Source organism: Seriola dumerili, unplaced genomic scaffold, assembly GCF_002260705.1.
Source record: "Seriola dumerili isolate Sdu_G_001 unplaced genomic scaffold, Sdu_1.0 BDQW01001435.1, whole genome shotgun sequence".
In the NCBI taxonomy this organism is placed as follows: domain Eukaryota; kingdom Metazoa; phylum Chordata; class Actinopteri; order Carangiformes; family Carangidae; genus Seriola; species Seriola dumerili.
Genome location: NW_019175690.1, coordinates 329,007 through 471,950, shown reverse-complemented (window position 1 = coordinate 471,950; position 142,944 = coordinate 329,007). Strand labels below are relative to the sequence as shown.

Sequence of the window (142,944 nt, the reverse complement as noted above, 5' to 3'; positions counted from 1 at the left end):
GGTTGCGAGTAGAGGCAAAGGCAACAAAAAAAAAAGTTAGAGGCAAAAAGGCAGAAAGGTTGCAATCCAGTGCCACAGGCAATGGACATACACAAACCCACTTAATATGCGACCCATAACACACATTTACACTCATATCATTAATATAAAGCTGAGCAGATATAGTGCTTCCTGCCCACACATACTCACTGGTAAAAACACAGAGTGGAAGGTGTTCACACCCTCACATTTACAATTATGATGTGTAGTGTGCCGACATGTACAAACCTGTACTGACTGCCTTCACAATAAAGCTGTACCACTCAGTGGATATTTACACAATGACTTCAAAACCCCCCAAAAATAAACTTGTCTGAACATATTGTGCTCCTACTCCCTTGGCAACTATTTATCAGGGATATAATGTATGACTCAGCACCCCCCCCCCCCCCCCCCCCCCCCCACACACACACACACACACCTTGTGACACAAGTGCAAAAGATGTTATCAGCACTTACATTTTTTTTTCTTTTTAGAGCCAAAAAAGGAAAGCTAGCATATTGACCTCTGTCATGAAAACTAATTTCCAGTTGAGATAATTCAGTGCTTGAAATCAGGTATCTCAGTGCCCACAAAGTTACACGGCAATTACTGTAATGACAACATCATGGCAATACTTAACACAACAACAATATGCTTTTAAGCTGTCATTACTGCGAGAATTGCAATGTTGTTACACTGCTGCACGAACACTGCAAATTTCAGGGTCAGAGAAAAACCAGGAAATTAAAAAAAAAAAAAAATCAGGGAAAGTGCAGACATACAGAAATACAAGTGAAAATATGTTTTTTTTCTCGTCACACTTTCATGTGTCCGTTATCAACATGCATTTCACGTCAAGATTGACAGCATGATTTAAATGGATCACATTAAAAATGCATTTCCATGATGCACTTTTAAAATCTGATTTCTCCGTCTCTCGCAGAGCTGCCGCACTTCCCCTATTCACATCCTTTAAAATGTGATAGTTAACACCTGGTTGAGTACCTGCACTATCAATCTGTGTGCAATTTCTGAGTGCAATTTTGCAGATTGGGAGTGAATTGCATTTGTTGGTGGTTGATTGTGGACAAATGTGTCTCCAACCACGTCCGGAGGTGGCTTTATTTGACTGGTTCTTCTCTGCCTTTCTTGGTTCATTTACACCTGGGTTTTATGTGCTTCTTCTCCACCTGATTCCAATCTGATGTCTGTCCCTAAATCACCCCCAACCCCCCTTTTCCCTGAATCCTTTGCTGCACCTTATCTCCCTCAGTCCATCTATCCAAATTTTCTTTATTGGCATGACAGGGCTGGTGGTTGGCGACAGCCATCGTCACGGTGGAACAATGCATTGTGATGGTGATATTCATATGATAATGCCATCAGACTTAACACTGCTGCAGATACATTTAGATAGCCAGTCTCCTCTTTTCCTTTCTTTCCCCTCTCTGTGTCCCTCTCTGTCTGTTTGGTTGTATATTTCTGTGTGTTGACTTTTCAAATGATTTTTAAATCTGTTGTTCTCTCTTCATGTTAAGCCCCAGCCTGCCACTCCACCACTCTGATTTCTCTCCTATTCTCTGTTCCAGCATGTCCGTCTCTTTACCCTTTCTATTTTTCTCCCCCGTTTCCCCTCAACACCATGTTGGCAATCACATTAAATCATTTTCATTCACATGGCTTCTGACAATGTTTTTTTTTTATGCTGCCCAGTTTGTAACTGCACTGTATGTTTCTCTCTGTCTCTCTCTTTCTTTCTCTCTGTCTGCCGCCTTTCTCATTTTTGCTCTTCGCCATGTTGGCAGGGCCCAATCTACCAGCTGATATCAGCATTCCCTGGCACTCTGCCAACTGGCAACACTGCAGGAGAGAAAGAAAGAGAGAGGGAGAGAATGAAAGAAAATTAGTGAATAATAGACGGAGGGAGGGAGCGAGAGAATGAGAGGGGGATGGGAGGAGTATGAATCAAGGAGAGAAAGACAGAAGGGAAAGGAAGACAGGGAGAGAAAGAACAATAATGGTGGATTAAGAAAGGACTCTGTGTGAGCGTGTGTGTGTCTGTGGTTGTGTGTGAGTGTGTGTGTTTATGTGATTGATATGGTGTGATATCCCTGTGAGTCATAGCTGAGCTAAAATGTCAACTGGCTACATGAGAATCTCTTTGTCATCCAGGCTCAGTGACACACACACACACAAAACACACACACACACAAACACACACATACACAAATCCAACAGATCATATAAACACATATGTGACCATACCGCCGCATGAACACAAATATGGGCGACACACCTGCGAACACAGATGTTCCATTGTTTTGCCACAATGATTGATGACCTTTTGTTTTGTTGTGGACGCCTCTGCTGCTTCTCAACTCCACCAAATGATGGACAAAAACAGCCTATGTGCATAAATCCAGTCGAACAGATGCAAACTGCTGTGCACTCAAAATATTTGGATGTGTGAGCGTGCTTGCCAAAATGCTTGTGTGTTGAATATGCTGTATATCACGCTTTACATTTTAGCTGACTCTGTTATCTACGGTGACGGTTGCAGTACAGTAAACACAACAGTAGAATAAGCTTACATTTGTAGATTACTTAAACAAGTCATGACTAAGCAGTGTATGGGTCAAAGCACCACACCCAGGCAGTAGATTGAGAGATACTGATGTGCATAAGTACATGCATACTGTATGTGTCTGTCTGCAGTCGTGATTTAAGCAAAAAGCTGCTACTGTATGAGTGTACAGGAAGGGCGTGTGGGGAAGTCAAAACATCGCGCGCCCATCCTGTTTGGGACAGTCCATGTCCTGTGGTGCCCTTAACTCCTAAATACACACGGACACCCACGCAGATACAAGCTGATGCACATTCACACTCCGACTAATCATCCCATATGTGCTAACAGTATGCCGGAGTGCATAGTGAGCACTTGCAGGACGTAGAACAGGTGTACACCTGTTACACATCGAAGCGCATGCATACACCTAAGCAGACTAAAGAGTACATGAAGATCAAAATCAAATCGGCTTTGTAGTTAACATTTACATGCATTAAAACACAACCAGTGCTATAATTAGTGTGCATTTGATTGTATGCTTTTAGCCTTTATGATGGAATGCATTCAAAGAATATCAGTGCAAATTAATGTTTAATCCTGTTTGACAAAAATCTGCTACCTGCAGTTCATTGCTCAATATTTCAAAAGCATTTACGCCTACATTGACACAGATACTGTTAATTTACTCAAGTCTTTCGTTAGATTACAGCTACAATAATGTGCTAAAATGTGTGTTTTTAAAGGATTTTTGATTGCAAATAACTCATATTCAAGTTGAGTTTCTCATTTATCATCATTGATCATTAGTTTGTTTTTGTCCCCAGAAAATCAAAGGAGGAGGCTGCCACAGAAGTGTGTCCCCCATCAGCCGAGACACTAAAGAATGGCATAATATCACACACACTGCTGGTAATTCTTTACTGTTTGCATACTTACTCACATACTGTACATACAATTTGCATTCACATACAGACACATGAACCTGTTAGGTTAATGGTAAACAGTAAATGGTCTATTTTTTTGGCTGTTTTCCAGATCTGGTCAAGGTCAAGTTGCAGTTAAAGATAATTATGCGCAACATGCAAATTTAACCTTTCCTCTACGTTTTTAAAGTTGTAACTCCTCTAAAGTCATCATCCCACTCACTATCTGTCTGTCTACCTTTCTCTCTGTTTTGTACTGATAGAGGATGGATTCTCCGCCAGAGTGTGTGTTGTCTCTTTCTTGTGAGCAGCCCCAGTCTCCCCCAACATTGCCGTCCCTGGACCACAGCCCCCAGGCGTCATCTCCTCACACCCAGCTCTCTCTACCTGACAGCCCTGTCGTCCTGCCCATCCACAGCCCCGAACCTTCTCCTCAGAGCCCAGACACCACGCCTTATTTCCCCCTCTCTCCCTTCCCCCTCCACGAGGACAATAACAACAATCACCACGATGTTGATGAAGAAGATGACGAGGAAGGGCTGGATGGAGTTCCTCCATCCCCGACCCCAGCAGTGGCTTTGTTCCCAGGAGGAGGGGGACAAGAAGCTGGATGCAGCCCTTGTTTGGATACCTCTCCCCCAGCTACGCCATCAGCACCACTCCTTGGGTTTGGAGCCCTTGAGCTGGCCCTCTCTTCAGGGCAGAGTGGAAACTGCAACGACGAGCTAGACCTCCAGCTGTTCCAGAAGGATACTGTTACCAGGGCGATACCTGGAGTGGGAGGGGCCTCATCAGGGCCTGCGCTGAGGTTTCCCTGTCACGTATGTGGGAAGAGATTCCGATTCCAAAGTATTTTGTCTCTTCACGCCCGAGCTCACAGTCTGGACAGAGACCGCCGGGCTTCAGCTCTCTACCGGACTGGACTCCCCTCAGCACCCCTAAAGCAGCAACTCAAGGTCCAACAGAACCACAAAGACATAATCCAGAATCACAGAGGTCACACAAACCAGCGTTTACTGCCAGGGACTCTCATCCAGCATCTCACAGAAGAAGAGGATGTTGATGGTGAGGTCAAAGGTTTAGATGAGGGCCTACAGACAGACCACAATCCAAACTTTTTGCTGGATGACAGCACACCATTGACCCCTCCACTGACAGAGGATCCTGTTTCTGTGACCTCTCCCTATTCTTCTACCACTGGGGAGGGCGCATCTACGCCCACAGCGCCTACATTTCGCTGCCATGCCTGCAAAGGAAAATTCCGCACAGCTTCGGAGTTGGCGCGACATGTCCGCATTCTCCACAACCCGTATAAATGCACTCTTTGTCCTTTCTCTGCCAGCCAAGAAGAGAGCCTGGCATCTCACTTGCAGGAGTGCCACCCTTCTCCTGAGGTACCTGCTCTACCGCCGTCCTTCAATTCCAGGCCAATTATTGCGACCCCCGACACCCCTGTGCCCACACCGACCCATACCCCAGCCCCAGCACCAAGCACCCCACAGATGACATCAGCTGCTACAGGGGCTGCAGCCTCTTCACTGCCAGCATTTCGCTGTGATACATGTGGACAGCGCTTTACCCAGTCTTGGTTCCTCAAAGGACACATGCGAAAGCACAAGGACTCCTTGGACCATAAGTGCCAGGTATGCGGCCGTGGTTTTAAGGAGCCTTGGTTCCTCAAAAATCACATGAAAGTACATCTCAATAAGCTTGGGCTGAAAGCTGGACTGGGAACTCTTGGGGGACCAGGTGCTGAGCAGCAGGCCAAAGGCTCTGCAAGTAATCAGTCTCTGAATGCCCTCTACTCCAGCCTCCTTCTGGCCCAGCGAGGAGGTGGCAGAGGTGGACAAGGAAGGTCAGAGAGAGACACTGGAGGCAGAATGGGTATGGGCTCGAGCAAATCAGCCATCCTGGGCTACCTGGGGCTGCCCAGTGATGGTAGTGGGGCCAGCTGCATGGAGAGACTTCAGGCCGTGGCTCAGGTGGCAGAGATGGGAAACGGTGGTGGTGGGATTAGCGGCCCAGGAGGAGGGGACCCAGGAAGAGGAGGGGGAGCGGCAAGGGGCACAGGTGACACTGCAGCATCGGTATCTGAAGGAGGGGACCAGGCAACTTGGTGGCAACTGGTGGCTCGCAGCCTGGCAGTTGCTCAGCAGCAGCAGCAGCAGCAGCAGAGACCCCACCAGCGAGGCCAGCAGCAAGGTCAGCGAGGCCCGAGTCGGAGCTCTGTGATCACTGAGGCTGATCAAGTCAGAGCCTACCTTGGAGGCCTGGATCCAAGGGAGGAGTCTGGAGGCGCAGGAGGGCCATGGGAATGCCCTGACTGCGGAAAGCTCTTCCGCAGTTTGCAGCAGGTGGTGGTTCATGCTCGCGTTCACACTCAGAGACCCCAGAAAGGAGGTGGTGGAGAGGAGGAGGGAAGTGGTAGTCGTAGAGGAGTGGGGCTAGGAAGAGGAGGCAGCGGCGAAGTGAGACAGGAATCTCAGCTACACAGCGGCGGATCCCAACAAACGGGAGAAGTGAGACAGGAATCAAAACTGCACAGTGGTGGATCGCAACAAGCAGGAACAACTACAGGGTTTCACTCAGTCATCTCAAGTTTCAAAGGTACAATCACATCCGCTTTAATCTATTTAGTCTTTTGGGTTGTGTTTGTTTTCTCACATGTAATGGTATTATTATCACAAGAGTATATTATTTTCTTAGAGCTTTTCAGTTGTAAATAGAAGCTCTCATGGGGCCCCTTCACGCCAGCTATTATCTTTACATTTTTTCCACCTTTTTCTCCACTTGCAGGAGAAAACGGTTTGACAGCAGTCTCCTCCATACCTTCAGTTCCCATCAGGGAGCGAGTGCGCGGCAGAGGGATAAAAGATTGCCCCTACTGTGGTAAAGCCTTCCGCTCTTCACACCATCTCAAAGTGCACCTGAGAGTTCACACAGGTGAGAAACTGCTGTGAGTTTAACAAACCACATTTACTTTTTTTAACCTTTATAAATCCCTGGAAAGGGTTCAGTGAGCAGCGCTACCTTCTTCTTTTTTACACATCACCTCAGAGAGCTGGCCAGCGCTAATCATAGCCCTCTACTGCAGGCAACTGAGCAGCTCCACTGGAGCAACTCCTGCACAAAGTGCCTTGCTTGAGGGTATATTAACAATGATTTTTGAGAGAGAAAAAAAATCAAGCCAGTCCAGGTAATACAACTGGCAAAATCTCTGTAAAAAGCTATATATAATGTTTTTTTCTCAAGTAATAGTGCTTTTTTTCATTTTTCTCTGACTTGATTTGCCCAAATCTAAATTGTATAAAGTGAATCTGGTTTGGCTTAGTGTTTTTTAGATAATGTATATTCCTACATTTCATCATGACATCAAGTCTATGCTCACAGATTTCTCTATAAAAAACATTTGTTGCCTTTAATCTTCCTGGGATTCACATTCTCTGACCTGGTCTTTGAAGCAAGCCAATCTATTCTGACAGTAGAGCCGAGACACGGGGCGACGAGACAGACTCTTTCAGACTGACTCTAACCTGCGTTTCCAAGATTCAAGAAATAAAACAAAAATTTAAAAAACATATTGAATTTCTGGTGACAAGTGAGTAGGACTTTAATGAAAAATGAGAACTCTCACAGCACTCACTCACACTCCTAATTAACGATCCATATTCATAAGACTTTATCAGCATGAGTCATTGTCATTTTTATTATTTGCCTTCGCTGGATGTATTTGATCAAAATCAAGACCATTTTGAGATGCTACAAATCTCCAGCAACTGGTATCTGGAGCTCATCCAAGTCTTTCCAGCAAAACAGTGCCCCAAAGTGCATTAAATGAAATCTATTTAGTATTGCCATCATGAGTGCTCATGTACAGCTGACAGGACCCATCACACCACAGCTATATTATTCATGATAGCATATATCTCTTATTCTCATGCACTATTGCGTCTCTTTGCCATCAAGTGATTAGCACATGGTCAGTAATTTGAGTGAAGGCATCAAATTATAATACTTACTCATACTCTTAATATTACGGTCCTCTTGAGAATATCATTGCCCCTTGAGACTTTTATCCCATCATTATATTTTGCTCCAGTAATAAAATCAAATTGTTCACCACTGCATGTGGATCTGCATTCATCAATAGAGCTGTGTCTGCTGTGTCTTTCTTGTGTGATCAGTTTTTTGTTCCTGTGAATAATATCATTTACGCTTTTCAAATGTAATACATATCCTGCTGTTGATATGCCTCCAGCATGATGCCCCCTCCACTTTATCATTCCCAGCAGTGTCATTTTTAATCGGTGATGGAATACTGCCATCTCCCTTTAAAACGTGTAACTACATCGCCCCCCTCAACACTGCTTTACCATACTGTACGTGTGAAAATATTGCTCCTAAAATAACACTGCTGGCCATTTTGTAATAAGAAACGCTGTGTTGTTTCAGATTATTGAATGTGTTTTTCTCAGCCAGCCATTAGCTTTTTTTTTTTTTTCAATATGGTATGAAAACCATTTAGCAGACTCTTGAAACTTTCCTGTGTAATCCATCACAGTGAACTTCAGATCTGCATTTAATTTTGCAAAATGGTTAGCACCAATGTTAAGTGTCTGCGATTTGTGGTAAATGAGCTAAAACAGTCTAATTCAATGGCCCTTCAGCTTCACCTGGGGGATGGGGGTGGACTTTCATCATTTTTCACATGACGTTGTACTTTTTTTTTTTTTTTTTTTTTTTTTTTTTTTTACCAGCCTGCTTTCTCTGGCTTTTCCATTCATATGCTGGGTGATGATCTGGTAGGTGCCAATGCCATTTTTCCAATCTTATTTTTTGTAATCCTATTTTCTCTAGGTGAGAGACCCTACAAATGTCCCCACTGTGACTATGCGGGTACCCAGTCAGGCTCGCTGAAGTACCACCTCCAGCGGCACCACAGGGAGCAACGCAACGCCTTGTCAGCCTCCTCCAATTCCTCCTCTGCCGGTCTCACCTCCACTATCAACAATTTGACCTCCGGAACCTCTGGGCAAGGCAAGCAGCGCCGATCCCAAATCAACCACAGCCCAGTCAATCGAGGCCCGACAGACAGCCCCTCCTCTCGGCCGAGCCAACAGTCCTGGCTTCTGGGGCTTCCAGACCAGCGGGAGCATCGAAAGGCCTTGGCAGCTCTAAGGGATGTTGACTTGGAGACCCAGTACAGGTATCTGTCTGGGGTGATGGGAGCCCTTTACCAAGGTGGAATGGAAGGAGGCTGGATTAGGGAGTCTCCCCCTCCGAAGGCCCCTAAAGTGTCCCGGCGTAAGCCCCTTACTACTAGCCGAATGGTTCAGCCATCAAATGACAAGGAAGGGCCTGCACCTTCAACTCACGAGGGTGGGTTTGAACCCCTGGATCTGTCCCGTCGTCCATCACCTGGCCTTGGAGGGATTGAAGAAGATGGAGTCATGAGCGTAGGGGAAGGAGGAGGTGTCGATGGAGGTGATAGTTCATCAGGGGTCAAACTGAGCCAGTGTTTGTTCTGCCCTTTCCGTACGTCCTCAGCAGAGCTGATGGCCATGCATCTCCAGGTCAATCACACCAGTAAGTCCAGGCGCAAAAGAGGCTCTTCGACTACCGTAGATGATGATGGAGCCCCTAAGGCCACCAAGCCCCGAACGGATCACTCCGACCTTGATTCCTTGGGGATATGGAGGCATGTAAGTGAGGCTGAGTCCCAGGCACCCCTGGGGGAATGGTCCTCATCCCAGGCCCAGACCCTCAACGGGCTCTCTGAGGATAAAACAGAACATCTGGATGATGTTCTTGACCACCCAGACTCCAACATGGCCTCAGTATCCAAGAATGTAAGAGACGGTCTGGGATTCAAGGAGAAGCTGGAGATGGAGGAGGAAGACCAAGAGGAGGAATTGGAAGAGAATTTGGAAAACAGCAGTCTGGAGGATTCGCAGGACCAGGATCTGAGGATGTCCCTCGTGCTTTCACCAACCCCGAGCTCCAACTACATGGTAGGAGAGGAGGATAGAGTCTTAACAGATTAAAGCTATTATGGATAACACCATTTAAATGGGAGAGTTGGGTTTAATGTTTTCAACTACATTTGCCACAAAAGAAGAAGAATAGGTGGGAAGCTTTGCAGAAAGAAAAGGGTTTTAAGGTTAAATGAAGATTTATACTTTAATTTCAAGAGAGACGTGAGGAGTCTTGAAAGCAAATTTCAGAGGGGTTTGAAAAGGATGGCGACGAAAATCACAGCTGTTATGTTCCCTCCGAAATTATTTGTCTTCTTCAGTTCTGACAGTGTGGTCCACCACAAAATACAGTGAACTTCCTGTACAAAAGAGCATGGATGCATCTTTTCAGGATTTTGTAGGCCACTTTTTCTATTTTTTTTTCAACCTTCACTCCAAGATGGATGATTTTTAAGATGATCTCCTATTTGATAAATGAAAGAAATAGATCTCGGGCAGAGCCTGCATCATTCCAGAGTGCGTTGCAATGCATTTATTCCACACTTTTAATGGACTGTATCTCCCAGACTACTATACTGACCAAGGTGAAGCCAGCTGTGAAGAGATGCTCTCCTGACTGACCATTGAACAGTTTGAAACCTTAAGCTTCAAGTTCCTCCTCAACCCATGCAGACATGGAGGAAAGATTAGTCTAGAAACGTTTCAAGCTGTGAACCTCAGCTAAGCTATTTGGTATTAAATTAAGGCATGAGGTAACTGTTGCAGGCCATGTGCTTTCTCTCAACTGTATATCACTGCCTTGTTTGTCTGAAAAGTGTTTCTAGATGATTGTCCTAAAGAAAAACAGAAAGAAAAGTTTGTAATATTTTTTTTTTTTTCAGTTAGTGCCTGTTCATGTACTGTATGTTATCAAGAGAGTCTCTGGTATTCCTGCGCATCAAGGCTCTGCTAGGTCATTCATTTTATCTGAATATACAGTTTAAAACAATTTAAGTACAGTATATTTGTTAAAAGTGGTTCTAGGTTGTTGTGAATAGTTAAGTTGTAAAAGAAATGCTACATCGTAGCGTGATGTCCTTGACACAGACGGCAGCCGTTTGTGGCTCAGCCTAAAAACAAAAACGTAGGTGATGTATAATGCAATGAAAGAGGTCAAAGGCTAAGCGATAAAAAAAAAGGGGCCACGGTTCAAAATTCAGTGTTTACAGTGGTGCCGGATGTGGGTTGGGGCTGCCAAGGCAACTCAAGGTCATCGTAGACTTATGGAAGAGAACAAACCACAGAGCGGGAGTCTGTTTGAGGGCCGTAGGGACGTCGCTCGAGCCCCCGAACACAATCAACTGACACATCGTTTTAAAGAGACTGAGACTTAGCAACTGTGTCAAAAAAAAAAAAAAAACAATTTAAATTTTTCTCCACAGGAGAGAAGATACAAGGTAGAGAATGAAAAAGAAAGCAGTATCCCTGACAAAGAGGACTAAATCTGAGAAACTTACTGTGCTCTTGGGGTACGGTGTCTTTTAGATGAGTAGATTCCCTCTCTTCTTTTTTTTTTATAAGAAAAGAAAAGACAATGGTAGGAGTAATTATTAAAACACTAACAAATGCATAGACATCCCAGTAGAATATGTGTAGCTTTTGTAAAGACAAGAAAAAAAAAAGCAGACTTTTGTTTATTTTCATTTCAAGATGCTTACAGAAAAAGGTTATCAATATAGGTAATATTGATTATAATGTTTGTGAGCTAAGACTAGTTGGAATGTCTATACAGAGCACTGTGCAAGGTTTGAGTTCCCAAAGTAGTTGTTTTTATTTTGACTTTATGGATAGACCAAACATTTTTTCAATGGAAGGTGTCACTTTCTGTTGTCTTTTTTAAATGTGTAAAGCTGTGGTTTCATTAGATTTACCCCATCGATTAGCAAGATCGGTCAATCGGTTGATCAGTGTATCAGACATCCAACCCCTGAACTGGTTGTTAAAGAAGGTTCAAAATCAGTTTTGCAGAAACACAAACACACCTACTGCTATAGATTCAAAAATATCAATCTATTATTCTTGTGGCTTGAAGGTATATTTATGGAAGAAAAAGTGAGGTAGTAATATCCCCTTTACGCTGGCTAACAACCATTATTTATCTACTTAGACTACTTTTTGATGGGGTATCCTTTGATTGCAACCACACCTTAATGTGCATTAATGTGTCTAAGTTCTTTTTAGAGCACCTTATGAGTTTTGTAGTGAAAGTCCCTTAGTGGTGTCTCCTTAACAACTACTGTCAATGCCACCGTGCCTTCTGTTTCAAGCACTTCCTGGTGTATTTTGTAAAACTCACCAAAAGCACTTAGCCTATATCTACACACTATCTATTCTTCCTCCCTGTCTCTGTCCTTCCACTGTCCTCCCTTTCCCCTATTTCTCTTCCGCTTCTCCTTCATCACCTCAGCCCATTTTCTTAATCTTTTTCTCGTGTCTTTACCTCCTGACCCCTCTCTCCTGGGGGAAGGTGTTTTCATGCCATGTTTCTCTCCTACGGTTCAGGCCCGTTCGGCCTTAAACAAGGTCACTAGGCCTTAATTACAATCTAGCATGGCTAGACTCTTGAAAGAAAGGACTACCTAACCCTTAGACAAGTAAAAAATCATTATAGATGTAGGGTTAGACTACTTTTGGTCTTCATACTAACCCTTGGTAAACCAAAGCCCAAGTCTAAGACTAATGAATATTGTATTTAATCTCATGAGGTGCCAAAACATGTCCGATGTGACTCTAAAGCATGTATCATCTTGAGAAAACACAATAATTCACCTATCCTCTCTTTCCTTTTCTGTCTTCTTTTCCCATACTTTCTCTTCAGCCCCTTTCTCTCTCTCCTTTTCTCGCTCTTACGCTTGCTCTTCCTCCGTGTCCCTCTCTCGTCCGTAAACTGTCTATCTCTAGCACCACTTGAAGGTGACGTGTACTATCTGGTATTGAGGCCTTTATTAGATTTTTATTTCAGTTTGTGTGGTGTTTGTTCAATGCCGTTGAGATGGAAAAATGCTCTTCTTATAATGATAATTATTATTGTTTTGGCATTATGGTTAAAAAAAAAAAACAAGAAAAAAAAACAAGAGAAATGTGTTGTTGAATGTTGTACAGATAGCACTAGAGATGTTGTGTTTTTTTAAAGAGAGCACAAACCTGAGTGATGGTCCCTTCCTCTCCTCCCATCGGCAGACGGGAATAAAAAATGCCTGCCAATCATCCTAGATGTCAAATGACAAAACCCCCGAGTGGGGACAGATTTCCAAAAAAATGTGCAGAGAAAATTCAGAGAAAGGAAATTCCTCTCTGAAAATCTGAAGCAGCACTTGAGCCAATCATTTATTCTATTGAAGGTATAATTTAATTTGGGGGAAACTTTACTATTTTGTCTATTTACTAAGTGTTTTGCCCTGCTATGTTTCTGAAACAGATTTTAGCTCGTGTGGAATCAGAAGAAGCTTCTCTAGAAAACATGTGAAACTCATTATAACATCTTCAATGGTCTATCTAAACCATCTGTTACATGAAAATGTATCTATAAAGTCGATCATTTCTCTTAAAGAAGTCAGATTATATATACATCTGTTTTCATGTGCCACCTGACACACTGGATTTTTAGATTAAATTGTTCCAAGCTATCACATAATTATAATCACTTTGTGTGCTCTTGCGAAAGCTTTTAAGAAAATTTCTCAGTGGTGAGGGTTTGTTTCTCCATTTGTTTTTTTTTGAGAGGAGCTTCTATATGAGACATCTGACACTGACATCCATTAACTGAGCAAAACAAGGGTGAGCTCACTTCATTCAGTTCATGAAAATACACAAAAAGGCATCCTTAATTTTATCTGAGTCTGAGTTGAGTGGGAAGAAAGGTTCAAAAAAAAAAAAAACAATTCTCAACAAAAAAAAGAATTCTCTCTTCGGATTTGCACATTCTTTCAACTGAATACAACTTGTGTGAAAATGTGAAAATTGCACCTTATTTCCTGATTTTGAATCAGAATATTTCACCAAAAGGATACGATTAGAATTTAATGGCTAACAGAGAAGCTGTTTCTAAATACAGCGTTTATTCTGTGATCATATTGAAGAAGGTTTTTTTTTTTGGAAAAAATGACAAATCTTTGTGAGGCGAGGGGGCCATGCTGGGTTTGGGCTCTTGTGTAGTTGACTGCCATTGCAGTGAGGGAAAACTGATCTAACATAGTAGTGACTAATATGACTTTGTGGACAGATAAAAAAAATAAAAAAAATAAAACACATTAGAAATAAATAAACACAAACAAAAATAACCCAGTCTCTCTTTCTTATGTCTTTCTGCACCCGATGCCATTTCTCTTTTAAGATTTAAATACTGACATAATCTGAGATGGTAAACACATCATGTGACTGCATGAAACACCAGACGTCTTGTTTATGTGGAGGGAAGTTTGGGATGCTGCAGTACATTCCACAGTCTGAATCAAGCTGCTCCACACTACACTGCTTGTTTCCCAGCGAGCAGAAGTAACCACAACTTTTAGAGAAGAGCTTTAAAGCCCTCTTGTGGCTTTAAGCAGAACTGCATGGAATTGGGGAATTTTGAAGGACTCTACTTTCCTCCCCTACAGCTTGATCACTCCAGTAATGTTTCTGCAGTACCGGAGGCTGCAGTTTCAGGACTCTCAGGACCGCAGTCCTAAGACCGCTACAGTGCCACCTAGCAAATTGGTGAGGGGTAGGGGTAGGGGTAGGGGTAGTAATCTGCGCAGGTTTAGAATATACTGGGTTTCCGGTACCGTGGCAGGGTCACCAAAAACTGAGGTCCTAGAAATGAGATATCCGTCTCCAGGTCTGCGGAAACATGCTACTTGCATGATCGTTGTCTCTAGAATGAGGAGGATGGTGTAATAACTTAATGTTGACACTACAGAAGAGGGGAGAAAGTCGACATGTGGATACAGAACAGGCAAGAGAAAAGCTGAGAAAAGTTTATGTGTAATATCTGGATGTTATGCATGTAATGTTACTAATTCAGGAGTATAAAGATGTAATGTCAGCAGCAGTTAGCAGCTTAAACTTGACACTAACTAAACCAAAAGCAAGTACAGAAGGTCCGGCTCAGGGGACCCCTGACCTCTTGAGCCCCTGGGCTCCGGTCGGGTCGGCCCATTTCGTCATCCATCTACAGTATGTACCTCAGCCATTCTTCCCAAGTGCAACACAAATGTTGTTAACTGTAAAGACCAAAAATGTCTTCAGGCATCAACTAATTAATTACTGCCTAATTATCAGTACCTGGGGCTCCCAACCAGGAGCTGATTGAGATTTCAGCATGAGGGTTCATATCACGAAACGGCGCCCTCCAGTGGAGACACTTATGATAGGGTTGACATAACCAACTCCTATTCTGGATTATTATAACTTCAAATGAGGTCATTTTGAAATGGCACCAATAAGATATAATTACATTAATTACACAGAGCCACACAATACACTGCTATTGTGGTTGCCCTCAAGAAATGAAGCTCAACCTGAGTAAAGTCAGCAGAAGGCTCGCACAAAACCGGACGTCTTTGACTTTACCTTCAAAATAAAATTGAAAACGTTGTGGTTTTTCAAATTAAAAATAGCAGTATATATGATTATGCCATTAAAAGTGCAAACAATAACAACATTATAATGTGATGCCGATTTCAACTTCAAAATATAATTAAGTTATGCTTGTGTGATATAACAAATTGAATTTATTGTGAAATTCATGAAAGAAAATCACACATTAATGTCGCTGGCTTTTCAAACGGGGGTGATAAAATTAAATCACTGTTGTAAAAAAAAAATCAACTCTGTTGCGGAGGGTTTAGTAAAAGGTGCAAAATCAGACCCAATCTTTTAATTTGTTAATTTATAACACATTTGTCTCTATGAAAATCGTTAGTCTATAAGAATACAAAGGAAAATAAAGAAATATGCTAAATATAAAACATCAATTAATACTATTCCGTGAATGGCAGAGTTAAATGCTCCAGGGTTACCTCTCTTATTATGTACCTATTAGCCTACATCCCTGTACTAGGCCAATAGTCTACTCCCTGGTGACTGGTTGAGACTGAGTGGGCGAGACAGAGCGAGAGAGAGAGAGACAGAGCGAGAGAGAGAGAGAGAGAGAGAGAGAGAGAGAGAGAGAGAGAGACAGAGAGAGAGAAAGAAAGAGAGAGAGAGAGATCCTGTTGCCCATAAACCGCACCGTTACAGGCGCTAAAGCTTCCTTCCATCATCTGTACCGGAGGACAACTGAGCATCACTTCACTCTGTCAGCCCGCCGCGTCCCTCGGTCTCGGAGCATCCACCGGCAACAAGACCGTCTCATCCTCCTCCCACAGTCCAACACTCACTGCAGCACCGCCTCACGTTTTTGGCTTCGGTTCTGACAAGGGGCTGAGCACGGAGACCAGACAAGACTGAAGTCCACTTCTGCTGCAGAACTCCCTCCGCGCACGTTTCCAAGATGAGCGAGGTGAGTGCCTGTGTGTGTTGAAAGCGGTAAATCATGTTCGGTGTTATAGACCGGATCAGTTTGTAACAACTGGCCCGGGCTACAAGTGCAGTTCTTTGAGTTATTTTTGCGCGCTGCGGTCTGAGCGGCGATTTTCACTCCGTCCATATAAAACCTTGTGTCAACATCGTGCACCTGTATGGAATTAACCGTGTCATTTCACTCCAGCAAGCATGCGCAGGGAATTAAATCTGCTGTTGTTTCTCTCTGCTCACTCACTCCACACCGTCATACCCCCCCTCCCCAAAAAGAAAAACCCGCAACCAAGGTGCGGCTAAGAATCAGAACAAAATGTTTTAGCGCAGAGCTCTCGACTCCTGCTTTGGCTTTGATCCCAAGTCTGACAGCAGCACCGCAATGAGAGGCGAGCAGCAGCACTGACACCAGCTCACATCGCCGCTGGGCACTGTGAACATCTGGCGGAGCATGAGGGTTTCCCCCAGAGTGGGGTCCGGGGACCTCCAAAGGGGGTTTGTGGGGGTTCTAGACGATCAACAAAATGGAGATGTTTTCCCCTCAATTCATTACGTTTAAACTCAGTATGAAACAGCTGGATGATGTAGCCTACAAGACTGACGATCTACTCCTGTTCAGTACATTTTCAGATGCTATAGGGATTGTAGTCGTCCATGGAAAATCATCAGTGGTGGGGGGGTGGAGGGGGGGGGGGAGTTCCCCCTGCAGAGTGCAGCTACTTTACATTCATCACACAGTAAAGTACTTTATTTACTGCAGAACCACAGCATGGACCATTCTCAAACTTGCTGCATATGCATCATTTTTGCACTTGCATAATAAAGTAGCTTTTTTTATGATGGAAATGGGATTCAATGCTGCAGGCATCTCTGCTAATGGAGGAAGACTTGGGGAGTGTGCACGTATAGATTGAAGTATAGCAGATTTTATGGACCGGTGACGATGATTTTTAGTTTTTTATATTCCCCTACTGCAGGTCAGAATAACATCTTTATGTTGAGCTGCTTTACAGGGACTTACAGTTAGATTCTCCTCATGGTCTTTCCAGGACAATGCTGGAAACAACATCAGATGAAAATGAGTGAAAAAATGCTTGAGTCTTACTTGAGGGGGCTTTTTGCTTCAGTTGTCACTGTATAACTTACTGCATATACTTGTAATTGTTACAGTTTAACCTGCAAGCTGACCCGGAAGTGGCTCTCTCTGTTAACATCTTGTGTAAAAATCTGTCTGATATTCGGTGGCGTCTCGGTGGTGTTTCATTACACTGTAGAACGACAACGATTATCAGGCAGATAAAAAGATAGCTGTGTTATGTAACCTACTAACTATAGTGTGTCTTATCAGGAGGTGCAGAGATGGCCGCTCAAATGATCAATTCCACATCGATAAAATTATCGTCATGGAGGTCCCAGTGGGGGGATTATTTTTCACTTCTCTGTCACAGAAGTAGAGCATTGCTCCGATGGGACCTTTCACTCTGTTTAATATGTTTTTCTGTGCTCCTTGCTATTCACTCCTCAGCTCCGGGCAGATGGGGAGGTGTCAGTGTCTTTTGATACCTACCAGATGATGCCACTGCTGCAGATAGAAGGGATTTGAAATGATGGATAGGAAACACAGAATGATAGATACAGCAGCAGAACGTGGCATTTTGGAAGCCTGTGCATTAAAATGATCTCTGAGCTCTTAATTTGAAATTACAAGTCTAAAGCTGATGTGTAAAAGATCAGAGAAAATCTTGCTACATGACTTTAACAAGTTATGATGCCCTTAAATTATAATCAGTCTCTAAATCAGTCAACTTATCAATTATCAGTAGTCGATCAGAGGGAAATTAATTATTTGAGGTCATTTTTCAAGCAAAATTTCTTCATTACAGCCTCTAATTTTTGAGAATTTGCTGTTTTTTTGTTTTATGTGATTGTAAATCCAAAAGTTATAGGCAATAAGGAAAACAGTTGTTAGTTGCAGCCTAAATCTTACTCTTCAAATGGCAGAAAAATCAAGTTTTACCTTAGTCTACTTACTTTTTAACATCTCTAATATATTTCTGATGCCTTCACGTACAAACTGGCATTACTTTGAAAACCAAGAGTCCTTCATCCTTTGCAGAACATCCATATCTGGCTTCAAATGTTGAATTTTTCATGCACATGCAGCGCTGTTTAGCAGCCGACTTGAAAGGCCAGCAGTGTACATAGTGGTCCTCTCTCTCTCTCCAGCCTGTAATCTCTGGCGGCCGTCCCTGCCATCCTACTTCTAACGCACGCCATTTGGACGGATACAAGTTGAACCCTTGACCTCGTGCATTAGACTGCGGCCATGTCACAGTCCGAATGGATGGGTTTGCTAAGCGGAGTGAAAAAAAAAACACACACAAAAAAAAAAAAACGTTGGATGTGACTGTGACATACATACACACACACACACACACACACGTGTCAATATTATGTAAATTTGTACATGCATAAGTATTTACACAGACACATTAACTCATACATGAGCAGTTTAGGTGTTTAACAACCGATAATGACATTGAAGGACTTATTAATTATTGCAACAACATCCCACAATAGATCTTAATATGCATTTACTCTCATTTTACACTCTCCTAATTTGCGGAAGAAGACTGTGTATGCGCATATGTGTGTGTGTGTGTGTGTGTGTGTGTGTGTGTTATTCAGTGAATTCAGCCTGTATGCAAGCTACATACACTTCCATTTAAGTAACGGCGATGAGCTATCGTACTGCACCTTCCCACTGCTTTGACAGACTGTCTCCTCCTCAGCTGAAATCTTGTCACCCACTGCCTCATTTCCTCCTCTTTCTTTTCATGAGCTTCTATTCATCCCCCCCCCCCTCCTCTTTTCTCTTTGCTTTTTTTCCCCCTCTAAAGGCTCGACTGTATTCTCCTTAGCAACAGTGAGAGGACTCAGGCAGGGTATTAACACTTGCATGCGCACATCCGGGAGCTAACATCTGCACAGCGTGAGGCGTAGAAGAAGTCAAAAAAGAGAAGTGGGGGGAGGAAACGGGGTCGGCACTTTTAATTTGTAGGAATATGAATGGAATATGCAGGGATTGAAATGAGTTCGGGGGATGTTACGTAATTCATCGTTGGCAGTGGCTCCACTTTTGACAGCTGTTTGGTGGATTTTCCTTTTATCCCTCCTCGCGCTCAAAAGCAGGACGGCATTAGGAAGAAAAATAAGAAGTCAGAGTCATTTTTAATACTTTTAAAATAAGGCCAGTAATCCAAAAGTACCTTCACATACAGCAGAGCGCGCACACACACACACTGACACAGGCACACACACTTGGAGAAAGGTAGCTTTCTCATTATTCTAGTAATTAACACTTAGCAGGCTCCCCTCCACCCCCCCCCAACAAAAAGCCACCCTATTCCTAGCAAGCTGGCAGGGGATAATTACCAGGGTCTGATGTGGCTCGGAGGCCAATCTGAAGCTAGTGAAGTAAAACTGAGAAAGCGGCAGTCCTTGTTTCTTTTTGTCAGTCTGTCTCTCTCCATCTGTCAGTCCCATCTCTCTTCTCCTCTCCTCCACTTTCTTTCCCCCACATTCGTGTCTTCCTACCCGCCCCCGCTCTCCCTCTGACTGAGATTCTACAGCATCTGGCATGTCTGGAAATCACTGGCTTTCCCCTACTCCTTCATGGAGGTATAATCCTTTTATTTCTGTCTATAAATACATTTCTGCTGAGCTTTTAGAGGCTTTCTGCTGCCTCTTTTTCCTTCTCCCCCTCTTCTGACAGCAAGTGCAGCACTAAGCCCCGTGTGTGTGTGTGTATATGGCTTAAGAAATGTCCTGTGTGTGTGTGTGTTTTCAAAGAAGACACCATTGAGAGTTGGACAGAGACAAGCACAAGCTGAGAGAAGGGACCAGCACAGGATGTGTTTTTCTATTAAAGGAAACCTAAATAAGTGCTGTCAGTCCCTGGGTTGTTGCACCCGCTTTTTAGCCACTGTTTTTTTTTTTTTTCCTATCCCACCAGCACCTCAGTCATCTTGTCCCCTCCTTTCGTCTTCTACCCAATCACTTGCTTCCATTTCCCAAAGAAGCTGCGAGTGTTTATCTGATATGTTATGAACACTGAAATGTGAATACGCGCATGTTTGATGACGGACACGTGCTTTGAATATCAATTGCAAATTACTTTGAATATGTCAAAGCTACCACTGAATCTCCTCCTTATCAGCAGCACGTACACATAATCATCTTCTATGAACGAGCACATGAATATTTAGTGTCTTTCCGCTTCATAAAGTAGGACCTTGCATATTCTCAGCTAGGACTGCATTCTGTGGAATTTTTATTTATTTATTTTAGAATAAAAGGGGGTCTCGTCACCAAAAGGTCCAAAAGGCGATTGGTGGCAGGTGGATTGCCATGAAATTTGTACATTCATGGTTCCCAGAGGATGTGTCCTGTTCATTTCGGCGTTCCCCTGAGTTTTTCCTAAACTCCACCAGCAGTTTTTATAGTGAAATGCCACCTATTGTACAGATTCCCATGAAATTTGTACATTTGTACATTCATGCTTCCCTGAGGATGTTTCCTTATCACTAAAGTGGTTCCCTGAATTTTTAATTAAAACTATAATAGTTGTTGCTATATTGATCATCATAGCACCCTCTAAACTGCCAGATTGTTTATGACATTTACTTTTCTAAATTAAAATTGTCATTAATATAAAAACCGTTTCAGCATTGGTTCATTTCAAAATTAAAACTGTGACATCTAAAATAAGATCCATACAATATATGAATACTTATGTTACTCTATACTGTAGATTCTATACCTTCTGGTGAACTCTTTTCATGCTCTTTCATTGTTACCTATTCTATACCAAGTCCTCTCACACAACACCAGCCATTATCCCCATCTACCCCCCAGGATTCATAACTATTTCTGAATCGCTCTCGCCGCGCAGACCCACGCCCACTGACTTATATAAAGCCATTAACCGACGTTGGGCTATTTTTAGTGGGCAGGTACAGTGTGTTTCAGCATGAGGAGATTGTTATGGCTTGAGAACAGAAGCTGAGGCGAGCTGAGCTGAGCTGCTGAATTTAACAGATGGAGGAATGGGCTCCGGTTTTAAAAATAAAAGTGGTCACTAAGTCAAAGGGAACACATGGGTGGGTAAATGCGACAGCTAAATGCACCAAAACCAAGGATTTTTTTGTTGTTGTTGTTGCGTTAGAGGATTAAATCTGAACATTACTGTTAATGTTCGATCATGTTCGCCTCATACTTGGATGTAAATGTTGACTTTGAGGGAAAGACAGACAGATTAGACATTATGTAAGTGGACCCACAGCATAGCTCCACACAGGCTAAGCTCTTAAGTTGGAGGTTGTCTAGCTTTGGAGCCAAAAGCACATTAAATAATAAAAAACATCTCTGATGAAAGCATTATCTTGTGGACCTTGTGGCCCTTATAGCTCTGTTGTTTGTCAAACTGGACCATCAGTGTCCATTACAGGTCAAAGTCCAGCTCTAATTCCAAGAGTCACAAGTTCATTAGAGCCTACAGCCCATCATAGTCCATTAGAATCTGTGATCAAGCTCTGAAAGCAGAGGTTTGGATGAACAGAACTCCAGGCTGCACAGAGCATCCAGAGCTTAACATCTTGAGCCACTTAATGTACAGTAAAGAGCAGCTCTGAGCAGATGTTCAGCTCGTACAGTGGCACACACTCAGCAGCACCGATGCACATCTGGCCGCCCGGGCCAAACAAAGACCGCTAGCTGAGTGTCCTCAGAGGAGGGATGGAGAGGAGGAGGAGGAGGAGGAGGAGGAGGAGGATGAGGTGGTGGAGGACAGCGAGGGGGAATACAGCATGATGAGATGGAAACAACTGGGTGGGTGTAAAATGGAAGGGTAGAGTGCAGAAGAGGACACAAGAGGAGATGAAAAGAGAGAAGAGCATGAGCCCACCCAGGCTAAAAATGTAAGCACTTGTGAAGACTATGCGGTGGACTGGGTGGATAAGAACAGCCCCGCAAATGGCATATGTTATGTAAGGGAAGAGGAGAAAAGAGGCAGGGATACGAGAGATGGATAGTTGTTGACAAAGAAAGCCCCAGCTGAAGCCTTCTTCACTTTTTCTTTGCACAAATAAGACAAAAACAGTGTTGGCTGTGCATGAATGATGCATCCTCCCTCTTGACTGACTGGTCATGAATCTAGTACGTCCAGTACCCCCCCCCCCCATCTCATAATCTATCATTGCACAGTCTCTTACGTTCATCATGGAGACATTCCTCTCAGTAATTAGAAACTCTGTAATAATTGTCTACCGTAATATTGGATCAAAGTTGAAGTAAAATTTGATTTCTCCTCATTTTTTTGTGTAAGCATATTTAAATTAGAGCGTACACTTTACTAAAGAGGGTAAAAAGCAATAGGACGTACAGTAGGCTACTTGTAGCAGCGTTAACTTTAGCAATTCAAGCCATGTCTGCATCTAATTTAAGATTTTAATTCAAGCACATTGAAAAAGTACAATAAGGAGAAGCTCTTGTAACGAAGCACCAAACATATACTTTTATTCATTAGGGACAGATTCTCACAATATCCAGTGACATAAAGGTCTTGTTCCCACAGAGGTTAATTGCACAGTTACACTACAGTTGCTTTGGACAAACCCAATCAGTGTAATGTAATGAGGTCATTCATTTGTGAAACCAAAGCTGCTCATTGAGATATTTCTAAATTTGATCCAGTCAGATCAGCAGTGGAATCTCAAATGTCTCATACAATATATAAAGGAATGGACAAATGAACAAACTAGAAAAATGACTCACGACTCATCCCTCCACCAAGTTGGGTGGAAATCAGTTCAGTGCTTTTTGCTTAATGAACAAACAAACCAACAAACAAACAGACACAGGTGAAAACAGCCGAACCTGCTCGGCGGTAAAGGTGTAAAGATTATAGGAAAATCAATCAACAAGTAGATTTACAGGTCAATCGATTTGTTGATTGACAGACAATTAATCAGCAACACGATTAATAATCAAATGTTCGTCTGGGTTTTGGACTGTTGGTTGGCCCGAAACAAGGTCTGGAAAACTGAATTTCTCACTATTTTCTGATATTTTACAAGTAAAACAATTGATGGTTTGATTGAGAAAATAATCAACTGATTAATCAAGAATGAAAATAAGAGTTTGTTGCTGCTCAAAAGAAAAACAAGCCAACTCCATGACGAATAAGTTTGGATTCTGCAAGAGAGGAGCAGGGGGCTGCTTTTGATTTTAATCATTTGTGACAATTGCAGGCAGCTCTCTAGGTCCTTATATAAGTAATTTAATATTTATTATGTTTACTCTGCGAAGACTTGGCTTTGAGATCAGGGGAGGGTGAAAAAGGGACAGCTGCGAACAGATAAAGAAATGTGACAGAAGTGTGAGGAAAACAGCTTGGAGAGGTGTATTCCCTAAAGGAAAACCTTGTTGTAAATGAAGCGCATCGCACTGTGAGAGGAGGAGTGAGCCGCGAGAGGAGGGGGCTGCATGTGTTTCCTGCTTCTGTATATGTGTGTACAGTACGAGCGTGTGCGCGCGCTCGTCCATCTGGACTCCATTTATGCCAGCAGAGTCTTTTCTGAATAGGCCGTGTATGTTCCAATCTTTCTCACTGAGTAAGTCTGCGAGCATTTTGTTTTTTTTTTTTTTTTTGTTTTTTTATCACCCTCTGCTACAGTGCATGTCTCTTTTTTCTCTATCTTGCCTCCCTCTCTCTCCATATGTGTCTTTCTCTCTCTCTATCACCTTCAGCGGCTCCCCAGGGCAGCCTGTTAAATGCTGCAATCTGTCTCTGTCTCCCATCCTTACCCTCCCTCCCTCCCTCCCTCCCTCCCTCTCTCTCAGCCTTTCTCTGAGGCTCTCCACTCATGAATCACAGCGCTAACTACTACATGTAAAAGAGGGAAATCCCTGACTAAAAGCAGAAAGTGGAGGGGGGGGGTGATAAGGACATATCTCAAGGGGGGGGTTAAAGCCGGCTAGTCATTTGTGATTAAGAGGGAGGGAAGAAAGAGTGGGACAAAAGGATGGACAGATGATATGAGGATTATTATATGAGGATATCAGGGTCGGAGGTCAGTTTTTAATTTCATTTTAGCCAATTCACAAAGTTAATTTGCGACACCATTAGCAGAAACATCTCGGCGAGGGGGGGGGGGGGGGGAGTGCTGAATTAGAGGCAAGTAAGATCGCTCTACTTCACATTAACACAGTGACTTTCTTACAGGAAGCTGCTCTGCACAGTAACATTAATCTTCTGTCGATCACACAGCGGCTTCACTGGAGCAAAAGGGGGTTAAGTGCCCTTCAAAACTAATGGTAGTGGGAGGGGGAGAAAAGTGTCTCTCACACTCTATTTTCAAGCTGAATTTCCCAGCAGGTCCGACACGCAGACGGACGACCTTCCCTGCGGACACGTGACGGTTTCTTTAACCCCACAGAGATTTAGTTTGTGTTTCAGAGGGGGGAGAGAAGTGACTGCCACCATGAAGTGGCCACGAACTGGAAGGAAAAGAGAGAGGGTGTGAGGACAGAGGAGACGGCTCTGAGGGAGCTGGTAATGAGAGCAGAGAGAGGGAAATAGAGATCAGTGTCATCTTCAGGTCAGCTGTGAAACAAAGCGGAATATTTAAAGATATAATGTGTAACTTTTCTGCATTGAAATGTTTAAATGACTGGTCCTATGTTATATATTTTTTTGAGTTGTGTATTTACATTATCCCAAATGTTTCCAGCAATTCTCAAACCTAGAGAAATACGTGATTTTAATTATAACGCTCCATTTCATTTGGTCGCCTGTCAATGACATCATGCCCCCTATGTGCATGCGTTGGCGTTGTGGTTGTCTGCCAGCAATCAAAATGAACTTTTATCCAGTTTTAAGTCACATTTTTAAAAAGGTACATTTTTTTTTACACCTTGGTTTTCAACTATGTATTTTAACCAGATGAAAGATTTTAATCATCAGCCGTTTGGATCTTAATCTTAGAAGAAAAAGAGCAAAGGAAACGTTAGGCGGCTCAGCTTCCAGTTCCTCCAAGTCGTCCTGTGTCTGCCGAAGAGCATTAGGGAATCACTTATTTTTAACGGTAAAACTGCTTTATTCTGTGTTTCCATCGGTTTTAATTTCCTGGTTTGTTTGTTTTGGAGAGGAGGAGACCTCTGCGGATAATTCGGCTCCTGGCAAAGAGGCGTTTGGAAGCGCTGCTGGCCCAGTTCTAGTTTGAAAACTCTGCAGTTGTGTTGTGGTCTGGAAACAATGTCATAGACACTCATGTTCACTCCCTGATTGGGTCTTTTCTGTCACTGAGTGGTGAATGCTACACGGAGAACAACTTACCTTGTTGTCTTTGCTAGCAGCTGTTGTGCAGTTAAATTCTGCGTTTTAAAACACATAGTTTGGCGTTTTAATTTTGTTTTTTGTTTTTTAATGGAGACCTGAAAACAGTCCAGTTCAGTTAGCATCCCACAAGAGGAAAATCTTTATGCACCAAGGGAGGACAACCCAATAAAACAGTAAGACAACTGAAGGCATTAAAATGCTGGTATAATACCTGCAATACACAACACAAGGGAAGGTTCACGTGATAAGAAAAGGGGCAACAAGGATACAATACTGTTGAATTAAAATACTATCTAACTAGATTATCTCTCAGTGCAAAAGTAACAAAGTAAGAGTAACACTTAGGGAGCAGACTTCAGGTCAAGTCAAGGTCACTTCACAGCGCGCGTCTCGTCCTCTACATGAACGCTCATCCTGTCCGTTTCCCTTCTTTTCCTTATCGTCTCTCACTCTCTCAGTTTAAGCGTCTCTACACTGTCCCTCTTTTTTTAATCCTCTCACTCTCTCTTCTTGGCTCTTCCCTCACGTCATCAGGACCCATCACACTGCAACCGAGATGCCTGCTCACCACCTTTTCTCGCCAGTGAATGAAAATCAAGCCCTTTACGGACACTAACGAGGAAAAGATTGAAGGAGGGAATTAGAAGAGAGAGAGGAAGAAGGAGATGATGATAAAAATGTGCTCTGATAGCCCTGATAGGTGCGCATCATTTCAAGCTTGAATTCTGAGCTGCAAAATCAGGTTTTATTAGCTTGAATTTCTTTCCCAGTTTCTCTTCAAATGAGCCTCACTGACGGTTTGTTTGGCTAAAAATACATCCTGAAATAAAAGACAAGGCACAAATGAAGTTGCCCTATCCCCTGAAAAAAAAAAAAGTCCTCTAATTTGTCACCCATTTTTATGCACGTTATTAGTGCGTCTGTGTCCTTTTCCATTTTCCTCTGCATTCTCTCTCTGGCACCTTTACCTCTGAGTTTTGGTTTTCATCCTCATGTTTGCAGACGCCAAAATTCAGGTTTCTGAATTCTCCCTCGCTCAGCTTATCAAACACACTGTGGAGAGTGGATCCTTTCTGAGTAAAAGCCCGTTTTAATGCCTCCTTTCGCTCAAAGCTTCGGCACTTCTCACAGTGTGATGTGTGCTAATGCTGAACATACAGCCTCCCTCTTTCTCTCTGCAGTGTTTCTCCCTCTTGCTGCAGACACACTCACTCATCTCTGCAGTCCTTCTCCCCTTCTCCCTCACCGTGTCTCACCATTTCTCTATTGTTTTACCCCCTTGTTCTTGCTGTCGCTCTCTCTCTCTCTCTTTCTCTCTCTCTCTCTCTGTTGCACCTTTGTTATTCGTTTTCTCTTTCGTAGTGTGTTGCCTTGATGTTTCACCACGATTGCAGCAGTGCAGTACAAGAGCTGTAGTAGGCCTCTTTTTCTTGCTGAGTCTCTCCAGTGGAGCTGAATAATTTGAGGAAAACTAATTGTCTAATCTTGAGGTTTTGGACCAGTGTAATAGTTTCCTATAATTTAAATACAGACAAAGGAACATCTCACAAAATTCATGTTAATTAGCTGCAGCTGTGTACATTGGTCACAGTGATGGTGACAGTCATCATGCTCCTTTTTCCCTGAAGACATTGTGACATGTCACAGTAAGAATAGCACAGGTGTAAATAATGAAATTAACGATGCCTCAGTTTCAGGGTCCTGGTGTTGTTCATGCTAACTCACTTCCATGCCAATGTTGTTAATAACATCTGTGCTTTTTCCCACCGTTACAGACCAAAATGTCTACAGCTACTATAGCTGGCAAAATCAACAACCTCGTACGTGCTTGTTAAGGCAATTAAAATGAAATTTGCAGCTTCACGACTTAAAAATGAAACTCTTTGAAGTTGCAGTTTTGGTATAAAAACGATCAGTCGCTCAGCCCCACTCGCAGACACTCTCTCCTTATGTGTGTTTGTTTTTGTTTCCGACTTGCTCTGTAACGACGTGTCTCTACCTCTTCCTCCTCCTTGCCTGTCATTTGAATTTCTTCTCTCCCAGCTCTTTGTCTCTCTTTCCCTTGCATTTCCCTCGTCCTCTCTCTCTCTTAATATCTTACCCCCCAGTTTTTCTCTCTCCCTCTTTTGCGGCCAGACACATACTCTATACACTCGCAGTCTCTGAACATTAGCTTTTCTCCCCTGTCTGGCTTTGAACGTGGGCCCCGGATTGGCTGTGGACCCGATGGGTTTCTTTTGCACGTGTGCACACACACATAAATCACACACATCATGCCCACACACTGTATGAGCGGAGAAAAACTCCCACACAAATCAGCACATCAGCACACACATGCACTCATCCATGCTTGCAGACATAGGTACACACACACAGACACAAACACACACACACACACACACAGCAAAGGCTCTGAGTTATTGGCAGGGCTGGAGTGACAGGCCTCTCTTCACCAACTCATTCACGCTCTGCTGGAGATTGTGTTATGCACGGTCCATTTGCTGCATGGATCATAAAGTGCAATAAGGACAGAGTTAAGCAGGAATAGACGCACATACACACACTTAAGCTCACACTCACATGAATACGCATGGAAACGCACACTTGGACATGCGCCGACTTCTCTTTTTTTTCTTCCTGCGTCTGACACGATATTGCATAATCGCAGAATCTGTCTAAACCCCCCCCCCCCTCTGTCCGTGTTCCTGTGTGTCAGTTTTCTTCACTCTCTCTTTCCTGTATCACCGACTCACATGTCCACAAGAGTAACACTAATTGTGTGGTGGCAGAAGGGAAAGTAAAGCTTAAAGTACAGAAGGAGTAAAAGAAAAAAAAAAAAAAAGCTGAGGAAGAGAAGCTGTTAGAAGTTTGACAGCTAATGGAGGTATGAGTAAAAATAACATTTTAACAAGGGAAACGAGTGAACGGGAGAAGAAACGGTGTAGACAGCGTAGCGGCGAGTGAGAGAAACTGGGGTTCACATCATCTAGTGATGTGACAAAAAGCTGACCTTTACTTGGGCACCACAACTTAAGCAAAACAGTCACAGAGCCAATGCCAAAGAGCCCCACAAGACTGGACACTGTTGGTTTCTAGTCAAGAAAATGAACAGTTATAAGATATTGCTTGCTGTGTCCGTCTCGCCGACAGTTGCCTATTTACACATCCGGCACACTCAGGGCCACATTAGCACAAACATGCTAACGTGTCATATTCTGTGAGACAACAGCAGGTAACTCTTGTAATGTTGTAGTTACAGTAGTAAGACAGCGAGCATGAAAGAAAAGTCAAATGAAACGACGACAGCCATAGAGAGGATTTACCTAAATAGAGGGATAACTAGCCAAGGGAGTGACAAACAGAGATCATGAAGGAGAAGTGAGATTGATGGCTGCTCGAAAGCAAATTGGATTTTAGTGGGACAGAAAAACAGACAGAGATGGAGAGATGAAAGATCATAAAATTAGATCACTTGTCATCTGGAGTTGGTGGAGACGTTAGCCATAGTTCATCTCTGCCTTATGCTATTTTTTCCTCTCTCACTGCGACAAATTTGGTGTATGACAAGATGTAGGAGAACCCGGCTTACACTCGCACTCATTCAGCTTCCTCCCATTCAGCTCTCTCTTCACAGGCGATGTGTCATTTTTAGTCCCTCACAGTCATTTGAACGGTTCCAAGAAGACACTAGTCTTCTGCTTCTCATCCAGTCTGCCAGGAAGCGTTTCTGAGCAAAGCATGAGTCTCTCTGACTGTGCTGTTTGGCAGGATCCTGTAGGCCTATGTAACACAAACAGAATGAGGTACAGATTTATCCACAGTTTGTGGGGGAGCTGCAATAGTTATTAATAATATTAGGACAATTCAATTATGATAGAAAATATTGTAATTTGGCAGTCAGGTTCTTGCTCGACTGTGCAGTCATTATTCATATCTTGTATAACAGCAAATGCTTTATGAAAGTGTGTATGGATGTTTTTGACACTTTGATATGTTATGTTTTTATAAGTGTGTGTGTGTGTGTACACTAAACATCTCCAAGGCTAAATGCACAATAGAATAAATGCTGTTAATCTCTGAACAACTCCTCTCAGGTGTAAAGCGAAGGTCCCGCAGCGATGCAGTAATAGAACAGTAATAATGGATACTGTTACAGAACATGTTGCTGAGAGTCTTGTTCTTTCTTCTCTGCAGCTGACATCCACCAACTCTGCTAACAGCAGCCAGACGACTGCAGCCGACAACAAAGGTACGTCTTTTTATTCTCTCTATAATGATGTCCAACTTGCTTCGGTAGGAGTCATTGGTCCTTGGACTGAAGCGTGAGCGAAATTTAAACACTCATTTCCCCTTGTTTGCATGACGTGATGAAAAGTATATCCTGTGGTAAAGTAGCTTTTTTTGGTTGTTCACGACATTGGTAGATGTAAGGTGTTTGAGTAAGGTGCTGCTCATATATTGGCAAGCAATGCGACCACTGTCACTGTAGCCAACTTAGCAACTTTTTTTGCAATATTTTGCAACTTTTCAGACGCAACTCAAGCGATTTTATTCTTCAAAGTTCTTTAAGCACAGATTAACAAGAGTTTCCATTGAGGTTCTGAGAGTCTCCGGGGTTTATTTGTTCTTCTTTCTTTTCTCAAACTCACATTACACCTACAGCTGAGTCATTGGCACAGACAGAGAAAAAAAAGTTTTTTTACAAAAGCCTCATGCAAAATGAGAGGTAAAGTGCCAAATAAGGTGCTAATTTTTGCTTTTGATAGTTAGTTCATTACACAAATTAGAGCTGTAAATAGCCACATTTGTCGCCAGTTACTATGGAGTTACAAAGTTGCCAGGGGAATCAGAAACATCGCGACGAAGTGGCAAAAGTGTCTGAGAGGCATGTATGCAACCGTCTCCCTTCCACAACCTTTTTCGTCTGTTTATCTCAGTCTGTTTGTCTCTGTCTGCTCTCCCTCTTTGAGCGTCCACAATACAAGAAACTTGACATTCTGTTTTATGGAGGTCAGACCCCTGATTTTTCCATGAGCTAAGCAACCTAGACAAGGCAGTATTTTGGCAGGAATCATCAGTGTGTCAGCCAAGAAAAGTTGGCTCCAGGCAGTTCAACTTTTGTGCAACGTTGCTCATCAATAACCAATTCCAGCACTGCAGAATTTCACATCTATCAATGCACCAGCAGCCAACGGTTGGATCAGTCAATGGTCAGGAATTGTGTGATGTTTTACTTGTCATATGAGACGAAGTTTCTATATCCCCCTCCATGTTTCTCGATCGTCCTTCTTAATATTTTTTTGTGTTTATTTCCTTTTATCTTGTGAAATATTAACTATTCATTTTCTCTCTCAAACCTCGACTGCATCTAATGGTTCTCATTCTGTCTAAAATACATTATACATCAAGGTTTTCCCTTCTAGCCGTAAGGCAAAGTTCACCTGCTGTAATGGCTGTGCCACCTGGCAGCTAACATACATGGAGATGATGTACAGTAGAAGTGTAGATAGCCCAGGGCTATTCATAGCGCTCTGATTCATACTCTTATCTATTAGATACATACAGACACAGCAGCCGAAGGTATGAGGTATCACATGCTGTTCTCATGATGCACAGTCCAGTTCAAACACATGGCTTTTGGCTGGCTGATTTTTCTCATGCACCTGGTTAAAGGCAGTTTTATGAATGTTTTTCTGTCCAATGAAGATGCTTTGATCTATATTTTTTGTCATATAATTTTGGCCAGATGTTTTAATATTCAATGTTTAATCTGATTAATGATTGTCACTTTGATTTAGCAGTTGTTGATTAAACTAAATATCTTCAGTTGAATTGATTTCTTAAGTTCTCACAGTTGCAGTTAAGTTCAGTTAATTCACACTTTTAAGGCAACTTGCATTTTTAAATTCATCCAATCTTACAATATTTTACAGTGTGACTGACGACAGCCTTAGACAATGACCATCATACTGTCCATCTCATGTGCACACAGACAAACTTCTCTTACATTTTTCCTGCTTAAAATTGGACATTTCAAAATGGACTTTGAATTGCAAGCAAAACTCACAACTGTGTGACTTTGGTTTCAGAATATCCACAAATGTTTTGGATGATTTGAAGAGGTATTTCTGCATGATTGTGTTCGTCTACATGATGTTTATTGCATTTATACAGTCACAGAACTCTCTGCAGGTGTTACTACAACAACATGCAGAGTGGTTTTTAAGCCCAATCAAACACAGACTTGTTACTGTCAGTTAGGTAGATTTATAGTTTGTAGCTTTTCTATTTTCTTTGTCTTGGACGCGATTTCTCCTCCACAAATTGAAGGTTGGGTGTTTGGGAAAGAATTGAGTGGTTCCAAACTGCTGAAGCTGTGCCATTTGTACAACAACAGGCACTTTATTTCTGAGTCTTAGTCTGAAATCACTCCCTGAATGCGCCATATAACAATCTTAAGTTTGGTCAAGAAGAAAATTGGTTGAAGTACTGCTTTTAAACTGAAATATTGAAGGACTGCCAGACTCACTGACATTTCCTGACTCCGTCTGCCCTGTATTAACATCAAGCCTTTGCCCTGTGCCCTCTCCAGAGAAGGCAGCAGCGAAGCCTCAAGAACAGGAGGAGGAGATCGACATTGATCTGGAGGCGCCGGAGACAGAGAAGGCAGCGCTCGCCATCCAGAACCAGTTCAGACGTTTCCAGAAGAAAAAGAAGTAGAGTGACTGACTGATTGAAATGAATATGAGAAAAAAAAATGAGAAAAAAGAAAAAAAAAACTTTCCGCAGATGTACAGAAATACAGTAAATGATTGAGATGAGTGGTTTGGGGGATGACGGAGTTCAGGTTTTATTGTCATATTATGCAAAGTGTCATGAAACGCCTTTTTGCATGAAAGATCTACTGGTAAAGGATGAGGAAGTTAAGGGGCAAGAAAGAGGAAAAAGATGACAAAAAAAAAAAAAAAACACGGTGGAGATTTGGAATTTATAATCTAGCATGACAAAATACTGTAACCTCCCGTCACCACATTAACCTTTGCAAATATCCCTACACATCCCCCGTGTGTCCCTTGATGCTCCCAAACACGCAACCTCCGATCCCCTATGTCTTCGCTCATCCTGCAGATACAACACAAGCCCCAGCACACAAGCAGATAGGAGTTGTGCTTCGAGACAGATAGACGTCTCTCTCTGCTGACTGACAGAACAAGCACATGTCCTTCAACGACAATGAAACAGGAACGCACAAAAAGAACAGAAGCACACTCTCTAGTTTCCAGGTTCTTTTCTTTCCGCCTCCGTCGCTGTTGCGAGCTTTCTTTTATCCTCCGTCTCTCTCTCTCTCTGCGAGGATGAAAATTACACCGAGTAACTGTCTCAGGTGTAAAATCACCTCTGTATCGCCTCCCGTGTAGGCCAGATATTGGATCGCCTCTGCCAGTCTGATCTCACAGGTGACGGAGGTGGTGGTCATGGAAACTGGCTGCTAACCTGCACTGTCAGAGGCAATTTGCTGCAGGCAAGATCAATATGTGATGGAGAGCGGGCGAGCCGCACGCTCACATGGGCCGCTAACACCTCTCTCGCACATTACGACCGATGATTGACACATTAGTGATCATCAAGTGTTTGTGCATCTACAGCGTCTGCATCTTTTCATGCTCCCTCAGTGATACCTGATGCTGTTTAATATCGATGAGCGCTGGAAGACCTGGTGGAAATTCATTCAAATATTCATACCTACTTAAAAACAACCATTCAGTGGCTCTACATGGACTATGTGTTATTAGATCTGAAGAGGCTGCAGTGGTTGCTGCTGTCCAAGGACAAGACGAATGATACATAATTCTCGCTGTTTGTTTTAATTTGATTAAACCAACAATGGCACAGGAGTAGAAGTCTGGCAATGTAACATAATGCTTTTCTTCCTCACACGTCTTGGTTGTGAATTCCTTTTTTTCCCTGTGCCAGATAAATCTTGTGAGACTTGTGAAAATTGAATTGTGTCCTGAATCTCGTGGTTGACTGTTGGCTAAGCCCTGCCCACCAGTTACCGTTAAATGCCTGTCAAGCTTTCTAGTCTCGCAGGTATTCAGGCAGTTTCTATGCCAACAGTGGCAGACTAACCACTAACAAATATAGAACATTTTAAATCAATGGCCCATTGGCTTCACACAGAGTTGACTAAAGCAGGTGTCTGATCTCTAAGTGGTGTCCCTCAATTTTTTTGCTTTAGCTCGCTGGCTAAATAAGCTAGCTTCATGAGTTGGTTCTGACTGACTTCTTGTTGTTTATAAACTATGAGTTTGACAAAAAAAAAGAGCCACCTCCATGACAACTGAGCAAACTATCCACTGAAGAAGACTAAGATATGGTGGAAAGCTCTGGAAAAAGTAAATGAATCTTGAGTTTACATTTTTCTGTCAAATAATTTTTATTAAAAAGGTATTAATATATTCAGATTGTATTTCCATCGTCCCACCTATATTATTTCTATAGAAATAAATATTAACTTTCAGTGCAAACACGAACGTGACTGAAAAGCAAACTGAACAGACACTGAACACAGTGTGCATTGTTGTCATGCTAGAGCTCAAAGCCTCTGTACATTTTTACTATCTTTACCCAGCTGGAAATAGACCAGAAGCCACTGATATAGAAAGACGTTTGCTAATCTATACAACAGGCATCATGTTGCCTCTCCACCGTAAGTCACATTTACAACATTTAAACGCCGTCTGTCTATAGCTGAGAGCTCTCAACCGTGCTCGGTGTCGGGTTACTCAGAGCCCCAGTAGGTAACTCAAACCTCCGCATCCTTAAATAAACACTTGATAATGATTCTGAGCAGATGCCAAACATGAACCTGAGCCCTGTCACCTTTAGATCAGACAGACAGAAAAACAGAGAGACACTGCAGCTGCTGGACTGAGATGGAAAGAAAGACACTGAATGAGACAAAAACAACAACAACAACAACCACAAAAAACCCACCATACTTGTTTGTCAGAGAAGCACACTGTACTAATATACACATACTGTACAGATTTTGGGACAACAGTTTACACGCACACACATATGTGCACACACACACACACACACTCCATGCCCCCCTCCCCTCTCCAGCCTCGATGTACGTATGTAGCACACTGAACTGCTTCTAAAAGCCAGACTTACTCTCCACTGCTTTAATAATAATAATCTCACTAATTACTAGAATTATTATTGGAATGTAACCTCTTTTCTATTTCGAGAACAGGAAGCGGTTGCAAAAAAAAAAAAGAAGAAAAAGAAGGGCAACCAGCACAAGCCAGCCATCATCGCCGCCCGCCCGCTCACTCTTCTCTGTCATAGTCCCACCGTTTCCTCTTTCCCTCACCGTGCACAGCGGCATCACCTGAGTTTGATATCAAACCCCCTTTTCTCCTCTAACTGGATTTGACATGGTTTTCAAATAATTACCTGACATACACTTAGTAATGCGGATTTGGGTGGATTTGATTTGGCAGGCATTTTGAACAGACACCTCTGGTAAAAGCACAGCTTGCATATAATTCTTTTAAAAGTGCGTGGGGCTATTCAGAGCAGATATGCTCGAGTTGTTAGGATTAACAAGTTAGAAAACAGCACAGATAAGCCTACTTTTATGTGTCTGCACCTGCCTTTATATAGCCAGATGTTCAACCTCACTCACACTGCACACACTTGAGCGTGTTTTACACCTGTCTGCAAACACTCGTGTATAATTGTGAATTCGGGGCCAACGTAGTCTCTCTTATTAAAGTATTTTAAAGTCATGAAAACCTAATTCCTCAGGTAGATTCTTGCTATGAGTGATGAGGTTTTTAAATGAACACGCTATTTTCAGAGCAAGTTCGAAGACTCTTGGTTAAAAGCAGAAAAGTTTGTTAATTAACCTGCATTGTTTTAGTCTTGCCAAACTGTGATTTGATCACATGAGAGAAACAAACACTCTAAAGACTTCTAGCTAACCTGATTATTCATATTGCAGATGTTATTATTATTACAGAGTTCTCCTTCAGATTCTTTAATGTATGGGTCTGTCTCCCAGCACAAGACTTCATTTGAAAATATATATATTTAATGAAGAAAATACTTGAAGCCAGGTTTTCCGACACTTTAAATACTAAATGTCTTTTCCCTACAAACCACTTCACAGAAACCTGGTTTGTTCAAATGTTATATTTGCACCAATGTAAAGAATGGACATAAATGAAAGGATAACATTAAGACCGAGTCAATCTGTGATAGTTTGGCTGCAGTTTATGACCATATGAAACATCTCTGGTGATTTATGTCCTGTATATAAAGAGGAAAGATTATGAATTATCAATGTAGCAGCAGCTCAGGAGCCACATCCTTGTAATTGAAAACAGAGTCTCTGTCTGGAGGCTGTAAATAGCTACCTGTCAGACTCTATAAGAAGCTTAATGTTGCTTGGCAACAGACACGACGCAAGAAAGTAACTCCGAGCTGGTCATTTCAATGTGAAGTGTGACTTGTGATAAGCCTCGTGGATTTGAGGCTGTGAGATCATTCAGGCGGGTTCGGATAAAGGTGACCTCCAGCTGAAAAGGTCACAGGTTTGCTCCTCGCGGGAGTCACTGAGTGTCTGGAGCTGTGTTTCTCGTGGCATCCAACAACATTTTTCTCCTTTACTTGATTGGGGAAAGCTAAAAGCATCAACTCTAAATGTCACGTTTGCCCACAGTGTTAAAGGGGAGGAAGGAGTTTGATACAAATTCAGCACGAGTTGGAAAGCTGATAAAGCCATTAAAGATGCAGTTCCCTATGATCACTCATGAGTTTTCATGTAGTCAAATCTAAAATACACTTCAAATCTCCTGTAACTCTGTCTCCATATATGACTTTTTACTACTATCAAGCAGGGATATCACTTTTCTTTGCGATATCACAACAAGCCAATACCTTTACCAATAACCTCCTCTTTGCTCCTCTCAAAACCGGTAATAAGCCATTTGTGTGGATGCATTTTGCGCACTCAGCTACAGTTCATCACGTGACAGATGCTGCCACTTCAGCATGTTGTTCAAAGTGCGGCTACGAGCATAAACCAGATATTTCAGGTTAGATTTATTGAAGCATCAAATTCATATTTTTTCCCATATTTGATTGAGAGTTTTGGCTAAATTTAGCTCGCTCCCCCTCCTAGTAACACACTGCACACATTATAACATAAACGCACACTGGTCTTTCTTGTTTTGTCTTTTCTTTCTGTCTTTGTCGACGCTGTGTTTTTCGATTTGCTTTGTTAGCCTGACCTCATTTCACTTTCCCCGAAGGCAACCAAATGCGGGGTTCGGCGAGCGCAGCATGCTCGCTGTGAATGAGGGGAAAAGGATGGGTGGAAGAAAAAGCCCGTCTCACTGCTGTGATCATGAATGGAGCAAAGCTGCATAAAGTTTAGTCCAAGATGGCTTAAGTGAAGTCCCCACATCCTCCTTTAAAACCTCTTGACGTCACGGCAGGCAAGAGCTTGGCAAACAGCGTCCAGGGCTTTTGTACATACCATTTATACACTTCAGTGTCTGTACAGCGTCTCCCTAAATCCATGCTTGCAAACTTAATATTCTCCTCTGCTTGTATACGTTTATCTACATCCACTTCTTATTATGCTTGACAAGAATATACTGTACTCGATAGTGAAAGTAATTGGTGCGGTATGCCAACAGTGGATATTTGGGCCCAGCTTTACAGCCTAGAAATGACATCAAAGCCATACTTTAAAGAACAAAAACATGTATATTTAGATAATCTGTCCTTGTAAATCCCTTCTTTATGTTGTCTGTAGTGCCGTTAAGCGACAGTCAAAACAACCCAGAAGAATAAAATCCAATGCATCCCACTACAAAGACCACGCTACAACTGAGAAAAGCATGTTTTCAGTGAATGGTTTAGGTAGTTTGTCCACACTTATTACAACGAGAAAACATGTGAAGTAGGATTTTAGTTTGTGTTTTGAGACGATTGTATGTTCACATTGTGGCGTCGAGGCTTACCCTTCACAGTGTGGCCAATCAGTGACCACTGTCCTTTCAGGGAGGCATCTGCCAATCAGGAAGCTCTACAGGGCCCCATCTCACAATCCACCAATCTTCTTATTGCCTCGTCACTTCTTCCACCATAAAGATTGATGCTTTGTTTACTTGTTTATTGAATTCTGTTTCTATACTTTATGTGGATACCTGCGTTGGTGTGAAATCCTCCAACTTGTTTTGTTGTGCTTCTGATGTGAAGGCATGTGAAATCCAGATTTGTGTGTTTTAGACTATGAATTCCCTCTGTGTATTTTGACATTTCAATCTATGATGTGTTGTTGGATTTTAAGAAATGGTGGTTGAGGTGAGAATGCACAAGAACACTACTTGTATTGTGTTTTCTGCACTAAATAAAATTTGCTGCATATCGCTTTGAACTCTATCTGCTTTGCTTTTGTCAATTTTGTCAATTACTTGCATTAAACACCAAGAGCTCTTCTCTTTATCCATTCTAACTGCACTTAGACTGACCAGTACATTTTATTCAAATAAACGGACATGATCCATTTCTGTAAGAGTATTACATTGTAGAGCTCCCAAAGTAATTCAAATTGCTTGAAGGAGATCTTTGTGACCTGGACCCCTCGGGGGATGTTGGTACTGCTATGAGCCCCCCCACACCCCACCCCCGTAGGAGCTAGTTTCAATCTGGTCCCCTCTGGGTGCTGCTCCAGTTCAAACGGGCTCGTGGATGACACTGACAGAACATGGCTGCTTCATTACAGAGCTGGAATTTAGGAATTTGGAGCACTCAATTATACACAGGGTAAATAGGACACTACTATGTCTTTGCATATCGCCTTGACATAAATGAATGCGTGTGCATGTCTCATACCATGGGGGTCATAGAGGTCTGGCATGTTGCCGTGGTCCCACTCTGAAATACTTTGGCTCCATTTTAATTGCACATTTTCCCTATGGCAAGATGATACACGATGCAAAATGAGGTAAAGCCCAATGAATAAAATATTTTACATCAAGAAATTAAACACTGTTTAAAGATGAATAAATAAAATAAAAAGAATATTGAATGGTTGTATAAAAATAAGAAAGAATGTGTAGTGCAGTCTTTTTTAGAACTAAATGTGACTTGCTCCTTGTGCTTTGGTGCGTCCACAGCAGTATTTAGGGTGATGGATGTTTCAGTCAGTGTGGACACATTATGGCAGAAGTGTCACTGACCCTGGCCATCAGAGTGATGATGTACACAAGTGGTATTGTTCTGAAATTGACTATTTATACATACATCTTTGATTACATTACCCTTTGTCTGATGACAAGGGGATTATGGGAAATGGAGGACGACAAATAGGAGCAGACGAGGAGGAAAAGTGGGTACATACCAAAAAAAGTAATCTAAAGTTCATTTGGAATGTGCTTGAACTTTGAAATGAATTCTTTTTCCGAATAACATTTCCACTTACTCATTCGTCATCCATTCTGCATATTTATGTTGCCAACAATGTCAGGAAGAGACATAACTCACAATAAGGTCAGAGGAGGATGAAAATGAAAAAACATTGTGATTTTATTCTGTCCGGTTTAATGATGATCCACAACCCAGCCAGAATTTTTTTTTTTTTCTGAATGTAAATGAAAAGAAAACAACTTCAGCACATTTAATGGAGTATCAATTACAGACTTCAGGCCAAAAAAAATCCCCTTTGTTCTTGGACTTTGACTCGTCTGATAATTAAAAAGTCAAAGCAGGAAATTTGTCTCGGATATAAATGCTATTCTTTATTTTAGACAGAGTGGCGTCTCTCAACCCCATGACACCCCTTTTCTCTACACCTCTGTGGTGATTTAATACAACATGCTGTCCTGTGCTCATCGGACAATATATATATGTTACATTCAATGCAGTATTAACTTCAAATGAGTGTGATTATTGATCTTAAATCTTCATTGTTGGATTTATTTTTCTACTCCGGTGGTATCTGTGCCTCATTAGTTATTTATTGCAGGTTCCCCTCTCTTGAGAATCTCTTCTCTCTCTTGAAGATCAATTTTATTTCCTTTTGAGGATCAATTCTCTTTCTGGAGGATCTATTTTCCTTCTTGTCAATTTCTCTGTTAAAAGATCAATAGAGAAGGAAATGCACTGAAAGCTGAGGATGATGCCAGTCTCAAAGTGGAGATCAGGATGCCTGCAGTCGTTTTGAATTCAGATTTTAGGGCAATGAGCTGATTCTTATTTACAGAATGATTGAAAGTGTGACTAAAAGTCAGTGTCAGTTCAAGTTGCTTAATCACCAAGATCATAAAGCTGAAAGAAAGATCCAGACAAAGGATTTCAGAGACATCCATATTACCCTTAAGAATTTTTGATCAATATATATATGTTATTTTTTTAAAATCCTGTAGAAGGTCAGAGGTCATCCTGCTTTGTCTGTGGTACTTAAATAAAAAAAAGGAAATGGGATAAGGGTATAGCTTGGGGATAGGCGGACATCAAAATACACACTAAATAAACATTTCCAAATAATATTAAAGTCTGGATAAAACTCATATATGTTTTGATAAGATAAGGAATAATGAAAAGAAAACAGTTTTTCTTCAGCTTTTGGCTGCATTCAGCCTGAGATGCTCCTCGAAAATCCTGCAGCTAAAAGGAATCATTGTTTTCCGTAGTCCTATTTTTGGAGTCCATAATTTAAGGGTAGGATTTCACATGTTTATTGAACCTCATGATCTTTAACCTCAAAATGTCTCATATCTTCACGTCACATGATTGTGTGCCTTCTGTCGTCCGTAGCTGTCAGTGTCTTTATTAAGACATATGCAGAGAATATTCCAAATTGCAAAAGATGAGGAGAAACAAGATGAGATCAGACTGCATCACATGAGATCAAATCACATCTGAAGGGAGAGCAGATAATGCCGCTGTCAACTGCAGCACTGTGCTCGGTTTAAGCTGTTTAAGCGGAATATGGTTTAAAGAAAATCCCACTTTGGCCCGAGTGCACATGCTTTCATGTCTCAGTTACATTGAAAAAAACACGAGTCATCATGGCAACAAAAGCCATGTGATGCATGAAAAGATGAAAAGGTATTACCTGATACGGGTGTGATACAGATGTTACAGTGAAAGAATTCAGTGGGGGACACGGAGATTTACTTCCCCTAATCAAGGATGCCGTGCACAGCTCACAGCTCAACTGCTCACTAGTGCTCGGTGGCTCACACGAGCACACAGCACAGCACGACACACACACCACACCACACACACACACACACAACAGGCACACACAAGAGGTGACACACGAAGAGACAGAGAGCAAACATGCAACAGGCAGGAGATGTAGCAGAGCCGCTAACAAACTGAGTGCTGCATGTGAATGAAGCACTGCAGTGATGTAGCTTTTCATCAGCTGCATGTGTCTGGGCGGCGAAGCTACGGGGAGTGCTGGGGAAGAGGGAAAAAAATGCTTTTCAATGATTGCTTGGCTAAAAATAAAATCATTTCCGAAGCAGCGTGTTTTTATTTTCCACTGGGATGGTTTGGCTTTCTCAGCATTGTTTTGTTTCACATTCACACAGCTGCTTACATTCACTCTAGCATGCAGTGACAGTCTCTACAAGGCAGAGACTGCTGATGTCGACGGAAGTCATTCTTTCCCGGGAAAATCCTCTACAGCACAAGGAGGTGATAAATTTTAAGATTTAAAGAAGCAGTAATGGCTATTTGTGTGGAATAAAAATAATAAAACGATGCAAGAAATGTAAGAAACCACAACTACATGGTGTGTCTTAGTATCTGTGTGTGACATTAAAGGGGGGACAGATGCCAAAATCAACAGATGTAAGAGTCCTGCAGATGATGACAGGTCATCTTCTCAGACCTTTAAGCTGCTGCTTTACGTAGACATGGGCTGACATCATTCAAGTCAACAGCCATGCTGGAGTCATGTGTCTCTGTGAGGCTGTTCATAGGCACAGCAACGCTTTGAGCTACATGCTAACGTCTTAAGTAATAATGTTATTACAATAAATTAGGCTGACATGCTTAGAAGCTATAATGTTAACCATGGTCACCAACTTTCACATGTTAACATGCTACAATTTTCTAACTAGCACTAACACGAAGTACAACTCAGGCTAATGGTATCTGTAGTTTTCAAGATATTTGGTCATAAAAAGTATTGGACCAGGGGAAAAATTAAATGAATAATTTGACATTTTTGGCTTTCTTGCCAAACATGGTCATGTTTGCTTCAGCACAGGCTGACTCCTTTAACCTGTAGCCCAGTGGCAAATGAATTTGTCAGTTTCATTAAACAACATAAATTTTAACTGACCTCAGCTCATGTGTTTAAACATTTCATGACAGACTGAGTCAGCATGTATGAGTAAATTTGTAGTGCACTGATTTTTATTCAACAGGAGCTAATGAAGCACTGGGGAGGTGGATCAGTTGTTCTCAGTACTGGTGTCGATGTAATTTACGTTATGTCACTGATGAACAGATCAGCTGTTTCACAACTCTCCTTTGGAACAATCAATGATTCAGTCTGCACCAATGCTTTTACATAACCATTGTGAGCCAGGGTTAGTCAGTGTTGAGAAACCTTTCAAGTAGCAGACAAAGGCATCTGCTCTGCTTTAGAGCCCTTGAGCAAGAAACTCAGTCACTTCCCCTAAAACGTCCAAAATAAAATATCCAAACTGGATCAATATAAAGTTTCATTGTGTGATTAGGAGCTAATGATGCAACACGAATGCCTCTTTACCCCACAGTGGAAAGCCAGGAGGCGTCATCTCCTGTTGCCGGGGCACAGAGAGGTTATCAGTAACATAGAGAGCGTGACAGTATCCGCACTGACTATCAATAATGCTCACTACCGCTACCGTATCGCCCAAAGAAGGTGAGAGCACTGATACCCTCTCCGAGAAACCAGAGAGCATCTGGAGAAAGGCGGAAGACGACAGAATATGCAAAAGGGGGAGGGGGAGGGGGACGCAGAGGAAGCAACATGCTGAGATGTGAGGAAACTACATGGATAGTGAGCTTGGTGGTTTTTCTTGGGTGTTTGGGAGGGATGAGGAGGATGCAGAGATGAGGAAAGTGAGACGAGTGGTTCACCTAAAGCTACAATTTCTTGAGAAACGCCTGTGTTTATCGACAGAGCTGGTTCTTACTGAGTTCTTTAAATGAAAAGAAAGAAACGGAGGTGCAACATGAGGGAGTTTAGAGTGAGAGCTGACGAAAAGAGAGGGGGTTCAAGACAGGCAAAAACACAGTGCAGTGTAGCTTCCAGCAGAGACTGTGCTAAGTGCCGAATTGCAGAGAAGGAGAGAAAAAACAGGAGGCAATGGAGAGAATAAGAGAGGGACAGACAGACAGCAAAGGAGAAGGGTATAGCTTCTATTTATAAACCTGAAAGAGAACATTTGGATAGGGCAATGGAAAATAAAACAGAGACAGAAAGAACAAAGGGGGAGTAAAAAGAAAAGACAAGCAGATGGGTGAAAAAGATGAAGAGATGGATGGATACAAAGAGGAGCTGCCAGTGGACAGAGAGAGGAAGAGAGGAAGAGAAAGGGGGGAGGAAAAGGGGGAGGAGGAATACATTTACCTTGACTGACACTGCGACAGGAAGAGAAAAGCAGAATCCCCCACTCCAAGAAATTGTAGCTCCATAACATCATGCGACACAATCTCTGCAGTGGGTTTGCTGTAGGGCTACACTTAATATCATAGCATGCATACACAGATGCATACCCACGTGCGAGGACAGAGAAATAATCACAAGCTGAGGAAAGGTTATGGTTGCAAATAGTGTGCAAGTAAGACACACATCTGTTTAACACCAGCCTGAATCACACACAGTTCTAACACCTACGAAAGCACATATGCTGCAATAATTAAAATAATAAAAAGCTGAGTCTGAGGCAAGTTTTAAAAAAAACTTAAAGTAAAACAGAGTGACAGAAAATTCAGCAGGGAGTTTTCAGCTATAAATGGTGGAATAAGACTATTGCAAAACAAGCAAAGGCACTTTCTCAACAGAAACTGAGGAAAATGAAGACATACAAGACGATCAATACCATGCAACAGATAAATAGAGATGCAGTGACATTTGCAGGACGTGAGAAGGATCAATACCATCTCAGAGACCAGCACAAGTGGTCATTTTTAGAACAGAACCCCCTCTTTTATGTCTTATTGACACCAGAGTTGTCAATACGCTGCAGTGCAAAGAAATCAATCTTTTTGAGACCTGGGTGGTGGTGGACTTAAGGGCTATAATTCAATAGGAGAAAATTCTGTGTAATTACATTAACCGCATTGTGACTTGCTTCCTGATTGCAAAGTCTAAGACAATATTGGTTGTACAGTATTTGGTGGGTGAAGCAGTCTTCACCTTAACGCTGATTACTTTTGGATGTTGGTTGTGTGAATAACCCGAGAATTTAAGCCTATTCTATTGTTGTGCTCAGGCGTTGCCATGGACGACAGCATCAGGTACTGTATAGGGTAAAAATGCATCATGAATGTAAAGTGTGGAGTGGCAGAAGCTGGTGTTCCCTCAGTGCTGGTCAAAGGCTGCCCACTAGTGGTGGAGATAAAGTATTGCAACTAATAGAACATGTACAGGGGAGTCGAAAAAAAGTTATATATTCATTCTGTGCTGTAAAATGATCTTTACTTTTAGAAAGAAAGCTGAAGAAAGAGTCGGCAAAATTCAGCCATAACTCAAAGCAAATGTTAAATAAAACAGAGTACACCAGTATTAGGTCACTCATTCATGGCACTGCATCAGTCAGAGGCAGATTGATCAATAAAAATGTCATTAAAAACCACAAACTGTGACCCAAAAATGCTGAGTTTTCCTTACAGGCACCAATATGAGGTTGATATTTGTAGTTTTAGTCAAATGTCTTGACAAAGACAGGATAGATTGCCAGAAATAAGCCATGACTGCTGTCAAAAGATCTAATATAAACTGTAGTGAACTTATTTTAATATCACTGGAGTAGTGTTTTACATGTTGTGGTTAAAACTCTTGAATGAAACTGTGTTGTGATTCAGACCACACTGTCTGCATTTTCTAGCCTCTAGAAACCCGGACCCTTCACACTTCTAGTACTCTCAGAAAGGCTTCTAACCAGTGGCAGAAGCCAATTCAACCTGTTACAGACAAGACAGAACAGCTCGTTTTTATCAGGTGTGCACACCTGACTGAACTGCAGCACACCTGTTTGCAAAGTGCCTTGATTAATCCCTATACTACAAACCTGAAAGTCTCATACACACAGAAATGCTTCCAGATCCCCATTCATGGTCACAAACTGTCATTTCTGACTCATAAATAAAATTTTTGGTAAAAATATTTTTCCAGTGCAGCTACAATAAGGAGTGTTTATCACATATCATGCATATTTATATATATTACAACTTATGCTAGTACAGCAAGTTTCTCTGTGCTATGCAGAAGCATTCAGGCCTGTAGGAATTATTAAATGAAATATATGCACAGTCCATACGGCAAATTGAGGCAGGCAACTGAAAGCAGGTTCTCTTTAAGAACTCACTTAAACAGAAACTGATAAATTTCACTTACATGTAACAGCATATATATCTTTACAAACCAACTTTATGCTACACTGTCCAACACCAAAGCAGAGACAGAAATAGTAATCAACAAGCTGGTGAGCACGAGCTAATTAATGAGCAAACTATTTAAAAAACAGCCTCAGCTGTAGTTTGGCTCCGCTAAATACCCTAAAATGGATCTCTGCATTATAGCGTGCTAACATACCAACATTAGCAAGTGTTTGGTGCAAAACATTTAGCAATTAGCATAACAGTCAGATCACAGTTAACAAGCCAACGGCTTGTGGCAACATTTTTTTCTGTTTGACGTTCAACAGGCATTCAGTCGAACCAGCTCAGGGTTGGCCAATCATCCCTGTTAGTGGAGTGGATTTAAGGTTTCGTAAACAACCGGATTTGCCACTACTTGTCGCAATAGCCCACCAGCACCTCGGACCAAAACAAATGCTTCGTCGGCCACACCCCGGGCCTCCGATTGCACAAGCCCCCTCCCTTCAAATTGTCAAGAAGCCCAGTGAGAAGTGGCCACTTGCACTAAATCACACAACACGAAGCACAACTGAGTCACGTTAAGGTATGTACACGAGAGCCAACAAAAAAAACAAAACAAAAAAAACAACCCAGCCACATCCATTAGCCCAGTTAGCATCGCCGTGATATGCGCCACAGTTAGCCAGCTAGCAGTAGCAACATTTGCTGAACACATTCATAATATGGGTAACAGCAGGTTAGCTAACTTTATTATCCCTACTTTAGCTGGTCACTACTGAAAACACACATTTAATATTATGCAGCCATCATGTTACTTACACACTGAAGAGAAGAAAGGCCAGTTCCGAGTCAAGCTGGTGCTCTTTAGCCGCTCCTAGGGTTCTCCACCTCGGTAAAGCCAGACCAGTCTTGGTACACCTGTGAACTGGGACCGTTGTTCTCTGGGACCGGGCCGCCGTTAAAAACTTTATGGATGTTTTGGCGGGCCAGTCCCCACAGCAAGTCCACACGTCCTGTGGTCTTGTCTCTTTCTTCGTGGGAAACCTACCAGAAATTCTGGTAGGTTTGTTTCACCTGAACACTGCACACAGGTGGTGCCATGACACCTGTAGGATGTGCCTGGATGTTTATGGGCCAATAGTTTAACTGGAGGAACCGGCATGCACTAACATGCACACACTGCCAGACCTGATACCAAAAGNCCGTTAAAAACTTTATGGATGTTTTGGCGGGCCAGTCCCCACAGCAAGTCCACCTGTCCTGTGGTCTTGTCTCTTTCTTCGTGGGAGGCCAGAAATTCTGGTAGGTTTGTTTCACCTGAACACTGCACACAGGTGGTGCCATGACACCTGTAGGATGTGCCTGGATGTTTATGGGCCAATAGTTTAACTGGAGGGACCGGCATGCACACACTGCCAGACCGGATACCAAAATAAAGAGCAGAGACATCACGCTACTGTATTTTTTACTTATAAAATGGTTTGCTGCTATTTTAATGTTTAAAATCTCTTTTACAGAACCTAATGCAGGAGTTTTAATCAGCCTGGAAATTACAGCAGGCCTCCACTGGTAAGTGTGACACAAAGTCATACCGGCAATCACTGGTGTTCCCTGCAAATACATGAAAGTCAGATGAATTGTCCATGTGAAACTGGCCAAACATGAGATTGATTGTGTTGGCTCTTTGTTGTTCAGTCTTTCCCTTCCTTTTTCCAAGTGCATGCTGGGTTTGCTAAAAAAAAAGAAAAAAAAGGGAGGGGGGGGGGTTAAAAGTACTGAAGAGATTAATGAATAAAGGAAAACATTACTCAATATTTCTGACCCTGTGTCACTGACAGTCTGATTGGTGATAAAAATGGATGAAAATGCATACAAAGGGTGATAAACTATGTTGTCAGCAAAGATGATTTCAACACTGCAGGTGATTTGATAAATAGAGCTATTTCTAATCATTTAACCACTCTGTCGTTTATCATTGAAGACGTCAACTGCATCATTTATCTCTTTGGTAATTATGTTCAGTCTGTCCTTGTAGAGCTTGAGAAACTGCAGCGATTTGCAGGTTTGTCATTCCTTACTAAGCATTTCCAACTTCTAAGCCGGCTGTTTCCGTGTTCTTTTTTTATTCAGATTCAACTGAAAATGCAGTCAATTTCCTTTTAGCCCTTGGTTTTATATATATATATATATATATATATATAACTTATATATAATATATATTTATATATTATATATATGTGTGTGTGTGTGTGTGTGTGTGTGTGTGAAGAGAGAGAGAGAGAGAAAGAGTGAGAGAAGTATTTAATTTTCACACATCCCATCTCTTCTAACAGAGGACATCATCATCGACCCTGGCACTGCAGGGCCCTGGCTTATCGTTTCTGAAGGTGGGAACACAAAATCCATTCCCTTTAATGTTGTCTCCTCCTCCCCAGAGGGTGGGGGTGTTTGTGGATTACGAGGAGAGCCAGTTAGAGACCAAGACTCACATCTTCACCTTCACAAAATGCAACTTTACAGAACAGGACTCACCCTATATTTGCTCCGTGTTTGGCAACAGAAAACGGGGAGGTGGCTCCTCTTAGAATTATGACTGATAAACTGATATATATTTATCAACCTAAGAAAAGGTCAACATTACAGAAATCAAACTTATCAATATATAATCTGAAATAGACTTCATAATGATTTATCCATAAGAAGAAGGATTACAGAATAAAAGCATTCATTGTATGTATGAACATACAGTATCATCGCTCTCCATTTGTGGCACTGTTAGAACATACAGCGTATAGTAAAGATATAGTGAATTACTGAACAATTTAGAATATATTTTCTGTCTTGAGTTTTTCTAGTTTGTCTTCGTCAGACTTTGAATTAAAAAATTAAATGAAAATCTACTTCAAAACAACTTTGATCTACAATAAAAGGCACATCAGCCTTGAGTTTTAATTTTTTTTTTAACTTAAGTTACTTTATCAAAAAGTGATAAATCTCACATAGATGTAGTTAGAGTTGTTTAAAATTTTTATGTATGTTCTTTGTATTGTTTTTCTTATTTGCCTTTTTTTTAATGAGAAATTGGTTCACACGTTTTGTTCTTTCTTTTGCCTTTGCCAACATTAATTTAGTTGTTTAAGTGTCTTTTCAGGGAAAGACCTTTTCAAACAGAGAAAACACAACACATCCTTCAGTTTGGGGCTTTGCATATCTACACCGCAGAACCAGAGTAATCAGAGAGTGATAACAACAGGAGGGCATGTGTGGAAGTTTGGGTGTGTCACACCGAGAGTGGGAGGGCCATTTGAAGTTCCAGGAAGACTACCTGAGCACCTGTCGGCGTGTGATTCATAGCAAAGTACATGAAGTGAAGGACTGCACCGCTCCACGTCAGAGCAAAACATGCAGAGTAAGTTTCTACTTTCTTTTCCTCGGTTTTAGTCGTGATCACTTCTTCTTTTCACTGTAGGACATGTTGTGTTTCGTGACTGTTTTGTCAAGTACGTTGAGCTTGTTCCACATATAAAGGTAGAATAGTTACAAAAAGACAGTGTGAACTGAAGTTGGGCAAAGTGTGAAAAGTTACGACTGAGAGCATTTACGCGTTTGGATTGGAGTAGCTGATATTTCTTAAACAGCTGCTCATGTTATGTAACTCATGGAATGATGCCAAAGTGGCTGTTTATATTTTGTCTCATTCAGTTCTCAGTGGCTGTGACATTATACCAATCCAATAACCTACATTACTCTCTGCATATTTAATTACATTTGATCAGTGATTGTTTGTTGTTGCTGGTACAAGTACAACTTTCCAGTTTGGGTTGTGTTTTCTTTTAAACCTGAGGCAGGTGCTGTAAAGGTAGAAGGTCCTGAGTTTCTGCATTCCTTAGATGGTTTGTCACCCACCACTGGACACACTGACACTGTCAAGGATAAAGACACGTCCTGCCTGTGTGGAAAAAGCTCTGTGTTCTCTGCTGTCGAATATTTGACGAACCTTTTTATTAATTTGGGATGACAACGTTGTTTTATCATCGCGTCCCCCGTCTTGTCTGCTTCTCCCTGATCACGTGCGGAAGCGTGAATGTGATAACGGCTTCCCCCATCCTTCATCAGCAAGGTGTCTTAGTGCTGTTTCTGTTCACACTTAAACTGTATCACCTCCCTGAGTACAGTGTAAGATTTTAAATGATAGTCACCCATCTTTGCTCTCATCACTGCAACCGCTCCTTATCAACAAGCATCTATTTTGTGAGTTACATAGACACAACAGGTAAAATACCACTAATGCTTATAATATGCTCTCTGTTTTAATTATAGCATCCAAATAACCACGTTTATAAAAAAATAAATAAAAAAAAGATAAGATGTGTTTTGGTAAATTTAATTTGAGATATCTTTACAGGTCGTCATATAACAATTTTCAGGGCAGAAAAAAAAACTGAAAAACCTCATTTCACTATTCATTTTGTTTCTCCTCCTCTGTGACTCTTTATGACCCATTTCAAATGCCAAAGGAACAATGGCAGATTAAAGCCGTGTGCACACTGACCTCTGACCCTGTAATCAGACGGGGGTTTGACTTAACACAGAAAAAACACCACATTTCCTCAGCAACCTTCTCACTGGAAAATGAAGAATTTTACTTTTTCTTATCCTGACATGAGTTATCAAACCTGCGCCACTCAAGCATCTTTGGAGGGTGTGTCCATCACTGGGTTGATTCATCTATTTAAAGAATGGTACAGCATGTCACTGTTGTGGTTAACCTCATAAGGCTCTCACCCAATATCAGCACATGCAGACTAAATTACTGTCAGTTTGAGCACACCAAAAAAAAAAAAGAAGTAATTTACACCATAACAAGTCTGACACAACTCTGACACGACTGCCTTGGTGACTCGTACATAAAATAAAAGGTGTTAACGACCCTCTTGGATGAGTCGTGCCCATGTTGGAGGCCAAACAACTCCACGAGTCTGTGATTTAGGATTTCTAGATGCAGTGATTTGTCAATCTGGCGATGAAGCTGAAGACTTGTGTATCTAGTCTGTATCATTTCTCTCCGTCTTCCCCTCTTCCAGGCATTAGCTCTCCGAGAGGCCGGGTCCTCTCAGAGGACCAGTTCAGCTGCTCCATCTGTCTGGAGGTGTTCGTGGAGCCCGTGTCCACGCCCTGCGGCCACAGCTTCTGCAAGGCCTGCCTGCAGGGCTACTGGAACCACAGCAAGAAGTTCTCCTGCCCCATGTGCAAGAAGAGCTACTCCAAAAAACCAGAGATGAGTGTCAATAGGGTCCTGGCTGAAATATCTACCCAGTTTCAGGGGCTGATGATGGCTGGGGGGACTGCTGTGGACGGAGGGGCCATCTCACGGGGATCTACGCTGAATCTGAGCTCAGATACAGGCCACAGTGGCTCGCCAGGGCCCGATACTGGAGAGTTCGCCCGGGCTGGGGAGGTTCCCTGTGATGCCTGTATTGGGAGGAAGTTAAAGGCGCTCAAGTCTTGTGTGAACTGCCCGGGGTCATTCTGTGAGGCCCATCTAAGACATCATAAAAAGGTCAGTTTGTTACTTGTTTTGGTTTTTAGGGTTTCTGCAAAGTAATAACTACATTTTTTCCTTCCTGGGACTCCTTCTCTTTTTATTATGTCTTACATTGTTCATTTTTTCTACTTAATCACTACCTTGTTAATGTATTTGATCCTATTTGAGCCTATTTATACACCAACACAAGTACAGATTTAAAATTTGCCCTCTAATTTAGTGTAATATATTGTTTGTTGGTATTTTTTTAGTATTATAAGGAAGGAAACAAAGGATTTCATTCATATTAGCAATTGTTTACCCAAGTGTAAGATTCAGTCACCAATGAATATTTAATGTTACTACTGAAAAGCTGAAATTCAGAAATGCTAACGAATGTATTGCATTGAATTATGTTAATACGAAAAACATACATCTGAATTCAAATGGCCTGAATTCCTCTCTGAAAAAGAGAAAAACTGAAGTTGCTTAAATTCAATTGGTTGCTCAGACTTGATTAGTGAAATTCAGACACCAAATTAAGAATTTAAACATGAACATCTGGCAAGCAATTAAGCCTCAATGGAATCAGTCCCAAAATGAAAAAAAAGAGGAATTTAAACCACTTAAATGATTCATAATTAGTGGTGGAATTTCATAATTAGTTATGCAGTTGCTCACAAATTCAAATGTTTATGGGCTTTTCTGGCTCCCATATATTATCAGATATTGCATAATCGTAAACTATTTAAAATATTTTGTCAGAGTGAATTATACCTTTCTCTCCATCATGAGTTATAGTGATGAACCTGCTAAAATGGAAGTTATCCGCACACACAATGCACATAAAAGCGTGTGTTCACTAAGCAGTGCTCATGGTTACTCGTGGATAAAGTCTTGTGGAGGAAAACCACAGCCCTGGGTTTGTTATGCTCACATTTGCCCATTCAAATCCATGGCTCCGTCCCTTCATGCAGGTGAAGTCTTTGATATCTCACCGTCTGATCGAACCCACTTTCCACCTGGAGGAGAAGATCTGCAAGAGGCACGATCGTCTTCTGGAGGCCTACTGCCGCACCGACCACACCTGCATCTGCTCGACCTGCGCCGAGGTCTCGCACAGATCCCACGACATCGTCACCACTGACCATGAGTGGAAGAAGAAGATGGTGAGCAGGAAATAAAAAAGGAAAAATATACATATTTGACATTTAGCTGAGTTTGCACTGTATTTGTAGAAGGTTTAGATTTTCTATTTGGCCTTAAAAGTACCCGATGAGACCTCCCTGACAGTTTTCATGGTATAAAGCTGAGTCCACATTGATTTTTATTAATCCACAATCTTGATTTTCCTTTTTCAGAGTAATCTGGGAAAGAAGAGGTCGGAGCTGAAACATTTGATCAAGGAGAGAGCCAAGAAACTGGAGGAGATCAAACAATCCATCAAGGTCATCAAGGTAAGACGGCTGAAGGATGAACAGCGGGTAGAGGAGAGGAACCAACATCTCACCTGTGAGTCTTACCTGTGTATTAGAGCCCTGGCAACTGGGAGAAAAAAAAAACACAGCATGTTTGAAAGTGTTAGTGTCAGTTTTCAACTCTTTGAAATACAAGTCCAGTGTAAACACCGGCAGGTTTCACAGCACCTATAGTTCCTGTTTGATCAGGAGCTATAGCAGGAGTTTGATTTTAAGATTGATCTCATTAAGATTAATTTTCATATATGCAAAGTTTATTATCTGTCTTCTAGTTTAGAGTAAATTCAGTCTTTATGCCTTATTCCATGTTAAAGTCGTCCATCATGTTGCTGTTGTTATTTCCCTTGTGTACTGCATGTTAAATATTTGTCCAGTCTACTCTAATGTGGCGCTTCTCCTGCACTGAAGCTCAAAAGCTTTATTTACACTTCAAGCAGCTCTCTGATCCAGTGAGGCTCACAAAACCTGCGCAGGGTGTTGCTGAGCAGCACGTAGAGAGGAGGACACTCCTCAGCTGTGATAGGATGATCTTTCAATTACAATTTCACTTAGATAATCCAGCCTCCCACCCTGCTGCTAATTCACTTTGAGAATCTAAACCACATTGTGGCAGGACTTTGCCTACATCTTTGTCATACCTCTCACGCTCTGGGGAAGTTTTTCTCCTGCTCAGATCCACGTCTGAGGCTGTTCAACCGGTGTGACCAGTGTAGCACTTACCGTCAGTTTCCCACACCCTGTTTTTACCTACGGCTTCATTATAGTAAAACCTCAAGCGCGAGAGATCAAAACACAGAGGATTACGCTGCTTTTGTTCATGTAAATGAAAGGATTCTAGTTGCAGCTCTAAAATGATTTAAATCTTATTGAGGTTTTGAAAGGTTTTCCGTAACAATCCAGTGAGTAATATGAGTGTGTTAAAGTCTTGAGATAAAACAGGCTAAAAGTAAAATGTATAGTATGTACACAATTTGTCAAATAATAAATGAACAAAGTCAAATGCTTTTAGATCAACAACATTTCACAGGTTCAGTGCTGCTCTCGGTTTCCTGCTCGGTGACATTTTTATCTACTTTTACAAATACAACGAGTGTTAAGTTACCCGAGGGTTGAATAACACAATGTCCACATCCTTGTGTGTGTGTGTGTGTGTGTGTGTGTGTGTGTGTGTGTGTGTGTGTGTGTGTGTGTGTGTGTGTGTGTGTGTGTGTGTGTGTGTGGTGTGTGGATCTGTACAAACCAACTTACCTCATGGCGTGCAAAGTTATATTGCTCTCTTGTGTGTGTGTGTGTGTGTGTGTGGTGTGTGTGTGTGTGTGTGTGTGTGTGTGTGTTGTGTGTGTGTGTGTGTGTTGGTGTGTGTGTGTTGTGGTGTGTGTGAGAGCGATGCTGCAGATAGACTAGACAAGAGACAGACTAGAAGCAGTAGAGGCTTTAAGTCTTTGCTATAGATTAAGCTCTGCAAAATGCTGGATCCTACATTTCCCATAATGCAGCTAATAAAATCTTTTCATTAGACCCTGCCTGCCCGGTAAATGCCTCAAGTTTGTAGCGCAGACTTTCTGTTGTAAATGTGCAATCTCTCACGGCCAAACAGAGATATCCCTGATGACATCACAGTGACATCATCAAGGTTTTTTTCTCAGACTTCAAAAAACTCAGACAGAAGACATTACATAACTGTTTTCACAGGCTTTGTTGTACTTCCCACCAACAGTTGTTTACCAAATAGAAAGTGATCAAGCAAAATGTGGTTAATTTCCTACTTTTCCTACTTAAAACTTTCTTGAACTTTCACTTGACAAACAGCGGTTCTAACAGCCTTACGGTCCAAACATTACGTGTTCACCTTATCCTCTACTCCATGTCGTAGGTCAGCGCCCAGAAGGAGTTGGAGGAGAGCTGGCAGGTGTACGCCGAGCTGCAGCGCCTGGTGGAGCAGAGTCAGGCGGAGCTGGTGGAGCTGATCGCCACGCGGCAACGTGATGCGGAGCGTCACGCTCAGGAGCTGGCTCGAGGTCTGGAGAACGAACTGAGCCAACTGAGGAGGAAGAGCAACGAGCTGGAAGCCTTCGCACAGACCCAGGACAAAGTGGTCTTCCTTCAGGTGATACGAGCTTTCAAGAGACGTAACAAAAGCGGTCACTAAGCTGTTACCAGAGCCGTATTTGCGCCACCCTCTTTCCACCACCTTCTTCCAGTGTAGCTCTTCAAGTTCTTCCATTTCTAAGATGATGAATATTTCCAATCATAACCATATTCAAACAGAATTTTAAAGATGCATGCTGGCATTACCTCATTAGTCATTTTCCAGTGTGTAGCCTACATACTCAAAACAAAATTAGTATGCATTTGGGACAGAGCAAGGGCCTGAATTTGTTAAGAGGCTAACACACAACCGTGTAAGCTGCTGTGTTATACATACAGCACTGGCAGTCTGTAAGATATCTACCTTAATGGTATTGTAATATTATTTATCAGGCTGAAAAAATATAATTTAAAAAAAATATCTCACTCAGAAACTATACGCCGTATTTATTCATCATCGCGCAGCCAGTTCTCCAGTGGACCTCTGTGGCTGCACCAGCTGTAGCTGCTCGGATATTTGTGACACAACATCAAAGTCTCTATGAACAGAGCCAGCTGTTACGGAAGTCCCCCCTTGTGCATTTATCCAGGACTGCTTATGTAAATAAAATGTTGATTCTCTCTCACATGAAAGACGTCTTTGAGGTTTAGAATCTTTGCAGACAGGACGAGGAGAAGCGCAGGCCTCGAACACAGTGTTTGGAAGAACTAAGTTGAGAATATGCTGACAGACACATTCACTGTCCTGCATCTTTAACTGTCCTGGTATGTTTCTGCTTATCTGGACAAAATCCTGCACTGACTGTTCTTTGATTTTACTGCCAGACTGACAATGTGCAGAGTGCTCTGAGTGGACATTTGCATTACTAGAGTTAAATTAGATTAGATTTAAAGAGTTTCATTTCATAAATCTGTATTCGATGGCGCAGAACATTGTGAGATTAGTTTTTTTTTCTGTTCAGAGTTCCTTGCCTGCCTCATATTTAGTGTGCTCTTTTCTCTGCAAAGGCTTTCTTTTCCCTGAGGGGTCATTAAATTTTCATTTCATCATACCTTGCTCTCCCACTTCCTGTAGAATCTGGCGACGTTGCCACCCCCACTCGAGCCCACTGATTGGTCGGCGGTCAGCATCAACACTGACCTCTACCTGGGAACCGTCCGCTCCTCCGTCAGCGGCCTCATGGACAAGTTCCAGGAGGAGCTTAAAAGATTGTACGGGAAAGGTACGGGCAGCCTGCCAAAGTCAGTTTCTCACTGTGTTATGATAAAACACGACGACTTGTAAAAGACACACAGATTTTTAAAAAAAGATTCACTGTGTGTTTGATGACAATGTGCAGCTTTCCAAGACAAACTGATACATACCGTATGCTACGAGGACAGCGGGACATCTCATGTATGATACATGTGTGATACACAGGGGCTGGACAAATGAACAGAAACACCTTGTAGTGATGCAGCCACATTCAACAGTACCATCAGCTATGGGTGTGAAAGGGTTAATGTGCCTGTTTGCATAGTGATGTTGTTCCTGTTATTTTGTCCATCTCCTGTATGATTACTCAGAAACAACTAATGAAAACAGCTTTGCCTTTAAAGATTTATAAACTTCTTATTTAATGTGTAACAAGGGCAACAATTTCTCAAAAATACTCAATATAGTGACATATACAGTATTTTATATTGTACATGAATCATCAGTGCAGAGTTACAGTAAAATCCATCCTCTCTCCTCCTATGCCAACCACACTTCCTGTGCTAAATCCAAATCCGGGGATCTGCAGGTCACTGTATGCTTTGAAATAGAAAAGTGACTCATCATTGCACCAAGCAGCCCACCACACTCACACTTTCACACATACAAGATGGCCGGGCAGATGGAGATAGTGTTGATGCCACAGTTCATCCACTTGGAAGCAACGGAGAGGCAGCAGCAGAGAGCTGACTGACAGCACCACATGTCTTGAAGCATTTACAGCTCCAGATTAGATCTACATGTTTACCACCCACACGTGCCATCTGCTTTGACTTTGACTCTTCAGCTGAATGACTTGCTGACATGGTCTCTCCCTCTCTTTCTGTCTCTGTTTCTCTCTCCCAGAACTGCGGAAGGTGCAGAACTATTCAAGTGAGTAAAGCTTTAAATTGTTAGCTGTGATATTAATGGTTTGCACTTATGCTTTTTGAGGGCAGGGACTCTTCTTAAAGGAGATTTTAGAGGCGCGAGCAGAGGTTTCTGGCAGTCTTTAACCGAAGCTTTAACATAAGGTTCAGTTCTTCAAATTGTCCACAAGATGGTGCCATTTCTTCACTGCACAGACGAGCTGGATCCAGGGGCACACAGACACTTTGAACGTATACATTTCACTGTACTTGAGTATAGTTTTCAGGTACTTTCTGCTCACATTTTAACACATCAATAGTAATAAAAACAGTACTATAATATATATATAAAACAAAGTCCCTGAAGTCCCTCCAAAATATTATCTTTTCATTGCCTCTATTTTCTCTGAAAGGGGCCATTCTGCAGACGAAATGTCTTTGCCTTTGGTACGCTGAGTACATTTTTCTGATAATACTTGTGTGATTTAAAAGTAAAATTGGTGTTTTAAATTGTATTGCTATTTTTACTTAAGTAAATGATTTAAATTCCTACACCACTGCAACTTTGTTTAGGGTGAAGTTCAGTAAAACGAGCTGAAATTAAAGGGTGACCTGAGACAGGAACATTTTTGATGGTCTTGATAAATGGTCTTCCACTGTCTTCTTCCCTAGTTTAACAAGCAGATATATTCAGGCAAAGAAAATTCATTATTGTGATGGTAAGATTATCATAACAGAGTAAAGGGAACTCTGCTGTGTTCTGACCAGGTGAGGTGATTTTGGACCCCGGCACAGCCCAGAGGAACCTGGCCGTGTCCGACGACGGCCGCCAGGTGAGGTATGAAGAGCGTAAGGCCTCCCACTCTGATGGTCCAAAACGCTTCAGCCCGGCCCTCTTCGTCCTGGGCCGAGAGGGTCTCAGCTCCGGGCGTCACTACTGGGAGGTGGATGTGGGGCGCAAAACGGCCTGGACCCTCGGCGTCGTCCGTGCGTCAGCCCGCCGCAAGGGTGAGATCAAGCTGAGCCCTGAGGGGGGATACTGGTGTCTGTGGCTGAAGAACGGGGAGGTGAAGGCTCTGGCGTCGTCCCGCCTGCCTCTTATGCTGCCATCCCAACCCAATAAAATGGGAATCTTCCTGGATTATGACGGAGGTCAGATTTCTTTCTATGATGTGAAGGCACGTATGCATCTCTATACTTTTGTTGATAACTTCACCGAGAGCCTGTACCCAATCTTCAGCCCCTGTCTCACCCAGGAGGGCAAGAACGCGTCTCCTCTCGTCATAACCTCTGTTAAACACACCTGAGACACTCAGTCAGCAGTAGGTTTGGTGCACAGTGTAGATACTTTTTTGTAGATAATTTTTCCCTCTACCTAAAAATACAGGTTTTTATAAATAAGCCAGACAGTTTTACTTGTTTGCATAGCACTTTACCTCGAACAACTTGAAATAAAAAAGGAATTTGCATAGCAACACTACTCACTACAACACTTTCTCATCATATGGGTTTATACGGATCTGGTGTCTGACCCACAGAGTGACTGTTTCAAATCGATAAGATTAAAGCAAGCATTCTGTTACCAGGGTTCAGTCAAAGGAAACTGAAATGAAACATGGATGGTACTTTATTGCCTGACTACATATTACAAAGAAATATATTGACAGTTTGGTTATTTTGATAGCAAATAGTTTCGTTATATTGTATAGGTCTCAAATTGTACATAAAATAAAAATGGATTTTAGGGTGTGAAAACCTGAAGGACTAGAATAAAAGATTGCAAAGGCTAAATCTGACTTTTAGTTGTTACTTTGTGCTGCCCTGGTTCAGTTGGACGTGTAAAGGAGATACGTTTGAGTGATGCTGTGTATTTGGCACTTTGCTTTGTTGAGCTGTAACTATCAGGCTTTGGAGACTTTGCAGATTAAAACAATGATGTTCATAGATGTAAATGTAATGTTGAGGTTTAGGCTTGCCTGGGGAACCAAATGAGAATTATTTTGCCCTATGGACTATGACATTGTTTCTATTGTCCATTTTTTAAAACACAATGTGGACCTCGGATTGTTTCAAGGACCATGAAACTATATTATGCTGCATTTTTATTGTATGAAATATTTGCTTTTGTATCTTCTTTCTGAACTTTTCCAATAAAGATGATCAGTCGCAAATACATAATTTAATTTATTTTTTCAACTAATGAGGATTTGTCGTTTATCTCGTTCTCATCCGGCCATCAGCTGTTATCCTTAAAGCTGCACTAATCAATGTTTATATATTAATAATGGATCAAATAACAAAGTGTAATGTGAAAGAGATAATCCCTCTGAGAATTATCTTTACAGTTCCCCTTTGCAAGTGATCAGACTGGATTTGTGTGTCCAGACAACACCAACCTATCTGCATGGGTCTCTAATGTAATGATGTAGGGGTCGCTCTCTATGCTAAACGCTATGATGCTACAGGCAATAAAAAAAACTGGAAGTGGAGAGATACTGTTAGCATAGCTAACCACAACTCAGGTTTTAGCGCTTTCTGCAGAGATTTACACAGTAGGCATGGACTTTACCTCTGAACAGAGCCTGGCTAGCTGTTTCCAGTCTTTTGCTAAGGTATGCTAACTGGCTGCCAAAATACTAATAATGCACTTTTCTTTTGTTAGTTGATTAATGAGTAAGACACAATCAAATTAGATTAGATAACAAGAAAGTACTTGTCTTTTTGAGATGAGATGACAAAATTAAAGCCAAATATTATCAGTATTTCAAATGATACAAATCATGGATTCTGTCTTTAACAAAACTACTATTAAAGTCATAACAAAAATGAACACTGACTTGATTCAACACTTAACAGAAACCATAGCACACTGTAGCGTGCTGTTGTTGCTCTCCTGCATCTGACTCAAGCCGGACTGCTGGTTTTTTTCCGAAGGGTTAAAGTTATCCCTCCTGGAGCACCGAGGGCCAGGACCAGGGAGTATAAATTTGTATCTGTGGGGCACAAGGACAGGAAGGGAGGGGGGTATATTTTGGGTCTGAGGTGTGTGTGTTAGTGCGGTTACAGCCTGTCTCATGTGTCAGTGAACAGCAGAGACTCGAGGCAGCTGCTCTCTGGTGAGTGTCCCCATATCTCCATGTCTTTCCTGTCTCTCCACGTCCTGTCCTGCACTTTAATTTCTTTACTTTCACATCTGCTTCTCTGTGCACCAGCATATATCTGTTGTTGTATTGTTGTTGTGTTTGGGATTTTTTAATAGTGTTTACCTGATTAAGAGCCGTGGCCTCTTTTGCAGGCAGTGTTGTACAGATTCAAATAAATGCTAGGGAAAGACGTTCCTGTTTTTTTTTTTTTTTTTTTTTTTTTTTTTTAAGGTGCTTACATCTTAAAATAACCCAGACTCTTGTTTAGAACATGAAAGCACCGCGAGACAGATCACGGGCTAGCCCATTATTTTTGGAAAGATTTTAATCTGGTCTGCCGTGAACACCTAGGCCTCAGGCAGAGAGCTGCTCGCCTTAAAAGTTGAACTCGCGCACTTACAGCTTCGCAGACATGCAGCCAGCATACAAGCTAATTAAACAACCCTCATATATATATACATATATACATATGTACATATATATAGTTTCAATCACAGATGGAGTTGTGTTGTTTAAAAAGTAAAGAACTGGAGTTGAAAATTGAAGGTCTGAAACAACACACGGGCATCATGATTGAAATTAGCTGATCACAGATATATCAGTGTCAGTATCAACATGGCTGATAAGTATCAAAACATTGCAGTAAACGAATGTCAATGACATGTTTGAGGTAATTCAACAGGTTCACTATTGCAAAATGCATCCACCAGATGCTAAAGTGCTAAAAACTTTTTCAACTGAATATTTTAGGAGCTGAATGAAGTTATATGTTTATGAAAAAAAATGAGTATGAGTTGATCTATCATTATATCATCAATTTTCAAACTCTCACACTTTGAATATAGATCGTCTTAAAATAATCTGGTATCAGTCGACCTCAAGAAAGTTACAAAATTTACAAAAGTTGTTTATAACCTTGAATTAACACAACCTATATTTTCAAAATCTTCATCTTGAATTTGTAAGCATTAAAGAAATCCCATCATGCTTTGCTTTGGAGATTTGCATGCCAATGACCCCAAACAAAGTCCATCCATCATCTAACCCTAGTGACCTCAATATCACAGCAGGTTTGATGCCCCGTTCAAAGGCTGGTTGCTTATGCTGAAAATGACGCTGCCTCTCCGCCGTGTAGGAATGGCAACCACTGGGAACCTTTCTGAAGAGCAGGTGCACTGCTCCATCTGTCTCGACGTCTTCACCAACCCCGTCTCCATCCCCTGCGGACACAACTTCTGCCAGGGCTGCATCCTGGGATACTGGAAAACCAGCCCTTTGTTCCAGTGTCCTATGTGTAAGAAGTCCTTCCACAAGAGGCCTGATATTAGCGTCAACACTGTGCTGAGGGAGATCGCAGAGCAGTTCAAGGAGATCAGGGTTCGAGGTGTGGAAGGGAAGGTGAGCAAAGAGGAGGAAGAGGTGAAAGAAAAGAAGTGGACGATGGAGAGAAAGAAAAAGGAGGATGAGGAGAGGCTTTTGGAGAAAGACCAGAAGCAGCAGCTTCTGGAGGAGCTGAAGGAGAAGCAAGCGGAGGAGAGGAGGAAGAAAGAGCAGTCAAAGCAAAAGCCAGAAGAGAAGAAGCCACTACATGAGGAGTTACCTCCGTTAATCCCTCCTGTGTTCTTACCCAAAACCTCTCCGCCCTCACCCCAAGCCACCGCTCAGGATCCACCACCTCCACTGCCCCGGACATCACCTCCACCCTCACCTCAAATCCCTGCTTCTCCAGCTCCTCAAACCCTACCTTCCTCCTCACTCTCACATTCCTCCTGGGAGGAGGATGTCCTGTGCGATGTCTGCCTCGGGGAGGGAAGGCCGAAAGCGGTCAAAGCCTGCCTCGTGTGTCTGACTTCCTACTGTGAGGAGCATCTGAAGTCTCACTCTGCCAGGTTCACCAAGCACAAGCTAATGGATCCTGTTGCTAACATGGAGGACAGGATGTGTCCAAAGCATGAGCGGCTCCTGGAGCTGTTCTGTAAGAAGGATCAGACTTGCGTGTGCGTGCTCTGTACCGAGACGGACCACAGGGCGCACTACACTGTCCCGGTGGAGAGAGAATGGATGGAGAAAAAGGTGAGACAGAGTTGCCAAACATTTCAGGACAACCCCGATAATACTTCCTCAAGTCTTTCTAAATATAGTCTTTCTTAAAAACTCAAAAGCCTTCCTTGTCCCAAAAGAAAACTATGACAAGATTGAAGTGAAGATCATGATGAGTATCTTTTGGCATTACTGAGTTTATACCTGTCATGAGTCGTGTTTATGTGAAATTATGCTGTGCAGGCCCAGCTGAAGAGGACAGAAATAGACGTCCAGCAGATGATCCAGGACAGAGTGAAAAAGATGGAGGACATCAAACACTCTCTACAGCTCAGCAAAGTGAGTCCTGTTGTCACAACAGCTGATAACATCAGATTGCGTTGACACACGGTTACTCAACACAGATTTGTGTGTTCTGTCTGCGTTTTCAGGCCAGTGCTCAGAGAGAGATCGAGGAAAGCATGCAGGTCTTCTCAGAGCTGGTGCGCTCCATCCAGAAGACTCAGGCCGAGCTGGTTTTGGCCATCGAGGAGAAGCAGATGCAGACGGAGAGGTGGGCCGGAGGCCTCATCACTGAACTGGAGCAGGAAATCTCTGAGCTGAAGAGGAGGAACACAGACCTGGAAAATGTGGCTCGGACCGACCACATTAATTTCTTAAAGGTGAGGGCTTTTTGTTTGGCGATACCCTTATGGTTAAATGCAAATTTGCTATTTAAGGTTTTAATTCATTATATTTAATTACATTTGTGACATTTCTGCAAGTGCTTCTCTAACTAAGACCAGACACCCTCTTTAACTTGTTACTATTCCAGTGGCTCTTCTCCCACCATCTGCTTTACCATTATGCCTCAACAACAGTGCCCCCTTCCTGTTCTGTATAGTATTGCAATCTTAACACATCATTTAAAAATACAGTGTGGATTAAAGGCTGCAACTCATTCTGGAAATAATCTTACAGACTTGTTTGTTTATAAAGTAGATACACACCGTAAAGTCTGTGTGATGTCATGTATGGGACCTTTAAACTTTAAAAATGGTTTTAACTTTTTGAAGTGGACTCAATCCAAAAACATTCCTTATAATTATTACTCAAAGTTATGGTAACAGAGATGGCAACAACCTTACACAATATACTTTTTTCATATATATAACATGTAATTATAATATTTAGCATTAAAGATGTGAATATGCTATTTTGCTAACTAACTTGTTTCAAATTAATTTCCTATGCTGTTTCTCTCTGTAGAGCTTCCCCGCCCTTAGCACTCCACCATCTGTTAAAGACTGGTCTGAGACCAGTGTTCCCACTGACATGTGTGTGGGTATGATCAGGAGATCTGTGGCCAAACTGGAGGCAACATTGAATGAAATGATCAACAAACTGTCTGAGAGCGGTAGGATTTTATAGTATATCTATGATATGTTCAGTTTAATTCTAAACAAAGAGAAGAAGAAGAAGCAGAACACAGTATATCTTAAGAGAATGATTTCTTTTGTTTTTTACAGAGATCCAAAGGATTCAGAAATATACAGGTAAACCTTTTTCCTTTTTTTTTGGATTTGGTTTCATTTTTCTATTTTGAAGGTATCCAGCAAAATAGATCCTTTGTTATGTCTCATGTTTCTGCAGTGGATGTCACTCTGGACCCTGACACAGCCAACCCGTGGCTGCAGCTTTCTCAGGACAGACATCAGGTGAGACACCTGGGAGCGTGGCAGGACCTCCCAGACCACCCTGAGCGCTTTGACACGGTGGTCATCGTCCTGGGCCGTGACGGTTTCACCTCTGGGAGACATTACTGGGAAGTCCAGGTGGGAGACAAGGATGACTGGTATCTGGGAGTAGCCAGGTCTTCTGTGAACAGAAAGGGCAGGATCTCTGTGAGCACCACTCAAGGCTACTGGGCTCTGGCCATGAAGAAAGGCCAGGGGTACCGGGCGTCAACATCTCCACCGTTACTGCTCCCCCTCGACCCCAAGCCCAAGCGAGTGGGCGTATATGTGGACTACGAAGAGGGGCAGGTGTCATTTTATGACATGAGAGCTCGGACTCATATTTACACATTCAAAGATACGTTCACGGGGAAGATTCTGCCATTTTTCTACCTGTACTGCTGCGACAAAGCCTCTGATACCATCATGATCTGTCCTGTGAATGAGAAAACCCTGATCAAGTAAAACCAAGGACATATCTGACAGTAAAAACAACACAAAGAAGCTCTTGTGAAAAGTGAATACAGCCTGTATTTTGTCATAGGCTAACCTGCTTTAATCAAATCCTGTGTTTTATGTTTTATGTATATTTATTACATGTATAATGTAGCTCAACAAATATGTTAATTGTATATGTAATTGTAAATGTGTTGTATTGTTTGCTTTCTTGTTGGGAGTTAAATAAGAAGATTAAGACCACTGTCATGTCTGTGTTTAATATGAAGCACCAAGCAGCAGGCAGTTAGCGTATTTGGTTTAGCGCAAAGACTGAGTCTGAGGAGAGATAACACAATCTAAATCTAACCAGTACTTCTCAAATTCAGTCATTTTAAGGAATAGGTTGACATTCACTTTCTTTTTATTTTTTTTGCTGAGAGTTGGATGAAAAGATTTACACCTCTCTCATGTCTGTGTGCTAAATAAGCTAGGAGGTTAGCTATTAGCATAAAGACAGGAAACATTTTTTTGTTTTTTTTGGATGGATTAAACAAACTATTATGTGTTAATTGGTGGACTTTAGAGGTAGGCTAAATTTGTCATCAGTGTACACAGCCAGGCGAGCTGTTCCCAGTCTTTACACTAAGCTAAGCTAACCAGCTGCTGGTAGCTTCATATTTACAGACATATTGGTCTTCTCATGAAACTTTTGGTAAGACTGTGTACTTCCTAAAATGAACTATCATTTTAAATGCATGACACATAAAAAAAAAATTTTTAAAAATCAAAATAAAGTGTAGTTTTCACTTTAACTTTCATAATTGCATGTTGGTTTTTAATTATGTTTGACTGATATTGTAAAGGCTGTATGCTGTAAGAGAAATGTGTTCATGGTTTACAACAATAAATGTTCTCTCAAATATTCCAACATGTCACTATTTGTGGCTTCACAAAAGAAATACACTTAAGTTTCATTTCATGAAAATGATGTCGCTCTTGGCCACACCCACTGAGGTGACTGGAGCTGCACCAGCTTCTCAGCTCGTCTGTATCCTTTCCCATGTGAGACATGAATACCGAATTGTTTGCAGTGCCTTAATTACTGCATATGGTCCTTCATGTGAAAGACAGCTTCGGTGTCTGGGATTTACAGAACTACGGAGAGTCAGGTGAGTCATTCCTTCATCTTATTTTGCTGTTTTTCTGCCGTTTTTCTGCTGTATTTGCTTTTAAAATACAGAACTGTAAGAATGTGAATGCAGGATTAAGATGTGCAAGCTTATTCACATGAAAGTGACTCATTGGGCGGGTCAGTATTGACATTGTAAACAGCCTAAAAATAGACTTCCAAAAACTTATATAGCTTTTTGTAACTTGTTTTCCTTGTTCAGTTCAGCTGTACATGATGTAAAAAGCCTGAATTAGAAAAAAATATAAAGTCAGCAAATCACATTTTCTTCCACAGAGATCCCAAAATGTCATCATTCAGTATCATCGCCTCATTGGCAGAGGATCATTTCCAGTGTTCGATCTGTCTGAACGTCTTCAGCGACCCAGTCACTACACCGTGTGGTCACAACTTCTGTAAGACCTGCCTGAGCGAGCACTGGGACAACAGCGAGTTATGCCAATGCCCAACATGTAATAAAAGATTCTACATGAGGCCTGAGATCTCCACAAACACGGTCATCGAGGAGATTTCAGTCCAAATAAAGAGGAGGAAAGTGGAGACGCTTGAAAGTGTTGATGCACCGTGGCAGGTGAAGTGCGATGTGTGCACAGAACTGAAGTTCAAGGCCCAGAAGTCGTGCCTGGTGTGTCTGACGTCATACTGTGAAGCCCACCTGGAGCCTCACCACAGAGTCCCTTCCCTCATCAGACACAAGCTGATCGACCCGGTGGAAAACCTGGAGGCGAGGATGTGTGAGAAGCATGAGAGGATCCTGGAGCTTTTCTGCCGAGATGAGCAGGTGTGCATCTGTCTGCTGTGCAGTGAGACAGACCACAAAGACCACGACACAGTGTCTGTGGAAGAAGAAGGGACTCAACAGAGAGTAAGACACCTCATTTTTAAATCCTAGTTTATTTTCTTAAATGCTAAAAAGAATAAACTGAACATTGAATTATGGATTGACTGATTTAATATTGTTTGTTGCCTTGAAATTCTTCATTTTAGGTGAATATTGAGGCCAAAAATGCAAAGATCAAAATGATTATTGAGGAAAGAATGCAAAAGATTCAGGAATTTACAGCTTCCTCCGAAATGAGCAGAGTGAGTACTGAGGAAAATTGTGTGCCTGCAAGATTCTGCCATTTAATATAAATCTTTGCTAATGACATGATTTATGGTTACAGGAGAAAGTACAGAAAGAGATTGATGCCAGTGAAAAGCTCTTCAGTGCTCTAATGAATCAAGTACGAGACATGCATACCAAAATAAAATCGAACATACAGGAAAAGCTCAGGAAATCACAAGAAAAGGACAAAGCGGTGATTCAAGAGCTGCGCGAGGAAATCACAGAACTGCAGAGAAAGCAGTCGGAGCTGGAGGAGCTGTCACAAAATGACGACCACCTTCAACTTCTGCAGGTTAGACAACACCCCCCCCAATGAGCCACAACTGTTTGCTGTTAGTTGATGCAGTGTTTACAACATGGGTCTGTTAAATGCAAAAGGTGCTAAATAAATAAATAAATAGTTTCCTTTCCTTTGCATCTTTTCCTTATTAGTTGGTTCCTCCAGCTTAAGAGGAAGAGATGCAAGGAGGGTTCAAGGCAACACGACTGGAAACAGAGCCTTTCTAGTCTTTATGCTAAGCTAAGCTAAACTAATTTGCTGCTGGCTCTAAGTGTATTATATATATATAGTTACACAGATATGAGAGTGTTATCGATCTTCACTTCTAACGCTTGGCATGAATGTGACTTCTTCTGTTTATGTGAACTCAGCTTTTTTGTGCCTGTGTTTCAAGACACAAAAAAATGTCTGCTTGGGTGCAAGTGGTTGGTTTTAAAAAAAAATAAATATAGCAGTATGCCACTCACGATCATGTGTTTGTGAATCATTTCAGACTCTGAAGGCCCTAGACACCATATCAGATGCCAAGGACTGGTCAAAGACCAGGGTTTACTCAGACCTGTGTGTGCAGACAGTCAGGAGAGCCATGTCTCATCTTGTGCAGACTTTTATAGCAGAACTGAGAACTCTGACAAACATGGGTAAATATGCTGAGTTTGCTTCATTCGTGATGATGTCTATTATCATGAATGTCCCATAACTGTGTTGCCACTTCTTACAGAACTGACCAGAATGAGACAATATAAAGGTGAGGTCATACCTACATTTGTTTCACTATTCTTTCAAAATTCAGATATTATTACCAAAGATGGCAGCTTTGATTAAACTTATTTTTTCAGAGTCAGTCACCTTTGACCAAGCCACTGCTGGCTGCGGCCTTAGGGTGACTCAATTTGGGAATTTGAGGTGCTACAAACCTGCAAGTCCATCATCGTCTGATGACATCTTGGATGAGAGGTTTGACTTTCCCATGATTTTGGGGAAGAAGGGCTTCACCTCTGGACGGCACTACTGGGAAGTCCAAGTGGGCCTTAGAAGCAACTGGGATGTTGGTGTTGCCAAGGAAACAGTGAACAGAACAGGGAGGGTCAGCCTGAAAAAAGAAAATGGATTCTTTGCCATAGGAAAGAGGGGTTTTGATTATCAAGCTCATTGTACACCCTTCACTGCACTCCACCTGTGTCCCAGGCCAAAATATGTGGGAGTTTATTTGGACTATGAGGAAGGCAGGGTCTCTTTCTACGATGTTAATGAGAAGCTGCACATTTTCTCTTTCACAAGAGAATCTTTCACAGGGAAACTCTTCCCCTACTTTTATCTGTTCAGCAGGGCAAAGAAATCTGAGGCCTTGAGTATACTCTAACTTCTATGCAAGATCCTTTCTCTCATTCGCTCCTTCGAAAAAGCTATAGATAGAATAGAATTGTTGTTACGTCAAAACTCACAATTTCAGTGAGGTCCCCTGCAATTGAAATCTGAACATCATTAAAGGTTAAGCTACGATAGCAGCAACATATTGTGAAATGACCAGAAACAACTTTGCACCATAGACTATATTGTACTGGGGTGTAGTGCTTTTTAGTCTTAATATTATTAGTAGAGCCTTATTTCAGTCTAACACTGTGCCTAGGAAGCTTGGCATGAGTAGCACATTGGCACAGCAGCAGCATCTTCAGTCCTCGTGATATGTCTACACAGGATATCTTAAGTACTGAGTGTAGGTCAGTCACTTTTTGGCAGTGCTATGAGCCATGAATGTGTGTTTGTATCATTACTGAAATAAACATTTTGAATGGTTTTGTTGCCCTATTTGGAGATTCAGCTGAACTGTTATGAGAAAGCGCCACCCCCTGCTTTATCAGATCTATATGAGTTTATGAGCATCCAGGAAATTACAGAGTCCAGTAGGGCCGCCCTCGTTCCCAGCAGTGATAGGTGTGTCTACACCTATTTGGAGGAAGAAACAACAGACAGGAGCGTAACTCAACACTGTAACAGCCTCAGGAAACACGGGCTGGTAGTTGCAAAAGAGAGGTATGTGAGTTTTCTGTTTTCATTTCAATGGTCTGAGATTTAGAAGTAAACTTTTGATTTTCGCAGTAGACCTGTGTCAAATGGAAGTGCAAAGTTGACATAGAATATGTTTACAGTTTATTAGTTCATGTAAGTTTATGAAGGAAAAGAATAAACCCAGCCACTCAGGATGTTTAGACTGACATGTTAAGAACTCCACAACCTGAAATACTGTATAGTTTAACTTAAAATACTATTGCTGTATTTACTTCTGGCAACTGTAGCAATCAACAGGCCATTTTGAATCAATCATTAACCATCATCACAGAGAATCCTCAATTCTGATTGGCTGGAGGATGTTTACTATTTTGAAGTCACGGCATGACTCTGATGTAAGATTCTCACCACTCTTCTGAATGAACACCATGTACAGACTGTGATTAATACTCATAGATGATGGAAATTATTCAGTCCAGGTGTGCTAGAGGAAGATACAATGTGTTTCATCATTAAGAAATGAAGTGCTGATTTTGATCAGTATAAGCAGGATAATCCATTCTTGTGAACGTATGGCAAATTCTGTAACATAATGACTGTAAGTCAATGCTCCTCTCTTTACTATGGACAAAGTTTGATGTTACCTACACCCAGCAGCTGTCACACCACTCAGCTGACTCAGTCTGCAATTTGATTGGTCTAAAACCACACACCATTGCTCTTAACCATACCATTTACGAGACTCCGTTATTGCCCCATACAGTATGATGTAAGTGAATGCCCCACTGACGACTAACCTCACCTAAATTGCATATTGAGTGGGTGATTTTATTTCTCTTAGCCTTTATAAATGTACTGTAAAGGTGTTGTGTGATGACCCTGATGGGGGTCATAGGCCTTCTATAGTTTTCACCTTTAATTTTACCTCCCTTCATCATGCACCCTGACTCCACTGCTATTAAGCTTAATGAGAGGCTGAGGCTCTAATCTAAGGGACTTGTTTGTGTCTGTGTGACATTATTAGCCACTGTTCTATTAATAGAGGTGTGATTAGCCTGTGTTGATCACCACACAGCTTGCCGTCGATGGTCCCTGTTTACTTGCCAAGCTGATATTCATATGTTGTCTTTCATCAATAAATGTATTAACCTTAACAAGCAGCTTTACATATAATAAGCTACTGTGGAGTGAAACAGAAAGTTATAGGCAGCTGTGTTCCGGTTATGTTGATGCCTGAGGCTGCTGTGAGGACTTGTAACAACAAAACACAGTCATCACTCATCCTCCCAAATCCACTTCCCTTAGCACTTGAAAATGTGTTAACTGCAGCTAATATAATACTTTGTTTTCTCTACAGATAAACTGGATTCAGCATTCAATGGAATACACTATTATCTCTGCATGCTAGCGCCACACCACATCAGCTAGGTTACATGCATGTATGTGTACACATATGTAAAGATAGACGTTGAGTTTTGACCTAATGTCAGAGCCTCCTAAATGCTGCATCTGTCTGGATGAGTTCACCAACCCTGCTTCCCTCCCCTGTGGACACTGCTTCTGCCTGGGCTGTATAGGAGAATACTGGAGGATCCATGGGGCCTGTCGGTGCCCCCTCTGCAAGGCCTTCTTCCTCAACAGGCCACAGCTCAAAACAGACAAAACAACACAGACTGAGGATGTAACTGGGCCTTTAAAAGCCGGGGAGGTTCCCTGTGATTTCTGCCCAGCGAAGTGTCGTGGAGCAGTCAAGTCCTGCCTGGTGTGCCTGGCCTCCTACTGTGACACTCATCTGGAGCCGCATTACCAGAGTGAAGATCTTGGGCGCCATCTTCTGATCAACGTGGTGAAGAACCTGGAGGACTCTGTGTGTAGGGTGCATGGGAAGCAACTAGACAGGTTCTGCAGGAGTGACCGAACATGCATTTGTGCTATGTGTGCCCAGACAGAACATAGAGGCCATCACATTATTCCTATTAACAAAGAAGCAACAAAAAAGAAGGTAAAGTCTAATAAAAAGCCCCACATTATTGTTGTGTAACAAAAGCACCAACAGCATAGACAGATTTTGCCAGCCCAAACTTTGGACATTATAACTCATTAAAAGTTGCAAAATGAGGAACTTAATCATCATTAAAGTCTAACATAACATGTTACTGTTGAGGAAAGAAATGACATAGCCTTCCTCTTTTCAAATTAAAAGCTCATGGGTTTTGCTGCTACAGCTTTATATGGTCTGGTATGACCACTTGCTTATGAAGGCTGATGTTGGCAAGTCAGTTTGCAGACTTTATGCCTCTTTTCCACTTGTGCTATTGATACTGTTTATCTAAAATCCAAGCACCTTAGGTTTTCGCATTATCCCAGTACTGCCAGCTGCAGTGGCTGTTATTCAGCAAGTCACATAGTCTTGCTTTAAATCCATCCATCCACATCCATCCACATCTTTATATCACAATTCTTTAAATCACTCCATTCGCTTTTAACATTTGATTTTCAGAAACGAATGAAAACCAATACAGAACACTGGAAGCCTGTACACTGTTGTTTTACAAAGCTGGTGGTAAAGCTTGTATATGTTTATGGTTTCATGTTTGTGGTGGTGCTAAGAAACCTGAAAGCTTTCAGCAAATTTCTCATAATGGCATAAACATCATTTGTATGACAGTAAACAATAAAGTTTACACAACATCTGGTCTTAATTGTAAGAAATGAGCAAAAACCACTGGAATGACACAATTATCTAGAACATTTTATTTCATACATACACAAATAGACTTTGTTCCCCGATTACAGAACAAACATAGCATCTTGGAAGACGAAATACACAATAAATTGCTCTTTGAGAAAGCTTTCCTGTTGAAGGTCTCACAATGACATAAAAGCAGATCTGTTTTGCGTCAACTATCAAGCCCAAACTGAGCTCAGTGATCAGGGTGTGGTCTGGATTGAAAATTAGAGAACAATGCAACAATGACATGAGCATTGGTTTCATTTTATATAAATTACACTGTGTCTGTAGCTTGTCACGTGCAACTGCAGCCCTGCTGACATCATGTTTTCCCACAGGTTAAACTAAAATGGAGAAGGATAAAACTTCAGCAAGCAATTCAAGAGAGACTGAGTAAGGTTGAGAAAATCAAGATCTCTGTAGACCGCAGTGGAGAAGATCCAAAAGAGACATGGGCACAAAATAAAGAGCTCATCAAACAGCTGGAAGAAGAAATCTCTGAGCTGCGGAGGAAAAACGCTGAGCTGGAACAGCTCTCACAGACTGAAGACAACCTCCACTTCCTACAGGTCTGCACCATGCTCACAAGTCAATACATCAGCAATCTGATTAATCACTTATTGTCCTTTTTTTGACATGAAACACTGCACAACCACTGGTCCTTTAACTCAGTCTTCCCCTTGTCTCTACAGAGATTTCTACACACTACTATGTCGTAAAAATTGGACGGACGTTGACGATTCACCTTCGAGAGCGCTGGAACAAAGATTATTTGCCTTTTTTTCTTTTCTAAAAAGGTTTTAAAAAATCCATCAGCATATAACAAGTTTGATGGCGTGTTTGCTTTAAAAGGAATCGTTTCACCTTTTGTAAAATATACATTCATTGGAGAATTAACTGAGAAGATTGATACCACTTGCACAACTGTACAGTAAATATAAGGCTACAGCCAGCAGCCTCTTACAGCTTTGTTTACCATCAAGACTGGAAACTGTCAACTGTGATCTAGTAGCACCTCAAAATTTTAGTAATTAATCCATTATATTTAGTCTGTTTAATTTATACAGATCTTGTTGTTAAGCTAAGCTAACCGACTGCTAGCCTTATATTAAACGGACAAAAAAACAGTGCTAATGATCTTATTTAACTCTCCGCCAGCAAGTGAATTAGCGTATGGCTATACATATTGTTTATTCCCTGTTGAACTGTAACTAATTACCATAGTTTTCTTTCTTTTTTTTAAAAAACAATCATCATGAGCAATTCAAATGTTAATGATTTGAACAGATTTAGAGAATCAGTAAATCTCAAGAACTGCAAAAATGTCAGTCCACTAAACTCAACTTGATCCAGATAATGGCCAATTATTCACTCAGAATATCTTGTATGAATGTAACTTATGCCTGGGTGAATTATGTAATTTCTTTTAAGAATAGTGTGAGCTTACATGCAGTACAGTATTTCAGTGTTTAAATGTTTAAGGCGTTTGCCCCCCCCCCCCCCATTTTTTTTTCTTCAGACGATTGAATAAAATTTCAAACACTGTATTTATGCAATAAAGTACATTGAGAAAAATGACACATATCAGTACTTTCATATTGTGTTAGAGTCCTGCTTTTGAATCAGGAACTGACAATGAAAATGATAGTTTCATTTCACTCTCAGTCTGAGCAATAGTCAGTGTTGAGTGTCACAGCAAAAACCTTTCAGAAAGTCCAAGATTTTATTGCTCAACATGCAACACGCCCTGCAGGAGACAAAAACACATACGAACTTGCAGCTTGTTTGCATGCCTCTTTGAATAAAAGGAAATGAATGGCTTTGTTCTGAATGTGCTTTTGAACAGAAATGAAACTTAGGAGGAGGAGGAGGCGTCAAAGGAAGGAACTACACACAAACCACATAGGAGTAAAGAGTACGAAACAGAACCCTGGGAGATAAGGATAGCTAAGCTAAAAGGTAACAATTTACTCTAAATATACATTTCTTTTATAATATTCTTGTATTGATGCTTACTCATTATCACTTTTACTTCAGATGACTGTTCCATTACTTTACAATGTAAGGCATTTAGTTGTAAAATGAGCTGTCCTGTGGTGTGTTAGACAGAGTTTTGTCTGCTTCACTGATGATTGTTTGTTACTTCGGTCTCTGCTGGTTTCTGCTGTTGACATTTAACGAACACACACACACACACACACACACACACACACACAGCTGAAATATCCAGCAGGTGTGTCACCTGTAATGCCTTAGAGCTACAACAGTATCAAAGTGCGATTCTATTGGTGTTTCCTTGTTGAAATATGCTTTGTCATCTTGACTTTTAAAAGGTATCCAGTAAAAAATGAATGTTAATAAGCAATGAGACATAATGTGATCTATAATTTTTTTATTACCTGCACAACCACACCTGTGTCCTGTCCATTCAGTCTGTAAAAGGGAGTCAGCTGTTACAACTGAGATAGATAGATTTGTCCAGTGAAGTGCTTGATGCCAACGATGCACTAGGGGGTTAAATTGCACATGGACACTGAGGTGTTGATGGTAATTCACTGGTAATGATTTTTTAATTGGAGACTGCTGTCTGCAGTTAAGTTAAAAATTAAACTAAACAACAAGACTTGAGTGCCCATATCTGTGATTTCTAGTGTGAACATGTAACCTTTGAAAGAAGAAATGACACGCAAATTTAATATGTGAATTAATAAATACAACCATACCATATAACTATACTTGGTCTGGTATGCTGCGTAGCTTATTGTAGATCATGTTAGCAAATGTTGCCAAATTGTCCCCAGTGAACTTCTTTGAAATGCAAAAAGTGAGCAGGCCGCGACCTGACTGCTATATTATATTTCTAATTTACATCATGGTGCTCTCTTAAAGCAGATATGGCCTCCGCTGCTGCATCACCCAGTCAGACCTGCCCAATGGAGAAGCATCTAACATGCTCCATCTGCATGGATACATTTCAGGATCCTGTCACTACAGATTGCGGCCACTCCTTCTGCAAGAAATGTCTGAGCTTAAACTTTAATTACACCGACAGGGTGTGTCCCCTATGCAAGAAGCCTCAAAACAGACTCCCAGATGTGAACATCGTCCTGAGAGACATCGTCCATCAGGAAAATCTGAAAAAGACTGAAGAGGAAAACGATGATATTTACACTGGCAAGGACGGCGAAGTGGCCTGTGACATTTGCACAGAGCAGAAGCTGAAGGCCGTGAAGTCCTGCCTCGTGTGTCTTGCCTCGTATTGTTCGACCCACCTGGAGAATCATTCTTCAACTGAAAGGCTGAAGGGCCACAAGCTGGTGGCGCCTGTGAAGAACTTGGATGACAGGGCCTGTCTGAAGCATGGACGCCCCTTGGAGCTGTACAGCAGGACGCAGCATAGATGCATTTGTGTTCGTTGTATGGAAGAAGGTCCGGAGGAAGTTGTCTCTACCGAAGATGAATGGGAGAAGAAGAAGGTCAATAAACATATGCAAAGCCCTATAATTTTTGATTCAAATCTTGACAGCAGTGGATACTTACTTTAAGCTGTTGCTCGACAAATTTGTGTTGTTGACTTCCCTTTTTTGTTTACTACAGGTTCAACTTGACAACAGCAAGACAGAATTAGAAACAAAAATTGAGAGGAGAGAAAAACAATTGGGCGAGATTATTGAATCTCTAAAGAAGTGCAAGGTAAGCTGCAAGGGGGACAAACATTACCGATCCTGGACTCACCTGGAGTGAAAAGCCAATCAGACCAGTCGAAACCGACAGGGCAAGTTTAGCCTTTACAAACACTATGACAGTTAAATGGAGGAGCTGTGAAGTAATTACCCATGCCCACATACTGATGCCATATCTGGGGCTTTGATATGTGCAAGTCCCTTAAAAGGTACAGTTAGAGTTTTGTAGAAATAGAATTTAAACATGATACCATATGGCGTAGTGTATGTAGTATTTATGCATGTGTTGTTCAAAGAAAAAAGGTTCAACAGACAATTGTCGAACAGACAATGCTTAATTTTCTCCTGTTTTCAGGAGCAGCTGGACGGTGAGTGGTGGAATATTGATGTCGTGTTCACCGCTGTGCTTGCGATCGTGGAGGAAGCCCAGGCAAGAGCTCTTCAGCCACTGAAGGACAGGAGGCAGGTTCTGGAGAAAGAGGCGGACGACCTCAAAAAGGAGCTGGAAACAGAGATCACTCGTTTCAAGGTGACCATCTCTGAGCTGGATGAAATATCTTCGCTTGAGGATCACATCCATTTCCTGCAGGTCAGAGGAAATTTCAAGCTTTGCAGGAATGTATGAGAGTTTACAGAAAATGACCTCTCAATCAATTAATGTGGCATATTATTAGATCTTTTTTTTTGATTGATTATCTACTGAAGTTTTGTTGGGTAGTGCTGTCTGTTGGTTGATCTCTTTGTCTTTCTGTTTCTCAGAGTTACCCATCTCTTCAAGACCTGGATGACATCAAAGACTGGGCGGAGGTAGAGTTGGACACCTCCCTGTCTTTTGGGACCATGAGAAAAACTACAACAATTATGATGGAACAAATTCAACAGGAGCTGGAGAAGCTGACGTCCATTGGTAATAGTTAAATCAATGGTGTTAAATGTTAAAAGACTAAAAATAAAAAAGTAGATCTAAAACTATTTATTTATTCCACAGAACTTAAGAGAGTTCCAAAGTTTACAGGTACGTGATATATTCAATTTCTTCCTAATTGAAAATAAAGACTTTACTGTTTAGATCATATAATTACTTTGAGTTTGTACTGAACAGTGGACGTAAAGCTGGATCCAACCACTGCGCACCCACGCCTTGTTCTTTCTCATGATGGGAAAGAGGTGAAAGATGGAGGGGAGAATCATGAAGTCGATGATACACCGGAGAGGTTCGACAAGTTTGGCAGTGTCCTGGGGATCAACAGCATGACCACTGGGAAGTCATACTGGGAGGTGGATGTTAGCAACAAGGCCGGGTGGGATCTGGGTGTGGCAAGGGGCAACGCAAACCGCAAGGGGAAACTCTCAGTGAATCCGGACAACGGCTACTGGGTGACTGTGCATTATGAAGACACAAAGTACGCCGCTATGACAGCGCCACCAGTTCGTCTTTCCCCGAAAGAGAAACCTGAGAAGCTGGGAGTGTTTCTGGATTACGAGGAAGGTCTCGTCTCTTTCTACAATCTGACGGCTCAGTCTCACATCTACTCCTTTACCGAGTGTCCGTTCAGGGATGAGCTCTTCCCGTATTTCAGTCCACATGTAAAACAAGATGATAAAAATGGTGATCCTTTGATTATTTCTGCTGTGAAACAATGTGAACAGGTAATGGATGAGTCATGAGGAGTGTGTGCGCGGACAAAGCCTGTGATGTAACTAATTAAACCGCAGAATAAGGCGAACATTAATTTACTATATTACTTAACTGTATAGGCCATGTTTCCAGGGAAATAACTGAAATAAAAAAGGTATGTAGTGGAGTTTTTGACCACTACTGGTGCTATGGAGAAACTATTTTGAATCAGTCCCTGAGAGCATGGATTAAACGGATGTAACCAATCCAGGTTTCACAAGTTAGAGAATATATATATAAAAATTGTTTGTCTATGTCTAAAATGTCTATTTTATTTGGTCATGATAAAACTGTTCTGTTGGGGATGTGAAGTCTACATACTATGTATTCTTTTTACATGTGGTGTTATTCCAATTTGTGTTTTTTTTCTTTGTGTTTTTTAATCTCAAAATCAAATATAACATTTTATATTTAAAAATTATATTTATCTCTGTCTCTTTAATTCACCGCTTGGAACAGATTTGTATTTCCAGGGGTGTAGTAGTGAGGGTAGGGGGCAGGGCACTTAAAAGTGAAGTGTCAAGTGTGTTTCTAGTGAAGTGTTTTTAGTATGACGGCTCTCCACGAGGAGGGGGAATGAATGATTCATTCACAAAGAGAATCCCTAAAAACTTTCTGGATGTCCTGGTGCTCCTCCGGCCCGACGATGCAACGGCCCACGGACCAGAGCGACACCGGTCTGGGTATATTTGGTGTATTTCACAACGACATGTGATCATGTGTGGGTTTAGTAAGAAGTGGGCGTTTGGCGGGTTTTCTCTTTTGAACGGAAACGAAACTGAAAGCAGAAAAAAAAGACATCGGCAGTCAGAGAGGTAACAGAAGAGCACGGAAGAAGACACAAGGTAGGCATCATATCAATACATTTTATTAAAAGGTTTGTCTGTTCAACACAAATTAAGAAACGCTGTTAACTGACTTGCAGGTGCATTATAAGTTGTTTTTTTTTATTCCAGATAAAATAATTTGCCAATATACCATCCTTATTCTGTCTCGTCTTGTTTTCATTTCTATGTTTTATTTATTTGTGTTCTCGGCCTTGGGTACCTTGAAAGGCCTATAAAAATTTAAGTTATTATTTAAAAGTTTTAATTGAAAATAATGATGATGTCTGATGAATAGCTTTTTTTCTGGATGAAAGACTCACCAGAAAAAGAGAGAAAAAAAAAACATTTAAAAAAGCCTTAACATAATATTATATTATATACATTTTATAGGCTGTTCTGTGAGTCTGTTCCTCTTTTATTCTAAAAGTACTGAACCAAGTTGCACAAAACTTGGTGGAGGGATGGGGCTCGGGCATGGTAAATGGGCGGATGCAGGAATTTCCCTTTTCCTTATTTTTCTATCATCAGCTAGACAGCTGTGTGGGAACGTTTGGCCTCGGCTGAGATATGCCTTTACATGAGTGCCAGTCTAGTTGAGAACATGTTTGTCTCTTTTATTTGCCAATTGAATTAATAGGCAAGTAATTTCTTGAAAAACTGAGTATATTTTAAGTAGCTCTGTATCCAAAACCAGTGAATTAGATAAATAAAATGAATGTCAAATGAATTTGAGATTCAGATGAAATTTCTAATATTTGCTCTGCCTAAAAGGGAAGTAATACCTTGAATATAAAAACAACACATGGTACAAGTGTGGAGAGAGGGAAGCTTGTCACTTTCACTACCTGGTTTGCTGCAGCTGTTGCAGCCCCACCTCTTGTCATGATCATCTTTCTCATTCACATACTGTATCTTTATGTGTGTCTAAATATAAACAGTACTTGTCTTATTACATGCTATCCCTGTAGCTGATTAGTTAACAGTCAGATCAATGACCCTACTACTTATGCTATTTTTTAGAGCATTTATCATTATCCTACAGTTGTCACCTGTGGCAACAGTGGCCAAAATCACATTCAGTAGTCTCATCACTTTGAGTTATCTGTTTTAAATATTACAAAGCGTCATTTGAAATGCCAAAAGTGAATAGACCGAGACCCAAATGCCATATTATCTCTCTAATTTACATCATGGTGCTCTCTTAAAGCAGATATGGCCTCCGCTCCAGCATCATCCAGTGAGACCTGCTCATTGGACGAGCATCTAACATGCTCCATCTGCATGGAAATGTTTGAGGATCCTGTCACTACAGATTGTGGCCACTCCTTCTGCAAGAAATGTCTGGACCTCTGCCATGAGTACGCTCACCTGTGTCCCATGTGCAAGAAGCCTCTAAGCAGAATCCCGGATGTGAACATCGTCCTGAGAGACATCGTCCAACAGCAAAAGGTGGAAAAGATTAAAGAGGAAGATGATGATATTTACACTGGGGAGGACATTTACACAGACCAGACGCTGAAGGCAATGAAGTCCTGCCTCGTGTGTCTTGCCTCGTATTGTTCGACCCACCTGGAGAATCATTCTTCAACTGAAAGGCTGAAGGGCCACAAGCTGGTGGCACCTGTGAAGAACTTGGATGAAGATTCGAAGGAGGTTGTCTCTACTGAAGACCAACAGGGGAAGAAGGTGAATTAACATGGAAGACTATAATTTTTTATTCAAATTTTTACATTGTGAATATTTGATTCAACCTGCTGGATAAATTGATAGAGTTGCAAAAACACCAAAAAGAAGTACACAAATGAAAAGATCACTGTGTATAGTTGTTAGGGTTTCATCATATTACATCGCAGAATGTGGGACTGAAAGGAGAATGTGTGAAGTTGGGATAGTGACTTGTTTTGTTGTTTACTGCAGGTAAAAAACTGAGGATCTTGACCTACCATCGCCACAAACAAGACAAACTTAACAATGCTAAAGCACTGGAACAAGAGGGAAAAAAACAACAAATCTCATTGCACTCTAAAGCAACATTATGGTTTGTTTGTGTTTTCAGAGCTTCCAGGTTTGTCAGATTTGTGGCTGGTCCAAAATGACGACTTATCGGGGCCTGAGAATTCACCAGGGGAAGAAGGGATGCATCCCGAAGGGAATGAAGATCCCAAAGACAGAGCAGCGCAACTGGCAAAAGCTGGGGGAAATGGAACTGAAAGTGGATCAACGGAGACGTCAGCCAGCGAGGAGACTGACTTTCAAGGAGGAGGTATGAGTTCTAGCAAACCATTTGTGCAGACAGCCATTGTTCCCAGAGGATGAATCCTGATGACTTTTCTGACCTCACGCCACCATGAGATTTGTGAAAAATGTCTTCACAACAATTACACAGCTCTCAAATCTTTTGAACATTAATGCAACCCCCAGGATGAATGGCAATAACTTTAAAAAAGGCACCATCATTAAGTCATAACTGTAAATGTTAGTATGCTAACATGCTAAACTAAGATAGTTAACTTGACTTTGTATTCGTCAAACATCTGCATGTAAGCATTGTAATTGCGAGCATGTTAGCATATTGGTGTTAACATTTAGCCCAAAGATCATTATTTAATTCATTCATTAATTCATTGAGTCAGTCATCAGTATTATGATCTTGAATAAGTATTATCAACTTATCTTCAACTTTCCACCTTAACCTGATAGCATTTGCCAAAACCACCAAGCAGGAACGTCCGTCCCAACTCTGCAGCAGCAACAGCCACAATCAACAATGGATACAATTCAGGTACGTACAAGATTATAATTCAGTTAAAACAAGGTTCTGTAATGAAACCTAAAAAAAAAAAACAGAAAAGCTAAGGCTGGGACTGATCGTCTTCTTTCACTGCAGCTTTTGCCACTTCCCAACGCTCTTCCCTAAGAACCACAATGTCAAATCCAGGCCATCCGCAGCAATATTTCCTCACGCTTCCACAGGTAAAGCAGATTCATGAATAGATGAAGTTCTGACTTCAAATTGACAGATAATGAAAAATAACATGTAGATGGGATTAAAATCTTTCAGGTGAGTACGGCGCTTCCACTTCCTCCACCACCAGTAGTCCGACCTAAGGAGAAAAGAGTTTATCCAACAGTATCACAGGTACTTAACTGTTGGTTTTAGATGCTACATTTTAAATGTCGTTTTCTTTTTAAGTATTTTTGGTGACTTTTGTGTCTTCATTAGAGTGCAGACAGGAGAGCAATGACAGGAAGTCAGCGAGCAGCAGCAGCCACAATCAAGGATGAGCCTATATCATGTATGTACAGAAGAGGAATTAAGGTTTATTCAAAATGAAATTATTGAAAAATCATTCTGAAACTTAAAAACCATTGTGGTTAAAAATGCCAATATCCATTTGCAGTTCCACAACCTCCTTTCCAAAGAGCCCCAAGGTCAAAGCCGGGCCATCAGCAGCAATATTTCCCCACCCCTCCACAGGTAAAGCAGATTCACGGACAGTTGAAATTCTGACTTGAAAGTGACACACAATGAAAAGTGACATGTAAATGGGATTAACATCTTTCAGAGGAGTATGTCGCTTCCAGTGGCTCCACCACCGGCAGTCCGACCTAAGGAGAAAAGAATTAATCCAACTTTATCACAGGTACTTAACTGTTTGCCTCGGGTGCTATATTTTAAATTTCATTTTTATAAACTGACTTTTTGCCTTTATTAGATTGCAGACGGTAGAGCAATGAAAGAAAATCAGAGAGCAACAGCAGCCACAATCAAGGAGGAGCCCAAATCACGTACGTACAGGATTATGATTCAGTCCAAACAAGAGTGGGCACGACAGTCTGAAAAATAAAGCGGCTAAGGTTGGAACTGAACTCCTCCTTTCTCTGCAGCGGTTGCCATTTCACCAAGGCCTTTCCAAAGACCCACGAACCCACCGTCAGCCTATCAGCTGCCAGGTTTCTACACTGGTGTGCAGGTGAAGCAGATTTACTGGAAAACTCTCACCATGAAAAAAACTGAATACAGGTCTTTCTATTCTGTTCTATTTTCTTTATTGTGTTATTTGTGATACCATTTAATTCATATCTTTCAGGTGAACGGATTGGCCAGGGAGCGTCCATCAACTCCACCTTCAGCAACAGTAATGCAGCTGAAGGAGAAAGACAGGAATGATAACGTGATTATTAAACCATTATTTAAGGCCCTATATTACAATTTTCAGTTGCTCAGTGGGGCTTTGTGTGATGTATAAAAGGACATAAAGTATATTAAAAACTGTTAGTGTGCAAATTTAGAAGTAGCTGTGACAGACACACCTGATGCTTTCTGCTTTTGTCCCATTTTGTGGCCATTTATTCAGCACTTTGTATCCCACAGGGTGTATTAACAAGATGTTCTTCTCATCTGTGTGTGTGTTCTTTCATTCAAGGCGAGACAAGAGAGACTGAAACTTGAATTACAGCAGGAAATTCAAATGAGGAGAGAAAAAATGAGTAACATGACACCAGCAGAGAGAGCCTGCGAGGTACTGCAGCTATATATTTTTTTTTAACTCTGGATTCTGTGATTTCTGTTTTGAGCATTATGGATAGTGAGAATTATCAATGAATATCTTCACCTACAAGAAAGTTGTATAGAAGTTGTGTAGATATTTGTCTTGGAATTGATGTAAAGTGTAAAACCAGCTGGAAAAGACTTTATCGCATGTACTTCATGTTGCACTTAAAAGTGAAATGCTTCAATATTAGAAATTTTCCATGTCTCTCTGACAGAACATCCCAGATTCACCCAGGACCAGCAGACAAACTAATACTGCAGCAGCAGCAGCAGCAGCGGGAGCAGCAGCAGCGGGAGCAGCAGCAGCGGCAGCGGCAGCAGATGCCACAACAAAACAAGATCCCAGCGTAGAAGGAACTCCTTTCGCTTCAGCCCCTCCAGTAACAGCGGTCGGTGCTCTCAGAATAAGACAATATACTACAGACAGTCTAATGGACCATGTCGGCAACAGCAAACAGCCCAGTGTTATTATTATTTGTTGGATTAAGCGTCTCATATGTTTTCAGGCGAAGCCTCTGACACGAAGGTTTTCAGCCACCACAGCCCAGGGAACAACAGTCCAACCAAAGGAGAAAGACAGGGAGGATGAGAAACTACCACAGGTACAGTACCAGTGCCTCTATTGTAGTGTATCCATGGCAATGTCCATCAGTCTGTCCAACCCCTTTAGGCCAGTCTGAAATATCTAACTGACTATTGGATGCGTTGCCATTAAATCTTCCATAGGTTTTCATTGTCCCCAGAGAATGAATCTTACTGACACTGAAACTGCGACTACTGATTTAATCTTTCCCATTGTCGGGATCTGCTGAGTTTCTGTTTCATGTCAGTGTAAAATTAATCTAATCCAGGTGTAGACGGTTTGACAGCAAATGCTTCAAACATTAAAATCCCGTCTCTCCGACAGCATGTGTCCAACTCAACAAGTACTGACCAAGCAAATACAGCAGCAGCAGCAGCAGAAGCCACAACAAAAGAAGACCCCGCATCATGTATGTACAGTAGCAGTATGGTGCATGCAACACAGGAAACGGCTCAATAGTCAGGAAAATTAAACACTTCCTGTCTTCCTTCTTTACAGATTGTGAAACTGCTGAGCCAGATTTCTCCACTGGCATGAAGGTGCAAAAACTATTTCATCACAAGCAAGCAGATCCTCTATTTTTTTTTTGCTAATTTTTATTCCCATACTTGTCTGTTTGGTTTCCTTGAAGCCCAGTTGTTGAATTTATCCACACACTTTAACGGCTGGTTTCTTTGCTGATAGTGTAGCAAATATTAGGACCTCATCTGTCAGGTATAAGAAACTTAGGAACCAAAATGCAGACGGACAAAAAAAGAGGTTTGGTGGGGGGAAAAAGGTCATTTGATAAAGAAAACCAAACTTACAACTCAGGCAAAGCAGAACTCAAACAAACAGAATCCAGGTAAAAATCAAGAACAAAAACCAGAAGCTCTAGGAGACACAGGAGAAATGTGACTGGAGCAAAAACAAACTGACAAAGACAGAGGGGAAGACGCAGGTGTAACACATTAGGGCGGGGCAGGCAATCAACAAGGAGGGAAACAGGATGAAAACAGGAAGTAAAATTGACCTTGAGAAACACAAGGAGCTCATCAAAATAAAACAGGAAATGACATAAATGTGCAAACATGAAGAATCCATTATCACTTGAGTCCAGCTTGCACTTCATGTTTTCAGGTGAAGGATCTGGCCCGGATGTTTTCAGCTACCACAGCCCAGGAAACAGCAGGTCGACCAAAGGAGAAACACACAGAAACAATATCACAGGTTGTGTGTAGATGTTTCACCTCACTGTGGTGCCAGATAAGATGTGTACAGATGTAGTATTGTTTTTGCCAGTTTTATTCTTTCTGACCTTCAGGGTAGTAATGTACCATCTTCATATTATAAACTAATGTTACTGTCTTGTTACTATATTTTGCTGGATACTTAAGTGCCTCATATGTTTTAGGAAAAACCTGTGGCTCTGAGATTTCCAGCCACCACAGCCCAGCAAACATCAGTCCAACCAAAGGAGAAAGACAAGGAGGATCAGAAACAATCACAGGTTCAGTACTAGCACTTATATTGTAGTGTTTCCATGGCGATGTCCATCGGTCTGTCGGTGTCGTCTGTCGGGGTGGACTGTCTTTCCGCCACTTTAGTCCAGTCTGAAATATCTAATTAACTATTGGAAGCATTGCCATTAAAAATCTCTCTCTCTAAAATATCTGAGTCACTTTTCACACAAAAACTCAAACTACTCCCCAGACAGCGAAAATAAATCCGGCCCATCCTTGGGCCACATTCTTGTCTTCTTCTGGCTCAGTATACGCCCGGTTTCACCGCCTGAATCTGGCCCACGTACAGCAGGATTTCCAGATGCTAACGCCACATTCTGGCGCACACACAGAAAATCTTCTGGTTGTCAGCCAATACCGGAGGATAACAGCTGGAATCTGCCTAGATGTGGAAGTACATTGGCCAGAATAAGGGCTGAGGACAGATGTTGGTCCAGAAGTTTCATTTTGCTATCTTTTCCATTGTCAGGCTTTGTTTCTGTTCTCTGTTTTATATCAGTGTGAACTGAACGTCTTCGGGCTCTAGATGGTTTATTGGACAAAACAAGACATTTTACGTCGTGGTATTGGACACAGGGGCATTTTGTTTTCTGACATGTTAGACAAAAAAGAATAACTGATTAATCTAGAAAACAACCAGCAGATTAATCAAGATGAAAATGATCATTAGTTGCTTGCCTGTAATATATAACACCACAAGCATTAAATGATACTTTTCAAGAAAATCATGCACTGAAACTGAAACTGCAATAATCAGTTTGGTAGCAAAACCCTCAAATATTAAAAATCTGTCTCTCTTTAACAGAATGTGCCCGACTCAACAAGTACTGACCAAACAAATACTGCAGCTGCAGCAGCAGAAGCCACAACAAAAGACGAGTCCACATCATGTATGTAGCAGTATGGTGTATTCAATGCAGGAAATTTCTACGTAATGAAAATGAAACTGTCACTGTCCTCTTTCTCCCCAGTGGGTGAACCTGCTCAGCCAGATTTCTCCACTGGCATGAAGGTACAGAAACCTCCTGACTTACTGGAATATGTTGTGGAGCAAAAACAATTTCATCACAACATATTTTTAATAGTCCATGTCATTGTCATTTGGATCTGAATGTTTAACCTGTTTTCAGGTGAGGGAACTGGCCCAGATGTTTTCAGCAACCACAACCCGGGAAACAGCAGGCCGACCGAGGGAGAAACAAACACTAGCACAGGTTGTAGACCCCCTGCAGATCTTATGTTTCACCTCATTATGGTGCCAGACGTGAGAGGTCTGCTGGAATACAGAAAGTGATCAATGTTGTATTCTTATATTCTCCTGTCTCATTTCTTTGTGAACTTGTTTAAAGGTTACAATATGCAAACTGTCCTAAAGTTGCTCCAGGACTCATTGCGATACTTAATAGTCTCATATGTTTCAGGCGAAGCTTCGGGCTTGGAGGTTTCCAGCCGCCGCAGCCCAGCAAACAACAGTCCAACAAAAAGAGAAACACAGGGAGGATCAGAAACTATCACAGGTAGCCTACAGTCATTCACAGTAAAAAAAACTCCAGCGACACATTTTTCATCTTTTCCTTTGTTGACACATTGAACCCTGGGAAATTGTTTGGGGCATTTTTCACTGATTTCTGACATATTTTATAAAATACAAATATTGAATAATGAATCAATGAAGGAAATGATCATTGGTTACAGCCCTAGAATATATAACATCATCTATATCTATAGCAATTTATGTACTTAATTCCCTAAAGAAAACAAATTCAAAGTAGTAATCAGTTATATAGCATTATAAACTTTGTCTCTTCCTCTGACAGAAGGTGCCAGATTTAACAGGTGCCACCACTAAAATGAATCCTACAGCAGCAGAAGCCACAACTCGGGAGGATCCCGAATCATGTATGTGTAATGGCTTATTCAACACAGGAAATTAATAGATATGGGAAAATTTAAGAAGTGTGATTGACAGTGACCTTCCTCTGTTTGAACAGCTTGTGAACCTGCACAGCTCTCAGATTTCTCCACTGGCATGAAGGTACACCTGATTTGTTCTATTACAGTCCTTTTTCAGCTGTTGCACGCACACTTCTACGGGTCCAGTTTACATTGAGTGTTTTTCAGGTGAAGGAACTGGCTCGGATGTTCTCGGCTACCACAACCCAGAAATCAACGGTCCGACCAAAGGAGAAACACTGAGAAAAATGAAAACTGGCATAGGTGGTGGATCTACTGTAAATCTTATTTTTCATGACACTGTGGTGCAAAGGCACCGCTGGTTAGTTCTTCAAGTGTTTTCCCCCATCTGTGTTCCCATTTAAACTTTTTCTTTAAATGATATCCTCAATATTAGGCCTACTTAGCATTCAAACACTGAGCTCTCCCGCATAATATAAGGATCCCATGTATGCTATGCTATTTGCTATCAATTACACGCAGGCCAGCTTAACTCTATGCTGTATGTTTGTTGTTTGCAAAAAAGGTTTTCAATGTGGTGGCTAATGTGCTGCTACATGATTATTAAACTGTGGCCAGATGATGCTAAGATGCCATTAGCAAGTGGTGGGAAGGATGTTTGTGTCGGTTACTGGGTGGTTGCTAGGACATATAATCAGTAGGATACTTGTCTTACAGCCAAAGCTTTTTTATTTTTTTTGAGAAAATAGAAGTGATTTCTCTTACAAGTAAAACGTTTGAGGTGTTTTGCTGCTACATATCGCTTTATTTGGTCTGAAATGACCAGTAGCTTGTGATAGCTAATGTTAGCAAACCTGATGTATATACTGCGGCTGACATTTAGTTTGCTTACTTTATGATTCTTCTTTACTTGTGCTACATTAACTGTATTTTAGCTAAATGCTAAACTGCTGTTTGGCTAAACTACGGACAAGAAGTGAGCATTATCCCATAACTGTGTCTAGTAGCCACAGTGGTATGTCGTATGATCATGCGTAGATAGTGCTAGAAAACTAAGGTGGAGTCACCTTTTGTGCATACAACCCATTAGTTCTGGTTAGTCCTGTGTAAGTACCTCATGTACATCCTATTAAACCTTATGAGAACTTATGATAAAGGCCGTTCTTTCTGACCTTCATAAATGCCTTATGTATGAAAGAGAATTAGGACCACATGTGAAAAAAAATAGTATTTTAAGGTAAAAAAAATGTACATGTCCCTTATCCTCTTCAGTACCTATCAGATACATATGAGAGGTTTTGTTTTTTCTTAGCTCTGGGATCTGGGATAATGAATATGGGAGTCACTGGGAATGTAATTTTACTATGAGCTGTACAGAGCATATTTTAACTGTGTCTGTTTCAATACATTTGTTAAATAAAAATCCACCATTAAACATTTGAGTTGTAAGTACCATTCATGCTGTTGCATATTTAAATGATGCGTCAAGTTATCTGAAACTATGACTGGTGTTGCTTAACATTTTAAGGATTGCAATTTGCCTTTGTGTTGCATGTTAAGCTATAAAGCCAGTTAAAAGAAAGCCTGCGGATGGTTTTGCATGAAACGAAACTGACAAAGCTGAGAGTGAAGAGAGGAGGAGAGTCGGGGTTGAAAAGATCATTCATTCAGAGGAGCCTCGAAGCAGCAGAGTGGAAGGTAAGCTGCTGGAAGTCTAATCGGATGTTATTATAACTTTAAAGATACTTTGTGATAACTAGTTACGATGAAAGATAAAGAAAAAAAAGTCACGACACAGCTTATATGTTCAGTGATTTATGTTCCTTTATATGAAGAGAATAATGTCCGGATGACGAATGAAATTATATTTAAAAACTTTTGTACCTCAAACATCAATTTGAGACGTGTTTTAAAAGTTATTTGACAAGATGTTATGTCAAAAAAATAAACATTTAAGCCGTGTGACCCTACATACATACAGGTTGTATACTGTTTACAATACAAACTAATGATATGGCAAATCCAAAAACTGCAGGGGTCAGGGTGTGTACACAATACAGGGAACAATGTGTGAGTACAGACTGTCCTGCTGCTGGTGAAAACCATGTTTCCTGTAGTGAAAGTCAATCCACCTGTGCTTATAGTGTGACGCCAGTAAAGGAGAGAAATATTTTTGTGGTTGGTTTGAAGTGATGTTTTACATTGTGAAACATCTGAACTGGATTTTTTTAAAGAATTATAATAGAGTTATCTATTGTTTTTCTCGACTTTTCTCTGGTCTCCATGTCTTACTAGTATTCAAAATTTTCCACCGATAAATTTTGATTGGACTTACTCCATAGTTAAAGCTAATGGCAATGGCAATGTTTTCTTGGAGGTTTTGTCCATCAGGAATTAGTCCATACTGTATCTTAGCATAGTGTACAATATACTCAGTGCCACTAGGGGGCGACTAGGTACCGTCTAATCTCAGTACTTCACACCCAGGCGAGAACAGTAGCAAATGCAGACATTCTACAGTAGATCTAACAATAAAAAGTTATGGTGGACTTGTGAGCATTAAAATCTTCAAATGAGGATTTAATTCCTTTTCAAAATTTCTCTCTCAGGGAATAAAGCTTTAAGACAGGTGTCCCCTTGTAGAGTTAAATAGGGGATGTAATTTGAATTTATTCTTTTTTATATCACGTTTGATGCATTAAAATATACAAATGTTTTCTACAGATACTCAACACATCCAACATGGACCTCCAGGTTTGCTCCTGTGGCTGGTCCAAAGTGACGACCTACCACGGCCTGAGAATTCACCAGGGAAGGATGGGATGCACGCCGAAGGGAATGAGGATCCCTGAGAACGAGCACTTCGGATTTAACAGTTACCGTTCTGGGTTCATGACACCAATCAACTTGGAGGTGCCTGTATTGGATATACCCCCTCCCCGTAGGAGGTCTGGTGAGTTGTTGCACTTGCTGCAGATGTCAGGTGGAGTAGAGGGACTGACTATAACAAGGGTGAGGGAAAAAGCCCCATTAAAAGACAACAGAACAAGAATACACATAGAAACAACTGAAAGCAGCGTTGTTTTAAAGGTGGCCATGCTCTTTCTCTACAGTCTTTGAGACTCCTCAGCGCTCTCATGGTGCGTGGCAGGTGCAGCAGACACTTCCTGTGTATCACGTAAGTATGACTAGTTTGACTTCATCAGTAGATCCATCGCTGAGGGAAAAGGTCTACTGTACTTTTTTAAAGATTATGTTCAGGATTAATGCTAAATCTGTCCACAGGAGAACAAGATGGAGATAGAACGGGAGAAAGAACGGGAGAAAGAACGAGAGAAAGAACGGGAGAAACAACGAGAGAAAGAACGGGAGAAAGAACGAGAGAGAGAACGAGAGAAAGAACGGGAGAAAGAACGAGAGAAAGAACGGGAGAAAGAACGGGAGAAAGAACGAGAGAAAGAACGAGAGAAGGAACGGGAGAAAGAACGAGAGAAAGAACGGGAGAAAGAACGAGAGAAAGAACGAGAGAAAGAACGAGAGAAGGAACGGGAGAAAGAACGGGAGAAAGAACGAGAGAAGGAACGGGAGAAAGAACGGGAGAAAGAACGGGAGAAAGAACAAGAGAAAGAACGAGAGAAGGAACGAGAGAAGGAACGGGAGAAAGAACGAGAGAAAGAACGGGAGAAAGAGAGGGAGGCTCTACTAAAGGTACGGCCCTTCTAATAATACAGAATATTGTTTTAAAACCAGCAGCATGGCTCTATAGGATCAGTTTATTGGTTCGTTGGTACCATGGTTGGTCCTTCACTTTGGTCCAGACAGAAATAGCTCAACAACTATTGCATGGATTGGGATGAAATCTGGCAAAGACACTCGTGGTCCCCAGAGGATGAAGACTGAAGACTTTCGTGATGCTCTTACTTTTCCTCTAGTGAAATGTCTCAATATCTACCTAGGCACCATCACCAGGTCATTGTCAGTATGTTAGCATGCTGATGTTCTGCTCATCTCAGAGCTGCTAGTATGGCTTTAGGCACATAGTGCATTCATGTGCTCCTCGGATAGGCCCAATTCCCGGTTTCTGCAAATGCGATGCGACCAGCTAACGTGGATTTTCCCAGTTGGAGACTTGTTTTTCCAATTATTCTGACGCCACATGAATGCATGAATACTTGTACTTTGTGTTTTCATTCAAGGCAAGACAAGACCGTATGAGGGCTGAGTTACAACAGAAAATTAAAATCAGGAAACAGCAGGTGGCCGAAGTCAGATTATCTGTAAAAGGCTGCAAGGTAAGGTTCAGCAAATTTTCCCTTTTTTATTTTTTATTATAGTTTTGATTCATATTTCTTTAGCATCTCCACTGTCCATTACTCTTTTCAGGTTAGCTTGGATGCCGAGTGGCTGAAGATCAACAGTGTATTCTCCGAGGCGAGGAACGCTGTGGACGATGCTTGGCAGAAAGCCCTTCAGCCTCTGGAGGAGAGGTCAGTTCTGAGTAGCTCACAGTGAAGAGCAGAAACAGTGATGACATTTGATCGATTAGGTCAGTCAGTGCTAAAAATGTAGCACAGTCAGACATTTTATTTGAAGTAACTGCCTAATGTACTGTGTGTTACTTTTAGGAGACTTAAAGTAAAGAGAGAAGAACAAGATCTGGTCCAGAGGCTGGAGAGAGAAATCGATAAACTGAAAACGAGCATTGATGAGCTGGACAAAAACCCAGACTTGCAGGTGACCTCCCAGGGATTCTGGCATTTTTTAAACATAAAACAAAAGCACAAATAGAAAATATCTTGATCAATTGTCATTCTGTCTTTATTTCTGATTCATCAAAGTGATTTTAAACTGACAACCTGATATTTCCCCCTAACAATCACACACAGGTCTCTCTGGACGAATCTAGAGATTTGAAAAATGTAAGTGTTGACACTTCATTCTCCTTCGGCACCCTGAGAACTACAACTTCAGCCATGATGGAACAAATTCGCCTGAACCTGGAAAAGCTCTCCTCTGTTGGTGAGTCCTTCCGTCTGTTTATCAGGGTTCTTATTTCATTTAATCAAGATCTGGATGAAATTTTCTCACCTTGATGTAATTTGTGTCTCTGCAGAACTCATGAGAATCCCCACGTTTGCAGGTGCGTTTATATTTGAACATATTTGCAGCCTCAGTGCTGTATTTGGAGTGGATATGTTCTGTCATACCATGTATCAAAGGTCACTGTTACAAAATTTTCTCTGAAAAAAAAGAAGAAAAATCTAAATTTCCACAACTGACCTAAAAATATTTTTATTATTACTCAGTCTACAGATCCTAGAATAACATGTTTTCTGAAAAACGTGTCAAATGAAAACTGGCTGCAAACATTACACCTGTTTTCTTACACAAGCAGGAAAAGTTTGTACCAGAAACAGTTCATTTCAATAGAATCATCACAATTATTTTGTAGAAGCAAAAAAATTAAGTTAGGAACCTTTCTAAGCGAAAAAGACTGTTCGACCACAGCTCTTGTTTCAAAAAAGTAAACATTTCTAGATGTAGACCAGTCGAACTTCAACATAACGTGTTTGTTTGTACTATGGAGAAGGAAGTAGTATTTTAGTATTTTGCAGAATAGTTGAGCCTAAATAAAGATTGCTTTCATTAGTTTGAAGTACAATACATCAGCATACAGTATATGTGTGTAGTATTACCCATATGATATTTTTATTATTCTATTGTACTCAACTGCAGTGGATGTGAAGCTGGACCCAACCACTGCGCATCAATTTCTTGTTCTCTCTGATGATGGGAAGAAAGTGAGAGACGGAGGAAAGACCCGGAAAGTTCCTGACACTCCGCAGAGGTTTGACATGTATGGCAGCGTCCTTGGGATCAACAGCTTGACCTCTGGGAAGTCATACTGGGAGGTGGAGGTCAGCAACAAGACCGGGTGGGATCTGGGTGTGGCAAGAGGCGATGCAAACCGGAGAGGGGAACTTAATCTGAACCCGGACAACGGTTACTGGGTGACTGTGCATTATGAAGGCAAACGGTACGCGGCCCTGTCTGCTCCGCCCGTCTGCCTTCCCCTGAAAAAGAAACCTCAGAAGGTGGGAGTGTTTGTGGATTACGAGGAAGGTCTCGTGTCCTTCTATGATGTGACGGCTCAGTCTCACATCTTCTCGTTCACCGAGTGTTCGTTCAGCGGTGAGATCTTCCCGTATTTCAGTCCACATCTCAAACAAAATGGGAAAAACTCAGATCCTCTGATTATCTCTGCTGTGAAAAGGCAGTAGTGGTTATGAAGTGTGTGGGTGTGGCGGTCTGTTAGAGGGTTAGTGTGTAGCAATGTATATGTATGATGTATGTATCACAGCATCTAAATCTACATATAATATTTGGCATTTGTCAGATGTCTATTATTCTTTTTATTCACTTCTCTACCTGGCTCTTTGTATCCATTGTATATAAGGTGATGAGGAAATGACATTTAATGTAAACTCTATAGTTTGTACGTCACATTAGTGATATATCAAAGTTTAAATATCTAGAACTGGTGTGGGAACATTTTCTATATTTCCATTTTTGTGGTTTTGGTATAAAATAAATAAAGAAATAAAATGATGCATTTGTTGTAACTGACTATCGACATCACACACCACTGAATGCCTCGTGTGTGTATTTGTTTTCTTGCCCCCGATGGGTTGTGGGTAATGTGCAGTATCTTTGCAAGAACCCTCAAGAGCCTCTGCATTTTCACGCACGTCGTCTCACCACAGTGACTCAGCTTCACACATAAGCTTCCCACAAAAATACATTTTCTCACATACCAGAAAGAGCAGTTACTATTTGTCAGTACATGCACATTAGTTTATACTATTATTCACTGGTAAAGAGAGGAACAGTTTTGGTTGTACACAGTAACTTGAGTGTCGTGTAGTACCTTTGGATTTTCTTTCAAATTAATTATTTCTTTATTCTACTGACTGTTTCCACTGATTTTCCCCGGTGACAGAACATTATCTGATTTCATGTTTTTGGTTTAAATTTGTCCCCGGAGTTGAGATGATGTTGTTAATCATTCATTTCAGTCTTTGATGTTATGGAGAGGTTCTGTGGGGCTCAAAGGAAAGTTGGAAATGTTTCTCTTTTCTCTGTCAATTATCAATACATGGTGAAATGTGCCAGAGGTTGGATGACTGCTCCTGTAGAAGCGCAGTATTCCTGTTAAATGATATATGACTTATCATTAGGTGCAGCAGTGGGTACCAGGCTGTGTCATGATATATCTACGGGCGCTCTGAGAGGCAACACCATTCTCTAGCCCTGATGTATCGTACCTCTAAACTGCCTACACTCACCCAAGCAGAGAGCAGATTGTTGGTGGCTTGACCTTGCTGTAAGTCTGCATTGTCTACTTAGGCTAAGCCACAGGGGCTGTTCTGCATTTTCATTAGTCTCAACAGTTTGCAGGTCAGATGCAGTGTGTGTACCTGCCCTCAACTTTCAAGGACCTGAATTTTATCACACATTGTTCCCCAAAAGTGCACTTCCTCATTCTCTGTAAATGGCAGATGGTCTGTGTCAACACAAACATGCTCATCTCCTTATAAACTAATTACAATGGACATATATGGTGAAAAGTAAGTTTGCAGTATTTTGATTGGCCATCAATGTCTTTGATTTGGGTTAAAATGATTGGTTGCTCTAAACTGTTTACAAGACAAGAGATTTAAAAAGGAGGAATGTCTTTGGACGTTGAGCACAGACTTTAACATCAGCTGGTATCGATCATCTCCAGATTAACACGGCAACAGAGAAAGGTGAGAAAACATCTTGGTTACTTTCATTAATTTTACCTCCATTTTAAAAATGACACTTGGAATTTATTGTCCCTCCTTTTATTCAAAATAGTGTCTGACATTATAATCTATACCATTCAATAGGCAGATGCTGCACCCAAAGGATTATTTATTATCTCTGTATTTATTTTTTATTTTATTAATTTTTATTAATTTATTTTTTTAACTTTTAAATCAATTCAATAGAGCTAGAACTCAATAAAATTGTAAAAAACAAAAACAAAAAAAACAACAGCTCTTTTTTTCTTTTTCTCATTCTCTCTAGACAAAATGAACATCATTCTCCTGACTGCCATCATCGTCACTTTAGCCCCTGTTTGCGGGGGGCAAAGCGTGTTTGATGGCAACATCACGGACTGGTCCGACTTCTCTGACCAGACCTCCCTCCACTTACAACCCTGTCAGAGAGGGAACAGCATCGGCAGCTACAATACATTTGTCCACAGACACATCCTTCAAGAGTACTTTGACAGAAATTCTAAACATCAGTGGAAAAGGTGACTTTTGAACATTTTGAATAATTATTTCCTTGTGAAAGAGCCAGGAATTATTAACAAAGTTTTAATTGAGTGCAATTCTTCTTAATCCTACTTCAGTCCTAAATGCTTATGCAACTGTCAGCTGCTGTTTGGTTTTCTATTTTCTTTATTTTTAAGAATAACACAGCGAATGACCTGGCAGTTAGACTCGGTTCAAACAACAACAGCTATTATATCTGTTTTATCAAAAGGTTGCATTGTATTTAAATCTGCAGCAGAATAATGTCATTTGTAGGTAATTAAAGTTTCCTTCCATCATGGTGTAAAATTCATCCACATTAAAAAAAAAAAAAGAGAAATGAATAATTAGAAGAAATTGGATGGACTTAAACAATGTGCAGTGAAATATTGATTTCTGTCATTACTCCCTGACCCTGGAGGAGAATGATATCTCGCTCCCATGTATGCAAGACATTATGGAAGTGACAAATAAATCTGTTTCTGGTTTCGTTATACAGTTATTTACACAGAAAAGGACTCTGTGGCAGAACTCTGGTGCAGACCTTCATCGATGCCGGAGTGGGAGCTGTCCAGCAGATCTGCAGCTGGTCAGGCCGCCGCCTGTGGGGTCACTCAGGTAACTTGTGCATCAGCAAGTCATGCATGCAGTTGTATGATGTCAGATCTAGCCACAATTGCCGTTGTATTAGGGTACAAAAATACAAAAAGAAAGTGATTGTGGCATGTGATAAGGTTTATAATCAGTGCCTCCCTGTCCATTTTGAGAGAAACAGAGGCCAAAGGTCGAGCAATAGACCCTGTGCTTGAGTTTCTGGAGGGTCAGTGGACACTCAGTTCCAGTTGTCAGGTTTATTATTCCTTGACATCTAAATATTTCTATCAAGCTTTGCAAATGATTTTTGCTCATAAAAATATCAAGAAATATTGGCATGTGATTTTTTTTTTTTTTTAAAGCAACACATTCTTTCTGCCCCCACGACATTTAATGAAACGAGCATGTTGTCAGGATGAATATGTGCTGTGCATAACAGAAAAAATGTTTTTATTATATAAATGATGTGATTTAAATTGCCATTCAATCTTCCTATTAAGCATGTTTTCTGCTGTGACAGAAGTACATTTTATGCTACAGCTCATTTACAACTTAAAGAAAAACTGTAAGCTACTGGTACATAAACGTAAAACCCAAAGTTTTGTTTTCAGCTGGATTAGAATTCACTCGACCACTTGAAATTAATTTCCCTGTAATTTGTATCAGTTAACTCCTTTTGCATAGATTGGTTTTGTCACACTGTGTTGTAATCCTTTTTTTTTTAATTGCTTGGTATACAGTCAAATGCCTTCTGTCAAAAGGATTCTCATGTAAGATTACTATCATGTCTTTCTTTTGGCAAAAAAATGTTTGAATCTGTGAAATCTGTGATTATTTTATTCTTTAAGACGCATATCATTAATGATAGCTTGTTGCTGATGCTGTTTTCTGAGTTCATTTGTTCATGTGAAGAACTGATATTTTCTTCTGTGTTCTGTAGAACTCACAATAAATACTGCAAATTGATGATGGTGTTATTGGGCGTGCTGGTGTTGCTGCTTATTACACATGACGTGTGATAAGGAACTGCATACATTCTACATTTAATGCAGACATACAGTAAACATACTTTATAGTTTGTATTATTTTTCCCTTAACGGTTTAATTTTTCTTCTACATAATGACATTTGTTGTAACCATCCATCATGACACCCCACAGAATACTTCATCCATATGCATCAGTTGATCTGTTGACAGGCAGCCATATTCTAGGTTCATACCTCGTCCTGTTTGGGGTGGGGTCTCTAAATTTAGCGCCAAATGTGATAAATTAGCAAAAGAGAGAATGAACCAGTTCTCAGGTCTCTGCTCTGCCTATACACATTTCATTTGCATTGATGCAATTCTCTCTTCTAATCTTTAATAGAAAACACACACTAAAGAGATTAACAGCCAACACAAGGACATTAGACAAAAATAGCAATATGTGAAGTAAAATCCCTCTTCTGTGGATTTTTATTATTTTGCAGAATAGTTGAGCCTAAAAAAAGACTGCATTCATTAGTTTGAAGTATAATGCATCAGCATACAGTATATGTGTGGAGTATTACCAGTGTTACCAGCACTTTCATGAACTTGGTCTCACCACAGTGACTCAGCTTCACACATAAGCTCCCCACAAAACGACACTTTCTCACCTGTCAGGAAACGTTTCTCTTTTCTCTGTCAATTATCGATATGTGGTGAAATGTGCAGGAGGTTGTGTTATGTACAAGGCAAGGGCAGGCTGTTTGTTTTTGTTCCCTCCCTCCCTCTCTCTCTCTCCCTCACTTGGTTTCCCTCCAGGTGCTGATTGGTGATTGGGCTCCACCTGAGCAGACTAGTGGAGGATGTCTTATTGAGCTCCTGGCTGTCCCAGTGGCCAATCATCTGCCTCAAGTCCTCCAATAAAAGGGGAGCCTGAAGGAGAAGATCTCTCTCATTCTTCCTGATAGTAATAAGCCTGCCAGTTGTGTTTATAGATATGATGACTGCTCCTGTAGAAGCGCAGTATTTGTGTTAAATGATATATGACTTATCATTAGGTGCTGCAGTGGGTACCAGGCTGTGTCATGATATATCTACTGGCGCTCTGAGAGGCAACACCATTCTCTAACCCTGATGTATCGTACCTTTAAACTGCCTACGCTCACCCAAGGTGTGAGGGCTGACGTGTCGGGTGAGAACGCTGCCCTCTGTAGTTTGGGTTAGGGAGAGTTTGCTGCCTTTATAAGGACAGGTGTGGGCAATCAGCACCTCTTTGTCTGAATCCTGGTAGATGTGTGGTAGGACCGCTTGGTGTGAGCAGGTAAGGGAGAGCTGTGGATAAACGATGACTTTTCTGGGTTGATTGCAAATATAATGAAGTTTCTTGTATATTCAGATGTACAGAGGTTGTGTCCTGATCGAGTCTGTCTGATGCTCTGCCGCCTGGTGTTGACAAGGTGGGCCATAGGTTACTGTTTGGCTTGATCTAAATGTAGGCCTTTCACTAATGAAATAAAATGATTTAGTCCTTTAGGAAATGAAGCCCTCATCTTTCCCTCCAGTTTGAGCCAGAATATTTGGCTTTAGCAAGTTAACAAATTGTTTTAGTAACGTAGGAGAGTTATCCCCTCTGAGGTATTTTTGTCAGTTGTGTATATGATTTTCACCATGTTTTTCCTCCCTGCAGACTTAAGTGCCAGACTGCTGCTTTGCCCGGCCATCTTGCTTTGCTTGCCTGTGCCACTTCATCTACATGGTCTGGCTTAATTTGATTTGTTCTGTCGGAGCCAGTTCTTCCATATTGCCTGGTTTCACTGGCCTGTTTTAACTGGGACTAGACTCTAGTTTTTGTGTGGATTTCCCATGATTTGTATATTGTTGGTATCTACTGCTATACCATTCATTGGGTTCAGGAATGTCTTTCACTTTTTGTGAACCTGAACCAACTGAAATTCACACTTTGTTTTGTTTCATTTCCTTTCAGGCAGCAGAACGAGCTGTGGGGAGAACATGTGGCTTCCACCTTGCATGCAGTGTGGTAAGCTTAGTGGTGGTGGTCATTTGCATGTCTTGTAGTTTTGTTTCTACTTGCCAGCGTGAGTTGCAGTGTAGGCTGCGGTGTTAGCGAGCACCAGGTGATCACGTGGTGGTATTTATTGGGTTGTGCGATAGAATCTCCCCACAGTGAGTACGTTGTCTTATTTATTTTGGATCATAAGTACCACTGTTATTCCATACTGGGGTCTGTACCCTGTTAGCTGTTACTGTTTTAGCATTTATTAGATTTGATCAATAAAACTTTTCTGAATATAACCTTGTTCTCTTTTGTTCTCCAGGGCTGCAGCCACAAGTATTAAATTTGCTAAATAAATAAATATTTCTAGTAGTGAACTGAACGCACGTCTCTGCTCGAGCCTCTAAATTTGTATTGTGTCGACACGTATGAAGTTGGGGCCTTTCATGACCTATTGGTTTATATAGATACCATATTTATCTGAAAACTGTGCTGTCACCCAAGCAGAGAGCAGATTGTTGGTGGCTTGACCTTGCTGTAAGTCTGCATTGTGTCTACTTAGGCTAAGCCACAGGGGCTGTTCTGCATTTTCATTAGTCTCAACAGTTTGCAGGTCAGATGCAGTGTGTGTACCTGCCCTCAACTTTCAAGGACCTGAATTTTATCACACATTGTTCCCCAAAAGTGCACTTCCTCATTGCCTGTAAATGGCAGATGGTTTGTGTTGGCACAGACCATCACCTTATAAACTAATTACAATGGACATATATGGTGAAAAGTAAGTTTGCAGTATTTTGATTGGCCATCAATGTCTTTGATTTGGGTTAAAATGATTGGTTGCTCTAAACTGTTTACAAGACAAGAGATTTAAAAAGGAGGAATGTCTTTGGACGTTGAGCACAGACTTTAACATCAGCTGGTATCGATCATCTCCAGATTAACACGGCAACAGAGAAAGGTGAGAAAACATCTTGGTTACTTTCATTAATTTTACCTCCATTTTAAAAATGACACTTGGAATTTATTGTCACTCCTTTTTATTCAAAATAGTGACTGACATTATAATCTATACCATTCAATAGGCAGATGCTGCACCCAAAGGATTATTTATTATCTCTGTATTAATTTTTTTCTATAACTAAAAACATTTCAATAGAACTAGAACTGAATAAAATTAAGTGCATCTCTTCCAAATAACAGGTCTACACCACAGTGATATACTGAAGACTGTATATCAAAGTAGTTTCAAGTGAGATAATGGTTCATTCAACACTTGCAGTTGGTGTTGATCCTACACCTCATGTTTCACTAATGAACCTATTTTGTATTTCATATTTAATTTTTTATTTTTGAATATCACATTTTCAGTTAAACTTTCTCTCTCTAGACAAAATGAACATCGTTCTCCTGACTGCCATCACCTTCACTTTAGCCCCTGTTTGTGGGGGGCAAATCGTGTTTGATGGCAACAGCATGGACTGGTCAGACTTGGCATCACCCCTCTTACAACCCTGTCAAGGAAGGGGCTCCATGGCTAAGTATACGGCATTTGTCAACAGACACATCCTTCAAGCCTCCTTTGACAGAAATTCTATACAGCAATGGAGAAGGTGACTTTTAAACGTTTTAAATAATTATTTCCTTGTGAAAGAGCCAGCAACTAGTGCAATTCTTCTTAATCCTATTTCAGTCCTAAATGCTTCTGCAACTGTCAGTATATCAAATCATTGTTGGTTGCATTGTATTTAAATCTGCAGCAGAATGTCATTTGTAGGTTATTAAAGTTTCCTTCCATCATGGTGGAAAATTCATCCACATTAATAATAATTAGAAGAAATTGGTTGGACTTAAACAATGTGCAGTGAAATATTGATTTGTCATACCTCCCTGACCCTGGAGAACTTCGCTCTCATGTATGCAAGACATTATGGAAGTGACAAATCTGTTTCTGGTTTCGTTATACAGTTATTTACAAGGAAAGAGACTCTGTGGCAGAGCTCCGGTGCAGACCTTCATCGATGCCAGAGTGGGAGCTGTCCATCAGATCTGCAGCAGGTCAGGCCTGCGCGTGCAGAGTTCCCCAGGTAACTTGTGCATCAGCAGGTCACGCATGCAGGTGTTTGATGTCATATCTGACCAAAATTGCAGTATGAATAGGATGCGTGTACAAAAAGGCAGCCAGAAAGTGATTGTGGCATGTGATAAGGTTAATAATCGTTGCCTCCCTGTCCATTTTGAGAAAAACAGAGGCCAAAGCCCGACCAATACACCCTGTACTTGAGTTGACTCAGTTCCATTTGTCAGGTTTATTATTCCTTGACATCTAAATATTTCTATCAAGCTTTGCCAAATGATTTTTGCTCATAAAAATATAAAGAAATATTGGCATGTGATTTTTTAAAAGCAACACATTCTTTCTGCCCCCATGACATTTAATGAAACGAGCATTTTGTCAGGATGAGTATGTGCTGTGCATAACAGAAAAGTTTTTATTAAATAAATGATTTAAATTGTTATTCAATCTTCCTATTAAGCATGTTTTCTGCTGTGACAGAAGTGCATTTTATGCTAAAGCTCATTTACAATTATTTCGAATTATTTTCGATTAAAATTCACTTGACTACTTGAAATTAATTTTCCTTTAATTTGTATCAGTTAACTCCTTTTGCATAGATTGGTTTTGTCAAACTGTGTTGTAATCCATTTTTTTTTTTTTTTTTTTTATAAAATTGCTTTGTATACAGTCAAATGCCTTCTGTCAAAAGGATTCTCATGTAAGATTACTATCATGTCTTTCTTTTGGCAAAAAATGTTTGAAACTGTGAAATCTGATTATTTTATTCTTTGACACATAATTAATGATAGCTTGTTGCTGATGCTTTATTTACACTTTCATTTACTTGTTTTCTGAGTTCATTTGTTCATGTGAAGAACTGATATTTTCTTCTGTGTTCTGTAGAACTCACAATAAATACTGCAAATTGATGATGGTGTTATTGGGCGTGCTGGTGTTGCTGCTTATTACACATGACGTGTGATAAGGAACTGCATACATTCTACATTTAATGCAGACATACAGTAAACATACTTTATAGTTTGTATTATTTTTCCCTTAACGGTTTAATTTTTCTTCTACATAATGACATTTGTTGTAACCATCCATCATGACACCCCACAGAATACTTCATCCATATGCATCAGTTGATCTGTTGACAGGCAGCCATATTCTAGGTTCATACCTCGTCCTGTTTGGGGGGGGGGGGGGTCTCTAAATTTAGCGCCAAATGTGATAAATTAGCAAAAGAGAGAATGAACCAGTTCTCAGGTCTCTGCTCTGCCTATACACATTTCATTTGCATTGATGCACTTCTCCTAATTTTTAATAGAAAACACACACTAAATAGATTAACAGTCAACACAAGGACATTAGACCAAAATGCCAGTATGTGGTGTTGACCCGCGGCAAATTGTCTTGAAGGAGCAACATGGATGAAGCTGTAATTGTTCATTCATATAATTGTTTCTTATGCGCTCCCTGACAAGTTGACAAAAGAGATGAGGCACGGTTTGTGGTTGAGAGTCAAACAGAGGAAGAATTGAAGCCAAATATCACCACGAGTTGTGAAAATAATTTTCACCGTTGAGCAATAAATCTGTAAATTTGCAGTATTTTGACTTGATGTTAATCTGTTTGCTTTAGGTTAAAATTATTGGTTATCAACTGTTTACAAGAAATGATTTTTGAGATGGAGGACTGTCTTTAGACTTGAGCAAAGACTTAAACATCAGTTGGTATTGATTCTCTCCAGATTAACACAGCAACAGAAATGTGAGAAAACGTCTCTCCACTTGTCTCTAAAACAGAATTTTTGTCCAATTTAATTAATTTTATTCCTCCATTTCAAAATTACTTTTTTTGCAATTTTTTGTCTCTCTTCATTTATCTATCTATTGATTTTCTACAATAAGGTTCAAACTGCAACTGCTATGTGTTATATCAAAAGGCCCCATCATATTTTCCATTTTAAATCAGCAGCAGATAAATGTAATTTGTATTTAATTAAAGTTTTTTTTCATCATAGTGTACAATTCATGCACATTGGGGGGAAAAAAACAAACATAAGGAGAAAATGGCTAATTTTTTTTAAATTCACGCTTCTGCCCCAGCCTTTTTTGTATTGGCTCTCACCCACCACAGTTTTACACATACACAAGTTCCCCACAAAAGTGCACTTCTTCATTTTCAGAGATAGTTTATTTGTTTTGTCAAGTACATGCGCATTACCCTACTGTGCACTCATTTATTGTCAGTGATCATTGCGAAAGCGTAGTTTGCAGTACTTTGATTGGATGTTCACATGACAAACTAAGGTCACAAAACGGGACAAACATTCATCTTCTCCAGAGTATCACAGTGACATTTACTGTACCTCTGGCTGATTAGAGCATGTGAGACATCCTCCTTATTCATAACAAAGAAGATCACACACCAACCTGGCCTGGTCCTCTATACCTCTTTAAGATAAGCCTCGTCCACATGATGGCTAGAGTCCAATTAGGTCTAAAATAAATAAATAAAATTATTGTGCATAATAAAGATTATTGTGTTTTTTGTAACCTAAATCCCTGAGATCATTAAAGACATTTGCAGTATTACTATATATTTGGCATACACTTCAACCCCTGTGTACTTGTATAAAATGTATATAGATTAAACCCTTATCACTTCACAAAAACACTGATATACAAAAGCCCAACAAACTTTGCCTGAGACTCCATACTGTCTGACTGTCCCTTGTCTCCCTGCCTTTGTGCCGAGCACTGTTCTCTCTGTCTCATTTGCCCAAGGACACCATTAAATTAACATTTCCATAAGCACTTAATTCCTTTCTTATGAAGATTTCATCACCTTGCCCATGATATTACACAGGTCTTACTTGGTATTTTGCATTACCTCACTGGGTGCTCCTTCGGTGTGTCATGGCAAGGACAAATGTCCTTATCCCATTCACTCTCCACAGGAGTTCCCCAAGGATTGGTGCTGGGACCCCTTCTCTTTGCAATATACGATACCATGGATAACCAAATCAAATTCAAGTCATTAATGCTTGCCTTCAGAGTGACTTCTGAGTCTGCATCCATCTACTTCACTTGTTTGATTTACGTTAGTGATGACAGGGGTGATTCTTATAGAGCTAAAGAGACAAAAGAGGCTGAAGACAGCTCCCCTGCCTCAGAGGTGATCCAAATAACTGGAGGACAACAGGCAGTGGGAGAGGGACAATCCGTCAAGCTCCCATAGCCTTAATTAAGCAAAGTCATCCAACTGAAAACAACTTTACATCAGTAGCTCTTACATCAGTTGTGATGAAATGCCTTAAGAAATTTGTGGTTTCTGTGTTGAAAGTAAACGATTTCAGTTTTGAAACAGACACATTATTACTGCCATTATGCACTTGGTTTTAAAACATCTTGAGGATAGTAGAGCTTGCTCTTTAACCATATCTTTTAACTCAGAAACTTTAAGAACTGGATGTCAACTCTTCAGTCATCAAGTGGTATCACTTATTTTTAACAAACAAAACTCAGCAGGTTAAAGTCAACAACAGTCTATCTCGGCTCAAACTATCAGTACTGGAGCTCCACAAGGCTGTATTAGCTCACTAAGTTCTCAAATACTCAAGTCTTTAGAGGCATGATAACACTACATATATACTTACATATATACTCTTATATTCATTTATTGATATAATTACGTCATGCTCATAGTTATGCTCAATTGATGTACTTTGCTGGTTGCACTAAAGTTATACTGATTGTGATCCATGTACTAATTGTCATGTTTTACAACTTCTGTTATAGGCTACATTCATATTTCTCAGTATTGCTATTCATTACTCATTACATTTATTACTTATTTTACATTTTATATTTTTTCCATTTTATTCTCTGCATTGTCATGTTATACTTTGAATAGTAAATTTTCTTTAACTCTTGCAGAGGGAAGTGTATTTTGTTCAGTGACTCCTGCTGCAAGAGGATGTTTTAAAAGAAGATATTGTTCACCAGTCACCTTGTTATCATGGGGATTTGTGCAGACTATACTTACTGGGTGGAAGTTCATCATGCTTGTATTTGTTTTATCTGTCATTGCTTAGAAATATTTGAAATTAGCTCAGTCTTCGTTTGTTTTTTTTCTGAGCCTGATTTAAACTATCCTTATTGTATACAGGCCACAGTCGACATACTCTTTCCTGCAGGCCCCCAGCAACACTGAGGTTAGTTGGTTACCTTATCTGTGCATGAGTTCATTTATTCCCCACTTTCATCATCCAATAAAAACATTCACTCTTTGTTCTTTTCATCTCTGTGCACATTCAAATGCTTCTCCCTGGTTTCAGAATCAAACTGATTCAGAAGAAATGTTTTTTCCAACATGCTCTCATGGGATTGGGTAAAAAATAGCATGTTGGTTTTAAAGACATTTCATATGTTGTGTCGATGCGTTTGAAATTTTTCACGTAACGTTTAACATCATTTATTTCCCATAGACTCCTGCTGTGAAGAGTTGGCGCACGACCAAAATTTTACCGACAACACAGCCGGTTGAAATGAATCATTAAGGTGCAGGTTTGCTGAGTATGATGATGACTGGGTTAGGGCTTGGGTAGTGATAGGGGATTAAATGGCATGAAATGACAAATGAAAAGCAAAAAATGTGCAGTGATGAAACACCAAGAAATTGGTGTGTTATTCATGGTATGGCGGTGGACTTTAGGAGACCTCAGGTCAGCAAGATACATGCCGTTAAAACACAGTAAGTACTGTGATGAAATGAAGACAGAGGCTCTACTTCCTCTGACAGCTACACAGAAATATAAGGTCTCACCCTGCATCCTGAAGACCTTCTACAGGCAGTATCATCGCCTAGTACGTCCCCAACAATGGACTGTTGAAACTGCTGAGGTCAATACGTCAATACAATACGTTTCAAATTATTTGATTTATTAGTCTTTTAGCCATTTTCTTGTTCAGGTCCAGTATTGTATACCAATTTCTTTGTGTAAAAATTCTGTTGTGGCAATGTTGGAAATGCTCATCAAAGCCCTACTGGTGTGAATAGTTGGGTGAGCTTGGACCCTTTTATTTTTGCATGCGAGTCTAATTACACTTATTAGGGCATTTTAAATCAAATAAATGAATAATACAAAGTAATTAAATGTATGCTTAAACATAGCCCTGTTACATTGTCTGCAGATCACATACACACACTCACACACACACATACACAAATAGAGGTATATTTCACATAGCAGTGACAACAAAACAGCATTGGTTTCATAATTTTTTTCTTTTTCATTTTTAATGTGAGAGCAGAAACAAATTGTATTGTAATTTATTTATTATCCGATATTTGGCAGCTTTCCAAGATTGCACTAATTTTAAGACTGTCCAGTGAGTTTAGGTTTAATCTCTTTAGAAATAGTACAAGCAAGTGTTCATTTCTTCTCTTCATCAGGTAGAAAACATGTCATTGAAACAGGATTACAGGAAATTGGAGAAAATGAGAGAGGGGTAACCCCGGTCTGTGACATTAGGTAGAAAATGTCAGGGAAGTTAGCCTCTGCTAGCCTCTTAGCTCACATTCATTGTGAACCTCAGAGGTGAGAGCTGTTCATCAACAGAGATGCAAATGCTCTGCTTCTTTGAAAATCTCCTTCCCTAACTGACAGTAAAAGTTTCTCATAGGGTCATTATGTTTGTCCCTTACAGGAAACCATACAGGAAGCAAACAAACACAGTGTGTTCGCCGCGAGATGTTAGAAAAAAACTGCTACTACTTTTGGGTTTTGCCATTACTGGCTAAATTATAGTGAAGTGAAAGATGGTGGTGAACATTTATTCATCGTCGTCGTCGTCGTCGTCATCATCATCGTCATCATCATCGTCATCATCATCGTCATCATCATCGTCATCATCATCGTCATCATCATCATCATCGTCGTCATCGTCGTCGTCATCATCGTCATCATCATCGTCATCCTCATCATCATCATCATCATCTGGGTCAATCTTTCCAGACAGAACATCGTCAATCCACTGCTCCAGCTCATCAGATGTGGGCATGTCATCCTGGTCATCCATTTCCATCCAGACGCTGTCGGCCTGCCAACGTCAGACACAGAAATATACCAGAAGTAAACACAGAAAAACATTAGCATTCATTTAATGTCATGTTTGTCACTCAATGAAAGCAAGTCCAAAATTCGTTCTTTTTTAGCTCTGTTTTTGGTCTCTACCAACTCCTGAGGGAAATATCCGGCTCATTAGCTGCTAGATGCTCCACTACGTTTACCGGCTAAAAAAAAACAGCTGCCAGTAAGTAAACCAAAACAGTGACTTCACAGACACAGACTGGACAGCTGACCATTGAGTTGGAACTCACTGTAAATCTTCCCAAAGCGGAGGGGAGCTGCAGATTTAAGTGATAGTTCTCTATTCGCAACCCCTTTCTTACACATTCGTATATACATTGTCATCATTAAATATTATAGCCACTTTAGCTTCAGAGTGTTTTGCAGTGGCACAGTCGTGGAAAGCCCATAGTAGTGAGGGAACACCTGAAGTATCCAGATAACATCACTTGATTCAAGAAAACTTTAACAAGTTAACCTACAAATGAATATTTTTTTTCCCTTGTTCTAATGACAACATTTTAAACACTCCAAACAACTTGAATCAAGTTTTCATTTGAGGTTTTTGGAGAGGATGAGAAAGGTTGCTTACATCCTCAACATCAACCACACCGATCTGAGGAGAAGAGAGGTCGATGCGGAAGGTCTTCTCCCAGTATGGAACCAGCTGACAGAGAGATAGAGACAGAGGGAAGGACATGGTTTAAGGTTTATATATTCTGATATAATTATGAGTCGAACTTACATTTTCATATTGATAATTTTGGACATTGTAAATAGATTGTGAATAAAATGATCATTAAGGAGCAGTCACAAGAAACACAAAACAACAATAATTTTGCTGGTATGTGATAAACAATTTATGTGGGTTTATATTTATATAATTATACCAAGGGGAAATCGTCAGGGTCGATCCAGATGATGCTGAGGTTGGGGTTATCAGTGTTCTCGCGTGCCACCTCCTTCAGGATTTCCAGGAATTCAAAACCATCTGGGGAAAAGTTCAAAGTATTAGCTTGAAAGTTGACTGTCCGACTGATATTAACACTATAATATCAGTGCTGTAACTGTGAACAAACATTCACCTGGGTCATCTTCCTCAGCAAAGGCAACAATGTGCTCTCCATCAATGTCATCCTCCTGTAAACACAAAAAGAGGGATAAAGCGAGCATGTGAGTATATTTCTAGTCTAGACTGACTCATAAGAAATGCAACTTTTATCAGGGAAAATATGAATACTGTTTAATGGATTACTTTTTTTAAGTACTGAAAAATCTCTTACCCAGATCTCATACATGCTGTGAGGCTCAAGCTTCCTCAGAGTGGGCCTGAAACATTAAAACATCCCAAATCAAACAGCCATATTCCAATAACTTATAGAAAAACTAATGTTATTTCAGTATCACACAGGGTCTCACCTGTCGTGCTGTTCGATGTATTCAACCAGCTCAGACTCAATGTAGGGCTTTCCTGGAATGGTGACGGGTTCCTCCATGAATGGCTCGTAGAAATCAACCTCATTCATCTTCAGCTTCAGCTTCTTGGCAATCTGAAATAATCAGACAAAAAGTACAGATATTTTTTATACTGAAAATGTTTTTAGGTACAGTTACGTTTATATTTCAGGAACTAATTGTATTTTGGCAAACACGGAGTAAATGCATGCTATAAAGTTTATATTCAGTTTACTTGCCAAGCTAACTAATATAATCTTTTTTTTTCTATTAATGCCCATGTTGGTACTTTGCTCTACTCTGTTATTCAGCTTTTCTAAACTCAACTCAAACAATTCAAACCTTGGGGTCAAATGTGGCAAAGAATTTGACGAATGGGTGGAACTCCTCAGCAGCATCATCGTACTCAATGAAGTCTGGACAGAAAAAAATAAGGGAAAACTTATGATTAAAGAGACAAAAAGTTGATGTTCAGAGTGACGGCATACGGTCTGTTTGACGCTAAGACTTCAGATCAAAATCATCAACCTACGAGGAGATCTCTCGCTCTTGAAATAGCCGACCAGCTTGATGACCTCATCGTTGTTGTGGAAGCCCTTCAGCTCACGCTCGTTGTCGATGATCTCCACTGGTTCTTCGATCACCTGTGTAAATACAATGAATTTATTTGTGTATGCAACAGGTGTGTTCAATATAATTCATATCTTGCGTACAGTTAGAAAGTCTGAATTCAACTTGACAACATCGACCACAAAGTACTTACATCATAGAGGAACTCAACCAGGGTATCGGCGGCCAGCTCTCCATCATACTCAATTATCTCATTTTCGGCAAAGATGTAGATGCTCTCGACCTCATCGAGACCTGGCGAGAGAAGAATGTTTTATTGGGGAACTCCTTAATGTTTACACTGTTTTTTTTTAACAGCCACACAGTCTCCCCTATAGCTCCACCCAGGAGCTGATTGCTTCATGAGATGCACTTGGCCTGGGAAGGAAGCTTTTAAAAACGCTGGTCACAGCATCTGAAGAGCAGAGGCTTTCCGCATGCGGACTGCTGGTTCAGCTGCCTCTCAGCCTTGGATGTTAATCTAGTGTCATGATCCTTTTGCACATTTATGTTCATTAACCATTTCAACCACATCATTTTAGAGGTGTCTTATGAGTTTATTGGGTCACTAGTGGAGTGCTGCGCGTCCCTTAGGGCTACTTAAGTGTGGGGCGTAATATCATTATATATACATATGTATATTGTATATATGGTATTATTATGTCAGTGCAGAACATTATGTCCTGTGCATTTTACACCTAACATAGAATTTGTATTGCCACAGGAAGTGCTGACATGCTTGTGCACATCTGAACACTGTCTCGTAGCCCACTCTCCCTGTAACACTCGATACAAAGAAGCTGTGGTATCTTTGGTGAACACTTGAGGGCAGAGTTGTTTCAGATATTGTTCATACTAGGCCTCACACACCAACCTTATGTCTGTTTCAATCCCATATTTAGAATGATATTTCACTTTTACATATGTTATTAACTAATATATTTTATAGTAATTGTTGGATTTTTAGTCTGCCCATCTTTTCTTTTCTCAAATATGCATTCATCCATTCATTAGTGACCACAGAGTAACATTGAGCATATTGTATCATAACATCCCCATGAATCTTGTTCTCCATGCTGACTATGCGACTGGGGAGAGTTTTTTTTTTTTTTTATGTTCATAACTGGAAGAAAGCAGCATTTGTAAAATTTGTAAAAGATAATTAACAAGTTGTGAGATGTGTATAATTTAATCAGCATCATTCAGTGAAAAACCCAGGAGAAATTTGATGGAAATAGAGGATTTACACTGAGCCAAAGATTTTTTTTTTTCTGCTTCTATCATTGACAAATAGGCTGTGTTTTCACCAGCAAGGTCAGTGGCTGGCAGGCTTACCCAACTTCTTGGCAACAGCAGTGTCCTTCTTTTCATCCACCAGGCCGAATCCAATGTCCTCGTCATCAAGATCATCCAGGACTTGGGCTGCAAGCTGGACAGAGAAACATGAAGAGAGAGGGGTAGGGGGAGTTGGGACGAGTGGGGGAGTGAGGGAGATAAAGAGAAAGTTGTATTTAGTATCACATGAGTGCTGATTCTGTGTGACTGATCTTAGCAACTCACTCATCTGTCCATGATAGACATTTCCTAATCTCAGAACTCCATTAAAAACATACTTTCAGTTTCATTTACACAAGTAAACCCTTGGCATTTCATCTCGATTTCAAGGCCTTAAAAGCAAAAGCTTTGAATTGCTGCCTTGCACTTTCTAAATCGGAGTGAAACCGAAGCCAACAATTGACAGCCCCTGTAGCCGGCATGAGAGGAGCATGGACAGCAGGGTCTCCAGAAGAACAAGAGGGGCAGAACTTGAACCAACTATGTTTGGGGGAAGAGACGCTGCAACAGGTGCGGTGGAAAAGAGAGGAGCTCACACTTTGTGAACGTAAAGCCGCTGCATACATGCGCATATATATAATTCCACATACTGTAAATATACAGACTTAAGCATACATCGGTGTTATTACCTCCCTTTTCTCTCTACACACATTGATAAATTGTATTTCTCAGAGTTTCTATACTACCATTTTCCAGTTTGTGTGCTAACCTCTTCTCCATTTCATTACTTTGTCACTCACTCGCAGAGTATGAAAGGGTGATTCAAATGAATCAAAAGCCTTATGAAGCAGCTTGCAAAGCAGCATTGCAAAGTGGACAACATTCATAAGCGACCAAATGCCCCAAAGCGGCAGCACAAATAGCTTGTATAGTATGTGTAGTATGGTATACTATGTGTTATGTTGCTCTTCACAGGCAGTCTTTAATGCCATCCATTCTTTTGGTCTAGGCTACAGAGTCCAGACACATTACCTCATCATCAGACCCAGGGCCAATTTTTCTCTAATCTGGTTAGGAACATTGGCCTGTTTGCATTGAAACGCCAAAGCTAGATAATCACCATGTAACAGCTAATGGGAAAGGTTCCATTCAGAGTAACGCTCTTTTATTTTAAAGGGTAAGTTCTCCCAGATCGGAAAAAAATTTATTTAACTTTTCACTGCAAGGTTTTGTCGAGCCATGCAGATAGTTTCAGTTTTACCTTCTGAGGTTTTAGTTAGCTGAGAGGATCAATGTCATTCTCCAGTTCATATGTTGAATATGATGTTATGCTGTAGCTGGTTAGCTTAGCTCCTGAAGTCCTGTTGTCAGCTTGAGGTTAGCAAGGGGTCATTTTACAATTTGGTCATCTATGGATTAAACAAACGAGATGTAATGTGTTAATTAGTGAGCGTTTTACTAGTCTCATTGCAGTCTTTATGCTAACCGTAGCTAACTGTAAAGTGAACTGGCTGCTGCCTGTAGCTTCACAATGAAAGAGCAAATACAAAAGTAGTATCAATCTTCTCATCCATTTCTTTGCAGGAGGTGCATTTCCCAAAATGTCAAACTCTTCCTACAAAATAATAGTTTCTGTTCCACACCAAATATGGGTAATAATGGAGGTGAATTTCATTTGTGCTGCTGGAAGCATTCTTTTTTTTTCTCATTGGGAGAATATTTATTCATTGGGACTATTTATCAAGTGGAACTTAATTCCAATAAAATTGTTCTGAGTTGGTTTTGAGTTTTTCAGGTGTAATCTTTCAATGCCTTTCAAACTGTGTCACCAAACCAAGAACCACTAGTAATTTAGAAAATATGATTTTCTATGATTCGGGTGAAGTGACCCTTTATGATTATTGATGGTTGTATAAATGAATGGATGAATGGGTGGGAGGATGGATGGATGGGCATGTTAAAGTTTGTTTAATAGATTAGATGGAAGCTTTTCACCCTTACTTTTCTTTTTCACAAATATGAAGTCAAACTTCAGCCCAAGCTGCTGCTGCTGCTGCTGGACTTTGAAAGCAGTTCAGTCTTCACTGGTCCGTGATATTTGGTTGTTGGTTCATGTAATTTTGTCTTGTTTTAAACTAAACTGCAGTCCAGGAGTGGAAGGGAACAATCAGCAGCGTCAGATGAATCTGTGGTTCGCAGCCCAGCTTTACAGACACAAAAGGCAGACCTTAACATACCTGAAAGGTATTTGCTGCTGGACTTGTCATCAACTGCAAGAAGAGGTAACGCTTTAGGGTAAAGCACAATAGTCACAGCCTCCAGGTTTACAGCATATCGGAGTGGCCTTCATAGGAGACAAAATAGGTCCGAACTACTCACACAGGACTATTATTACCTGAGGACCTTGTGTCTATAATACAATAAATAAAAATCCCATCAAAAATAAATCCATATTTTAACAAGCACAAATGTCATCAGACAAAACTTAAGATGACCTCACACCTTAACAATATGGGGTCTTTTTCATTACTTTTCTACATCAATTTCCAACCTCCCAGCTCCATCACATCCAAAGATGTGTAGTCGTTTTTAATTAAACAGACTTTTGTTTTTGCCTTAGTATCAGAGGTCAGTTCATACATCACATGAGGTCCTGAGGTAATGCTAGCTGAGCGTGAATAGGGCTTAACACAAGAAATCAAACAATTGTTGAGTAATCTGAGTGTAGTGTGATTGAAGATTACAGGACCTTATTGTCCCACATAGTGGGATATTTGCACACCGGTGGAGTGGTGGTTGAAAAATTAGAAGCAGAAGAGCGCCAGGTTATAGACAAACAACCATTTTAAAACCATATTCTTTAAATATGCAACCAGCGAACTGAGCCATGAAGTTTGCTGAAGCGCAGAGCTTGTTAACACTTGTTTAGCCTCTGTTAGTCCAACTAAATCTGGACATAACTTTGCACTATTTGTGAATGTTCTTTTGTGGTTAATTAAATGAACCACATTTAAAGTCAATGTTTTTCTTACATATATATATAAAAATCCCACTGGACAACTACAGAAGTGGTTGAAGCGCATCAGCAAGAGTCAACAACACACAACACCAACAATACTGTGACAGAATCGACTTGCCAGATTTAATTTTCAAGTGTTTCAACTCAAAAGCTATTTCCCAAAACTCTATACTATACTAACCCCCCCCCCTCATAGCACAGGGTATGGCCATATTAGTAACACTGGGGTATTTATAAGAGAGGTGAAGTTATGAGTGCTTGCAGTCAGGTGGAAGGCAAAGCAGGGAGTCCTGCAGCTATATAAGGATGTGTAAGAAAGTATGTTGAGGAGCAGAAAAGAAGGCTGAGATCCGTTACATATAGAAATGGGTGTGGAAAGAGGAGTGGACAGGCAGGGCTGATGAATGGGAGACATCTGACACGCAAGTTCACACTTACTGACATCCATCATTTCCTTCAATCGCCCTCATCAGTTTTCGTCCTCGCTCAAACACACTCGCCTCCTTCCTCTCCCTTTCTCTCTATCTATCCAGATTATTTTGTCATAACTTCAGCCTCCCGATACACCGTTCACCCTTCCTCATCTGTCCCCTCTGCTTTCACCCGACCCCGCTCCAGAAGTCTGACAGCGCGGAGCCAAGTGAGAGGTCAGCAGGGCAATCGCTTGGCTCCGTCTCGCAATGCCCAGTCACTGTCAGCTTGTCAGGTGACACAAGATGAGGGCAGAGTGCCATGGTGAGTTGTCAAAAACGTGCTCTGGGTCCCCGCTGCACTTGGCTGTGGCACCAAATGATGAGCTAGGAGAGGCTGGTGGGGTTCGCAGTGCTGCAGAGAGGTCAAATTTCTTGTAATGTTAGCCGCCCAAATGCTCAGTCTACACTGCTCTGTGCAGGCTAGCCCATGTATCGGTTGCTTTGATTTAACGGAACTTGACTGACAGGTTATGTTGCTACTGAGTGGGACACGTTTGTTTAAAATATTTTAAGACCACCAGTCTTGTCTCTGATCTGATTTGTTCTCACCTTCCTCATCTATTTCTGGAGTATCAAACACTCAACCCCTGTTGGCTTGAGCGGTAATTCATGCTCCTGGACATTAACTGTAGTCAGCTTGAATTGTCACGGAAAAATACTTAACATTTACATTCATTCATTTGCCAGATGCTTTAGTCTTAATTGTCGTACAAATGAGGTACAATCCAAGCCAGAGTTTATCAAGGAGAAGCCTTTGGAAAGTGTCGAATTCCATCTGACACAAGTGCAAAATGTTTCAAAGGACTCCATCTGTGACTCATTTTCGTGACAACAAACGTTTGCATAAACTTTTGTTTCATTGCTGAAATATAATCCACCTCTCCTCTGTCCATTTTTATCCTCAATATGTAAAAAAAAAAAAAAAAAAATCCCACAATTTTGCAAAAATTATAGTATAGCTACATAATATTGCACAAGATGACAGTATTGTATTTGATTGAGTTGTTGAACAATGATTCCCTCCACCAGGGGCCATGATTTCAGTACTTTAGAAGTCACTCTCATGACCTGTCACATGGAATTATTTCAAGACATTTCCATTCTCCTCACATATAATTGCCTCTTTCTGCCGCGCAGTTCAGATATGAAAAGACCTCTTCAAGCAAAGACACAAATGATAAAGCCGGACTGTAATCACAGTCATTTGCATGCCAGCCATCCATTACATGCATCGCTGCTACCCAGCCGGCTACAATCCATCCTCTATATGTCATTATACCTGCTCATTTCTCTTCATTATCAGCTACAGACGAAGCTTAGTGTGCTTGGAAAACAGAGTACACTCCATATTGAGCATTGAGACTACCTCTTCACTTCATGACTTGACGTTGGATTTCTCCACTCATTAGTAAGCTCACGGTAAACTCTACACACTCGCACACACACACAACTAATGAGAGGAAATAGCTTCCATCACTGCTGTTCGGGCCGATTGCTGACAGAGATGGATGCAAATCCAAGTTATTGTTTCTCCTTTAAACAAAGACCAACCATGGATTTAAGTCTGATTAACCAAGTGTGACCAAATAGGCTGAGCTGAGTTCGGAAGAGCAAACACAGCTTGAGAAGATTTCCTGGCAATCAAGGAAAACATGCTCAGAAACCTACATTAAATACATTTACACCTCGGTATACACAGAAAACTAGTGCAGATCTGATAGAATTTGGGGTTTTCCTCTAAACCATATTCCACATGGGATACACTATTTGAAAAAAGCCCGATCTTTATTTATTTCTCTATCCACCCAACACTGTCCAGAGCCACTCCAAGGGATCTGAACTGGGCTGAATACACCGTTAATCTAAAAGAACCTGCCATGCTGTTCCCTTCTCTGTCATTGTGTGATTGTGTAGGCCTTGTGTATTTCTCTAGTAAAAGGCTGAGCCGCTGATGAGTCACACATTTGTACATGTCCACCACCTTATGATGTGAGTCACTCAGTGAGAACACGTAGGACACAAACACACACTGTGGTAGCTCATGTGCCACACCAGCTGCAGAGAAGCAGCTTGTTGAACAGTCTGTTGTTTGTTCGCTTTGTTGTCATTACTTACTTTTGTATGCACAGTGCACATATGTGTCCACTAGCTGTGGCAACAGATGAGAACTTTTACTTAATGTATGTCTTAAATGCAGGTAAACCGATTACCATGCATTTTGTAAGTGTTAACCCACTGGTTGCATGTAATGTACTGTACTTGTTCATCATATTCATCATAATCATATTGTTTGACCTGCCAGGCCCCAAAATGGTTACATGTGAAAGACATTGTTCGATGGTAATCCAAAAATCTAAAATGTGACAATGCAACAAAAATGTAATTTTGTAAAAACAAACAAACAAGCCATCAGCTTTCACACAGGAAAAGCAGAAAATGTCAAAACCCTGCAGTATGCAGCAACAGTAAATGTGTGCGTGATTTGTAGCAAATGGGCTGCAAAATGCAATACACAAACTAGTGAGTAATACACCCAACAAAAAAAGCTGCAAAAATCACACTCTCTTCTTTCTCAGCTTTTTTCCTAACATTTGAAAAATTGCTGAATGTGTAAAATGAGGGAACATTAAAAGGTTTTCAAAGCAGCAAGATTTCCCATCTTCCTGTGTAAGCGAGCGTCCTGGGATCTGTGCAAAATTAGATGTTCAGCCAGCTTTTCCCCTTTAGCCAGATAGTAAATTAGTAATGGCTGCTGTAACACATCAGGACTCTCTACACCAGGCTGTTACATAACACTGCGCCGGGGTGGTCATGAAAGATTCATAATCAACAGCATCTAAAACAGACTCTGACTTGCCACCAGCTAGTGTAACTACTGTTCTGAAGGAGATGATCCAGGATTTCGCACAGAAGACTTTCTAAGCTAATTCAAATGCCCCTTTTAGAGATTAAAAATCTAACAGATCTCATCCTCTGTTTCTTTTAACTTGAGAGTTTACTAGAGTTTACTATTTTCTTTTTCTTAGCAAAAACATGGTCTCATGGGAGATGTGATGAAATGCATGGCAAGCTTTTAGAAATCTCACAGGCACACAAGCTGATTCACTACAACAACTTGTGAGGGCAGAAGTGTCTGGGACCATCTGTGAATGACTCACTGTGACAGCAATAAGCCATATTAGAAACATGTCACATAACACTCTCAGCTAATAAACTCAGAGTCCCTCCTGCATTTGTCGAGCTTGTTTTGGTGAGTTTTATTAAAGCCTGCAGGTCCTCAAAGCAACAAACGTTTTAAAGGACAAGCAGATGATGTTATGCAGATTTGATGGGACCTTTCAAGCATCTGATCTCACAGAATAATTTGTATTTTCAGTGTGATTCTGCAGGTATAAATCAAAAAATTATACTTACCTCTTTAAGATTAACAGTATTTCCTTTGTCCTTTGTAAAGTATGATTACTAACATTAACAACGACATTTAAGCGTCCCAATAAACCTCATCAGTTAGAAAACATGCACAATCACACTGAAACGCATACATTTCACAAACAACATTTTCGACATGTCTCGCTGAGAAAAGCATATTTGTAAATTATAAATTCAACAACGACGAAAAAATTTTCAGCTGTTTGAGTTTCAGGGTCCTCCTATTGTAGGCGACATGCTGGCTCACTGTCTCACTATCATGACTTACGGGGACACTTGATTAGAACAAAGCTTCTTGGTAACACTGGTGCTTTTCCCACTATGATGAATGTGCTGTGTGAAAAAAGAGCTATAGGATGGAGCAATCATTAATTAATCATTAAGTATACTTGTGCTTATGTAAGACATTTTAATGCAATACATGTGTGTGGAAATGGTCTGTCATTGTCAATATTTCCTGAAGTGATTTTACATGTATAAAAAATTCAGCTAGCTGTACTGTTTCTTACTCCTTGTTTTAGCCATGCTAGCAGCAAAGCTCTAGGGGTGCTAGGACTCCAGATGTTGTATGATTAAACTTGGTCATGAGAGGATTAAAGTACAGTTCACCAACAGCACATCTACATATTTACAAGTTGAAAACCGATAAATTCAAAAAATTACTATGGCTCTGAGATGACACACACAGTATTCCTGCACTTGCATGGCGACTACCATGCATTACTATAAATAACAATGTGAATGGGGAAATAAAAAGAAGCAGATACAGTATGTTCAGTTACACACAGTGATGTAAAGCACTTATGCCCTGTACTCTCAGTCCTATCTTTATTCAGGTCCATCACTTTGTGGAATGGAGATGTAAGTCAGGGTTTCAACGTCACAAAATCGTTTAAATTTTTCATGATGTACCTTGGTCCCCTGCATTTCCTTGACATTTTTCTCTCATGAATAAGTCATATAAAGACATTCCCTGATACAGATAACGGATGAGGGGGGTGCAGTATGTTATGTTGAGGGAGAACGTGTGCAAAGCAGGGTCACTTATAAATTATTATATGCAAGCACAAAATACACAGGCTGAAAACACTCCATATCACCTAATGCGAACCTGCTGATTGAATATCTTAGTCACAATAACTTCCAGTAATAATCCCCCCCCCACACACACATTTACAGCCATCTAATAAAATTTTTACACTTGCTAAATTTACATCAGAAAGTCGAGATCAGTGCATTCTCAAACCATTTCCAGCACAGCTGTTTCATTCACTCAGAAGGGAAGTACATTCATTTAAGCACAGTAAAAAAAAAACTCAATTTAGACTAAAGTACTGAGGACAGGATGGATTAATGAGACATGAACATAGTTTTCACAGTTTTTCAAACATATTTGCTCTTTTAACAAAAATACACCAACTCCTAACTCCTATTGCTGAAGACAGTCATTCAGCATTGGGGTGGGAAATGTGGAGGTAAGGGGAAGGGTGGTGGGGTGTTGGGGGTAAATTTAGCATGACAGAAACAGCATGCAGTCTCTCCGCCATGCACCACAGGAACTATTTTGGCCGGTTGTTGGGAGATGCTGACAGGACCCTCACTGAGCTGCAAAGTCTATGGACATGCGAGACCCCGCCCTCAGCTGATATTGAGGAAATGTGGCCAATCTGTAATAGCAGAGACTCGCTTTGCGGAAATTTTAATTTAAGTTACATATTGCATTTACTGTTATGTTATCATTTATTTTCCTATGTCATGTGAGTACACATTCTTTATTCACGTAGTTAAAGGGGCACGCAAAATTAAAAGTGTGATGATGTCATCTGGGTCATGTCATCTTCAACAACAGAAAACCTGCTTTATAAACTGGATGTGCAGTTTAGAATACATACGCATTTACTGAATTGTAGTGTCCAGTAGTTTGTAGCTTGTAGCATTGTGTCTCAGCCCTTATTGCTTCAACTTGAACTTTGAGTCCCCCAACTAAATGGAAGTGCAATACCAAATCACTAAAATGACACTTTAATACTATGTATTATTTTATTTTTACTCGACTTTTCTTTCCCTCTTACTTTGATGTTAAATTTAGTCCAAAATTTGGTTTGGTTGTTTTGATTTCAATTAATTTAGTCTAATTTAGGTTTTATTTTTTATGGCTATATTGTTTTATACTTAACACTTTTATCTTATATTATGTGTCAGCCCTGTGATGGTCTGGCGACCTGTCCAAGGTTTACCCCGCCTGGGATTGGCTCCAACCCACCACAATCCTCACAGATAATACTTAATGGATGGATAGATATATGCTTTATATTACTGTATCTCTTTTCTGGGGTTTTACCTGGTTTCATCTTGGTTTTTATATGAATTGCTTTTGAGTTGATTTTCAGACTTAGGATTGCATTTTGGCGGTAACAGCATTAGGTTACATTCAAACCACAGATGTACATAGACCACTGTAGAGCAGAATTTCATTCTGGAAAAATGAGTCAGTTGATTTGAGCCACTCCCCTCTATTGCAGCCACATTTCAGATCTAATGCCGTCAACAGCTGCCTGATGGAGCACTAGCAATGATGAAGCCATTAGCTGTTTTGCCAAACTAGATTGCAGTTGTGTAAATGCACTCTGTGGAGGCTGAATATGAAAATTCAAAACCCTATTCATCTGCAGAGAGGGGCTTGCTTACTTTGTGATTATACTATTATACTATAATAAAATACATTTTTACAAAATCAAACAAAATATCTCAATTCATGTGCTCCAGGAAGTGTGAGATTATTCCATCGCTGGCAGAGTTTTGGTACAATAAATCTACCTGAGAGCAGCAGTTCATCATAGTCACTCTGTACAAAACACCTCTCCTGAATTGGCAAAAACACACAATATCCAAGTATCATATTATACTGTATATCCTCAGGTCATATACATTACTCACCTCACAAATGCACAGTCATACCTGTGATTAATGAGATAGATTTCTTGCTTTGAGAGGCAGAGAAAGGATGTAGAAAATTTTGTTTGGGATAATTTAGCACTATCAAATTAAGCATTTAACACCGGTGATCTATATTGTGACAGCGCATCAGGCAGCAAAATATATGGTTTCAACAACAGCTGAGACCCTTGAAACCAATAGGCAAAAGCTTCTATTATTAATCTTCTACAAACAACAGGTGAGGAAATCTGTCCGGCAAACAAACATCGTTACCCATCAACACCAATGAAATGTCATCACAGAATGACACCAAGGACACTTGATCTAAACATAACTCCTGCCACATTTAATGACATCATGTCTGACAAATGACATCTTAATTTAGTGCCACTCTCACAACATTAATTGGGAGATCGAGGAAGAAAGGTAAGAGGAGATCTATCAAGCCATCATGTGGCTCCCACACAACTTGACAGCAGTGTCACTTAATGGAGGGAAATGTTAAGTATCGACAGCTGTGCTATTTAATTGAGGAAAAGTGAAACTGGTCTTCTGAAAAATAATTAAAATTTCTCTTTTTTTCATATAATTTCTTCGTAAATTTGCGCGCAAAGATTTGCCCTCATTTAGCTTGCTAAAAATGCTATTTAAGACCAATATCATTAGACTAACTATCTAACATGATGCTGAGGAGGAAGAGGAGCTCTTCACAGTACTGGACAGACTCACAGTATATCCCATAAGGAAACGAAGTGGCTGGAAGCTAAAGTACCTAATCCGCAGTTGATGAGGTAAAGGGGCCATGGGGACTTGGCCTGTTGGCCCTGCCTGATCCAAGATAACTTGAGGTAATGAGATCTGATCCTACTTATACATTCTGGATGAGGAGTGTCAATGTCTGTTGCTTAAAATCAGAGTCAGTTATAGTTCTCTGGCTGCCCGTCAGATTCACAGGTCATTGTATAGGATGGACAAAATGCTGTCAGCAGCTGACGTTTCAGTGTTTCCAGCTGACTCGTTTATAAATGGGCATCTTATAAAAACAGTCTTAAGTAGGCCTACACACTTTATGGCTGTATGTGTGTGTGCATGCATGCGTGTGTGTGTGTGTGTTTGTGTGTATATATAAATATATATATATATATATATATACTATATATCCCATATTTACCTTTATGACTGTGATTGCTTTTGTGAAGAAAAATATGATAGGACTACAGGATTTTGCAAATCACAATATATGCTGTAGAGAGAGTTTGGAAGAAAGTTCAATTATAACAAAATTTTTAAACAAAATCCATTTATATCCATAAATTCAATGTTTTGGTTTTATTTTTAGCAGAGGAACATCAAGAGGTGGACAAAGCAGCGAGAAATTGAGTTGCTTCAGCAGCCTTGGCTATTTTAGGCTATTACCCGAAATAGCTCGTATAATATTACCTCCGTCTTTCTCTCCCTCTTCATCAATACCATTCACTGCCATTAAAAATGTAAGCATGAAAATTTATTGCGCCGGTGACAGGAGGAGGTCTCCAACAGTCCGTTTGGATAATGGTTACCACGGCGACAATCTGACCTTTACCCAGATCTCTCAGTAGATGGATGGAGATTAGACATGACGACAAGAAGCTTCACTGCACATCGTGAGACGGTTTGTTGACTCGCCTTGTCTGCACCAATGTCACCTTTCTCACTTATTAACATCATTTTATGTGACCTGTTACTGTTCCAGTCACTGTGCTCTTCTGTAAATCTCTGCTAAATATATATGTTAAAAGAATGAGTTGCATTTTAATAAGACCAAGTGTTAACAGCCACACTAGCACCTCTATGAGGCCATGCAAATGCACAGCACTGCTTTGGGCTAAATGCTAACGCCAGCATGCTGACATTCTCACACCGACGACGCTAACATGCTGATGTGGAGCAGAACATTTTTGCCGTGGTAGTTATCCCTGTAACCTTCTGTAACACTTGCTAATTAGCAGTAAACGCAAAGTAAAGCTGAGGCCAATGCAAATTGTCATTAGTTTAACCAAAGTATTTGTCCAATTATGATATGAAGGTAAAATTTGGATTTGTTGGAGGCTTTAGAAGTTAATTTACCAAGGTGATTACTATTCATCCTGCATGAGGGATACGTGATAATTAAGATATGTCAAGAAATTTCAGTGAAAAACAATAATGTCACCCTCATGGTCGCTGTAGAGGAAAAGTCAGGAGGACCTCTGGTGACCATGACTGTCTATACAAAGTCTCAACTCAAAAACTCAAGACTTTATTGATCCGTTAGAAACTTCATTTGTGTGAAAGCATCAGTGCATACACCCTGCAGTGTTGATAAATGGGTTTTGCTATTTAAAGCCTGTCAGAAGTAATCTTGAAAATTACAGCATGTGATGATTATGCCTTTGCCATGTTATGTCACCTGTGATGCTTTAGATTTTTTCTTTCTGCATTTCTTGCATGTATATCATGCCTATCTTTGCTTTTTATTTTATTTTTATCTTGCTTTTCTTTAACTTTATAATCAACGTGTTTGGGGACTGCATTTTAAGATAAACCATTTGGCACATTTACATCACAATAACACCATAAGAAATAAGGTAAAATAACAGTAAGAGCTGTAACTCTTTCCTCTCTGGGTGTCGCAGATAGATATTAAAGAAGGGGCGAATAACGTGTGATTCCTGCTATCTGTTTATCCAGTTTACTTGATGGTACACAGGGCGCCATAGCAACAATGTGTGTGTGTGTGTGTGTGTGTGTGTGTGTGTGTGTGTGTGTGTGTGTGTGTGTGTGTGTGTGTGTGTGTGCATAAGGGGGGGAGAAGGGCAGTGTGTTGATAAAGAGTGCGGTGAGTATAAGAACACAGCAATCTGAGCTGTGCAGTGATTGATGAGTGGGTCTAAGAGCATTTACATTATGCCAAAGGTCAAAGTTCAAACAGTAAGAGAGAAAAGGGGGTGGGGGTGCAGACAAGCAAGAAACAGGTTTATCAGCACCATCAGTCTCAAAATTTTCATATTTCAAATGTAATAATCGTAATGTGTTTATCCATTCATTTAGGTACAGCCTTGGGGAAATGGGTGTTAATTTTGCACCTTGCCTGTTTGTCTTTTATCATATCTTGGGAGGATTTCTGCTCCATCATGTTTCGTCTGAGTCATAATGATGACAGATATTTCTGGCTAAACTGCTGCAGGTGAGTTAGGCTGCATTTTTTTAATCTTATGAAACAAGTCATCAGGACTGTCAAATCTATCTCCTGTGCTCCCCCCCTGGATTTGCTTCCAGTTCGTTAAACAGATTGCTGTTGTCACACTGCACAGACTGAACATTAGACACCTGTGATTACACTCCCAGATATTAAATGGAACAGAATAATTGTTGCACGGTGAGGGCAATGTTGAACACTGTTGCTAAGCCAAGCATGGAAACCTTCATGAAATTATCCCTTTGTCCCCTTCACATCAACAAAAACTTCATGCTTTCTCTTCTGCAAGCTCAAACAAACTGGCCTCTTGTAACCAGCGTACAGACTAGTGTCATGGTCCCTACCCTGGTCCGGTCAACGCTGCTCAGTCTGCCCCTCTATCTTTGCAAACTACAGTATCTCTCTCTCAGGCCCCTGCATTTATATGGAAGTCTTCTCAACTGGTGTTCCTCAGCTGTCCACCAGATGTCCTCAGGCTTTCCCTCCTGTCCCAGTCACCTGACCTTCCCCGCCCCCTCACACACCTGGTCCCAGCTTCCCAGTAATTCACCTGCTTCCTGTCTGATCATATTATGTCACATTGTCCTTCATGCTACATGTCCCTGTTCCTGCCTGCCTGCCTGCATTTGGATCTGTTGTGACAGGTTAGAGTTTTATATATGTGAAACTTTCTTGACAGAGTTACTCTGTATGTACGACTTATACAGTTGAATTAAAATAAACTTAATTTGGTGAAGCAAATGAGAAAAAAAACAGGTTTAGCTGTGATGACACTATGCGATTTTGCTAAGTTGTTAATAAAGAGAATAATAATTATGGCAACAACCTCTTTTTTATATGAATTAGTTGGCTTTTTTCTACATGTAATTCAGTCAATTGAAGCTTCGTCTTAATTCAGGCAGAGCTCGTTAGCTGATCAGCATCAGCTGTTTCATTCATGCTTCATGATCACTGGCTCATTCATCAGCTGACAAGTAACGTCCACTCATATTCCTTCAGGTGTAAAGAGCAGCCATTATAACCTGACACTTTCTTTACAACCCTGTTTACAGCTCCCTCAGTCACCCTGACCTCCTGCGAACGTGCTACGTGTTCGCTTGTGTAGATTTAATTAAGATTTAAAATTCATGCATATGTTTATTAATGGAGGATTCATTCTGCCAGTAGAACCTTTGCTGCTTGGAGCCTTTTCTTACAAATATTACTGTATATACATCTGCTGTTTACGATCATTTCCTTCACATAAATGTCTGTCACTGTTTTCATCATATACTTGTTAAACCGCACCTATTCAAAATCTATACTATTGCAGGTCTACATTTAAACAGACTCTACTGTATTTTAGCCTACATGCAAAGCAGTGCCACGCCTCATTTACATTAAAAACTATAGGGTTTTGTAACAGTATCTTCTTTCACTGAGTTTTACAAAATAAACCAGCTTATCAACGTATAGCTCAAATATACAGCAACACCAGGGGAGTCAACTTGTCACTGAAAAGAAGATACACTGGATTATTTTTCACAGACTAAGATGGATCCAGCTGGGGTCAAAGGTGACATGCCGCACTTATTTTAGGAGTGACAGGGCAACTCTTTTCACTGCACTCTTTTCTCTTCGAGTTGAAAATGCTGAGTTTACATGGGACGTGTGTCATAGTGTGGATAATGTGCACATGTTTGTATATCTAGCCGGGGTTTGTTTTCAGGGAATGTACACCAGGCGTCTGAGGCCTTTACGCCAAAGCAAGCTCAACGTGCACAGGGTATCTTTTCGTCATGCGGCCCCACTGCGCCTAACATTGGCCGTCGTGGACAACTTGTATCACGAAGCTGGTTATCGACTGGATCAGGGTTTTCCCATCCAGCTGCAAGCGTGCTCATGTGAAAGAGGCGGAGTTGTTAATTGCAAGCAACATGGTCAGAACATGCTTCATCCCTCCACCGAGTTACGTTTAAATCGGTTCAGTACTTTTTGCCAAATCCTGCTGACAAATAAACAGACATGGGTGAAAACATTTAACAGGTATTAAGCATTTTTATGAGCTTTGCGACAGCTACATGCAGCGCACACTGAAGGCACTGCTAGAATTCATGCAGTGCTGGCATTAACCAACATGTTAGTGCAGTAATCTTCATGGTTTCAACATCTCAGGAACTTGACAGCAACTCAATTTTGAATGTGTGTAATAGTCTTAAGGAGTTTCATCAGCATTTGCTAAATATAACTCACTCTTTTTCTATTCATATGCTGGGTGTCAAAGAGGAAGCTGTGGTTTGAAAAATGAGGAAAGATCGTTTATTTTCTTGTGTGTCTGTCAATAATACAGGAGACGGAGAATATTGTGAATCTGTCAGCTGTAGCATGTCATATAAGAAATATATATATATACTCAAACTGAAAGAAAGCATTAATTCTGCTCAAATTAATGAATGTTTTCATGAATAACATAAACAGAAAGTGTGTTGTCTCAAAGTAGAGGCGTGTGAATGACACATCCTATCCTGTATTTGTCGCCTAAGCTTCCAACAAAGGTGATTAAGATTTGATTCCCTGAGCTCTGCACTTAATAATTTATACATCCTCATAGGTGGTAATGACCAGCTATTTTGAGCATCCGCTCTGAGCACCTTGAGAGCTCTCCCCTGGACCAGTGGCTGAACGGTCACGACTGGCAGTCGGTAACAAAGTACCAGTCCAGCAGGGAGCTGCTCCAGTAAGCATCTCTTTCTCAAGCCAAGAACCGCAACTTGGCAGCACTGATAGGAAATTGATCAGATCCAGTGACTTGTGTGTGTAAATGATGGTTTAGGACTTCAGCCTGCAGCCATAGGGGGATGTAGTAATACAAAACAGAACAGTGTGTGTTGCCTGAGAGAGCTGACAGAGCTGAGGGGGCAGTAGTTGAGGTGAGATATGGCCCTAAACTCTCTGTCTGTCCCAGGAGGGCTTTGAGCCTCTTGCTAAGCATGCAGTACTGTCCTGGGCTATTTACAGAGGTGACTTATGCAGGCTAGTGTAAGGTACACTCTGCCTCTGAAAGAAGACACTGCTGCTCTGACAGGGGGAAGATTGGTGTGGTGAATACACAGGCTGACAGTGGGGCCCAGGTGCAACGACTGTGGGCAGAGTCCTTTAGACTTTTCTTATCCAATAAGAGTTTCCAGAAGATGCATAGTGTATTTTCTACTGTTGACGGATAAAGCAGCACCACTGATCAAAGTGTAAGTGCCTGGCTCAAAGGCTTCTCAGCAATAGCTGTTGACAGAGGAAAGATTCATTCACTTGCCCCCAATGTACTTCGCAGACCCAGTGGCCTCTTCTCTATTTACTAGAGCCTCTGGTTAACTGCCAATTAAACTGAGCTCTAAATATGATGCATCGCATGTGCTGACAAAATCAACACTGCAGCACTTGTGTGTCATGATAGCACATTAACAAACCATTTAAAATGCTCTGTTAAGTCCGTATCGTCTACTGGCTACAGTATGTTTTATGTGCCATGTTGTTATTTTGCTCATTTTAGTGTTGTAAAAAGATATGATGCATAACGTGTGACAACTGTAGGGCTATAACTACAGTATGGGCTGTTGTGTTTATTGAGTATGTGTGTGACATAAGCCTTGATTCAATTATATCAATAACGTCAACTCTGTGGAGCTGCATATAAATATGAAATCATATAACTAATGTAAAATAAGTAGGTAACAGAAATGCTTTAATTTTCACTTTAGACATGGTTAGCAACAACCACCAAATGTATTGTGTAAAATGTATTATTGTTTTGATTTGAGTGCTGTGGGGTGAGGGACTTATATATTAGAAACACTTAAGTAATATAGTCCTAAACGGGTTAGCATGTTTGGTGTAGCTGTATGCAGAGACACATCATCATTTGACTTGGGTTTGACTTTTTGATTCCAGTAATTTCCTGGGAAACCACAAAGATGGCCAATAGTGGACATTAATGATGTGGGAGGCTCTTAACACTACAGTAGCTATATGAACTGGGCTAACCGAAGTAGCTTGGTGGAGTAAAAGGCCGGGGAATGCTTGCCATCCTAAAGAGGAGCAGGAGGTGATTTCGTACAGACTCTCCTCACAACCCTGTCTCCTAAAAGAAATGTAATTACTGCCTCGATTATCTCCCAGAGAATCAAATGCTATATTTATCTACTGCACCGGAATCACTTAGAGGTGTTTAGGTTTGAATGGTGGTCGTACAAAACATACGATTTTGACACCAAAGCCCAGAGTAATTTCTAGGAGTCGGGGTTGCTCCTCAAAGGCGCGCATAGTGATGCGTGTGTTTGCGCACACAGATCTTGTGGAAGTAGTTGTGTGATTGTGGGATTGTCTGTTCCAGAAAGTTACAAAAATGTAACGAACAGCTAGACACTTAAACACCCTAATAATTTAACCAACCGTGGTCCAGTTGTTATTAACAATGCTGCATTTTTAATTTCTTTTTCCGGATGCTCAACAGGTTTTGTTGTTTGTGTTCAAAGGGTCAAGACGAAATGACCCAATCACATCTCTTAACTGACAATCAGACAGCAGGTGTTCACCCATCAGTTTGACATATACTTCCCTCCATCTTGTTCCTCCTGATTCGCCATTCTCCAACCTCCCTCCTTCAGGTCCGCATCTATCCATTCACACTCGGCAGGATGCCGTACCTGAAGGGTCCACGGATGCCTCAACTTGACCTCGCCGGACACACCGCACTTGTTCACCTGTTTGCCTCCCTCCTCCTCATCTGTCAACAACTGTAATCCTTCTCATCTGAAAACCTAAGCGCAAAAGCCACAACTGCATCCGGGAATCCCCAACCGGAGCCAAATTCTCCATGTGAAACCCTTCCCTTCCTTCCCCTCTTCCCACCGTGACCCTTCCCCCACATGGGCAACAGATCCATCCTGTGTCATGCTTTGGCAGAGACCCACCTCCAAAGCCAGCTCCTCTATCTGAAACTGCTTCATGGCACTGCGGTTCCCGTCAACATTTTTGTGGTAGTAGATCACCATCACATCATACTTCTTCATGATGGACTTGTAGTTCTTGGCGCTGAGGGCATGGACGCGGTCTCTTCCGTCATACTCGGGGATCTCCAAGCCCTTCTCCCCCCAGGACAGGGTCCCCAAAGAGAGGAAGACCGCCAAAAACACCCAGCCCCACTTCATGGCTATCGTCACCTGGTGGCCGCAAGAACGCCTCTTCTCAGAGCCTAAACTGTTGACGTGGGTTGGAAGGGGAAAAAAAAATACACGTCAGAGGTTTAACGTTGTCCCTAACGCAGGTTGGTGTCAAACAGGGAGAGTTAGGAACAAAGTCTGCTTCCTGTCCCCACCGGCTAGAGAAGAGCAAGTCCCACAGTGACACCCTCCCTTTAAAAAAAGCCTACACGTGGTTTTTGCTGACGCCACTGCCCGCAGAAAGGGGCGGGGACCTTTTCGGGGACACCAATTGGTATGTGAGTAGGCAAGACACTGATCCCGCTCGTCCAAGAGCAGCGCAAGAGGGGCTGCCAAAAAAGCAGGACAGACACTGAGAGTGATGGGGGTTGGAGGGGGGGGGGGGCTCCAGAGCAGTGGTCAGAAAAATAGCAGATGGGTGGTAACATGGGAGGAGCCACGCTGAGGTCATACGGCCACCTGTTTGAAGCCGTGGCTATGAAAAGGGACAGTGGTTGTGCTGGGTTGTTTTGGAGAGCTGCAGATGCCAGCTCAGTGTCTTGGAGGACCGAAGGTATGGATGGATGTACGATGAGAGCTTGAGGAAAGGAGAGCTCCAAGATGCCATTCCCATATTAAGTTTTGCAGAGGAGCCGGACTCTCGCTAAAAATAAGGCCCTCAGCGAGACAACACTGTGGACAAGATGGCATCCACGGAGTCCACGCAGAGGGTCAGAGGGTAGATGTGCTCCATAAGCGCAGATGGACAGAGAGAGAAATGGAGACACAAAGTCAAGCTCGCATCTGTCTGTCTTCTGACTCGCACCCAGAATAAATCCAAGCATGACGTGAAATAAAAACGACTTTTTCCGTTTGTTGGCTGGGTTTCCATGCCACAACAGAAATCTATACAAAGTTCAAATTAAAAATCAATCACAATGGAATCACATTTATTTCTTCTCTGTACAGGATTCCTTCACAACTGAAACATATTCCATTTTAATGAAAGCTAGCTGGACTATTATTGTTTATCTAGCCACAATTAATAGTCTTGTGTATTGTGTTTTTGATTGAACTGCACCTTGAGGAATGATAATGACAATTGTTTGTGTTGTTATATACAGTGCATTCACATTGCATTTACTCTTTTAAAGTGGTAACCTTATGCTATATCAGTGGGTCTAAATAAGATTTCCAAAACAATAAAACTACTGTTGAGCTTGCAGGTGAATTATTTGGTAAAATAGTGGTTTGACAAAAAAATGATAAATAATAATAATGATAACAATAACTCAAGATACACTTACTGTATTCTGCCAGATGTTCCTGCCACATCTAATGACTTTCATCTGTGGATAAAGTTTGCTCAGTTGTCATGGAGATGGTTCGCTTGTCATCACATGGCCCAGGTATGGAAAATAAATAAAACAAATAAAACTAAAAACATAAAAATTGTTTTGGAGTAAAAGTCCCACGCCTCTTCTCAAATGAACAACTTTTGTTGTACACTTTTCTATTTTTTTTTTTAACTTTATTTGTTTCACACTTGAAATTTAAATCCATTAAATTACAAAAAGAAGATCATCCCAAATTGTGCAACTCGAACGTGAAAAAAAAGGAAACATTTGAAGATCATTTTTAAGATAACATTATAGAAGCACAGATTTACACTAGCACTTTAAAGAATATTGACTTGTCATGTATGTCGTATTTCAGCACCCCCGTCAGGCATGCATGCATGTGGAGTATATTTTGGAAGACCTGATGTGAGTGGAGAAAAGAGATGGTGACATGTTTTGAGAGAGAGAGAGAGAGAGAGAGATGCGAGCAGAGGAGTAGCACAGAGAGACTGAGGAGACAGTGTGAGATCATGTCAGCTATTAGTTTACAATGGGAAATGAATTGAGCACCGGCGNCAGTGTGAGATCATGTCAGCTATTAGTTTACAATGGGAAAGGGGGGAGCGTGGCTATTAATAACAGTGTGTAACATGATCGGCCTTCTCCCCCCTGCCAGCACGGTGGGTCAAACAGTGTGTGCATGTTTAGATGCCAGTGAGGGGTGTGTGGGCGCTGGGCACTGCTGAGGGTCTCTGCTGCACAGGACGGCCGTCGTGTTAGCGTGAGCTTTCAGATGGAAACATATTTGCCTCCTGGTATGTGGTGTGTAAAATATTAGACTGACTGTAGGAGGTTGATGAATTGAGCACCGGCATGTTGGTATTTATGAACCTTAGCTGAGAGGAGTTGCTGAGAAGCAGCGTAATAATGTGACTGTATTTGTTCTGCAAAACAATTCAAGTCATATTTAATGGTATTAAAGGGGCATTGCAGCAATTTACTATTGCACTCCCATAAAAACCATAAAGCCGGCAGATTAAAAAATGAACTCTTCTGTGACTTTAAGCATATTTTTGGAAGACTCTCACTAATGCTGAATATCCATTTATGTCAAACTCCATACCCCAGTTTTTAAAAAAAGGATTTCACATTCTCTTACTACTTCTACATATCTTCTACTAAACCTGAACAAAGGATCTCCAGACTAGAGTCACAAAAAACTGTTCTGACAGGCAGACCTATGTATGGAATGAGTGAAATATTCTTTTACATAAAGGAATTGAGTACACATATTCACATTGTAACAGGATATAGATATATATAGATATAGATATTGCTTTATGCTTGTGTAGTGTTATTTTTAATCCTTTTTGAAGTTAATTTTAATGTTATTCTTCATTCCAACCATAAACAATTACAGCTAGGATTAAACGTAACTTGTGATCCCAGGCAAAAAAAAAGAACAATACAAGCATGAACACATCAAGATAAAAGCAAAATATAAAATGGATTATTACAGATCTGAGTTTGAATCCAAGTAAAGTGAACGTGTCAGATTAAAAAGATAAAAGCAGTACTTACATGTACCCATGCTCAAACCTCTATAACCACTGTTTACAAAAGACTCATGGTAACAATCACAGTCAAACCTCCTGTTGCACCTATGTGGTAAACAGCTCCCTCCTCTGGCAGTTGCACTAATAAACCTTGTTGCTGTTGCATTATTACAAGTCCATCCTCTCCCTCTCAGCCCTCCTTCACCCTCTTCTCAAATCGACTCAAGCAAGATGAGTAACAACAAGCATCTGTGCCAGTGTTTTTTTTTTTGTGCTGAGTTTGTTGCTACGGAAACTGCAAGGTTGACTCAAACAGCTCGCTTTGTCAGATGAGAAAGCACAACACACACACACACACACACACACGACGGAAAATATGTCTCATGTAGAGGATGTCACGAGGTGAAACTGAAGCAAATTAAAGTCCATCCATCAGTCCCAGTTCATGCAGATTACATGTTTGTGGTGATGTGTCTTTGTTTGGTGAAAAGGTTTTTTGAAATTTGTCAAGCAGACATGAAAAATTGTAATTTTATCTCAAGGTACATGCCTGTTTCTACTCTTTCAGACTAGTCTTTATTATAAATAAAATGCTTTACACACCTCAGTTCAGACGGCAGAGTCTTTAATGATTTGTCCCTTCATAGTGAGGATTGCATTGGTTCTGGTTGGAGATGGGCAACCTGCAGCACATCTGCGCAGGGCGATGAAAGCCCTACATGTTGTACGTCACCTCCTCCGCCGTGGCAGAGGGTGAGAATGTGACACGTCTGAGTTAGGGTGCTAATGAGAAAGAGAAAGAGGCTCTATCACGGGGAGAAGGGGTTGGGGAGAGGGGGAAAGGGGGGGGGCTGCAAGGTGTTATGTGAAAAGAGAAAATTAGAGCCAAAGAAATGAAGGAACAACGAGACGTGAGGAAGATGGAGAGAGAAGTTAAATAAGGGAGGTGAAAACAGGAAAATGTGTGACCAATAACTAGGCAGTAGTTGATGTGTATAATCAGAGCAGGGTGATTACACCTGGTGGAGAGGAGGCGGGCAAGCGCTAACACTCACCAGAATAATGTAAAATGAGCACACATGCATCAGACACACGCAAAATTCTTTGCAAATGTTTAAAAACAAAGGGCAAAGTGACAAAAGCTCTATACAACATGACATTTGTTTTATTGCTGTAATATGTGTGATTTAAAAAATAAAAGTGTTTAGTCGTGGCACATAATATTTCATGAGAAATGGCGAGATGAAAAGCCCCTTAACTCTGGTGATTCGAGATGCACAAGCGTGAGCGCTGCAGCTGAAAGTGCAGCTGATCTCGATCAAACAAAGAGAAAAACTTACGAACCATGTGGAGAGAGCTCGACAAAACTTGCTGTTTGGTTCCTACATGTATAACAGAAGTATCCCACAAGCAGAAACTCATGCCATCAACCTGTTGCACCAACATATAGCAACAGAACAGATTTAGGATTTGTCAGACTAGCACTGTGTCAGATCTGAGTAATCTGCTAAATCAGAACCAAGTCACAACCCCACACACACACACACACACACACACACACACACACACACACACACACACACGCACACACACACACACAGACACNCACACTCACACACACACACAGACACACACACACACACACACGCACACACACACACACACACAGACACACACACTCACGCACACACACAGACACACACACACACACACACAGCCACCTCCCACCAAGACCAGCCTGGCCCTGGTGCACGCTCCCTCCCTGTCCCCCACCCACGGTCCGTATGCACTCTCTCCCGCACAGACATCGATGTGGCTGAAAGAAAAAAAAAAAAACAAGAAAAACAATCACAGAATAGAAACAGACTGTACTAATGGTTCAGTAAACAAATGAATGGACAACATAAATATTCAGATGCACAGATAAATGTTAAATCATTCAAACACACACACACACATGCACACACACAAATCCCTCTTGATAAAGTAGTGGGTTGGTACTCTGTGTGAAACACAGGCCAGCCTCTCAGTACTGGTGTCCAAGCAACCAGAAAGGGCAGCAAAGAGTGTTTTCTCTCTCTCACACACAAACAGGCAGACAGGTATACAATATCCTTGACGCGCAATTTTGTATTATTAAGGGCTTAACATTTCCACAAGAATGTGCAGTGGCTGGGATTGGTCTTCCAGGTAAGACACTTTGAATGGCTGTCAGACTTCACCTGTCTTCCAGGATGGCACTCAGCTGTGAATAAAAGGCCAGTGCTGTTTTACTTTACTGTGGTGTGGAATAAAGCTCAAGGCTTGAATTTGCCTCAGTGTAAAACAGTTCAGGGGGATGATGAATCACTTTATGTCTCTTTATTTTTTACAAATCATTTTAAATTCAAATTTTATTTTGAAATGGATATCATTATTTTGTTTTTGCAATTTATTTATCTGTTTTTATTCATTAATTTATTTATTTTTGAACTCATCTTACCTACATCTTTTAATTAAGACAATTAAGTTCTTATATTACTACCTCAAGCTTTGGATAATAATAAGCCGGGCAAAACATGACCCGAACTATCAGTTACAACTTTTACTGTGGGCCACATCTCTCTCTCTCTCTCTCTCTGTATTATAATCAAATTACTAATTTAGCCACTTCCTGGTCTCTAGCTAGCAACTTTATTGCATAGCCGCTAGCAACTTTATTGCATAGCCACTAGTAACTTTATTGCAAGCCGCTAACAACTTTATTGCATAGCCGCTAGCAACTTTATTGCATAGCCACTAGTAACTTTATTGCAAGCCGCTAACAACTTTATTGCATAGCCGCTAGCAACTTTATTGCATAGCTAGCTTGCCTTAGCTTCCCAGCTAACACACTTGTGGATAAACCGTCACTAATATGAAGCAGCTAGCTTAATCTGTGCTTATGTGGAATTCAGTTAATTATTTATAGCAAAAAAATATGAAGATATCATATTTACTAATAAAAGCAAATGATCTGTGTATCTCATGGCGTAAAGCTTTGTTTTACATATGTGGTTCGAGTAAATCAGAATAAGATTTACTGAAACTTAAAACCAGTCAGATAAACCTTATCAAGATATGTGACACTTAACTAGGTCCTGGCAAATAATTTTGCATTACTTTTTTTCCATTTTGTATTGTTTTGCTTGATTACTGGTTTCATTATATGTATATATATATAAAAAACTAAAATTAAATCAAAACAAAGAATAGAAATAAAAAAAGAAAGAAAATGACTTTTTTGCTGAGCTATGGGTTTGCATCATGTTTACTGTTTTCTGTTGACGCAGTGATTTAAGTGCAGTGCTGGCTGTGTGCTGCCAATGTTTCCAACTGCTTCAGGCTGCGCACTTGGTTTTCTACCACTTTATTTTTCTCACCCACGTTGGCCCACAGGGGACGACATTTGTATTCACCATGAATATTTGGCGAGTCAGAAAGTAAAAATGTGAACATAGTGAAATGTGAAGATGTGCACACCTGATCAGGGACGCTTTACTGCTCATTTCATGATCATTTTAAGGGCATCTGTGCCTGGAGTAGAAGTCAATTTCTGACTCTAGTGTGTATGCTCATGCCAGCACTGGGAGACCATTTAGTCTCTGTCAAGAAATGTCAATATGAAGAGAGTCTTTGACAGTTGGCTGATGACTGGAGGATGAGATGTTGCTTAGTAACTGAAAAACCTGACAGACTGACTGATCAAGCTTCAGACCGAACAGTTGGTGTGTGTAGGATGGGTATATGTGCTATAGTAAGTGTGTGTGTGTGTGTGTGTGTTGTGTCTGTGTATGTGTGTAAGCTGTGAAGCAAGGATGTGGAAAGAGACAGTGAGGGAAAATGTATGTGTTTGAGGCAGGGTTAAAGGGCTTGACCTGTTTACAGTCAGGATGCCTGTAATCAGCAGACTGAAACAGATGGTCATTGAATCCCAAGGCCGAAGTTCATCTTTCACCTCCTTTTAGACTGGATGTGTTTGAGTCACCGGTGACATCAAAACATGAGACGACGCAAGTGATGGCATGTGAATAACAGGGAAAAATACTGTAGCCATGAGTTGATGCAAAAGTAGAAAACTGACTGTAATACAGGATGATCAACATTCAGTCTGAAATGTCTGGGAAAAAAAAGTTATTTTACTGTTTATCTCACGATTCTTGTTTATTAATATAAAACTACAGCGTTCTTGAGTCCTGTCTGAGAATCCTCATATGCACCCATACGCAAATGTAATCTGTCTGGGCCTCAGTATTATACCAGATAAAAAATAATCATAGATATTTTTAATATATCTACAATGGGTATTTCATATATTTTATAAACTTGTATCTTCATAAATCCAGAGGATGTATATATGTGATAGTAATATATCCCCTTAAAGGTGACACATATAGCAACATCACTCTTGATATAGGGACATATACATACATATATTACATTTCTGTATGGGTAGTATTATGTTTAATATACTGTATGTGGTAAAGTATTCCAGTATATGTGTGTACTGTGTAAAATAACTGAGGAAATTAACTTTTACTTTACCATTTTCTTGTGTGTATGGGCTTCACTGTCCTCAAGACCCTGATCAGGAATCAGTATCTGGACACGTTTGAGGATGTTTCTACAGAGTACATGTACTTTGAATATGAGTGTATTTACTTACAGTACTTTGGTAAGATTGTAAGTTTTGCAAGATTGTTTAGTTTCACTCAGTTTGCCTGGATCATTTATTGATTATTGGTTCCCTTGCAGAACCTGGATTTGCTTAGAGCTCGATAGATTTACAATAATATTTCTCATGATCTCTCAAATGACACTTTTCCTTCTCTAAATCCCCTGAAACACCTGCGCAGACCAGCCAACCCCACTGAAACAGTCACGTGATTCATCTTAAGAGCATCATCTTTCCAACTGTAAAATTTTAACCCTTGTCTAACACAGCAGCCATTTTAGTGTTGTGCTTAATGAGCTGTAATCAATACCTCTGCAGGTTTCTGAGCAACACCTAATGTGACAACCCTTTTAGGCCATAATTGGAAATTGTAATTGTGCCCCGGCTAACAGGCCTTGTGGGGAGGGTATAATTAAGAAACTGCTGGTAATGGAGACCAGTTATCATTGTATGGATGTCTAACCCAGACCTCGCCTAATGCAGCTGTGTCTGACAGCAGGGTCAACGGTGGAGGCAGAGACATAAAAATATATATATATATATATGAAAAACAAAAATGTCTCGGGGAGAAGAAAAAGTGTCGGGACAAGTGATGTCAATCTGCACAGCGGGAGAATTCATCAACTCCGACTTCCATTGTCTCTCTCTGTCTAAAACCGTTTGCCTTTGTATATTTTTTTGGGATGAATTTGACTTAATATCAAACAGCTGGGTGCATCTCAAAAATAAAGGAACAAAAAGACTGTAAGATGTAAGAGAAACCCCAAAACGATCCTTAATTTCATGTTAATAATATGTGTTCTGCAGTGTAATGTCACGCATCATGAGCCCATTTTGTGACACAGTGCAATAATAAAAAATAAAAAAATCACATCATTACTCATCACAGCAGCAGACAATGTCACCGGGAGGCAATTAGGGAACTCCACAGAGGAGTCACTGTCTGAAACACACACACACACACACACACTCTTGTTTCATGTTCCCAACCTTTTCCCACTCATGGCCCACATCCATACCTTCTCAGAGCAGTATTTATCGTAATGATAATGAGTGATTGAAGCTCAGTTTGTCTTTTTTGTTCGACCGAGGAGAGATCACATCGATTCGCCATCTGTCTCTTGACTCTCTTTCCTTTTATCTCTTCCTGTTGCTAACCAGTTATCCATTTTGACGCTCCTGTTTGTGCCATGGATGTGATCTTTGAGCGCACAATCAGACTGAGATCGCAAACAAGTAAACGCTGTAGTCCAGCCAACGACGACATCAAAGTTCCTATTGGCTTATCACAGTGATAGGCCGTAAAATGAAACAATGAAAGTTGTTTTTAAACATTTTTTCATTTTTATTTTCATTGATTTTTTTGTGATTACATATTTTCACCACAATTTGTGCTGTTTTTGCAGCCTGAGCCACAGGTTGGGAACCACTGATGTACGGTATTCTTCTACTACAGTATCTGTAATAGTGTAAATTAAATCAATTCATGTGTTTGTTTACTATATCCACCTTGAACGCTTTTCATTTAATTAAATGTCAAAAGTTATTGGTATATGTGGGACTGTCTGATTGCTCGTGTTTCTGGTGCAATCAGTTCTTGTTTTTCGCGACGTCGCTGTGTTCCCAGATCGCAGCCGTTTATAAGGTGAGTACAGTGAGTACAGTTTTACTGCCAGGACTGAAAACTTAAAAAAAACAAACAATGACAACAACAACAACAACAAAAAGAGCCAAGTTGCATTAAACACGATTATGTGGAGCACAACTCAATTTACATGTAAAACCCTGAGTTGAAAACAACATCAAATCCACACCTGTTGCCTGCTGGCAATTGCAACAATTTAAAAAGGGCATAATGATTAGTATTATTTTTTATAGTGTCCGTAGTAATAATAGTAGTGCTTTTAGTAGTTTCATTTAATCACAGAAGGCAACGTAGCAGAGAGCGTTAAATGGTGTCATGGTTTAACAAGGGAGGGCACGGTTGTCTGTCTGTTATCCTCTGGCTGCTTTGTGCGGTTTGTCATTACCACTCTGAGCTGACTCTCCCTGTGTTTATAATGGGGTCTGATGCCCTGAGCCGCTGGCCTGCACTTAGTGCTGTTGGTGATTAGAGCTCAGCCTTTAATTTCTGCTGCAGAGCCAGTGTCATTATGTGGAAGGACGAGGAGAGGGGAAGTGAACCGAGCTGGCGAGGGGGGGGAGGGCGAGAACAGGAAAGATGGTGAACAGAGATTACAATGAAAATACAGGTGACCGTCCAAATTTGTAAAGTGTCAAGTGTATAAAGGAGGATTTAATAAAATAAATAAATAAGAGAGAGGCAGTGAGTGATGACTGCAGGCAGGAGAGATGGCAGAATGATGTATGACTACAGACACCAGCTGGAAGAAGACGAAGTTAAAAAGAAGTGAGCTTACTTGACCTCTGTAGCCCACGTGTCATCTCTGCTTGAGGCTAGAAGCTGAATCTACTGTATCTATCTATCTATCTATCTATCTATCTATCTATATTAATGCATTACTCTTTTAAGCGTAGCGTTTGGTTTTGGGTCGATGCCCCACTTTCCAGTCAGTTAATTTCAGTATTTTATGAAAGGTAGGTAACCAATCACAGTGAGCATTTAGATCCATCTTCATGTCAACTGTGCAGACTCCATCCACTGATGATGATTATGTAAAGCAGTTGAAAGCTCCAGTATGACAATGGTTGCATCAGATATACTTATAATACAGAGTTAATGAGCTGTGAGTTCAGCTTGTATAGATGAGGTCTATTTTTATCTTCCGTTTTTAGTGAAATAACCATGTTATTATGTAACAAAAAGGGGGTGCACCCTGGTAGCCTAATTGTTGAAGCATATACCTACTAACTGCAACATCAATGGCTCAACTAATGGCCGGGGGACCCTCACTGCTTGTCACATCCCCCAACATGTGAGGACCAGCAATGGGTTTAATATCAGTTTCCAAACCGGCCCTATGAAGCGTATGATTTGACATGCTGGAGCTCCGGGTGAAATCCTGGCAAAACAGTGTCCACGACTACTTTCGACCAAAATAAAAAAAGTTTCACATGGTAACATGTTACTAAGAAGCTTAACATCAGCGCTCTCAGTTCCTAGGGGACGTGACCCCATTGTCTTCAATGGTAGATACAGCCACGGTTTGCATCATCATCATCATCATCATCATCATCATCATCATCATCATTTAGGCATTCACATACAGGATGCATGTATATTCCTCAAGGTAGGTAATTTTTCATTCATTATATCCATCTAAGCCAGGACAGAAATAGGAAAATAGGACTCTGTGCAACTTTTATTTTTATATTAATTGACATCAGGACCCGGTAAAAATGCGACGACAAAAATCCAAATTGGGAAACATTCAGCTGCCCAGTGAATGAAGCCATTAACCAACAGAACAGGACAGGGGTAGAGAAAGTAAGTGCAGCAGAACAAGGGATTTGTATGAAAGGGGTGCAGTGACTCTGCATTTTCATTGTTTCTCTTTCCACTGACTCATCCCTCTCAATAAGCACATTCACACAGAGTGAGACAACAGTCCCTCTCTTGCTTTTTTCCGTTGATCTCCTTTCTGTCATCCCTTCATCCTTCCAGTTTTCTATTTCTCCCTCGCTCTGTCTTCCATTTGTGGTTTCTTCTTTTCATCTTTCTCTGAAACTCTCTCCCCTCTCTCTCTCTCTCTCTCTTCCGTCCCTCCTTCCTTCCTTCCTCTCTCTCTCTCTCTCTCTCTCTCTCTGCAGCTGAATCCTCAGGGTTGTTTTGTTTAGGAGAACTTCCTCTCTTCTCCCCTCCGATGAACGAGCCGGTCTTGTGATGGGAAACAAGAACTTCCCTATTTCAGTCTGCTCTGGGGAAAACACACATACACACACACACACACACACACACACACACACACACACACAGTCTCTACAGACATAAACACACATCTTGAGTACATGTGCTCTTGTAATTAAGCATGTTTTAACCTAACATCACATTTACAGATTTGTGTGTGTGTGTGTGTGTGTGTGTGTATGTGTGAGACACAGAGAGAGAGAGAGAGAGAGAGAGAGAGCTTAGCTTTGTATTTGTTCTGGATCCTGTTTTTCAGTTAACACGGACACTTCCACATCCCCAGGATGCAAACACACGCACAGACACACGAACACACACACTTGTCCTGGTGGATAAAATGTAAATGTTTTCAGAATACCTGAGATTTATTTCACTTCACATGCACTGTATCAGAGTTCCCGAGTTTCCCTTCGGTATGGAGGCCCAAAAGAGACAAAAAGCAGTAAAAAGTTATCAGACAATTAAAATAAATAAAGACCAATGACATCTATAAATAATACTGTTTATTAAATTATGTAAATGCGGTATAAAATAATATAATCCATAAAAAAGATTTACAATTTTCCTCTAACCTCCTGCAAAAAACTGACTGACTGATTGGTGAAAACAAAAACATTTGTATTTGATTGTTAAAGAACAAGGATAAAGCTTTATATGTGTTTATATTCATTCATGTGTTCAGCTATTGTATATTGCGACTTGTCTTATAAGTTATATGGGAAGCATATACTAAGTGGAATATCAAAACTCAAGACATTATGTCTGTCTTTAATGTCCATCAAATGACAATATTCATTGTATAAACGTTTCCCTAAAATCCAGCATGGGAAAATTTGTTATCTTTGGAAATTTGTGGATTTTGAAGTTTGAGTTTAAAAGAATTCTCCATGGGTGTGAAGAAAGACGAACAGCACAGCATGAGCTTTTGCTGACTAGCCCACCATCACTGCAGGTTTAAGGGGTTTCAGCGCACAAATGGGCAGTAAGAGATTTTTATCGGGTCCTTTGGGAACGGAGCCGGTCCTGAAATTCTCATAGACTGGGTAATGGATTAATGCTCCATGCTGTGGCAGTGTTTTCTCTTCCGCAGTGGCACTTTAAGGGGCCCTTTTCCCACTCTGTGAAAGCTTTTAGTATAGCAAGCCTGAACAAATGCACTGATGTTAGCAGTGATATATACAGTACCTGTACATACATTACAATAACTCACTAACTCTGCAATCTGTTGCAGAATCAGAACGACCGAAAATATTTTCATAACTTTCAGAGACATACATAATTTAACACACTAACTGTGTTCATGTATTGCTCTCAGTGACCAAGACCAAGTTGGTGCTGAGAGCATTTCCACAAATCCCAGCACGCTAATCAACTTTTGGCCTCCCAGGCAAACAAAGATCTTCAACTGACTCATGCATCTCCCACTGAGAGCTATTTGAATATCCGTCATGTGAAGTATGAGTAAAACAGGTCGTTGTTTACCTCCTTGTGTGTCTTTTGGCAGCTACTGATGTGTTTTGTTTTAGTTTATTCCAACTTTTGGCACAAAAGTATTTATTTTTTATCAATCGATAGCTGACCCAGAACACTCTGAGGTGGAAGACGTCGATCACACTAAAGCCATGAAGAAGGAAAAAGAATGTTTTGCGTCCAGTTTTGATGTTTATAGGCAAATGTGGACGGTTGTGTATCTGTGTCACTGTAAATCCACAGAGCATTTTCTGTTGCTCCAATGCAAATGACTGCGCTTATTTGCATACATATACAACAATATGCCAATTGTTTTAGTGAAACCATCTGGTGAGAGGACTCCATTTCATTTAGCTGGTCACAGGTAGAGGGAATTCAGAATTCATGGAGACCTCGTTTTAACGGCTGCAGTGAACTTTGTATTCACTGTGTTCAGCAGCAATCGCAATAATGGCTACCGTTGCTAAAATTCTAGCTTCTATTAAATATCTGACTTTTTATTCTTTTTTTTTAAGTGTTACAAAAACCTCAAAAAACTCTAACATTGGTTTTAAAGTGCACTTATTTAAGTTTATATTTTACATGGACCTGCTCAGACATACCGTAAAAACCCTACACACTTAGTTGGTCATTGTCCTGAAAAATTACAAATGATTTTATTCTATTAATTATGTCGTTAAAGTACAAAATGTGTGTTTAAACTGTGGTTAGAGTAAACATGACATGTTATATCACTTATACATGTCAAAATATCATATAAAAGATTTACTGCTTTTACTCCGTCCATTGGAATGGTCGGGATCTGAATGTATAGATAGATATATTGGTCTGCTTTACTCTAACTGTTCTTATTAGATTTTCTAATGATTCAATCATCTTAAAATGCATCCTATTGATTATGTACACAGAATATGCAACTCAGGGGGCTTTGAACATACATCTTTACCTACTGCCTCGTGTTTATTCATCAATAATTTTGTTAAAACTATACAAAATATAAATGCAATGTGTTTAAAAGCATCACTTTATTCACTGATATTCATTCGAGTAAAATAAAAAGATCTAAGACTATTTATTGTCATTTCTGCTATTAGATGGTTTCTCATGTTCAAAATCTCAATCCATTGGATTGGACAGAAAAAATAATAAAGTATTTCAATCAATTTTTTGATTGCTAATGATTTATAAGTGTATTTAGATTACAAATCCGCAGTTAATAATTTTTTTGGAACATAATTCTGTCCTGAACAGGTTAAGAAAAAGGCTAACAGTTGGAGACTTTCTTAAGAGAGTGTGTACAGGCCTACAGTAGGGGGTGTGTGCCCTTGTGCACACATGTGTTCCTGCCTGTGTATTTGTGTTGAAAAGAGGACCTCATCCTCGCCTCAGGGTCAAAGACCTTACAACAAAAGTCCAATTCATGTCCAGAGATGTGAAGATCCGCCTCATCATGAGTTATAGGAAAGTCACAACTGTTTTTCTGATGAGGGAAGAAGCGTGGTTATAAAGACGGAAGGTCATGAGATGCGCAGGCAAAAATTTGGGACATTTACAGACCACAAAACAGGGCTGAGAGTGAGTCATTTTAAAAACATGCAGTACTGCAAAATGAAAAAGGGAAGTTATCAGGGTTAAACTTCTACTGAGTCATCCTCTACTAAAAGATTGCATTCATTTATCCGTTTAGATCTTCTAGCCTTAGTGACAAAGTTGTTCAGTCAAGGGGAAAACACACACATCTACACACACACACACCTGAGGTATGTGAAACCATTAGAAGTCATTAGCCTTTGGTGCAAGCAGAACTGTTTCTTTCACCGGCTTCCTGTGTGGTTGTGGCGCCTTCAACCCTCAACACCTGAGAATGTCCATGAAAGGTTTAAGTTACACTTCACAAGAGCTACAGCAGCTGTGCACCTCCCTCCCACACGTGAGCGTTTCTGAAGAATTCTGCATCAAAAATGAAAGAGGAAATAGGTCTTTCAAAGCGAAGAGAATCTACCCGAAACGTCTTAAACGGCCTACTGTTTTTGGTGATTTTCGTGATTTGGTGTGATGTCATTTCCAGCATAACAACAAAACAGTATCACAGTCCTCAGTTGTTTCCTTGTAGGTCATATGTCTCAGTCTTTATGTCTGACATAGCTTGAAACAGATCTCCACGCTCATAAATGTTGCACTATAGGTAGAACTCCATCACATACTGGACTGACAGTATAGCCTCAGTTAACCAGAATGCAATGCAGCGGCAAGACTTGTTGAGTTTTCATCAATCTCGCAGCCGTCACGTTTCTTTTTCTGCTGCTACTGCTATAACTGTCTGAACACCTTAAGGAATCTTCTCTGGACATTGCGAGGAGGCATTCTGGGAGTTGTAGTAGGAAATCCCTACTCAAAAAATATCCACATTCATTCATCACATTTAATTATTCTGGTTTACTGGTGCAGTGGTCAGGAGGTAGATGGGTGTGTCGCATGTCTGACTTGCCTGCAGAATACATCCTTCCCTCCCACTTTGCAATATAATCATAACTGACAGTAAAAATATTTCTCAAATGAGGTTTCCTAGACAAAATCTCATGAAGTTGGAATCAATATTTTGGGTGTTTTTGGGTGTTTTGGACATATAACATGCAAACTGTTCTTATTCTCACATTTTGATCATCTT

The 142,944-nt window shown here is 40.8% G+C and overlaps 9 protein-coding genes and 2 long non-coding RNA genes across 17 annotated transcripts in view; 10 read left to right on the top strand and 1 right to left on the bottom strand.

Annotated features, from left to right (window-relative positions):
* Positions 1–10,868, top strand: part of LOC111238587 (zinc finger protein 536-like) — a 16,782-nt gene extending 5,914 nt beyond the window's left edge. The window contains exons 2-5 of one of the 2 annotated variants that reach the window (XM_022768155.1): positions 3,413–3,497; positions 3,775–6,118; positions 6,308–6,400; positions 8,369–10,868. In XM_022768155.1, the coding sequence (XP_022623876.1) occupies positions 3,778–6,118; positions 6,308–6,400; positions 8,369–9,555 (3,621 nt within the window). In that variant the 5' untranslated portion in view covers positions 3,413–3,497; positions 3,775–3,777 and the 3' untranslated portion in view covers positions 9,556–10,868. Of the gene's footprint in view, positions 1–3,412; positions 3,498–3,774; positions 6,119–6,307; positions 6,455–8,368 lie in introns of both variants that reach the window. The other variant, XM_022768154.1, reaches the window with a different exon arrangement.
* Positions 10,869–48,425: 37,557 nt separating this feature from the next.
* On the top strand, positions 48,426–58,412 carry LOC111238594 (E3 ubiquitin-protein ligase TRIM39-like). The gene is made up of 8 exons (XM_022768168.1): positions 48,426–48,467; positions 50,143–50,618; positions 51,560–51,751; positions 51,944–52,039; positions 53,934–54,167; positions 55,224–55,371; positions 56,250–56,276; positions 57,020–58,412. Exons 1-8 carry the CDS (start codon positions 48,461–48,463, stop codon positions 57,556–57,558), a joined length of 1,719 nt encoding a protein of 572 aa, XP_022623889.1. The 5' UTR covers positions 48,426–48,460; the 3' UTR covers positions 57,559–58,412.
* Positions 58,413–60,489: 2,077 nt separating this feature from the next.
* On the top strand, positions 60,490–63,665 carry LOC111238601 (nuclear factor 7, ovary-like). The gene is made up of 6 exons (XM_022768180.1): positions 60,490–61,467; positions 61,678–61,773; positions 61,866–62,096; positions 62,683–62,830; positions 62,943–62,969; positions 63,067–63,665. The coding sequence occupies exons 1-6, from the start codon at positions 60,496–60,498 to the stop codon at positions 63,612–63,614; spliced, it is 2,022 nt and encodes a 673-aa protein (XP_022623901.1). The 5' UTR covers positions 60,490–60,495; the 3' UTR covers positions 63,615–63,665.
* Positions 63,666–64,661: 996 nt separating this feature from the next.
* LOC111238590 (E3 ubiquitin-protein ligase TRIM39-like) lies at positions 64,662–69,806 on the top strand. Of its 3 annotated transcripts, none has more exons than XM_022768164.1 (8): positions 64,662–64,756; positions 65,053–65,641; positions 65,764–65,859; positions 65,943–66,176; positions 66,658–66,805; positions 66,886–66,912; positions 66,980–68,198; positions 69,752–69,806. In XM_022768164.1, exons 2-7 carry the CDS (start codon positions 65,063–65,065, stop codon positions 67,525–67,527), a joined length of 1,632 nt encoding a protein of 543 aa, XP_022623885.1. In that variant the 5' UTR covers positions 64,662–64,756; positions 65,053–65,062; the 3' UTR covers positions 67,528–68,198; positions 69,752–69,806. The 3 variants fall into 3 exon arrangements, with proteins under 3 accessions (XP_022623885.1, XP_022623886.1, XP_022623884.1); XM_022768165.1 differs by lacking the exon at positions 69,752–69,806 and adding an exon at positions 69,532–69,662 and having other exon boundaries at positions 67,004–68,198; XM_022768163.1 differs by lacking the exon at positions 69,752–69,806 and adding an exon at positions 69,532–69,662.
* Positions 69,807–72,784: 2,978 nt separating this feature from the next.
* Positions 72,785–76,681, top strand: LOC111238589 (probable E3 ubiquitin-protein ligase TRIML1). Of its 4 annotated transcripts, none has more exons than XM_022768161.1 (7): positions 72,785–72,864; positions 73,795–74,381; positions 74,503–74,598; positions 74,950–75,177; positions 75,348–75,495; positions 75,577–75,603; positions 75,691–76,681. In XM_022768161.1, the coding sequence occupies exons 2-7, from the start codon at positions 73,800–73,802 to the stop codon at positions 76,254–76,256; spliced, it is 1,647 nt and encodes a 548-aa protein (XP_022623882.1). In that variant the 5' UTR covers positions 72,785–72,864; positions 73,795–73,799; the 3' UTR covers positions 76,257–76,681. The 4 variants fall into 4 exon arrangements, with proteins under 4 accessions (XP_022623882.1, XP_022623883.1, XP_022623880.1 ...); XM_022768162.1 differs by having other exon boundaries at positions 74,944–75,117; XM_022768159.1 differs by having other exon boundaries at positions 74,944–75,177; positions 75,691–76,680.
* A 145-nt stretch (positions 76,682–76,826) lies between these two features.
* On the top strand, positions 76,827–81,890 carry LOC111238605 (the record flags this gene model as incomplete). Its single annotated transcript, XM_022768184.1, has 14 exons — positions 76,827–77,111; positions 78,304–78,779; positions 79,150–79,356; positions 79,794–79,875; positions 79,981–80,066; positions 80,155–80,232; positions 80,317–80,389; positions 80,495–80,571; positions 80,660–80,737; positions 80,810–80,882; positions 80,982–81,067; positions 81,185–81,268; positions 81,521–81,616; positions 81,864–81,890. Coding segments are annotated over exons 2-14 (1,521 nt in total), but the record flags the coding sequence as incomplete, so codon positions are not given.
* Positions 81,891–81,953: 63 nt separating this feature from the next.
* On the top strand, positions 81,954–86,872 carry LOC111238612. The gene is made up of 13 exons (XM_022768193.1): positions 81,954–82,037; positions 82,155–82,250; positions 82,556–82,640; positions 82,730–82,770; positions 83,351–83,440; positions 83,625–83,720; positions 84,539–84,623; positions 84,705–84,745; positions 84,864–84,947; positions 85,155–85,250; positions 85,551–85,632; positions 85,725–85,768; positions 85,855–86,872. Exons 4-13 carry the CDS (start codon positions 82,765–82,767, stop codon positions 85,927–85,929), a joined length of 699 nt encoding a protein of 232 aa, XP_022623914.1. The 5' UTR covers positions 81,954–82,037; positions 82,155–82,250; positions 82,556–82,640; positions 82,730–82,764; the 3' UTR covers positions 85,930–86,872.
* A 457-nt stretch (positions 86,873–87,329) lies between these two features.
* Positions 87,330–92,242, top strand: LOC111238604 (E3 ubiquitin-protein ligase TRIM21-like). Its single transcript, XM_022768183.1, has 10 exons — positions 87,330–87,345; positions 88,372–88,600; positions 88,761–88,825; positions 88,933–89,355; positions 89,844–89,939; positions 90,031–90,134; positions 90,273–90,381; positions 90,534–90,666; positions 90,761–90,787; positions 91,384–92,242. The coding sequence occupies exons 2-10, from the start codon at positions 88,390–88,392 to the stop codon at positions 91,926–91,928; spliced, it is 1,713 nt and encodes a 570-aa protein (XP_022623904.1). The 5' UTR covers positions 87,330–87,345; positions 88,372–88,389; the 3' UTR covers positions 91,929–92,242.
* A 1,030-nt stretch (positions 92,243–93,272) lies between these two features.
* Positions 93,273–95,552, top strand: LOC111238614. Its single transcript, XR_002665820.1, has 3 exons — positions 93,273–93,455; positions 93,760–93,991; positions 94,492–95,552. It is a non-coding gene; the product is annotated as an uncharacterized LOC111238614 (long non-coding RNA).
* Positions 95,553–98,420: 2,868 nt separating this feature from the next.
* Positions 98,421–100,551, top strand: LOC111238615. Its single transcript, XR_002665821.1, has 3 exons — positions 98,421–98,524; positions 98,954–99,176; positions 99,532–100,551. It is a non-coding gene; the product is annotated as an uncharacterized LOC111238615 (long non-coding RNA).
* A 4,387-nt stretch (positions 100,552–104,938) lies between these two features.
* LOC111238593 (calsequestrin-1-like) lies at positions 104,939–127,624 on the bottom strand. Its single transcript, XM_022768167.1, has 11 exons — positions 127,122–127,624; positions 109,161–109,254; positions 107,980–108,080; positions 107,749–107,860; positions 107,559–107,632; positions 107,181–107,311; positions 107,045–107,090; positions 106,847–106,901; positions 106,652–106,752; positions 106,354–106,428; positions 104,939–105,732 (listed from the first exon to the last, which is right to left on the bottom strand). Exons 1-11 carry the CDS (start codon positions 127,356–127,358, stop codon positions 105,466–105,468), a joined length of 1,293 nt encoding a protein of 430 aa, XP_022623888.1. The 5' UTR covers positions 127,359–127,624; the 3' UTR covers positions 104,939–105,465.
* Positions 127,625–142,944: the final 15,320 nt, after the last annotated feature.

Excerpts from the sequence above, each read along its gene's own strand:
- LOC111238594 (XM_022768168.1), top strand. Across the intron at positions 52,040-53,933 it reads AATCCATCAAGGTCATCAAG|GTCAGCGCCCAGAAGGAGTT; the intron begins GTAAGACGGCTG and ends TCCATGTCGTAG. Across the intron at positions 55,372-56,249 it reads TAAAAGATTGTACGGGAAAG|AACTGCGGAAGGTGCAGAAC; the intron begins GTACGGGCAGCC and ends TCTCTCTCCCAG.
- LOC111238601 (XM_022768180.1), top strand. The coding sequence starts at position 60,496 with ATGCTGAAAATGACGCTGCCTCTCCGCCGTGTAGGAATGGCAACCACT. Across the intron at positions 62,097-62,682 it reads ACCACATTAATTTCTTAAAG|AGCTTCCCCGCCCTTAGCAC; the intron begins GTGAGGGCTTTT and ends TTCTCTCTGTAG. Across the intron at positions 62,831-62,942 it reads CAACAAACTGTCTGAGAGCG|AGATCCAAAGGATTCAGAAA; the intron begins GTAGGATTTTAT and ends TGTTTTTTACAG.
- LOC111238590 (XM_022768164.1), top strand. The coding sequence starts at position 65,063 with ATGTCATCATTCAGTATCATCGCCTCATTGGCAGAGGATCATTTCCAG. Across the intron at positions 65,642-65,763 it reads AAGAAGGGACTCAACAGAGA|GTGAATATTGAGGCCAAAAA; the intron begins GTAAGACACCTC and ends TCTTCATTTTAG. Across the intron at positions 66,806-66,885 it reads GAGAACTCTGACAAACATGG|AACTGACCAGAATGAGACAA; the intron begins GTAAATATGCTG and ends CACTTCTTACAG.
- LOC111238589 (XM_022768159.1), top strand. The coding sequence starts at position 73,800 with ATGGCCTCCGCTGCTGCATCACCCAGTCAGACCTGCCCAATGGAGAAG. Across the intron at positions 74,382-74,502 it reads ATGAATGGGAGAAGAAGAAG|GTTCAACTTGACAACAGCAA; the intron begins GTCAATAAACAT and ends TGTTTACTACAG. Across the intron at positions 75,496-75,576 it reads GGAGAAGCTGACGTCCATTG|AACTTAAGAGAGTTCCAAAG; the intron begins GTAATAGTTAAA and ends TTTATTCCACAG.
- LOC111238612 (XM_022768193.1), top strand. Across the intron at positions 83,721-84,538 it reads AGGATCAGAAACAATCACAG|AATGTGCCCGACTCAACAAG; the intron begins GTTCAGTACTAG and ends TCTCTTTAACAG. Across the intron at positions 85,251-85,550 it reads AGGATCAGAAACTATCACAG|AAGGTGCCAGATTTAACAGG; the intron begins GTAGCCTACAGT and ends TTCCTCTGACAG.
- LOC111238604 (XM_022768183.1), top strand. The coding sequence starts at position 88,390 with ATGGACCTCCAGGTTTGCTCCTGTGGCTGGTCCAAAGTGACGACCTAC. Across the intron at positions 89,940-90,030 it reads TATCTGTAAAAGGCTGCAAG|GTTAGCTTGGATGCCGAGTG; the intron begins GTAAGGTTCAGC and ends TACTCTTTTCAG. Across the intron at positions 90,667-90,760 it reads GGAAAAGCTCTCCTCTGTTG|AACTCATGAGAATCCCCACG; the intron begins GTGAGTCCTTCC and ends GTGTCTCTGCAG.
- LOC111238593 (XM_022768167.1), bottom strand. The coding sequence starts at position 127,358 with ATGAAGTGGGGCTGGGTGTTTTTGGCGGTCTTCCTCTCTTTGGGGACC. Across the intron at positions 107,861-107,979 it reads TGGTTGAGTTCCTCTATGAT|GTGATCGAAGAACCAGTGGA; the intron begins GTAAGTACTTTG and ends GTATTTACACAG. Across the intron at positions 107,633-107,748 it reads CAAGAGCGAGAGATCTCCTC|ACTTCATTGAGTACGATGAT; the intron begins GTAGGTTGATGA and ends TTTTCTGTCCAG.